This window comes from Muntiacus reevesi, chromosome 13 (assembly GCF_963930625.1).
Source record: "Muntiacus reevesi chromosome 13, mMunRee1.1, whole genome shotgun sequence".
Taxonomy (NCBI): domain Eukaryota; kingdom Metazoa; phylum Chordata; class Mammalia; order Artiodactyla; family Cervidae; genus Muntiacus; species Muntiacus reevesi.
This window is the reverse complement of record NC_089261.1, coordinates 9,255,156-9,397,307: the sequence shown is the minus strand read 5'-3', so window position 1 is coordinate 9,397,307 and position 142,152 is coordinate 9,255,156. Positions and strand designations below refer to the sequence as shown.

Below are 142,152 nucleotides of genomic sequence, written 5' to 3'. Positions count from 1 at the left end.
AACAATTTGTTAGCATGATCTGATTCCATCTTGCCGTGCAGGTGTCAGAACACATTTTCTAGGGGGGGGAAACTGAGGCCTAGAGGTGCCCAGTGGGATCTGAACCCAAGTTATGCCAACCCTAGTGCTCCAAGCCCAGATGCCTCCAGCCTCTCAAACCCCAACCCTTTCCTGCTTCCTGAACACCTTGCAGGGTCCCTTCCATCCCTCTGATCACAGGGCCCAGCCCTGACCTCATTTCTGCTGGAGGCCCCAGGGGTCCAGCCAAGTTCACAGACCTGGCCCTAGACTCCCTGCAGCCACCCCAGGTCTGAGGCCTTTGGGGATTCATTTCACGGGTTTGTGCTGTGTCCCCACATTCTCAGGGTGTTGGTACTCACTGCCTCTCCCCAAAGCCTAGACATTGGTGGCATCACACCCCTTTCCTCTGCCCCCTGCCATAGGGGCTCGGCTGAGACCACAATGTTAGTAATAGCAGTGACATTTCTTAAGCCATACTGGACAAGGTGGACTTTGTTATCACTATTTTTCAGATAAGACTCAGAAGGTAAATGACTTTGGTGGCCCAACCAGAAGGTAGACAATTCCAGAGTCAACTCCAGGAACCCATCCCCAGCAGCATCTCCTCCCGTCCCAATTCTAGATGAAATGGCTGTTCTGTCCCAGCACCCCATGGGCACACTCAAGACCAGGATCCTGGAACTTCCCTGGCCATCCAGTGGCTAAGACTTCATGCTCCCAATGCAGGGGGCCCGGTTTGCTCCCTGGTCAGGGAATTGGAGGAGGAAATGGCAATCCACTCCAGTATTCTTGCCAGGATAATCCCATGGACAGAGGAACCTGGCAGGCTACAGTCCATGGGGTTGCAGAATTGGACACAGCTGAGCAACTGAGCACGCACGCAGGAACTAGATCCCACATGCCACCACTAAAGACCCTGCATGCCACAGTGCAGCCAAAATAAATAAAAATAAATATTAAAAGAAACTATGAATCCCCTGAGGACAGAGGCTGGCTCAAGTTTATTGTGGTCCACCCCGTCCCTGTCCCGGACAGAGTAGGTGCTCAATAAACATTTATTGAATGAATAAACAATTAAATGAGTGAATGGTGAAACTGTTCTCTTTTCCCCACTTGGGCCAGGAGAAGTTTGGGAGAATTAAGCCTGAGTTTGATTCATTCCTCTGCCACTTCCTGGCTGTGTGACCTTGACCAGTTACCTAACCTCTCTGACCTTGTTTCCTTCTGGGGGAGAGTCGGAGATGACCTACAATGACTACACATATTAATAGTAGATGCCCAGTAAACAGCCCTGTAGAGAGACAATTCAGGCCCAATGTCAAGCTCCAACACAGACTAGCTGTGTGACCTTGGACAGATCACTTTCCTTCTCTGGGCTTCATTTTCCAGACACATTCCTTGGGGGGTGATAACAGCAGCCGTGGCTCCGCGGTGGTGAGAGTGAAGGGACACACTGAGCTTCCTAAGTAAGCGATGCTCTGGAGGGCTTGTGTGATGGGGAGGGAGCTCTCTGGGGGCGGGGACGGCTCTTTCCTCTCCCGCCCACCCTCTGGCCCCACTCAGTGCCAGGCACACAGGAGGTCCTCACAAAGGAATGGAATCTTGTTTCAGCTCTTTGTGCTGCAGCCCCAGAGAGCCAGCGCCAGCTCCTGAGCACCCTCCCCTCCCAGGCCAACTCTCCTGTTTTTCCATCTCATTTCCGATGAGCTGGAGTCGGAGCACCAGCTCTGCCCCCGCTTTGTGCTGAGCCTGGTGGAGGCAGGGTGGCGCTGCTCCTCCAGGGTGCACCTCCCGGTGGGCGCTGGGAAGGAGGGCAAGACGAAGCCCCTCCAGAGTCAGCCCTGCTTTCCCAGGGGCCCAAGCGCCTCAGGCAGGAAAGTGTGGGGCTTCAAGCCCAGAACCCCTACTCCTGGCTGTGTGACCGTGGACACGTCACCCACCTCTCTGAGCCTCTCTTCCTGTACAGTGCGGCCGCTGATGACGCTGGCAGCCCCCTGGGGTTGCTGGGAGGCAGGTGAAGTGTGGGGCACACAGTTGGCACCACATAGATGCGCTGGGCACAGCTGTCTCTCACTTTTTATAGTGCAGCTCTTGTCTTCCACAGATGGAGAAGCTGAGACCCAGAGAGGGCCAGTGTCTCGTCCAAGGTCACAGAGCCTTTATCTTCCTGGTTCCAGCTGTGACTTTAGCCATTCTCCCTGTACAACCCCAAATACCAGCAGGGCTGGGCCTCTGGGTGGACAGACAGGGGTCTCCTGGGCTGAGTCGATGGGGAGAGGGTGGAGTGGAGCAGAGCGTCAACAGGAATAGCGTCCCTTGTTGAGGGAGGGCCTTACTCTTGTCTCAATAAATCCTGGAAAAGCTATGAAAGCAGTATTATTGTCCTCCTCATGTTACAAATGAGGAAACCGAGGCTCAACAAGGTGAAGTTAATCACTTGCTCCGATCACACAGTGGTGGGAAGAAGGGTCTTGGCCGCAGCCCCAGATCTGTTTGTTGAATAAAGGAGGAGACAGTGGACAATGGAGGACCACGGAGTTATGTGGGTTGGGGCGTTCGGTCGTCCCCCATCACCCCCCGCCCCGAGCCTGGGATGAGAGGTGGGGGTGGTGGACACCATATCGGCAGCATCTAGGGGTGGGGTATTGTTAGGCTCCCACAGTATGGAAAGGGGGAACCCTGTCATCCTTATCGGCCACTCCTGAGTCAAGAAGCCCCCCAGGGGTGGCAAACGAGCATCGGGCGGTCTTCTGCAGCCTCAGGGGCGGGGCGGGGCGGGGCGGGGCGTTACCTCCTGCGGCCCCGCCCACGGGGTGCGGCCAGTGCAGCGCCGCCCAGCCCCAAGCAGACGCCCACCCCGCCTCCTCCCCCGGACCACCCCGCGCCCGGACCCACTGGGTCAGTCGTGTACAGTCTGGAGGAGAGAGCACTTTCGTGCGCCTCCTGGACTCCTGGCGTCCAGGTGCACCGTCTCCAGGCAGCCCACCAGGATACACCGGAAGCCGTCTCAGTCTCCCCACGCGAGGACCCACTAGTTTCAAGGTCCGAAAAGGAGGAAGGCAGAACCCTCCACTCGAAAAGGTGAGCACCTTTGGGGGTGTCCCTTCCCTCCGTCGGACCTGCAGGCTGTTTGGGCAGTTAATCCTCGGGGGCACCTGGGCACCTGCGTTCTCAGTCCCGCTACCCATTTGTCAATGACTTCAGGTCCTCTCTGACCCTCAGTTTCCTTTTCTTTGCCACCATAGCTTGGAGCCAGGCCTTCCACCTCTAAAACTCAAAGACGAGACTTCATTTTGTGAAAGGCTCTACCTGTAGGATTATAACAGTGCCTGGTCCTTGCAAACCTCTTTCCCCTTATTGAATTCTCACAGTGACCCTCCCAGAAAGTGTTGTTACCCATTTTATTGATGTGAAAACAAGGTTGTGGAGCTTTCCTACTGGTCTAGTGGTTAAGACTCTGCACTTCCACTGCAGAGGTCATGAGTTTGATCCATGGTGGAGGAACTAGATCCAACATGCCACTCGGCATGCACTCCCCCCCCCCCCAAAAAAAAAGAGGGTCATGAGTGATGGATGTTGTTGATGTTCAGTCATTCAGTCCTGTCCGACTATTTGCGACCCTATGGACTGCAGCACACCAGGTTTCCCTGTCCTTCACCATCTCCTGGAGTTTGCTCAAACTCTTGTCCATTGAATCGGTGATGCCATCCAACCATCTCATTCTCTGTCGTCCCCTTCTCCTCCTGCCTTCAATCTTTTCCAGCATCAGAGTCTTTTCTAATGAGTCAGTTCTTTGCATTATGTGGCCAAAGTATTGGAGCTTCAGCATCAGTCCTTCCAATGAACATTCAGGGATGATTTCCTTTAGGACTGAGTAGGTAGATGAGAATTGCACAAATGGGGTCCAGAAACCCTCCACCCCTGAGGCCTGACTTCAAAGCCCCATGCTCATCGCACTGAAACACTTCCTCCTCAGTTCATCCACTTGAACCCCACAAGGGCTGGCTTCCCAGAGGAAAGGTCAAGGGGTCCTTGCTTCTGTCTCTGGTCAGCACCCTCAGGTCCTTGAGACCACCTTTCTGCCTTATCCCCGGGGAACATCCTTGGGAGGAGGGACCTCGGATTTGGACATTGTGTCACTGGCCCAGCCTGTCACTGTCACTCACAGCTGCCACACACAGTAGAGGAGGGCCTCTCACAGAAGTCTAAGGGGGATTCTCGGTTTGGGAATCAGAGTGAGGTGAAGAAGTGGGGGTTGGGTGGGGAGCTGGGGGTGAAATGTGTTCTGGGCGGAAGGGGGTTCTGGTATAGAGGCCCAGCGATGGGGGCCAGCACTGTGGCTTCTGCAGACTCTCAGCAGTCAAGATAGCAAGTAGAGGCTAGAGCAGCAGCCCCCAACCTTTTTGGCACCAGGGACCGATTTTGTGGAAGACAGTGTTTCCACAGACTGGGATGGGGGGATGATTTGGGGATGATTCAAGTGCATTGCATTTACTGTGCACCTTATTTCTATTATTAGTACATCTCTCCCACCCCAGATCTTTAGGCATTAGGTCCCCGAGGTTGGGGACCCCTGGGCTGGAGTGAGGAGCCAGGTGCAGACTCTGCAGGGCCTTGTACAGCACTGTCCGGGGTCTGGACTTGATCCTGAGGGCTCTGAGGAGCTGAGGACGTTGCAGACTCTGGAAGGGCATGATTGGCTTTCCCTCCTGAATCCCATTGCTCAGTATGGCTGTCCCCAGCCCCATTGTCATGGACTGGATAGTTCTGCCCCTCCCCGAAAGTCATGTAGAAGCCAAGTACCCACGTATGGGACCTGTGAGGGTGATAAAGAGTAAATCTGGTCATAAGGCTATGAGGCCCTGAAACTTCCCCGGTGGCTCAGTGGTAAAGAATCCAGGAGAAAGGTAAAGAATGCAGGAGACCTGGGTTCGATCCCTGGGTCGGGAAGATCCCCTGGAGAAGGAGATGACAACCCACTCGAGTATTCTTGCCTGGGAAACCCCACGGACAGATGGGCCTGGCAGACTACAGTCCACGGGGTTGCGAAAGAGTCGGACATGGCTTAGCGACTAAACCACAGCAAGGGTGAACCCCTAACTGTTTAGGGCTGGTGCCCTTATAAGAGCAGGAAGAGACACAGAGCTTTCTGTCATGTGAGGATATTGCTTATAAGCCAGGAAAACGGGTTGAACCAGGAACTGAATTGGCTGGCACCTTAAAGTTAGACTCCCCAGCTTTTGGAACTCTAAGACAAAAAAATTTCTTTCCTTTTTTTTTTTTTCTTTTGGCTGTACCATGCAGCATCATAACTTCCCCAGCTAGGGATTGAACCCGTGCCCCCTGCATTGAAAATGTGGAGTCTTAACCACTGACCCATTAGGGAAGTCCAATAAACTTATTTTGTTTAAGTCTCCCAGTGTGATTTTTTTAATGACTGTATTAGTCAGCCCAAGATGACTAATACATACATGGTTCACTAAAGTAAAAATTCAGTTCCTAAAAAAAAAAAAAAAAAAAAATTCAGTTCACTGGGACTTCCCTTGTGGTCCAGTGGCTATGACTCCGAGCTCCCAATACAGGAGACCCAGGTTCCATCCCTGGGCAGGGAATTAGATCCCACATGCTGCAACCAAGAGTTCGAATGCCAAAACTGAAGATCCTGCCTGTCGCAACTAAGACCTGGAGCAGCCAAATAATGAGTATTTTTTTAGTAATTCAGTTCCTCATTGCACTAGCCACATTTCAGGTGCTCAGTGCCTACATTGGTCACCATATTGGACAGTACAGATAAAGAATATTTTCATCAGTGCAGGAAGTTCTGTGGACAGTGCTATACTGGACAGATCACTCAAGGTTCTGGGTGGAAAACGTTGGCAGAGGAGGAGACCAGTGAAGATGGGGTACCAGGAATCCAGTGAGAGATGCCGGTGGCCAGCGCCTCCCATGCTGCTGGAAACACAGCAGGTGCTCAATAAAAGACCGCGAATGGATGAATGGGCTGGGTTTGAGTGAGGTCACGGGAATGAAGATAAGGGGATGATCTCAGGCGGCCGGCAGGAGGCTGAACTGATAAGAGTGAGGTGACTGGTTCAGGAGCCAAGGATGGCACCTCGGTTCTCGCTCGGGAAGCTGAGTGGACGGTGCGGCTGTCGCCTAAGGTGGGGACCTGGGATGGAGGCAGGTGGGGGGTGGGGGACAAGGATGAGCTCGTGTCTGGGTGCTGGTGCAGTGGCCACGTGGAGATGTCTGGGAGGCCATTGCATTTTGGTGCCCAGAGGCCGGCAGTGAGGTGTGGGCCAGGCAGCGGTTTGGCAAGAGATGCCCTGCCTCCACCCCGGGAGAGGATGCGGGTAAAGTAGAAGGGGCTGGTGGGGGGGTGTAGGGGGGTTGGCGAGGTGGGGGGGTGGGGGGGTTCCTGGGAGATGACGTAGCCAGAGCAGCAGCAAGGCCGGGGCGAGCAGTGCCCGAAGGGTCAGGATCACTAGGCGCCTGTCAGCCAGGACCAGCCAGGCCTGTATGCAGCCAGGTTTCTGGTGACTTTGGAAAGAGATGATTCAGGGTGGAGAAGGGAGAGAGAGCGAGAAGAGGACAGTGACAGCTGGCCCCGCCAACTGGAATTGAAGAAATGGCTGCAAGTCTCGAGAAGCTTGTTGGTGAAAGAGTGAGGGCTGTTATTGAAGGCGATGCTGGGTGGAGGAAGGGAATTTTTTCTTGGAGATGGGAAAAACCCAAGCTTGGTCACAGGTCACGGGGAAACGGGGTGGGGTGTGTTAAAGACTAGGGGGGAAGAACAGGTGCAGTTAATTCGGTGAGGTCCAGTAAGTGGGGTTTGAACCCTGCTTGACCATCTACACGCGATCCAGTAGCTGACCTCAGCATCCCAGCCAGGTAGCTGTGTCTTATGTATCCCCACTTCAGAGATGAAGAAACTGAGGTCAGACGCATTCAGCAATCTGCCCCCACTACTCTAGTCACCTTCTCCTAATTCTGCAGAGGCTCCGTCTAGGCCAGCTGGGCTTGGTCTTGAATCCGGCCCCTCCGGCTCTGACCCCAGGGTTCGTCCCAGACTCTTCCTCCTTTGGGGCTCAACAAGCCATAAAGTGAGAAAGGAGCACCACGATTCCCAAGTGGGAATCATTTAGCTAGAGAGAAAGAGCAAGAGATGCCATTCATTTAGTGCTGGTATTTCCAGACTTACAACACATGTATGCTGCCGGCACCGCGTTCCCAAGTACAGGGTCCCGTGGGTCTGAAAGTGAAAGTAGCTCAGTTGTGCCTGACTATTTGCGATCCCGTAGACTATACAGTCCATGGAATTCTCCAGGCCAGATTACTGGAGTGGGTAGCCTTTCCTTTCTCCAGGGGATCTTCCCAACCCAGGGATCGAACCACATTGCAGGTGGATTCTTTACCAGCTGAGCCACCAAGGAAGCCCTGCTTTCACTGGGACTGCCCCATTTTAATCCTGAGGACCGTTCACTATGCTCATGTTTTGTGCCGTACACTTTGCTAAGCCTTTAAATGCGATCTCGTTACACCACACAGCACCCATGGGAGGTAGACTCTCTTCAGCGTGTGTGCATGTGTGCTCAGTTGTGTCAGAATCTTTGAGACCCCACGAACTGGAGCCCGCCAGGCTCCTCTGTCCATGGGGATTCTCCAGGCAAGAATACTGAAGCAGCTTGCCATGCCCTCCTCCAGGGGATCTCCCGACCCAGCGATCAAACCCACGTCTCCTGCATTGGCAGGCGGATTCTTTACCACTGAACCACCAGGGAGGCCCGTGTAGACCCTCTTACTCTGCCGTTTTTAAGGAGAGACAAGGGAGGCACAGAGATACATAGCAACCTGCCCGAGGCCACTCAGCATGTCTTTGGCAGAGACGGAAACCAAATGAGGTCCGTTTGCTGCCAAAACCTGTGCTCATGTGCCAAACTGCTTCATTTCTGTTCAGATTATAGCAGGAAGACTTCTTTTTCTCTCTCACCTCTGGTTTGCTGACTGAGGCAGAGGAAGAGTTGGCATCCAGCTCTCTTTTAGGCTCTCATTCTCTTCTCCCTTAGGGATGGAATTCTCCCAGGCTCTGGGGGTAGGACTCAGTTTTATCTGCAGGGAGACTGCATCAGTCTGGCTGGACAAACCCATGTTTGCATCCACTAAAAGCTTTTTGAGATCTGGAAGCCGTAGGGAAGTAGGGACAGATGGAGCCATAGATTTCTTCCAGAAATGGTCTCATTTTCTTTGCAATTTCTGATAATTACTGTGTTGGAGGTGGGGGGTGGGGGTGAGGTCAGGAAAATGGTTGGTCATTTTCCACTGGACTGGTGGAGGGGGAGGGAGTAAGGGATAACCGTCTGTTGGTAATTAACAGAAGGCATCTCCGTGGCCCTTCCATCCCTGGATACTGGAGAGAACCCACGGTGTCTTAATCAGGTGTCTCCAGAGAAGACTGGAGAAGTGGATGAGAGCTGACCCCTGACATTGAGCTGGGCCGTCCATTTCTTGGGATCAAACCCTATAGCTGGCTGCTAACCCTCTGTTTGGAAAGGTAGCCTGGTTAAGAGGGTGTTTCAGCCACCCAGGTACTGAGAAGTTGAAGTGCTTGGCTTCAGTTTTCTGGGGGTGTTGAGGAGAAAGAACCTAGCAGGATGGATTTGTCAATGAAGAACTGTCCTCCTTCCTACTTCATTCAGGCCCACATCGGAGCACCCTGAGCCTCAGTTTTCTACCTATGCGACAGTCCCACGCCCACCCACAGAAATAGCCCTTGCTCAAAGTGAGGTAATGTCCTCCCAGTTCCTCTCTGTTTATCTGTGCTGAAGCCAACTCAGCCTGTCTTAATGTAGAAGGACACATAGGTTGTTTACAACTTCTTACTATTGTTAACAGTGCTGTGATGAACAACTCTGTGCCTAAATCATTTGTAGCACCTGCCATCTTTCCTTAGACCTGGTTCTCAGAAATGGCAGCCTACCTCTGAGGGGGGACCCCTAGCCATCCGCACCTCCTAATAGTCACAGGTGTTGACCTTCACACCTTTTCACACTTTTCACAACTTTATGTTGTCTTCCATACTGAATTATGCTGACCTGAGTGGACAGTGTGACTTTCTTTTTCACATTTTTATTTGATCTATTTGGCTGCACTGGGTCTTAGTTGCAGCACGTGGGATCTTAGTTTTGGCTTGTGAGATCTAGTTCCCTGACCAGGAATCAAACTGAGACCCCCTGCATTGGGAGGGAGGAGTCTTAGCCACTGGACCACCAGGGAAGTCCCGACAGCGTGTGACTTTCAAGGCTAAGTTATAAAAAGCACTGCAGCCTCTGCCTTGGCTTCTTGAATCCCTCAGTCTGGGGAAGCCAACCGCCATGTCTTGAGGGAACTCAATCAGACCTGAGGAGGAACCGAGGCCTCCCACCAATAGCCGCCCCCCATTTGTCAGCCATGCATGTGGACCAATTTGGAAATGGAAGCGGGGTCTCAGGCAAGCCTTCCGCTGACTGCAGCCCTGGCTTTCACCCAACTTCAAACTCTTGAGAAGCCCTGAGTCAGAACCATGTAGTGGAGGCTTCTTCCAGATCTCCAGCCCACCAGACATGATAAATGATGTTTTTGTTTTAAGCCAATATGTTTTGGGTGATCTGTTTCACAGCCATAGGTAAATAATATGCTGAACCAAAGACCAGAGCATTCTTTAGATGCATGATGGAGAGTGCCATTTTTTTTCTTTCCTTTTTATATTGCCAGATTGTTAGCACTGACTTTGACATGTAATTGACCTATGATTGAAAGTGGCCTCTTGATAGGAGTTCCCATTAGCTCTGGAGATGCAGAGTATATTAGAAAGCACTGTATGTGACCAAAGATTCCCAGGTGGCGCTAGTGGTAAAGAACCCACCTGCCAATGCAGGAGACTCAGGAGACGCTGGTTTGATCCCTGGGTAGGGAAAATCCGCTGGAGGAGGAAGTGGCAACCTGCTCTAGTATTCTGCCTGGAGAATCCCCATGGCCAAAGGAGCCTGGCTGGCCACAGTCCACAGAGTCACAAAGAGTCAGACACGACTGAAATGCCTGAACACGCATACACACATGTATGTGACCAACAGCCCTTCCCAGGCTGCTCTCAGATGCAGATTGGTTTTTGATTTGTGGCCTTGAGCCCTTCCAGGGAAAGATGTGCACAACTTGCTTCTATGCCCTGCTAAACCTTCTAATAACCTGAGTCGCGCAGCAGAGAAAGCCCAGTCTGTTGTCAGTTAATTGCTCCTTGCTTTTTCTGGATTCTCAAAAGCTTTTGAAAGTGTCAAAGATAAAAACATCTGGGTCGTGAGGACTATTTCACCAGAGGCCATACAACTCGAATGAGGGTTATCATGAGGAAGGTGGCTTCCATTTCTCTCACTCATGTGCTCCGGAGATTCCCCACGTGAAGTACAGACCTGGGGAACCTGCCTGAGCACTTTGAGAAATACCAAAGGCTCCATTCATTCAATCATTAATATGCTCAGTAAATATTTATTTAGCATCTCAGACACTGTTGAGGCGATTCAGAGGAGTGTAAGTCATGGTTTTTGTGCTTGAAGTTATTCACAGAGGCAGCAAATGGTGTAAAAAGTCCATAGTTGTAACAGTTTGTACTGGGTTCAAATCCCAGCTAACCTATCTAACAAACTGTGACCCTGGAGTGGTTTCTGCCCTTCTCCGAGCTTCAGTTGCCTGTTCTAAAAGGAAAAGATGATAGTAGTATCTGTTTGCAATGGTTTGAGGTTTACATGAGATATGCCTATGAAACAATTAGTTCTGGACCTAGAACCTGGCAAGAATTAACAAGTACTGAGTTTCTTACGGTTGGTAGTAAAAGGTCCCACAGAGCCTTGAATGAACTCACATCAGGAAATACAACAGATTCATATACATATATTTTTAATTTTATTGAAGTGTAGTTGATTTACAATGTTGTGTTAATTTCTGCAGTATAGTAAAGCGATTTGGTTATACATCTATATATAATATATATTATTTTTCATATTCTTTTCCATTATGGCTTATCACGGGATACTGAATATAGTTCTGTGTGCTCTACAGGCTCTACAGTAGGACCTTGTTGTTCGTCCATCCTATATATAATAGTTTACATCTCCTAATCCCAAACTCTTTATTCATCCCTCCCCCTGCCCCGAGGCAACCACAAATCTGTTCCCTGGGTCTGTGAGTCTGTTTCTAATGAGTACTGACTTTGTTACTGTTGGTAATACAGCAATACAGTGCCTCGAACAAGCCCACATCGCAAAACAAGACAGATTCCTATTTGAATCCCAACTGTGTGACTGCACACACATGCCTGCAGCAGTCAGAGCCTCCATTCTTGATCTGTAGACTAGGGACGTCTAATCAATGCACCTTCCCAGCTTATTGTGCAGGTTAAATAAGACCGTGTCTGCCTGTGGACACTCAGCACACAGACCTGTAATATACAGTAGCTATTTCTGTGAGGGAAGATGATCAGAAAAGCAAATTATTGCAATGCAGTTTTATAATACATGAAACCAGGTCTTTCCCATGGCTTTTGAGGGCTGGGCGTGAATTTCTGAGGAACCATCCTGCAATCCATTTGTGTAGCTAGGAGCTGACAGAGCAAGTCCTCACTTGACTCTGGGGCTGGAACTCTGGCTCCAGAGGCAGGACCCTGGGTGGCGAGCAGATGGTCCTGGAACTTCCAGGAATGATGGAGCTGTTACGAGAGTTTGTCAGACCAGGGTCCACGATTCTGCTCACCATCTAGCTAAGTGAAATTAATCAATGCAGTCATGTCTTTGGGCCTCCGAGTCTTCATCCGTGAAGCAGTGTTGATGACGCCAGTTGGCACTCACTAAGTGCCAGCTACGTGCCGACCTTGTTTTCAGGGTTTATGTTCATTCACTCACTTAGTCATCATACCAGCCCTATGAAGCAGCTGCTAGTGTCCCATTCCCATTTTACAGATGGGGAAGGCGTGGCACAGGGAGCTTAGATCTTTCACTAGAAAATGGCCTGGCCAGGATTTAAACCCAGGCAGTCTGAGTCCTCAGCCAGTGTTCTTTTAACTGTGTGTGCGCATGTGTGCTCAGTTGCTAAGTTCTGTCCAGCTCTTTGTGACCCCATTGACTGCAGCCCGCCAGGTTCCTCCGTCCATGGGATTTCCCAGGCAAGAATACTGGAGTGGGTTGCAGCTCCCTTCTCCAAGGCATCTTCCCCACCCAGGGACTGAACCTGCATCTCTGCATTGGCAGGCACATTCTTTACCACTGCACTACCTGGGAAGCCCTTTTAACTCTGCAGCTTTATTATTATTATTTTTTAATAATATGGAATATAACATCCATATTCTATCTACTTCTCACACTACTGGGCTTCCCTGTTAGTTCAGCTGGTAAAGAATCCACCTGCAATGCAGGAGACCCTGGTTTGATTCTGGGTCAGGAAGATCCGCTGGAGAAGGGATAGGCTGCCCACTCCAGTATTCTTGGGCTTCCCTGGTGGCTCAGACAGTAAATAATCTGCCTGCAATGCAAGAGACCTGGGTTGGGAAGATCCCCTGGAGAAGGGAAAGGCTACCCACTCCAGTATTCTGGCCTGGAGAATCCGTGGGGTCTTGAAGACTCAGACACGACTGAGCAACTTTCATTTCCTGGGGTTTAGGAAGGATAAAATGAGGCAGAGCATGAAGACAGCTGTGGCATAGCGTGTGCCCTGTAAAGCAGGTTGCTGAGTGCTTTTTTTTTTTTTGCTGTTTTATTCCACCTTCTACAAGGAAAGTATTTTTTCCTTGATCCATATTTTAGAAAGGTCCTGCATTCCTCCATTGCTGGCCATGAGATACACAGAAGAGGTGACTAAGACACAGAGGGGACTGGTGAACACTTGAGGGTCCCCCAGTGAAATGGTACTGTCCCTGGGTTGGGAAGACCTGCTGGAGAAGGGAATAGCTACCCACTCCAGTATTATTGCCTGGAGAATTCCATAGGCAGAGAAGCCTGGCAGGCTACCGTCCATGGGGTCACAAAGAGTCGGACATGACTGAGCAACTAACACAGTACTACCGTCAGGCACTGTCCTAGGCACCGGGAATACACCAGCTGGGAGAATTTCTGCCTCCTGCAGACATGGAGGGAGAACTCCCTAGACTCCCACATTACACGGTTCCTTCCTACTGCTAACAGTTTTGGAGGCAAAAGCGTCTGTGTCTCAGAGCATTTGTTCTCCCATCTCAGCCTCCCTTTGGGAAAAACCATTCTTCTCGCCTCTCAGAAATGGAGGTACACTTACTTGGGGAAGAGAGATGATCCTCCATCCAGCTTTTCTGCTGGGAAAGGTAGCCACTGATGGGGACTAACATCAAAACCTGTAAAGAAAAAGGGAACAAATCCAAATCCACAGGCGCTCCCATGGCCCTGAGAACCACAGGCTGGTGTGATGCCCCTCTGCATGTTCGGGGAGTTCAGATTCTGTACTAGAGTACACGCCCATTAAGTTCCAAATGCAGCCCTGAGACAACAGTGTCTCAGCAGTTTGGGTACAGGGTGTGGGGAGAGAAGAGTGCAGGTGCTGAGTTAGGAAAAAAAATTTTTTTTTTTAGCTGCACCACACTGTATGGCATGTGGGATCTTAGTTCCCCAATCAGGGATCGAACCTCATTCTTGCCACTGAAAGCACTGGACCCAACCAGGTCCCAACCAGGACCCATGGTCCCTGGTCCCGATCATTGGACTGCCCACAAATTCCTGCAACATGATTCTTGTTTTGTTTTTGACTGTACCTCGCAGCATGTGGGATCTTAGTTCCCTGGCCAGGGATCGAACCTCCATATCCTGCATTGGAAGTGAGGAATCTTAACCACTGGACCACCCAGGGAAGTCCCCTTCCTTCAACACGATTCTTGATTCTACAAGATGGAGTCATAATCTCAGGTTTCCTGCCGAGCAGAAGCCTCAGTTTCTTCTTCTGTAAAATGGGAGAGTAATGGGCCCTATCTCCTAGATAGATTCCTATGAGGATTAAATGGGATCTTTCCTGTAAATCCTCTGGCCCAGCCAGACTTAATAATGTTCTGTGTGTGTTTCCCTGGTGACTCAGACGGTAAAGAATCCACCTGCAATACGGAAGATCTGGGTTTGATCCCTAGGTTGGGAAGATCCCCTGGAGGAGGGCTTGGCAACCCTTTCCAGTATTCTTGCCTGGAGAATCCCCATGGATCCTGGTGGGCTACAGTCCACGGGGTTGCAGAGAGTCAGACAACGACTGGGCGACTAAGCACAGCACAGCACATGTTTGACCCAACGTTTCTCAGTCTCACCACTCGGGACTCCTGGGACCTACGCCTCTTTCGTCGTGGGCTGGGATGGGGCACTGCAGGATATCAACAGCATCTCTGATCCATACACAGTAGATGCCAGGAGCGCCCTCCTAGCTGTGACAACTAAGAATGTCTCCAGACAGTGCCAAATGCACAACTGCCCCCACCTGGTTGAGAACCTTTCTTTCTTTTTTTTTTTTTTTTCATTTATTTTTATTAGTTGGAGGCTAATTACTTTACAATATTGTAGTGGTTTTTGTCATACATTGACATGAATCAACCATGGATTTACATGTATTCCCCATCCCGATCCCCCCTCCCACCTCCCTCTCTACCCGATCCCTCTGGGTCTTCCCAGTGCACCAGGCCCGAGCACTTGTCTCATGCATCCAACCTGGGCTGGTGATCTGTTTCACCCTAGATAATATACATGTTTCGATGCTGATCTCTCGAAACATCCCACCCTTGCCTTCTCCCACAGAGTCCAAAAGTCTGTTCTGTACTTCTGTGTCTCTTTTTCTGTTTTGCATATAGGGTTGTCGTTACCATCTTTCTAAATTCCATATATATGTGTTAGTATGCTGTAATGTTCTTTATCTTTCTGGCTTACTTCACTCTCTATAATGGGCTCCGGTTTCATCCATCTCATTAGAACTGATTCAAATGAATTCTTTTTAACGGCTGAGTAATATTCCATGGTGTATATGTACCACAGCTTCCTTATCCATTCGTCTGCTGATGGGCATCTAGGTTGCTTCCGTGTCCTGGCTATTATAAACAGTGCTGATATGAACATTGGGGTGCACGTGACTCTTTCAGATCCGGTTTCCTCGGTGTGTATGCCCAGAAGTGGGATTGCTGGGTCCTTTCTTGTTGCTATTATGAACAATAGCTCCCTTCTCATGTGAGGCTGAGGCACCTGATTTGCAAGGGGAGGCCAGGCTGCGCTTTGGAAGCTGCAGCTCTTGCTGCTGCCGTGGCAAGGTTTGCAATAAACCTCAATCTCAGTAATGAGATTGACACGGATGAGTGATTTTTTTGTGTGTGTGTGCCAAAATTCATGTTTAAATTTTGGGAACTCTCTACAGGAGCATTGTCTGGAGAAATTGTTCCAGCTGGGGTTCTGCTGAGGTTGTCAGAGGGTGACACTGGGCTTCAAGTCTGGAGAGAACACCTTGAACTCATAGAATTTCTCCTTTCCCTTTAAAAAGACATTTTTTTTCAAAATTTATATCATTGAATGAACTTTGCAAAAGAAGTAGAAAACACAATACAGGAAGTGTAAAATGGAAACTCACCTATAACTGGGATCCTGTCACTCAGAGATAATTTCTATTATAGCATGTGTAAAGAAAATTACCGGCCAGTATCACTGATGAGCATAGATGCAAAAATACTATTACAAAACGTGTGTTTTATAAAAACAGGACATACTGTTTTCTGACCTCCCTTTTTCATCTAACAGCGTCTGGAACATTTTTATGTATCATTAAACAACAAATATTCTTCCATAAAATTCTTTTATTTTTCCTGCTTAAAAACCTCCTGTGGCTCCTGGCAGCCTGGAAATAGGCAGGATTCACAGGGGGAAAAGGATGAAGTCACACTCCTTGACTCACGTTGGCCAGGTGTTGCCTGGACACATGGAGGCAGAGACCATGGACCCCATGAAAGGAGAGGGCAGTGCTTGGGTTCTGGGAAGTCATTTTTGCCTCCAGGGTGAGGTATAGACATTTCTGGCTGCTGTGTATTGTCTCCAGTGCCTAGCCCCGTCTGTCTTTCTGATCATATCCCTCGTTTATAGCCTTCTGTCCACTTCCTGCCCTGGAGTGTATTGATATTAACCCATCTCGTCTCACTGTTTCCCTTGAGGGTGGTTTCCCTAGCCGACAGTGGTGTGATAAGCATTCTTCCACATAAACAGTTAATCCTCATTATTTGTGGACTCTGTATTTTCAAATTCAGCTACTCGTTAAAATTTGTGACCCCCCCACAAAACCATACTCGCTGTCCTTTATTAGTCATTTGTGGGCATGTGCGCATACAGAGTGGAGAAAAATTTGAGTTACTCAATGCACAGGTTGCCAGCTGAGGTTGAAGGAGGCAAAGCTCTGTCTTCTTGTTTCAGTTCGTACTGTAAACAAGTATCCTTTCCCTGTAAATTGAGTGCCACGTTTTTAGCATTTGTGTGTTTTGGCATGACTTTGCTACTTATAATGATACCCAAGTATAGTGATAAAGTGCTGTTTAGAGTTCCTAAGGAGAAGAAGACTGTACGGTGCCTTATGGAGAAAATACATGTGTTAGTTTCATTCAGGCATGAGCTGCCGTGTTATTGGCTGTCACTTCAGTGTTGGTGAATCACCTCCGTGCATGTGTGTGTGCTCAGTCGCTCAGTTGTGTCCAACTCTTTGAGACCCCATGGACTGTAGCCCTCCAGGGACCTTTGTCCATGGAATTTCCCAGGCAAGAAGTGGGTTGTCATTTCCTTCTCCAGGGATCCTTCCCAACCCAGGGATCAAACCCACATCTCCTGCATTGGCAGGCAGGTTCTTTACCACTGCACCACCTGGGAAGTTGAATCAACTACACACACACACACACACACACACTCTCTCTCTCTCTCTCTCTTACATATATATATTTCAACAATGTACATGTTAAATAAGATGTCTTCAAACAGAAGCACACATAAAACCATGTTATATATTGATTGGTTGGCAAACATGTAACCAGAAGCCTGTAGGAACCAATTTTATATTTCTCCCAGAAGCAATGATTCAATATTCACTCATTTAGTGTTTGTGGTGACTTTATAGAATATATCTCTTGAGTAATGAGAGTTGATTCTGTTTTTGCACGTCACCACGATTATTGCCTTAGGTTAAATTTCTGAGAATGGAATTACTGAGCCCACATAGAATGCCTCTACTGAGGTGTTTTCAGTTTGTATCAGGTAGTTCTTACTGTGTAACAAACCTGTTTCCACCTCTGTACAACGCTGATTTTTAAAAAGACATATTATTTCCTGTCAACTTATGAGGAGTCAAAGAGTTAGTGTCTGGCAAGTTGGTTAACTCTGGGCCTGGTGAGCAGTATGCGCTTAATAAGTACAAGCTCCATCATAGCATTTACTTGTATTGAAGATCTGTAGCAGGTACGCTCACAAACATAATCATAGGTTAATGTTATTTCTCTCCATTGAAGAAATAAGGAAGCTGAAGCCCAGGGAGGTAACATGACTTGTCCAAGTTGTCAGAGCCAGGAAATGGCAGGACCAGTCATTACATCAGAGTTTCTACCGTCAGCTCAATCCAACAGGGCTGTTGTACATGGACTCATTATGGTAGTCTGAGACTGAACCCAAAGTATCTCTGAGGTCTGCCTCATATGGTACTGCCTCAGTACCATATGACTGAGCAATTAAACTCCTGGACATTTTTCCAGGAGAAATGAGGACCTGTGTGCACACAAAAACCTGTACAAGAATGTGTATAATGTTCATAGCAGCTTTATTAATAACAAATGATCCCAAACAGGAAACAGCCCAGATGTTCTTCAATGGATAAAGGGTAAAACAAATTCTGCTCTTTATCTATTGAATATTACTTAGTCATAATAAAGGACAAAAGAAAAATGAAAAGATAACAACAAAAAGTAATAAGGAACAAACATGTAACAGTCTCAGATCTCCAGAGAGTTATACTGAGTGAAAAAAAGCCAGCCCCCTAGGGTTGCACAATATATGAATTCATTTGCCACTTAAAAAAAAAAATTTATGTACTTTTTGGCTGCACTGGGTCTTTCACTGCTGTGAGTGGGTTTTCTCTAGTTGCAGTGAGGGGGGTTACTCTTCATTGTGGTGCACAGGTTTTCATTGCAGTGACTTCTCTTGTTCCAGAGCATGGGCTCTAGGGGGGGCCCAGGGGCTCTGTAGCTGTGGGACATGGGCTTGGTTGCCCTTCAGCATATGGGATCTTCCCGGACCAGGGATCAAAGCTGGCTCCCCCGAATTGACAGGTGGATTCTTAATCAGGGGAATACCAGGGAAGTCCCATTTGTCACTCTTAAAATCACAAAGATTATAGAAATTGAGAACAGATGAGCAGTTGCCCAAGGTTAGGAGGGAACGGGGGCAGGAGGGAAGTGGGGGTGGCTGTAAAAGGGTAATGGCAGGGGTCTTCCTGGTGGTGGAAATATTCTGTATCTTGTATCAAGATATAAATATCCAGAGTGTGAGGTTATCCTCTAGTTTTGTAAGATGTTACCACTGGGGGATGGCTTCCTACGTGGTGCTAGTGGTTAAAGAACCCACCTGCCAATGCAAGAGATGTAAGAGACACTGGTTCGATCCCTGGGGCAGGAAGATCCTCTGGAGGAGGAAATAGTAACCCACTCCAGTAGTCTTGCCTGGAGAATCCCATGGACTCAGGACCCTGGCAGGCTAGAGTCCATGGGTTGCAAAGAATCGGACACGACTGAAGTGACTTAGCAAAGCACACACCATTGGGGTAAAAAGCACATGATCGCTTTGTGTTATTTCTTATATTTGCATGTGTACCTACGATTATCTCAAAATCAAACATTTAAATTAAGAAAGGCTTTCCAGACTATTGTTACATAGAATGGATAAACAATAAGATCCACTATATAGCACAGGGAACTATATTCAATGTCCTGTGATAAGCCCTGATGGTTATATGTATATGTATGTATAACTGAATCACTATACAGTAAAATTAACACATTATAAATCAACTATACTTCAGTAAAATAAATTTTTGAAAAAGACATCCTGTCCATTGCCAATCAATCATTTCTAGTTCTATTTTGCAGAAAGAAGCACTCCAAGCAGTGAGAATTAAAATTGATCAGTGGAGGGTGAATTTTAATATTCCCCAAGTTTTGTCTTCTTCTGTTAACTCAAGCAGGGGTCTTACCTACAGAGATTACTGAAGTAATCTGAGATTACTTCCAGTCTTTCATTTAATTAATAGTTTTATCATTTGTTAATGCTTCCATAGGGCTAATCCAGCTCAGCTTCCATGTTGCCCTGGCAACCTAAGACTAAGGTCCCCATTTGCTACTAAGAGAAACTAGAAAAAAAGATTTTCTTAGGAGCTTCCAAATGCAGGTCTCACAATTCTTTCTTCTTCACACATGAGCTGGCATGTGTATCATGTAGGATACGGGACCATTCCTTTTTTTCCTAATCACTAAATTCATCTTCATCTAGTGTCTGTCTCTTAAGGCTACTTCAGAAATCACCAGCTTTTGAGAGCAGAAGACTTACAAATTCAGCATCTTACCTGCACCTAAATCTCTCCATTTGGGGCCAACTTGGACAGAACCAAGGTTTCCTTTCAGACCCAAGAAGAGGTTGCTATGGATTCAAGAACAATGGGATGATTTTTTTTTTTTTTTTTCTCAAAGAGTTACGAGATTTTCCAGCTGCTTCTGGAAGTAGCAGCTCTCCACTGAACACATTTGGGTCAGGTGTCGGATGGGGTGGGGACGTGGCATTGCTCCTGACTTTGGATGCTTTCTGTGCAAGAATCATCTTCCTCACCTTAAGGATAAAACTGGAAGACAAATGCCTTGGGATCCTTCTCAGTATATTTCATGGTTGTGGTATGGTGGTGTCATCTTCGGGGAATTGATGTCCTGGGAAATTTTGCTTTAATTTTATCATTTATAGAACTGGGAGATGGGAATCAACATGTTTTAAATACCTTCTGAATGCTGGGCACTATGCTGGATGCTTTGCCATGCCTTAATTCATTGAATCTAAACTCCTGAATCTTCAAAACCATTCCCTGAAGTAAGCACTTGGATGAATCCCACTATATAGAGGAGGAGAGCTGGGTGCAGAGAGGGGAAGTGACTTGCCTGAGGTCACACAACTGGTAAGAAGTGGAGCCTGGATTTAGAGCCAAGTCTGTCAGAATCTAAAGTCCATGCTTTTTCTATTCTGTCATGCTGCCAGAGAGGCATTTTAATGTTTAGTGTAATGACTAACTGAGGGCTTATGCCAAGTCAGGCTCCTTGATAAGTGTATTACTAACTGGGACCTCATGGAATCCTTCCTAAGGTGCGTCTATTATCTATTTTACTGAGGCTTAGGTGGGCCAGTGGCTAAGACTGTGGGTCCAATGTAGGGGGTGCTGGTTTGATCCCTGGGGAACTAAGATTCCATATGCTGTACAGTGCAGCACCCCCCCCCCCAAAAAAAAAAAAAACCCTGAGGCTTAAAGAGGAGACATAATTTGCTTTGGTAACTGTTTTGGTTCAGGTGGACCCTGCTTTACATAACACATACTTCTGTGGCTGATGCTGAAAATGAAAAATTCTTCACTGTTAACTGCAAAGGTGTTTTGCTTTGGGAAGTAAATAGCCTACCCCATAAGAAGATCTGCTTTATCAGTTCAGTTTACCAGGCCTGAAGATTCGCTTCCCCAAATCTTGACATTTCAGAGCTTGGTATTTGAGAAAGGGACTCTGGCTATCAAGAGAACAGCTTCACGTTACAGATCAGGAAATTCAGGTCCAGAGAGATGAAGGCAACTGCCCCAGGACACACAGTCTGACGGCAGCAGAGATGGACTCGAAGCCCCGCGCTCTGACTTTAGGCCTGGGTCGCCCAGTTATTAAGTGAGGGACTTCGGCCAGGAAAAGAAAGGGAGGGACCCTGTAATCCTTCATTTCCCCACCTGCGAAAATGGGTCAAGACAGGCCCTCCTATGTAGTGGTGGGGGATACGCGGGCGTGGTAGCGAAGTGACAAGGTGTAGTGGAAGGAAGATCTCAGCCTCCGGAGTTCGCAGGAGCGGCGGGAGGGCGTGCTGGCTGGAAAGGCGGAGCTTCGGGAGCCAGAGGCGGGGATTCGACGGTTCTGGGCGGGGCTTGAGATTTAAAACAAGTAGATGGGCCCTGGGCGGGAATTCAGTCGTGTCCGACTCTTTGCGACCCCATGGGCCGCAGCACGCCAGGCTTCCCTGTCCATCACCAACTCCCGGGCGGGAATTGCGATGCCACAAATAAGGGTTGTTCGCCCGTGGGCGGGGCTTCTAGAAGTTGGGACGGGGTTTGTGACGCAGAAGGGACAGTTCTGAAGGAATGGGAGGGGAGCTGGGCTTAAGGACCCAAGAAGCCGGCGAAGGGTTCGGATGGGGCAGTGGGTAGGGCTTAGAGGAGCTGATGTTCCGGTTTTCAGGGACTCCGGGGGAATTTTTGAGGAGCCAGAGAATGTGGCTCGGCCGAACCAAGCAGGTCAGTGGGCGGGCTCTAAGGTCGCCGCTCCCAGTTCTGAGGGGGCAGTGGGCGTGGCTCTCCGGTCACTCCGAGGGCTAGTGGGCGGTGCTTGCGCTTGGGCACCACCTTCTTCCAAGGCCCACCTGCATCCCTCGGCGCGACCAGAGGAGGCGCTAGGGAGAGTGAGGCGTGGAATGCGGGGTGGGAAGCGGGCTTCCCCTCCCGGAAGTGGGTGTGGCGTGCCGCAGCCCGGCGGCCCTGGTTGGGCGCAGCACGGCGCGGGGGCGGGGCCTGCGTGCGGCGGCGGGGGCGGTGGCGGCTGTCTGCGCCCCTCCCCCGCGCGGCGCTCAGTGCCAGGCGGGAGGCGGTAGCGGTTGGAGGCTTTGCCGGGCTTTGCAGTGGGGACTTCGGCAGCGTTGCCTCAGGCACCTCGGCCCCGGTGAGCTGCGCGCGCCCGGCAGGGCCGCTTGGGAGCGAGCGGGGCGGGCGGACGGACCTGTCCTCTCAGCATGTGAGGGCGCCGGCTGACAGGAGCCGGCGGGGCGTAGGGCAGGGCCCGGTGGAGCGGACAGGGCTGGGTGGACGCGCGCGGCGCGGGTCCCTGGGTCGGGGGCCCGCCCTGGCCGGTGAGCAGGGGGCCCGCCCTGGCTGGTATGCAGGGGGCAGAGGTCGGGGCTGCTTCGGGTGACTTGGGGTCCGGCGGGGCGAGGAGTTGAGGACTGAACCGCTCGGCCTGAGGAGAGTGAACCCAGGTCCCCTGTGGGGAGGAGGCTGCTCAGGGGAGACTTTTGGGGGTCCGGAACCCTCCTGGATGGGTGAGGAGCCGCGTGGGAATGGGGCTACCCCGGGAAGGATTTTAGGGGTCAGGGCTCCGCTGAGTTGGGTGGGGTCTTGGGTGGGGTGGGGCTGCGAGAGGCCAGGGCGCTGAGCCCGGGGGCGCCAGGCCTGGGGGTGGGGCTTGAGCCGCCCTGGGGAGCGTGTTGGGGGGGCGGTGCCAGGGGCTGGGCTCACGTGGGGTCTGGGGGAGCTCGGTCCTGCTCGGGAGGGGTGAGGGCGGCGGTCTGGCCTCGGGGTACCTGCTTTGGGGTGAGAGGCCGGCTCTGGACCCTGAAGAGCTGGGTTGGGGGTCGGGAAGGGCGAGCCGGGCTGGGGCTGGAGTGATGTGGGTGGGGGCGGTTTGAGAGGAGGCTGTGCCGGGCGGTGGGAGCCGAGATCTGGGACTGGCGGGGGAGGGGCAGGGGGGCAGGTTGGGAGAGGAAGAATGGGGCAGGAAGGCGGCAGGGTCGGGGGCCTGGAGCGTCCGCGTGCGCTGGGTGATTCAGAGCTAGGCTCCGGTGAGAGCGGAGCAGCTGGCGAGGGACGCAGTTAAGACGGAGCACGGCGCAGGTGGGGCTCCGCTGCGCCTAAATGACTGAGGATGAGCTCAGATGTAGAGGCTGGAAATACGGGAACCGAGCCCTCCCGCCTGTCTACACAGGCGCGCACACGCTGCCCTCCGTCTCTCGAATGATATGAATGTGTTGGGGGCAAGTGGCCCGCTGCGGAGAGAGCCGAGAAGAAAGGGGCTTCCTCTTGCAGGAGAGGCGCTGGCCCTTCCGTCCTTTTTTGGGAGTGTTCAAAGGGTTTTGATGGCTGGAAAAGGAAACGTAGGCTTTACTGCTTCGCGGTTTAGAATCACATCCTATATTTGGCTTTAATGTAGGCTGTCCTTGTTTTGTGGTATCTGAAGTCCTTGCTCTACATGTTGCAAACGTGGGATTCAGGGTAAGAAGCAAATTGCAAGTCGCTCATCTTCCCCAGGGGAGCAAGATACAGAGGCCTTTCTTTCCTATAAGACATTTAAGCAGAATTGAATATAGTGTGCGTTTGTAAACTGGTTCTGGGGAACGAATGTATTTACTTTTGGAAATGGTTACAACAAAATATCAGGCCCTCTCACTGCAGCTTTCCTGCCCAGGGTTCCATCCTCAAACAGTACTTGTAGGGCTGGTAGTCACTCTATAATAATGCATTTCATTGTCCTTATCTGGCAGAACTCTCTCCTGACACCAGCTTGCTAGAATAGACAGAAACATGATTAAGTATAAGCAGTTGCTTTGTACCGTCTGCTGTTCAGTTGTGAAGGCAAATAGATATCTGTTTATAGGATTGCACTTTCTGCACTGCCTGTAAAACTGAAGACATGGGAAGACTCTATTTTGGACTTGATTCTATGTATTTCAGAAAATTTAAAGGAAACATTTTTTTTTTTTTGCTTTGGAGGTACATTTCAGAGTCACAGCACCATGTTTGGATATGAAGCCTAATAGTAACTCTTGGGTCTGGGAGTTTGCATAAATAAATAGGGGGAGAAAGTGAAATAAAACTGGGAATTGTGTTGTATATTAGGGTGCCATGTTCTGTGGTAGATGTTTGTCGTGTGTGCTGGGGATTGAACAAAGATTGTTAAAAAGGTTGGGTACACACCTTTTTGACAAATTAGGAATATGCCCTGCTTGTTTTCAATTATTTGTAGAAGGTACATTAAAGCCTGATGGATTCTAATGGACACATACTAATGAGAGATCACTGCACAAAGTATTACATTTTTCATGATCATTTGTTTCTTTGTATGCAGATTGTGCTAATAATCAAAAGTTATGTCTATTACTTTATATAGTTTGGGATCAGATTCAGGGTTGACAGACAGGACTTTTGATGTGTGTGCTACTTCATTATTTTTTTTTTAATTAAGGTGTAATTGACATGCCACATTGTTAGTTTCATGTGTATAGCATAATGATTTGATATTTGTATACACTGAAATGATCACCACGATAAACCTAGTTACCATTCATCACCATACAAAGTTACATTTCTTTTTTCTTTGTGATGAGAACTTTTAGTCTCTTGACAACTTTCAAATACGCACTAGATTATTGACTATAGTCACTGTGTTGTCTGTAAAATCCCATGACTTACGCATGTTGTTACTAGAAGTTTGTACTTCTTGACTCTGTTCACACCTGACATATAGCCCTTTTTAAATATTTGGATTTTTTTGTTTAAGTTTTATGCTTAACACAGCTATCACTGTTGAGATTCACTCCACCCATAAAACAGAGTCACTCAGATACCTACGAAATGGACTGTACAAAAGGAGAAGCGATCAGTTAGTTATGTCACTGGGGGTGTGGAAATTCATTTCTGTAAGATGGCAGATTATTTCTTAATACTTTGTTTTGTCGCAAACTGTTTTAGAAATATTATATTAACCAAGTTGTTTCACCTTTGATTTCTTTTTCAGAGGTGGAACAATAATAAATTTTGGGTGCTATTTTCAGATGCAGGGTACAAATCCAGGTTTGTGTTCCTTTGGATGCATCCTGTTCCTGAGTTATGAGAACTGTTTTCTGACACGTGTATGTTTTTTTAAACTTAAGATGCCTTTTCTCTATTAAAACATGGAAATACTCATGAATATTTTAGTATGACCTAGTACCCAGAATGTTAAGTAATAGAATCTCTCTGGGTTTTCATTGCCCTAGTTCAGATCCTTTAAAATGAGTGAACAAGATTCTACACTCCTTTTGAGAGCTTATTTTGTATTTCAGTGGCACATAATGTAATCTTTTTGTTTTATAGCTACTTTTTGGAGCTATAATTCACATTATCATACAGTTCACTCATTTAAAGTGTAGAATCCAATGATTTTTAGTATATTCACAGAGTTGTACAGTCATCATAACAATTTTAGAATATTTTCATCGACCCAAAAGAAACCCTGTACCCATTAACAGTCTTACCCCCATCCCTCAATTCTTCTCCCTCCCCTGCTCTAGACAACTACATATCTACTTTTTGTCTCTATGGATTTCCTTTGTTTTGGACATTTTTTATAAATAGAATCATACAATATGTGATCTTTTGTGTCTTTTATTAAGCATAGTGTATGGAAGGTTTATCTCTGCTGCAGCATGTGTAAGTACTTCATTCTTTTTCTAGTAGTTGAAAAATACTCCGTTCCATTGTTTATCCATTCATCAGTTGATAGACATTTGGGTGTTACTCCTTTTTGGCTATTATGAATAATGCTTCTGTGAACATTTGTGTCCAAGTTTCTGTATGGACATATGTTTTCCTTTCTCTTGGGAATTACTGGGTCATATTGGTTACTCTGTGTTAAACTGTTGGAGGAACTGCCAGATTTTTCCAAAGCAGTTGCACAATTTTACAATCCCACCCGCAGCGTATAAAGGTTTCGGTTTCTCTGCATCTTTGCCAACACTTATTATCCTCTGACTGTTTGATACTAGCTGTCCTAGTGGGTGTGAAGTGGTATCTCATTGTGGTTTTGACTTGCATTTCCCTCTTGTCTTTTGGGATCCTCCATGAAACCTTCCTTAGTCCTCACAGGCAGACATTATCCCTGTCCTCATGCCTCGGACATTCATCACTTCCATCTGCTACAAGGAACTGTTCTGAACTTGAGCTCACTGTCTGAAAGGCGCCTTCCTATAGAAGGCAGAATGTGAGAGAGAAATAGACACGAAAGGCAGATCGAGATTCGCTTGCTCACAGTGTGGTCTCTAGTGCTTACTGGATATTTGCTGAATGATTTTTTTTATTGAAGTTAACTGGAAAGATCCTGAGGTCAATGGGTTTGTTTCTCTGGTTATTATTTACACCTTTGTTGCCTATGTTAAAATAGCATGAAGTGCAAAGGTAATTCCCCTCTGCTTTTCTGGCACCCGAGTCCAGCTCTTACCAAAAAATTGCTCAGATGCAAAGCGAGTGTTTGAAACATTTTCCTGAGGGCAGAATATTCTCATCCAGGCTCTTTCCCCCTAATAAGCAGTGATGACTGGCTCACAGCCTTCTCAGCAGGGCAGATGGCCAGGGAACACATTTGGTTGGTGTGATTTAGCCACACCAAGTGCAAGCAGGCCTGCCCTGATGGTGTTGAGTCAGTCGGTCAGTGCTGGAGCTGCTCCTGTGCACCCCTGAAGGTGGGTGTACATTGAGTTTTAAAGGTGCATACTGCCTGCCTTTTCACTTGCTCTGGCTTCTCTCAGAGCATCCGATTAACACTTTAATTAAAATACTCCATTTAGTATCTTCCTAAGAATTAGAAAAAAACCAGTTGGCCATTTGAGGTTATGTTTTCTTTTTTGTGTGGTCACTGAAGTGATTGGAGTGGAGTGAGGTAAATTTCTGGGACTTCCTTGGTGGTCCCGTGGTAAGAATCTGCCTTGCAATGCAGGGGTCATAGGTTTGATCCCTGGTTGGGAAACTTATTAATAAGATCCCACATGCCAAGGGGCAACTAAGCTGGGGTGCCTCGACTACTGAGGCTCTGCTCCACAACTAGAGTCTGGAGCAGATCCCTCATGACACAACAAAGATCCGATGTGCTGCAACTAAGACCTGATGCAGCCAAATGAATAAATAAATACTTAAGAAAAAAAAATTTCAGATTTGTTCTTTGTCACATCAGGCTCAATGAGCTGTCTGTTCTTACATTGTTTCTTGCTCTGAGGGTTTTGTCTTTCGAGAAATTGAAGCAACGAAGAATGCAGACCTTCAGAGCCAGACTGAGAGGGTTTCACTCTCTACCCTTGTTTTTAATAGCTGCGATTTTGTCAATTACCTGACCTCCCTGAGCCTCAGTTTCCTCTTCTGTGATATGGAGATGCTAATGGTACCTTGCTAGGTTTTGAGTAGACTCCGAATAAATTTGTGTGCCCTCTGTCTTCACTCTTTTTTTTCTCCTTCTTTTTTTTTCTCTGTCTTCACTCTTAAATGTCTGTTAATGAATGGAATTGGGGGGAATCAACGAGGGGAAGTTTAACACATTTTATTTTTGATGTTAAGCTGTTAGTGTATGGATTCTCACTCCTACCTCTGTATTTTCGACTTCATATCAAACTTGAATCACTGGAGAGGAAAAAGTGTTTAATTTTAGGATGGAAAGGCAGTGTTAAAAATGAGACAGTTTTTGGCCATCGATCTGAATTGGAACTGTCTATTCAGACGAGCTTCTCTTATGTAGGCCTTAGGCTTGTATTCAGTCTGTCTGTGTATTTTAAGGAAAAAGGTTTAGCTACTGGCAAAAAGATTGATCTTTGTAGGATTTGGAAGGATGCTACAGTGTGTGAGATGCTCACGGGATGGGGTACGATGTGAGTGGCAGTGTTGTGATCAAATGTAACGTTCTGTGTGGGAATAGAGCCTCCGTTGTCTCATGGGATGTTAAATTAGGCCTGTCATTTGAATCTTACATTAATGACAAAGATCGTCCCTCTGATTTGCCATCGTCAAGAGAAATCAAATTAATGCGGAGGTTGGGGTGAAGGTGTACTCTAAGTGGAAGTAGAAACACTTGTATTTCGCATGACTGAAGGTGGGAATTTCACAATACATATTTTTCCCCCTTTGGTCATGCAATTATCTACATTTAAAAAAATTATGAATAATGGATCATAATTTTAGCACCGGTAGGTCACCGTCTTTTGATGAATGTATCATTTTAGTGGGCTTGGGAGATTATTTCTCAGGCCTTGAGGTCCTCAACTTGATGCCTGTGAGGATCAGCTTGGTCAGTCCAGCTGCCTGGGCTCCAGCTCCCTTGTGACTCTGAATCACAGCTTGAGGGGAAAGCGCCTCGCTGGCGTGTTCCTCATCTGACGACCAGGGGACTGTGGTCACAGGCGCTTGAGAGACTTCCCAAGATCAGGAACTTGACTGTCCCTCCCTTCCGCCCCCACCTCCTTTCATGGATGGCGTGAGTTCATTTTTGTAATTGGTGGTGTGGATTTATACTATGGTGTGGATTTTTTTTTTTTTTAACAGTGTGAACCCCGATGAGCTTTCCTTAATTTTTAGTCCTTGACACAATTCAGCAATTCCCTCTTAAGCTTCCACCATGGTCTTTTGCCAGATTTACACACTAGCCCACTCACTGTCGTTCGCTTCAGTTCATCATCCAGATTGGTAGTTAGCACCAATTTCTTCTTTCCTCTTCTCAATTTCAGCTTGTACGTGTATTAAACTAGGAAACTTGGTCCAGATTTTCAGGGTGTCTTTTTAGATATAGTTTGGAGAAACTTGAAAATACATGGAATCTCTCGGATAAACCTTTGGGTAGACGTCCTAGTTTTCATGTAAAGCTCCTTGACAGTATTTTATTGACCCCTTTTTGTGTCCTCAGTCTTATAATCCGACCATTATAGTATGTAGTTATGGTAAGGACTTATCTTGGGTGTTTCAGAGACCAATTAATATTGCAAAGGTCAGCCCCATTAGGCCATCCATACATGAAAAGGCTCATTTTGACAGCAACAAGATCCGACGGGTCCTGGAACTACAGACAAGTGTAATGAAAACCCCATAGGGTTGGCAGAAGTTGATCATTGCTTCCCAGTGCAATCATTATGTCTCTGGGGAACCACGATAGCCTGGGAACCTGGGCAGGTGGCCGTTTGATGTAAGAGCCTTTTTTGCCCCATTGTGAACTCATAGTATGTCCCCATGTTGTGACAATTGCTGAGGTCTTCATCCTGTATGAACAAAGCCGTAGTTTTCTCAGTTTTGTAAACGGCCATAAACACACGTAGGAAAGGAAGTGTTGGGAGAGTAAAGCCTTAGGGGGTGTATTTTCCACTCCTGACATTTTCAGGGTTCTTGACAAAATTCACAGGCTGCCCCTCTGTAGGATGAATGTTTGCTCACCATTATTTGCTTACTTCACATGAAAGATACTTAAATTCCTTTTCATAATGGTCAAGCATTCTTTTCTAGTTAAAGACTCTAATTCCTTTCATTCTTAGGAACTTAAAGAATTGAGGCTGATTTATTAATATAAGAACTCAAGCGCTGCCTGAGCGGTGACTGAGAAACACATGTAAACTTGAGCCATCATCTCCGTTAAGCAGAAGGATTTATTAGGAGACTGGTCACTTTACAAGCTAGATGGTAAATTAATTTTGTGGTTAGTAGTGTCTTTAGTTTAACATTGTCATTCTAGTTTTTCTTGGCCAGCAGGCAAGAGGCCAGAGCCAACAAGTGTTGGCCGTAGCTCTTTGGGGTGATAGTAAGATGCGTGTTGGCTGTTTTAGAAATAAAGGAACTGTCCCCTTAGGCTCTCTGTCTCTTATGTGAACCACTGTTGCTTTACAGTGTTACAGAGGAAAAGGGAAACTGGAAGTTTGTTTGTTTGTTTGTTTATTTTAACCCTGAGGTGTCCTTGATCTTATGCAGTATAGAGCTATCTTGCATGCCCTGGGCTGAATTACAATGTCAAGTGGAACAAGTGATATGTCTTACCTGCAAAGGATAGTTGTGAGTCACTAGGTTCCCTGACCCTGAAGGGTTCAGAGCCCAGCTGCAGCTTCTATTCTGGAGGCAGCATGTCCATTCAGTCCCCAACCCAGCACTGGGTTGCGTTCCCAAGTCTAACTCAGTTATTTGGAACCGAGAAGGCATTTTTTGGTATAGATTCAGTGTTGTGTAGTGGTGGGTAAGTTCCCAGCCTAGACTGAAGAAATCTGTTTAAGTCACAGCACAGCTTTTTAAACTGTTAGTGCCGATAGCTGAATTCCCGGCTTCGGGAGCTGGGGGTAAGGAAGGGACCCAGCTCTCCCCGGCGCCCCGCCCATGCCTGTCCGTGCGGCCTCAGGCCACAGCAGCCCTCCTAGTTCAGCCTCCTTCTCTCTCGACTTGAAGCTTCCACTCCCCTGTTCAACTGATCTCCTTTAAATAGTAGTCACAAAGCAGGTGGTTCAAATGCATTTCTACTAACTAATGTGCTTCTGGAGGGCCACAGTTCCTACTAGACTACCACTGTTACTCAGCGCTAGAACAACTATGGCCTTAATTGTCTTAGCTTATTTCGCCCATGTCTCTTGCCCCTCTTAGAGATACAGTATTATTATTTTTACAAAGGAGATTCCTTACTGATAAGCATCATCTCTGTGAAATGTTGGCCTGTAGTCAGTGTACCAGAGTTTCAAGGGAAAGGTTGAGGGAATTAGAGCGGGCTCAGGCAGAGCCCATGGAGGAGGCAGCCCTGGTTCCTGGAGTTGGGAAGAAGCCTTGTCTGCTTTAGAAAGGTTCCTTCTGGAGAGCAGATGATAACATATTCTCCCACATCCACAAGACCTAGGAGGTTGCGGACGGGCTGTGTCTGGAAGTGGAGGGGAATATGGTCAGTAGTACAGAGGGTAACATTGATGACTTAGGCGTTGGTGGCTATGCGTCTGCTGAAATCCCCAAGGGCAAAGCTGCTGAAAGCAGAGTAATCACTGGTGTTGATATTGTCTTGAACTATCACTTGCAGGAAACCAACTTCACAAAAGAAGTCTACAAAAAGTACATCAAAGATGATATAAAGTCAATCAAAGGGAAACTTGAAGAACAGAGACCAGAAAGAGTAAAACCTTTTATGATAGAGGCTACAGAACAAATCAAGCACATCCTTGCTAATTTCAAAAGCTATCAGTTCTTTATTGGTAAAAACATGACTCCAGATGGCAGGGTCGCTGTGCTGGACCACCGTGAGCATGGCGTGACCCCGCATATGGTATGCTTTAGGGATGGAATATGGTAACACAGTTGGCAGGTACTTTGGGTCTGTCACCTGTCGTCATAACTGGCTGGCTGCTGCTTTTCATCCACACAGCACCAGGGCTTGGACAAATGGGATTGATGTCATCTCGAGCTCTTCATTTGTTCTGAACGGTGATTTATTTGGCGCAAAGGCTTTGTTTTTAAGAAAACATGTCATGTATGTGGTCTAAAAATAAAATGCATTTAAATTCAAGAAAAAGAAAAGTTTCTCATTAAGAACAATGAATCTGCTCAGCTTTTTTTCAAAGCACTCATGGTCCTTTTTTTCCCCTCTTTTTTTTGCGGGGGGAACCACAGCTTGAAAGGGTTTTAAGTTTTAGCAGTGACTTGGTTTCTGGAATCTTGGAGTAGTGGTAGATCAGGGCAGGGTAATGGCTATAAGTTGGGGTGACTTGTGCTTGCCAGAGCTGTGTGCTAGTCTCTACCTGTATTTCTAATCCTTTATAAACTCTTATCACAAAGCCCCTTCTTTCCTCAAACAAAGGGAAATAATTGATCTTTCCTTTTTGTTATTACCTCTTTAAGGGGTTTGGATTATCTGGTTTTTAAGAACATCTTCAACATTTTATGAAACTGAGTATAATAAGGATTAGGGACTTGATTTTTCTGGTACAGATAGAAAAGACTTCTTCACGAAGTGTTAATGGCAGGCTTAATGTTTTGATTTACTTTTAAAATGTGTAATAGTTGTAAAAATAACATTATAAGCTTCCTCTAGCCCCCAACTATACATTTCTTGATGCTGAATTCTCTGTGTGGGGCCTGAGCCCTGTGGAGGTTGAAAGGACAGGGCGGTGGAGAGTCAGTGTCTCTGGGACACTGGGTTGAGGCTCTGCCCTCGGGTTTACGAAATAGCACTGGGCTGACTCAGGGCAGGTGTAACAGGGGAAGAGTAACGTGACAGATAAGGCAGATGACCCAGATTGTCCAAGGTCATGAGAACAGAATACACGTTTATACAGTGCATTTGAGTACAATGGAAGTATGGTTTAGCTATGGAGTTATAAAGGTAGATGGAAATGTAACTTATGGGTGTCACTAACATTATTGATTTCTGTGCCAATACTAATTACATTTTGAGCTAAACGAGTAGAAAGTTTAAAACAAAGAAGTGTGGAATTATTATTTTTCAGTTTGTGAAAGTGAACACTATATGCCATGTTCCTTGAAGGCATGGAAGTCTCATGTTTTTTGTGCTTTCATTTCCCAGTCCGCTGCCGTGTGCCTGACCTACAGTAGATGTTCAGTAAATGCTAGTCAAATAATTGAATTTCAGTTTTGCATGTTGTACTTGTGCTAGGGATTTTTAGTCTTCCTAGTTTGCTAAAAGATAAAAGGAATAGAGAAAATTTTCTGTGGTGTAGAAGGACTCCTGATTATAAACATTTGCTGGTTAAATTATCTTACGATAAGCTAGTCATCATTTTCATTTAAATGAATGTGTTAGCATATATATACACATTTACTTACTGAAACATGTTTTATCTGTGAAGCACATTTTGGAGTTCTAGTTATTTAAAGCCTGAATTCTGATGAACTAATTTACTGAGTAAATTGAAAGTACTGGTAGCATGGAGTTCTTAGGGCTTTGATTGGTGGTTTGGTTAGCAACTTTGGAGCTTCCCAGGTGGCACTAGTGGTAAAGAACCTGCCTGCCAGTGCAGGAGACACAAGAGCTGCAGGTTTGATCCCTGGGTTGGGAAGATCTCCTCGAGTAGGAAATGGAACCCCACCCCAGTATTCTTGCAACTCTGACTTTAGAAAGAATCTTAAGAAACATCCTAGTGGAAGTGTGCCTTCGGCTGGAGAGTTTTTGTCAAAAGAGGTATGGGAAGAACCCTCATCTGTATCAAGGTGAGGATTTATAGTTACGGTGAAAGTGAAAGTGAAGTCACTCAATTGTGACTTCTTTGCGACTCCGTGGACTGTAGCCCGCCAGGCTCCTCTGTCCATGGGATTCTCCCATTAAGGTAGCCCCCGAAAAAATGGAGTTACCGTTTCTTGTCTTTCTCCTTCTGTCCAGTTTCCTGTCCGTTAATGTACTCGCTGTGAAGTGCCCATAATGGACACTGCAGGGCCCCCAGGCTAGCCCCGGGGAGTCACAGGGCAGGTCTCAGCTCATTTCAGTGGCTCCTGGATCACCAAGAATTTAATGTGCTTGGGTTCATTTCACTTGAAAAATTGACAAGAACCAAGTACATTAAGATAGGGTGAATTGGGCATCCTTCCAGCTGTTGAATCATTTAGGAGTTCATTTGTGCAGTATTAAAATTTGAAAATTCGTAGGCTTTGCTTTATATCCTGTTATAACATGTGATCACAAAAAAAGAATCATTTTGTAGCTGCGTTTTTGTGTGTGTTATTTTTGGCCATTTTTAGAGGTTCCTGCAAACTATACATGTAAGTTCATTATAAATGTATTTTTGTAGACAAGCACTGTTAGGGGGTGGGACACCTCTGATCTTCTGACCTTCTACTCAAATGCTTAAAGGATTCTTCCTGCTTTCATTTGAGGCATTTGAAAATTTTCTTTTAGTTACTATTATGAAGTCCAATTAATTCAACATAAAGGATTAAGGACTATGATTTTCTTTTCAAACCTTTATCCAGTTTGGAGGGAAATTGGATTTGGAATGGATAAGGTTACAGTTTTACCAGCTAAGGCTGGTAAAAGCTTCTAGTAATAGAGAATTCATTCCCCAAATACTTAGCCCAAATGAAAGCTCATTTTGCTTCTGAAAGTGAGCTTTATTTGTTTGTCTCCACTTCCCCGGAGGTATTTTCATTTTATTAGTAGAAGAAGATGTGTGACATTTCCCACTTAAAGAACCTGAGACCTTCTAAAAGTATTGAGTGGTGGTAAAGTATTTATTTGATAGTAATTACATTTTCCCTAGTGATGTTACATTTTTACAGTTTCTTGGTTGTAGACATTGATATTCTGAGTTTTTTGTGTTTCGCCTCTTGAGAAGAGAGGTGTGCTGATGAAGTAGTTTGTAATTTTACCAAAGAGAATTAGTCAAAACTATCTGTCCAAAGGTGCAGTAAGACTTCAAGAGGTACAGGCATGCTCACACTCAGTCACTCAGTTGTGTCTGATTCTTTGCGACTGCATGGGCCATAGCCTACCAGGCTCCTCTGACTATGGGATTTTCCAGGCAAGGATACTAGAGTGGGTTGCCATTTCCTTATCACACTTCACAGATACTGTTTTTTCACAAAATGAAAGGTTTGTGGAAGTTTTGCATCTAGCAAGTCTGTCAGCACCATTTTTTCCAACAGCGTTTGCCCACTTCATGTCTGTGTTCACATTTTGGTAATTCTTGCAATATTTCAAACTTCTTCTTTATTATACTTGGTATGATGCTCTGTGGTCAGTGATCTTTGATGTTCCTGTTGTAGTTGTTCTGGAGCATCACGAACCACGCCCATGTAAGATGGCGAACTTAATAAAGGGGTTTTCTAACTGCTCCGCTACCTGGCTGCTCCCTGTCCCTCTCTTCTTGAGCCTCCCTATTTCCTGAGACACAATAGTGTTGATATTAAGCCAGTTAATAACCTTGCAGTGGCTTCTAAGTGTTCACGTGAAAGTAAGAGTGTTAGGTCTTTCACTTTAAATCAAAAGTTAGAAATAATTGAGCTCAGTGAGGGAGGCTAACAGACTTCTTGGGCCAGGTAATCAAGTTGTGAATGCAAAGGAAACGTTCTTGAAGGTCGCTGGTGAACCTGGAATGATAAGAAAGCAAAGCAATCTTATTGCTGATATGGAGACAGTTTTGTGGTATGGAGAGAATACCAAACCAGCCACAGCATTCCTTTAAGCCAAAGCCTAATCTTGAGCAAGGCCCTAATTCTCTTCAGTTCTGTGAAGGCTTCAAGTGAAGAAATTGCAGAAGAAAAATTTGAGGCTCGCAGAGGTTTCTTTATGAAGTTTAAGAAAAGAAACTGTCACTGTAACATCAAAGTGCAAGGTGAGGCAGCAGGTGCTGATGGAGAAGCTGGAGCAAGTTATCCCGGAGGTCTAGCTCAGATTATTAACAAAGGTGACACCCTAGACAACGGATTTTCAACACAGATGAAGTAATCTTCTAATGGAAGAAGATGCCACCTAGGACTTTAATAACAAGAGAGGAGAAGTCAGTGCCTAGCTTCAAAGGACAGGCTGACTCTCAGTGGCTAATGCAGCTCGTGACCTAAGGTGAAGACAGTGCTCATTTACCATCCTGAATATCCTAGGGACCTTAAGAATCATGCTAAATCTACTCCTCCTGTGCTCTATAAATGGAACAATAAAGCCTGGATGACAGCACATCTGTTTACAACATGGTTTCCTGAATATTTTAAGCCTACTGTTGAGACCAACTGTGCAGAAAAATATTCTTTTCAAAATGTTACTGCTTGTTGATGACATGCTTGGTCACTCCAGAGCTCTGGTGGAGAGGCAGAATGAGGTGAATGTTGTTTTCATGCCTGCTAACACAACTTCAGCTCTGTAGCCCATGGATCAAGGAGTAGTTTTGACTTTCAAATCTTACTATTGAAGACATACTTTTTTGTAAGGCTATAGCTGCCATAGATGGTGAGTCCTCTGATGGATTGTGCAAAGTCAATTGAGAACCTTCTGGAAAGGACTCACCACTCTAGATGCCACTTAGATCATTCATGATTCATGGGAAGAGGTCAGAATACCAACATTAACAAGAGTGTGGAAGAAGTTAATTCCAGTCATCATGGATGACTTCAGTGGAAGAAATAACTGCAGATGTGATGGAAATAGCAAGAGAGCTAGAACTGGAGCCTGCAGATGGGCCTGGATTGCTGCCGTCTCATGATCAGCCTTGGACAGATGAAGAGTGGCTTCTCACTGGTGAGCAAAGAAAATGGTTTCTTTTTTTTTTATTTTATTAGTTGGAGGCTAATTACAATATTGTAGTGGTTTTTGTCATAAATTGACAAGAAAATGGTTTCTAGAGGTGGATTCTGTTCCTGGTGAATATGTGAAGATTGTTGATATGACAACAAAGGTTTAATTTAGAATGTTACATAAATTTAGATGATAAAGCAGCAACAGGGTTTGATAGGATTGACCCCAATTTTGAAAAAAGTTCTGTCGTGGGTAAGATGCTATCAAACAGCTTCGCGTGCTACAGAGAAATCTTTTGTGAAAGGAAGAATCAATTGATGTGGCAGGCTATTCTCTTAAGAAATTGACACAGCCACCCAGCCTTTCGAAACTACTACCCTGATCAGTTAGCCGTCAACCAAAAAAGATTATCACTCACTGAAGGCTCAGATGATAGCTGGTTTTTCAAAAAAGCAATTAGGTATTTTAAAATAAAGATGTATACATTGTTTTCAGACATTATGCTATTGTGCGCTTAATAGACTATGTGCACTCTAAGTCGCTTCAGTCTGACTGAAGTCCTGTCTGACTCTGTGACTCTGTGGACTGTAGCCTGCCAGGCTCCTTTGTCCTACAGATAACGTGAACGGAACTTTTATATGCACTGGGAAACCCGAAAATTCTTATGACTCACTTTACTTTGAGACATTCTTTGTTGCAGTGGTTTGAAACTGAACCTGCATTATCTTTGAGCTGTGTACACCTGCACACTTTCCTGTCTCTATAAAGTGGCTGAAAATTCTGGAAACAAGGAGATTTTTTATTTTAAACAGTGTTAGTTTTGTTTTCAAATAGCTTGTTCAGTATGTTTACCTTCAAGCTCTGGGGCATCTCTGTGGGCAAGCTACTTTAATTTAATTTATTTTTATTTTATTTATTTATTTTTGCTACCTTAATTTTAAAGCCACAGGTGGTTACTAATCTGAAAAGTCACAATAAGTAATTTAAATATTTCCCCCTAGTTTTTTGCTATTTTCAGACACCCTGCTTGTAAAGAGAAGGCTCTTGGGAACTCCTAAAAAGGTGGTTCTTCAGCCTGTATTGACTCCCTGCCCCATGTACTTTGCATCCCAGCAGCACAGTGACTTTGGTGTGAATATTCGATTGCAGTGTCTCCTCTTGGAGACTGTCAGCTCTGTGGGAGCCTGGCCCCTCTTCTTAGCATTATGCCAGGCACATGGTCAGAGCTCAGTAAATAGTTGGTGAGTAAATGCATGATGAATGACTGGGGTTAAAGACTTCTTCAGCATTCACAGTCAAGCATGTGTGTTATGTGTATAACCCTATGGGTGCTGGTAATTCCATTCTCCTTGAATTGTGTGTGTTTTATGGGGGGATGTAGACTGCATCCCAGTGAAAGAAACGTTCCATATAGACTTGTAGGCTTTGGATTAATACATTTAATAATAATTGTATTAATAATAGCACCCTAGAAATAATTTATTTTAGTTCTCCTACTTTTAGATGAAGAAACAACCAACCATAGGACTGAATTGATTTAGTGGTTAGGTGATTGTGTCAGTATAAGTTTATGTTGCATCCAGGCCAGAGTTATTTTACTCTACCTCCCTTGAAACAGGGTCAGGAGTATGTTTATTTGATCACTGCTTGCCCAGGATATATGGTATTTAAAAAGGGAAGGCGGCAGTTTTTCAGTTGAAGGAGATTAGTGTGTTTTTTGACATTGCTACTTTTTCTTAAGGCTAGCCTTATGAGGGTCTTCATAAAAATGCCTTTAAAAACCCACAGAAAGATCTGGGAGTCCAATAATTTCATTTCCTGCTCTAAATATATTGCTAAAGAGTTATTAAAATTTTATTCCAAGAGAAACTCCATCTCAGTAGTGGAAACAGACTTAGCAAGTTTGCAGTCATACACAATGTGCTTTCCCCCAGCTGTTGATAAGAAAAGTAGGTCATCAGTATAGAAAGAGCATTTCAAAACACATTCGTCATTAATTTTTAAGTGAGAGTGCTGGGCCAGTCATGTTGGTAAAGGTTCTGCAATTGGGATGAGCACTCTTGGGATTAATTTGGCTCTTTGAAGAGGGAGGCAGAACCGAGCTTCCGAGCCTGGTCTCCTGTGGGGCACTTTAGGGAGATGCTTCAGCTCAGAGGATTTTATTCGGTTCCATCGTGTTGTCTGGGCAGGTGGCGCCTGTCTCTTCGATGGGGGATTCTTCAGCAATCCTTTCTTAAAGCTCCAGGGAAGCATAGCATGGGTGTGTTTATAAAGATGCTGGTGATAGCAAAAAACTGGAAGATACAAGGGATTGTAAACATGTCATCCTTATATGTTATCTTGGGGGAAAATATGCCCTTCCTTTGATAATGTAATAAAAAAAATCTGTCATTGAAGAGCTAGAGATGACCCTTGCAACCTTTTAAAAGTTCTTGTTTTAGTAACTAAAATTCATGGCATGTCATTCTTTATTTTAAGGGAGTTCCAGCAAAGACCTCTCTGGTTGATGAAGGGTCTTTCTTTAAGATGAGCATGCGAGAGCTGAAGTGGGATTTTGAGTTTTTGTATTTAGGATCTTTATCTGTTGCTCTTTTGCTGTTCACATCATGCTCATTTCTTTTTTAAAAATTTCAGCCTTGTTGAGTGTAGTTGACAGTTAGTTGTAAGTTGTCTGAAGTCTACCTCGTGGTGATTTGGTGCAGGTAGATAGCTTGTTTGGCCTCTTGTCCCTGCATTTTTTGCTGTCACCCTGAGCTGCGCATCCTACTCTGTCATCGGGGAGTGCCTATACTGATGTCATTTTAGGAACTCTTTGTAACCAGTTCCTAAAATGAGTACAAAGTTATAAACTGTAAAAGTAGGAGTTCTTTTCTTAGAAAGCTTTTAAAAGAGTAAACCTGTTCTTCATACCTCACCTTTTAGAAAGTATTCTTTATTAAAAAATAATTTACCTTATTTTTAACTGTGCTAGATCTTGGTTGCTGTGCAGGTTTTCCTCTAGCTGGGGCGTGCGGTGGCTGCTCTCTCGTTGTGTCACATGGGCTTCTCACTGCGGTGGCTTCTCTTGTTGTGGAGCACGGGCCCTAGGCTCGTGGGCTTCAGTAGTTGAGGCACTCGGGCTTATCTGCCCCAAGACGTGTGGGATCTTCCAGGATCAGGGATTGAGCCCATGTCTTCCACAACTTAGCAGCTCCCAGGGAAGCCCAGAAATTATTCTTGACATGTAGCTCTCCAGCTTTTTATATATGCCCAGCTCTTCTCTTGGACAGTTGAGCACATAGTTCCTTGACTTAAAACCTAAGGGTTTTCAATCAGAAGCAAAGATTGGTTTCCTTGGGCACACCTAATGTTCTCTGTCGTTTGTCTCAGTATATTTGAATGCAAACAGCCAGCTTCTGTAGTTTATAAAGTGTGAGTCAAGTGTCATTTCCTATTTAAAAATGGCACCAGCAGGCCAAGTGGAACTGTGAACTGTGGAGGCACCGCATGAAGGAGTTCTGAGAGGCGTTTCTGGCTGACGTGGGAAATCCAGACTGTATGTGTGTGTGGAGTTTATCACTGAAAAAGTATGAAAGTTCAGGGGGTGAGAAGTTGAACTGCCCTGTACTTTGTGGTTCGAGGTCATCCTGTCTCTCTCTGGAGTCCTTTATCTTTGGGCGAGTCACGCAGTGTCTTTGGACTAAAAATGAAGGGCCTGGAACTGATGACCCTTTTTACTCCAGGCTTCTGTGGGGCCCAGTCTGGAAACTAATTGGTAAATCTTACTTGCATTTCTTTGTATTTTCTTTCCAAGAAGCATTTAAAAACCAAAATGTTGTAGGATTCTTGGGTCAAAGCAAAGTGCACTTACTGTCCGTATGCCTCATTCGTGGCATTTTACCTAGAACCTGAGTGGATAAGGGGACATCAGTGTTTGGAAAGCTATAATGAGTGAATTTTCGCCCATTACTTTTGCCATTTTTTTTTAAGTCTTTTATTGAATTTGTTACAATATTGCTTCTGTTTTATGTTTTTTGGTGAAGAGGCCTATGGGATCTTAGCTCTCTGACCAGAGGTGGAACCCACACCCCCTGCATTGGAAGGCAAAGTCCCAAGCACTGGACCGCCAGGGAAGCCCTGTCACCATTCCTGGTGTCATGATGAATTGAACCAACTTCAAGGCTGTTCCATAGTTGCAGTCAGTTGTCTTAAGTGGTCAGCAGTTTTCTAAAAAAAAATTTCCAACGTCTCTGGAGTGCAAACTTTCGGCCTTAGCTGCTGTATGTAAGGAATGTTGTGTGTCTATCTGACTTTATCTGACTTTCTGCTGTGCTTTATATAAAGCAGATTGTTGCATGTGGTCTTTTTTTCTTCCTTTGTAAAACAGCTTCTATTAAAGTGAGTAAATTAGGTGTATTTTTTTTTGAGGATCTCGTGTATGGATCTGTTTATTAAAGGATTGGATGCAATGAAAGTAGTTTGTTAGGTGAACTCTACAAGTATCACTGGTGGGTTTGGTTTAAGGAAATTGAAAGAAGCCGAGCCATCTCATATCTAGAAGTGATGAACCTTGAATTTTTGTATTTAATCAGAGTACCTCCCGTATTTGCTCTTGGTGTCTGCTGTCTTACGAATGTATATCCTGCACAGGCTTACGTAACACCTTTCCAACTTCTCACAAAGACTTTAGCTGTTGGCGCTGCCATTTATAGTGGATTTGGGGACCCTTGTTTCCTCCTCTGCTGTCCTGCTTGCCACTTTCTGTTAAATAACGTGTCTGATCTCTCCCCACATCTAAAAGGGCCACAAAAGCAGTAGCTCAGAGGGAACATGTCTTTCCCTGTTGGGACACTCTGCAGTGTTCCTGTGGTTGCTGCTGCTCAGCCTCCTGAGCCCTTGAGTGATCTGGACTCTGGAATGGTCTCAGCACATGTGCTGAGCAGGATTTTGCTGCTAGTAGGGGTTTTCCTGTATGTGTTCCTAGCAGGATGTGCTTCCTTTCATACACACCATAGAAGTGCATCTGCTGGAATCTTTAAACAGATAACTTCTCAATAAACAGGAAAATGTCAAAATTGTGGTCCCTTTTTTATGAGATTGATGGAAGCAGAGAGAATGGAGAAAAAACGTAGTAACATTTACTCAGGTGTTTGTGTTTTATTTGGTGCCATTACAGTATTATAAACACCCTGTTTTGTCTACGTTTTCCCCTCTAAACACCCAACACATTTATTTTATGGCCTTTGAAATAAATTTTCTCTGTTAACTTGACTAGGCATTACTGCAAGAAGCACACCTTTACACTCTCAACGAGGTCGATGATGATCACCTGATTGTGACATGGAAGTTTTCTTCTGAGAATGATTTTTAGCAAACTTTGCTCTGATGCCTATATAGGTCCTTAAAACATGAACCTTATTTTTCACAGTTTGTTTTTGGTTAAAATGTTTACCCAACATGTAAAGAAAATTTTAATAATTTTTTGTTTCCTTAGATGAACTGTTAAGTATTGTGGGGATTAATAGTCAGCTTGTAGGTTTTCTTTTTTTTTTAAGAGTCTTTCTTTACAGATCAGCTGTATTTATTTATTTCTGGCTGTGCTGGCCTTAGTTGCTGCACTTGGACTTTCTCTAGTTGCGGGGAGTGGGGGCACTTTTGGTGGCAGCTCCTGTGCTTCTCTTTGTGGGGGCGTCTCTTGCTCTAGCGCACTTGGGCTTCAGCACTTGAGGTGCATGGGCTTAGTTGCTCCACAGCATGTGGGGTCTTACCAGCGCAGGGATCAAAACCCGTGTCCCCAACATTGGCAGGTGGATTCTTAACTGCTGGACCATCAGGGAAGCCCTAGATTTTCTTCATGAAGCTGAACACAAGAACATATTATCTATTGATTAGAAATTTGTGCAGGAATGTAAATTGGTGTAATCACTATGGAAGATGGTATGGAAGTTCCTCAAAAAGGTAAAAATAGAACTACCATATGATCCAACAATTCTACTTCTGAGTATTTATCCAGAGGAAACTAAATCATTATCTTGAAAAGATATGTGTACCCCTGTGTTCATTGCAGTATTATTTACAATAGCCGAGATAATGGAGACAACCCAGATGTCTGACAGATAAATGGATGAGAAAGTATAGTATTGTGGAATATTATTTAGCCATTAAAAAGAAGGAAATCCTGCCATTTGTGACAAGATGGATGGATCTTGAGGGCATTATTCTGAGTGAAGTAAATTAGACAGAGAAAGACAAATACTCTTCATCACTTACATGCTGAATCTTAAAAACAAAAGCCAACACAAAACCCAAACTCTCTAGGAAAATAGCACATTTGGTGGTTGCCAGAGGTGGTGGGTGAAATGGGTGAAGGAGTCTAAAGGTACAAACTTCTGGTTATAATATAAATAAGTCCTAATATATAGCCTGTTGACTATAAAAAGGGTAAATGAATTAAAAGTAGGCTTGCCTTGATGGCTGCTAAACAGTCAAGACTTAACTTTTAATCTGCTTGCTTGGCTTTCAATATCATCTAGAAAGTTGGGCAGAGGAGACATGTCTGTGAGAATGTTTTATGGTTGGACCTATGCCCTCAGCCTGTTCTCACAGTCTTTGTCTTTCAGAGATTCATCAGTTTTTATTATAATGAAAATCATTCTAGAACAGTCCCAGTCTTACTGGAAATTTGGGGAGAATGATCAATTGCTTGTTATAAGGCCTTGGGTAAGGTTCATAATTTCCAACATTTTGTGGAAATTAAAAAACACATTGCAAACAAAACAAAAACCACATTGCATTTTTTCTATCTAAAATCAGTTTATTTTGAAATTTATAAACATTTCTTTGATTTGCTTAATGATTGCTACATTGTCTCCCTCTTTATTACCACGTGGATCTTTAATTACTATGATCATTGGAAAGAAAAGGCCCTATGCAGTTCAAAGAACTTGTACTTGAAAGACTAATGGGCAGGCAGCCTCTCCAAGGTTGAACTCTGATAAGACATTTGAAATTGAATGTATTCTATCCTTGGACTTTGTGTCTGTGTATTTGTTCAGGATTGTTTCATCTGTTCTTTTTAATAAAACTGAAAATTAAATTTACTTATTAAATGCCTTCATTTGGGGGATGCTGTAGTTGTGTAATTTGGGATACGATATTTAATAAAAGAACAACTTAAGTTTGATGGTATGACACTTTGGAAATTTATAGCTGAATATTTAAAAAATTGGTGAAACTAGTATGGTTTGATACTACAGGCTTCTTTCTCAAGAAGATGTTTGTTTTTCTGTAGTAAACACCATGCTGATGTGGGAGAATATAAAATTTTGTAAAGGTTCGCTGGTAACTGATGCTAGCTCATTAATGTGAAATCATACTTTTGGCTCATAAATTGGCAGAAAATTGACTTGGTTTTTTTCCCTTGGGGTAGGGAAACCTATTAGCAGGCTCTGAAATAACAGTTGCAGACATTTATCAGACAGTGCTTACTATGCTTCAGATTCTATGCTAGGCACTTTGCATATTTTTAAAAAACATTTTTATTGAGAGATAATTCACATATCATACAACTCACCCTACTTAAAGTATACAGTTCATTGGTTTTTAATATATTCACAAATATGTACAGCTGTCACCACAAATCATAGAATATTTTCATCACTTCTGAAAGAAAGGCTGTAACTCTTTATCTATAACCTCCTATTCTGTGATACCCCTTCCTCCCCGACAGACAATCACTAATTTGCTTTCTGTGTCCATGGGTTCGCCTGTTCTGGGCCTTTGTGTGACTAGGAATCATAATATATAAGCTTTTGTAATTGACTTCTTAGCATAATAAGGTTTATTTAAGTTGTAGCATGTATTAGTATTTTTTTAAATTGCCAAATAATATCCCTTTGTGTGGATATATGCCATTTTGTTTGTCCATTGGTGTGTCCATTGGTATACCCCATTGTCCAGTGGGTATCGAGCATTTGGATTGTTTTCACTCTTTGGCTGTTGTGAATGTGCTGCTCTTAAAATTCCTGTACAAGAATTTGTCTGACTACCTGTTTTTAGTTCTTTGGGGTATGTTCCTAGTTGTGGAATTTCAGGGTCATAGCGTTAACTCTGTTGAGTCATTTCAGAACTGCCAGACTGTCCTCCCAAGCAGCTGCGCTGTTTAACATTCCCACTACCTGTGTCTGAGGGTTCAGATTTCTCTGCATTCTCATTGACATTTATTCTCTGGCCTGATTCTAGCCATCCTGGTGGGCGTGAAGTGGTATTTCAATGTGATTTTGATTTACATTTCCCCAGTGACCAAAAACATCCAGTATCTTTTCTTGTGCTTATTGGACATTTCGTTTTTGGAAAGACCTATTCAAGTCCTTTGCTCATTTTGAAATTAGATTATTTGTCTTTTTTATTACTGAGTTGTAGGAACTCTTTATACTAGATACAAGTGCCTTATCAGATATATTATTTCCAAAAATTTTCTCCCCATTCTGTGAGTTGTCTTTTTACTTTCTTGATGGTGACTTTGAAGCACAAAGGTTTTTAATTTTGATGCAGTCCATTTTGTATACTTTTTATTTTTGTTGCTTGTGTTTTTGGTGTCATATCTAAGAATCCTTTGCCAGATCGAAGGTCATGAAGATTTACTCCTGTGTTTTCTTCTAAGAGTTTTAAAATTTTAGCTCTTAGAGTTATATCTTTGATCCATTTTGGGTTAATTATTTTATATTATGTGAGGTCAGGGTCCAGTCTTTTTTTCAAATCATACATTTATTAATGAAAATATGGTAACACATTTACAGAAGGTTTGGAAAATACAGAACAAAGTTACATATAGTTCCACTTCCAGCTTCTTTTGTGTCTATCCTGCGGTCCCAGCACCATTTGTTGAAAAAAAGTCTTATTCCCCACATTGAGTCATCTTGGCACCCTTGTTGAAATCGCTTGATCAAAGATGTAGGAAGAACTTCCAGTTCTATTCCATTAACTTACATGTCTGTCCTTGTTCTGATTTTGTCAGATACTTTTTCTGTGAGATGGTCATGTGGTTTTTGTTTTTTATTTGATTGACACATGTTACATTGACTTTCAGATGTCGCACCAACCTTGCATTTTGGGAAAGTCCTACTTGGTCATGGTGTAGAAGAATCCTTTTCACATCTTGCTAGATTTTGTCTGCTAGTATTCTGTTGAGGATTTTTGCATCCATATTTATAAAAGATATTAGTCTAGTTTTCTTGGGATGTCTTCGTCTGATTTTGGTATCAGAGTAATACTGGCCTCATAAAATTAGTTTGGAAGTAATTGGTGAAGAACTGGTATTGATTCTTTAACATTTGATAGACTTGAGCAGTGAAGTCACCTGGACCCGGTATGTCAAATATCGTTTTTAATTCTTATTATAAGGTATCCTCCTCTTTCATAGATGAGAAACTGAGGCTCAGAAAGGTTAGTGGCAGAAGTGGAACTTGAATCCGGATTACCTTATGTCAGATACTAGGATGACAGAAATAGCTGGTTTACTGTGTACTTAGTTATGTGTTTCTAACTATACAGGGTACTTTAATAAAATACTCTCCTGCTACAGTCCCATTAGCAAGTGCTCGTTTAGTGGTCACTTGAACTTTATATGTCTTGTGCCCATTTCCAGGCAGAGAACCTGGCCCTGAAGGAGATTATGACTTGCCCCACTGAACCATGGCCAGGAGGTAAACGCTGTGCTTCGCACTCACAAAGCTGCCTATTCGCCAGCCCGCCCTGTTCGGTGCTCTTCTCTGTTGTGTGCGGTGTGAGCAGCCGTGCCACATGTGGGCAGCTGAGCCCAGATGAGGTTCGACCTCGGATGTGGATGGCCTGGCCCAGACCGTGCAGCACGGCCAGAGCCCTGGCCTTCCCCCTCTCTGCTCTGTCGCTAACCCTCTGCTCCATGGTTGGAGCAAAAGAACCTCTCACTCTGACTTCGTGTACTTGGGATGGAAATTTGTGTAGCATATGTCACTCTGTGATACAGAAGTGACTTTTAGAGGTATTTTAGTGCGTCAGACAGCCAGCAGCTTTGTGAGATGTTTCCCAGTGAAGACATTTAAAGCATATTTATGTTAATATCCATATTGTTGGTGAGATTAGATGGTATCCTGGCCTGTTTGAGCGAAGAGGAAAAACTGTCTCCATTTTTCAAGTTAGAGGGCTTCCTCACGTGTCTGTTCCCACTGACTGAATGGTGGCCCCCAAAGCTGACCCAGTGCCCGTGTGGGTGGAGGGGCTGGGTGGGTGGAGGACTTCCCAGACGGCGGTGAAGGCTGACCTGGGGGGTCAAGCGAGTGCTGTCTCAGCCTGGCAGCCAGTGTTCGGGAACTGCTGGGACACTGGGGCTGGAGCCTCCGCTGTCTGGACTCAGGCTGTCTGGGTGGCACCTGCTGGTACCTCTGCTCCCTTGTCCTGTGTTGTCCTGTCCGGGGCCCCCGTGTGGTTTCTGGGGTGGGTAGGGGCAGCCCCTGACTCTGCCACACGGGAGGAGCAGAGCTGGCTGTCTGGCTGCTCCTAACTAGGCTATCGGTCAGTTTTCCCTGCAGCCCCCCTCCCACATCAGCTTCCCTTCTGAGCGCTGGACCTGGCGTCCTTCTGTGAGCTGCTCCTCTGAGACTCCGCTGCGGGGAGAGCGCTCACTTCTCAGCCCCACGGCTCGTGGCCCCGTTCGCTCTCTGGGCCCCTTTCCAGTGTCCTTGCTTCTCTTCCGGCGTTTAGACCTGGGTTTATTCCTCTACTGTCGTTTTATTAGGACTCTGGGAAGGAGTGGAGAGAAATGCCATTTGTGAATTTCTTTTGTAAATTACCTCATCGTGTCCTTTGTATGATTTCTCATTGGGATTTTCATGTTTGAAATCTGTAAAATCGTTACTTAAGCGGGATCAACTCTTTGGCACACGGTGCAGTTCTCCCTTCCTCTGTGTTAACTGCACTTCTGAAACGCCTGCTGGAAGGTCATGGTGGGGATTCCAGCTTCTGTGACTTGTGTAGGTGGTCGGGGAGGGAAGTGGACCCTGAGACCAGCTGACTGTACGTTGGCTTTTGTATGGATGTGCTTTTCTTTAGGTTTCACCACCTTGTGGAAGCTGTCTTATCTTCTCCAGCTTGAGACGAATTCATTCTATTGCACAGATAGAGGGCCCCAGCCAAGTGGGAGGAAATAATTTGCTGTCTCCTCACCGAAGGCTTTGGGCATCTGCTCTTCCCAGTCAGCTGGGAAGGTCTGGCAGCAGCTGCGCTGAGGAACACGGGTGCTCACCAGCCTGCCAAGGCTTTGTTGCCTCAGCCCAGCCACATGCCCTGGGCTTCTGCGCTTAGCAGTGGGCCCAGAGCCATGAGGAAGGGAATTCAAGGGTGGGGGCTGGTGGTAATTAGCGGCCACCCCACGTGTGTCCCATTTGGCACGAGTGGACAGGTGTTATTTGCCCTCCTCTGTCCTTGGGGACAGGGGAACTAGTTTTCAGCTGAGTTGTGAAGGTTTGCCTGTGTTCCATCGTCTCTTGTGTTTTCCGAGGGCTCCTTCCTCCCTGGCCAGCATGAATGGAATGTCCTGTGTTAGCGGACAGGAAAATGATGCTGCAGAGCCCAGGAGACCTCAGTCAGGTGGGGGGGCGGCTGCTGCTCCTAAAGCCTGCACGCTTCCAGTGTTGGACAACCCAGGGGAAATTTGGGGTCTGAGATGACCGGTGAGGAAGCCGGGAACATCAGCTGGGTGTCACTTCCTGTCCCCAGGTGCTCTGGGTTACTTGGGAGGTGGCTGTGGGGAGCGATCAGCTCTGACAGACTGGTTTCCTTTCCCCTCCCTGAGTTTTTCTTTTCCTGTGCTCACTGCTGCTGCTGTGATTACCCCAGGCCTTTCTCCATCACAGCAGCTTCTTAGCCTGGCCCCTTTCTGCCTGATCAATCCAGTGTGCCAGTGGCACCCCTCTTGTCATCCAATTCATCTCCACTTTTCATGAAAACTTTTGCCTTGCTTTTTCTCTTCCTCACCCTGGCTTTGGCCCCATGATAGCAGAAGTATTCAGACTCCAGGTAACAGCACCAGAGATGTGATTCTCAGTTGCTCTGATTGTTCTGCTTGTGTTGGAAGCCTCTTGAAGGCAAGGGCGGTTTGTTTGTGTTGAATATCTCCACTGCTCGTAGCTGGTCTTGTGGAAACACTCGTGAGCAGATGCTGCTCTCAGACGGCAGAGTGCTGATGTCTGGGGAAAATGCTTAAAAATGGAAAAGTTACCTTGGCAGACTGAGGAAAAAGCCACAGTATCAGAATTTGGGGACGGTTCCTCAGCTTCAAATCAATTAAATGACTTCACTTTGGAGTTTTTCTTATCTATAAAGGGGTGGGGGTCATAGTGGATTGTCTTTCCATTCCCACCCAGCCCTAAAAGGCTAATTTCCCTCATTCTTTACCTTGATCTTTCTCTTAAAATTAAAACTAATGAGCTGTTTCTGGATCTCGAATTTGGAATTTTTCATTTCTTTGTAATTCTTTCCCTGACGCATTTCGCAGTTTTCTCTGAGTACGTGCTGCTAAAGGAAATTTGGATTTGCCATTTGGCCACCCTTTAGGAGAGCAGACAAAATGCTATACTGTTCTGTTTTTTTTTCCCTGACTTGTAGCTCTTCATTTGTAAAAGTAAACTTTCTCTCAGGGGCATGATTTTAACTTACTTTTTGTCCTCCCACAGACACGATGAGGCGAGTGGTACGACAGAGCAAGTTTCGGCATGTATTTGGGCAAGCGGTAAAAAATGACCAGTGTTACGATGACATTCGGGTTTCTCGAGTGACCTGGGACAGTTCCTTTTGCGCTGTCAATCCCAGATTCGTTGCCATAATCATAGAAGCGAGCGGGGGAGGAGCGTTCCTTGTACTCCCTTTGCACAAGGTAAGTCATCTGACTTTCCATCCTGTGAGATGACACCCTCCAGTAATCTCTGTTTAGCCTGTAATGGATTGATTTTGGAGATTGATAGTTCACTAAACATTGTGTGATTTCTGGGACCATTAGACTCTGATGTAATTGAAGTTAAGTTCCATACACTTTACTAACCACATCAGTTTTTCTCTGACACAGAATCAGTAAACAGAATGAACTCTGTTCTGGACGTGCCCTCTGTGGATAGGAAAGATTCTTAGAGTGATACTGTGAGTGTGGACAGGCACAGGAACTTAATGATTTGGTTAGTAATCATCTGCTTGCCTTTAAAGATTCCCAAAGTGCAACTTTAAAAGCAGTTATGTTTTTAAATGGGCAGAAATTGTAAAAGATTTATAAGAAGCTCTTGTGTATGTGTGTGTGTGTGAGTGATCATGAGGACTGAGACTTCTTGGTTTTGTTTTGTTTTTGAATGGTAAGTGGGATGAGAGCCCAAGAAAATGTCCCCAAACAATGCAGATTGCAAGTCTGTGCAGTAGTAAGTTTCAGCATAGGATCTAAACAGCGTTCACAAGTGGTAGAAATAAAGGCTCTCTACTGAAAGTGGTTCCATGTGATTTTCATCCTTGCTGGGCTTCTTAGTTCTACCTTCTCCTGACTTCATCCTTCCAGAGAATCCTCTCCAATATGGGGGAGCAGATAGGCGGTTTGTAACTTTCTGACTGTTCTTGAAAATTGAAGATGAGAGTCTGTGTAAGCTTTAACAGGAAATCCCAGAATTGCAAATAATGGGGGGTGGGCGGGCGGGAAACACTGTGAAGGGAGAGCCTGGAAAGAGTCATTTTCTGATTAGCTTTTGGGAGGAAAATAGGTTTGGTGAGTCCTGAGCCCTCGTGATAAGGACGCAGAGGCTGGGTCACGTCACAGCTGTTTCCACTCTGCTGGGAACAGTGGGTCTCCAGGAGCCCAAGCCATGCCTGTTAGGGGCCTGTCTCCTCATGATGGGCTGTGTGATTCTGAAATGGTTATAGTCTGTGAATTTCTGTCAAAGTTTGTTTCCCATTGTATTTTGGTGTTTTTTTTCTTAGGAAGACTCTTGCTGGGAAAGCTTCCAGTTTTCTTGGACTTTTCATTCTCTCAGATGCTCGTGACTAAACTTGTTTTATTTTAGCATCTGAACTGCACCTCGGTGACTGGATTGATGTGGTATTATACAACAGAACCATCTCACTACAGAAACAGGAGATGGATGCCTTTGGGGAACAAATCTGATATATGTCTCCAAACGTACTTTCTTATTGGCAAAGTTGTCTATCATTTTTTAAAGGAGACTCTTTTCATTAAATTGAAATTAAATTTTGTACTCAGATACATTTGCTTTTGTGGAGAAAGCATCTGCTTTGGTGGTGAATAATACATTCAGTTCAGTTCAGCCGCTCAGTCATGTCCAGGTCTTTGCAACCCCATCAACTGTAGCACCTCAGGCTTCCCTGTCCATCACCAACTCCCGGAGCTTGCTCAAACTCGTGTCCATTGAAGTTGGTGATGCCATCCATCTCATCCTCTGTCATCCCTTTCTCCTTCTGCCTTCAATCTTTCCCAGCAGAATAACACATTACACTATTACAACTGTACTTACCTGATTTTGTAGTGGGATTTGGAATCTAATGCCAGTTTTGCATTTGATCACCACGACTTTTTAGTTTATTTGTCCATCAAGAGCAAGGAGCACTTGAAAACTTGACTTTCAGTGGTGTCTTAACGGTGGCTAGCTGAGAAGATACCTCAGCTTGTTGACCAAGATCAGGCTCTGAGGCACCGTGGTCTCTCTTGAGTTTAAGAGCATAAATTTCAGACTTTGGGGTTTGGTTTTTTTTTTTTTTTTTTTTGCTTCAAAGAAATGGAACAAGCCAATTAAGCCCAAAATAAACTTCCGAGTGGCTAATCTACCTCTGAATTCAGACATTCCTCTTTAAGTCCCACATCCACAGAAGGTCTTGTGAGTCCACCTTAGCTTTCACCAACCATGGGAAGCTTAGGGTTCTGCTTATACCATGTAAGGGAGACTTGTGTGCAGGTCCAAAGCTGACTGGATCATGTGCTTTGGTTTTTAACATGAAGTGATCAATGCCTAATAAGTAGATTTTAGCATTTTGTTCTTTAAGCAACTGTGTAGGAATTAGGATAGAATAAGTTGCTTCAGAAATTATCATGTTTGAGCAAAGTGGTGGTTTTGGAGGAGCCTCCAGGGCCTATCTTTCCCAGGCTTATAATAGCATTCTGTGTGGCTTTGCTCCTTAAATATTAATTTGTGTTAGAGGAGGTGACATTGGCATGAACTAACCCCAGTGACACCCGTTGGAAATAAAGCCAGTACTTGGGGTTATCAAATTTTATAATCAGTGGGTTCACACATACTCTGGGATTTTTGTGTATTAAAGTGTGTGTGTTGCGCCCTTAGGATCAGTGTGGTGTTGAGGAAGGAACACGGGCCTGGGAGTCGGGGAGCCAGGGGCTCAGTGCTGGCTCGGTCACTGACTTCTGGTGGGGCGTGGATTCCTCACTCTGTCCTTCTGCTCTCCCATTTCTGTATCTGGAACGTGAAAGGCTCTGTAATATATGAAAATGATTTTCTGCTTTGGCAGTTCCAGATGATCTCGGAAGCATTTCTCGTCTCCCGTGGCACTCAGTGTTAATATAATTTCTCATTTTGCTACCCAGAATTCATCAAGGGAAATGCTGTTGTTCCTTTTTTTCCCTCCTTAGCACCAACACATAACTTTGCGAAGTAGATGCCTGCTTACTTCTGGTTGCTTTTCCACCAAAGGCAAGGCTGAGCCAAGCAAAGAAAAATAATCCGTGGCCCTGTAGACAGTCCTGTGTCTCAGGAGCTCTTGAAAGGCTCTGCTAGGATGGCAGGGCCTAGCCCAGAGCCCTGGAGTGTCAGGTAACACTCCTCTTTCTTTTCTTCCTAAGATCCTGTCCCTTAACTACTTACTACCTGTGCTGTTAGAAAATAGAGCTGTGTTCCACATTGTCAGGAAACCTACATTTCTGCCTGCTTTGTGGGGCCGACTGCCCCAGGATATCTATTTCCTTTTAATTTTGGTTTAATAGTATATATTTGAATGAGGATCATAAGTTTTACGTTTTCACAGGTTCATTGTTAGATGTGCACGTGTGATCAGTTGGTTTGATCGTCTATCATCTCTGTCCTCCAGGAGTGCTGTGTCTGCCTTTCATTGTGGTTAGTTTCCTGACACCCTCCCCCCACCCCCCGAAGATTGCTGGTACTGAGAAGTTTGTCTCCCCTTTAGAAGTGCAGCCTTGAAGGAGGAAAACACTGGGGACCCTGAATGCATGTTGAACCCTTGATCCTGAACAGGATTCTACCCTGGAAAAGAGATCCTGCAACTTCAGTGTCTTGGCAACTTTGAAATAGTTTTATAATGAGGGAAAGGAAAACCAAATTCCCGCATGCAGTATGAAGTGATGCTTGAAATGAAGGTTGCAGGAAATGATGCTCTGGGTGTGTGTTGGACTCCTGTGTGTGAAGATGGCAGTCTAGGATTGCTCTAAACATGAACTTAAGGAGATGTGTATGGTTTTAAATAAATACCTCAGAGATTTCTGGTAATGTGCGTCGCCCCCTGCTCCCCACCCCCCACGTCCTCCCCCCATGCCCTCTGTCACTGCAGTTTTTACCCCTGGTTATAGTCAGCCAGGCTGGTTTTTGGTGGTACCTTGGGGTTTTCTGTCCATATTTCTGTCTACACATATTGAATATGTGTGTATTGATCTTAAGATGTATTGTGACTCTGAAAGGCTCCCCATTTTAAAACATGGCCCCTGTGAGTTTCTCTTCTAAGTTAGTGTCAGCAGTAAATAAGACTTACTGTTGCAGCCTCATGAGGCTCGTGGTTAGATTCCAAGAGAATCATGGTCTCTGTCTTCCAGGACTTAGAATTAAAAATGGAAAGAGTATTAGAGACAAATACATTGACATGTACACAGCAAGATGTAAACTTTGGAATGAATATGTTTGTGTATTGGTTTGAATATGTTTGTGTATTGGTTTATGAGGTTTTTATCCAGAAGATTTTATAGGATTTTAAGGGGTCACTGCTGGGGGAATGTGGAAAGTACTGAGCCCTGAGGTGGGGCAATTTAGATTAGCACGCATGATTCAGGGTTTCTTCCATAATGCTTCCATCAAGCTGCGGCATGCTGTCCTGTCATGATTTCTCAAGGTGTGGCCTAGTACATTTTCTTATCCTTTGGTCTTTCAGAGGATGAATAATAGCAGTCTTGCTGAACAAAAGTCGGCTCTGTGGTTTTGGCCGTGGGGGTTTTGCCCACAACTGCACAAGCCGCCATGTCAGAAGCAGACAGGTTTCAGCCCCTGTGTGCTCTCCCACGCGGGCCTGAGCAAGCCTTCCCGAGTGGGAGGCACGCTCATGACGTGGGACCGAGGCATCCCCATCCCTGCCGTGAGCCACCGTGGCTCACACGAACACAGTGTTTGTGGGCAGGTGTGTGCGTGCACGTGTGTACACATGCATACTAAAGCCGCCGATCACAGAGAGCCTGGAAACCGTAACCTAAACAGGGGTTGAGGAAGTTGGTTAGAATTCTTTGCTCGCGATCTCTTACCCACTCAGGTGTAGGATGCAAATTGGAGGGCTCCTGTCTTCCTTCCTCCCTTGACAGTTCTTACTTTGGAGGATTGAAGTGATTGCCGATTTCTTCTTCCCAGTAATTGCATTGGAGAGCAGGTCTGCCCTCGGCCACGATGGGTTGGATGTGGCTGAGTCTTTGTTAGCCCGCTGGGTCTGTTTCCTTTCTCTTCTTGCTCCCCTGGTATAGCTGTGTGCTGCCTTCTCATACATCTTTATGTTTCTCCCATATATTTTGTGGGAATATTTGGGATCTTGCTTTATTTATGTCCGTGAACTATCTTTTCAACTCATTTGTAGCCCTTTACAACTAGAGTTTTGTGAAAGAATTCAGCCCTACAGAAATCATCTCAGTGAATATTTTCTTAGTTCTCTCAAGGAATGGACATTGCTAAGCCTTATAGATGCATAGGAAAGAAGTTAATCCACTACATAAGTAGCTGCCTTAGGGCATTAGGACTTAATTCATCCATGAACTCAGGTTAGCAAGGGCTGCTTAGAGTACTTTTCTGTCATATTTATTGAAGAAGAAATTTATTGAGGAAGAAATCTTCATTCATTGTAGTCAGTATTCTAAGTGCTGCTGCTTGATATTTAGTATCCAACTCAGAGTTTACTTCTGATTCACTGAGACAGTGGAAATCAAACTTTGGATTTCCTTAGCTGCTTGCCTCAGGCTGCATCATCACATTGTCAGGTATTTAGCCACGTAACAGAGAAAGGGAGGGTGATTGGAATGGTACACGCTTGATATCTTGTCACTTACTTGGATGGTGTGCACGCTGGATGGCTGTTGTATGGTGGGGTTCCCCGTCATCTCACCTTGCTTCACTGGTAGCAGCCTTCAGGATGGCCTCCAGGGGTCCTCACCTCCTTGTATCATGCCTTCATGTGGTTTCCTCCCACATTAAATAGGAGTGACCTTTGTCGCCACTAGGATATGGAGGAATTGATGGAGTGTGGTTTCTGAGATTAGGTCTTAAAAACATATTGACTTCCACTTTGTTTCTTTCGGAGCTGCCATGTTGTAAGCACCCTCAGCTTTATGGAGAGGTCCTTGGGACCACCTACCAGTAGCCAGCACTGACTTACCAACCACGTGAGTGTGCCATCTTGAAGGAGGATCCCTGCAGCCCTGGCTGACACCTTGACTTATGAAAACCCTCAGCTGGAACCACCCAGATAAGCTGCTTTTGAACTCCTGATCCCACAGAATCTTTGTGAGATGAGAAATATTTATTGTTTTAAGTAGCTAAATTTCAGGATGACTCATTAAGCAGTCCAAGACACTTGGAGAGCAAGATCAAACCAGACAATCCTAAAGGAAATCAGCCCAGAATATTCATTGGAAGGACTGATGCTGAAACTGAAGCTCCAATACTTTGGCCACTTAATATGAAGAGCCAGCTCATTGGAAAAGACCTAATGCTTGGAAAGACTGAGGGCAGGAGGAGAAGGGAGCGGCAGAGGATGAGATGGTTGGATGGCATTGTCGACTCAATGGACATAAGTTTGAGCAAACTCCAGGAGGTAGTGAAGGACAGGGAAGCCTAACATGTTGCAGTCCACAGGGTCGCAAAGACTTGGACACAACTGAGTGACTGAGAAACCACGATTAAGCAGTAATGATAACTAAACATTGTACAGTTGACGCTGGAACAACTAGGGTTACAGTCACAGACCCCCAGGCAGTTGAAAATACACATTTAAGGTTACAGTTGGTCTTCTGAATTCATGGTTCTGCATCTGCGGATTCAACCAACTGTGGATCTTATAGTACATATTCACTGAAAAAAAATTGTATCCTAAGTGGACCTGCATAGTTTAAACCCATGTTGTTCAAGGATCAGCTGTATTCTCAGAATATGATGCTTACTTGACTCATAATGTTAGATCACATAGTGCATAAATAAATAACTCAAAATAGCCTAAATGGCCTTTGTGTGCATGCTCAGTCACTTTAGTCACTTCTGACACTTTGTGACTCTACGGCCTGTAGCCTGCCAGGCTCCTCTGTCCATGGAGTTTCTCCAAGCAGAAATAATGGTGGGGGTTGCCCTGCTCTCCTCTGGGGGTCTTCCCAACCCAGCCACCGAACCCAGGTCTCTTACGAGGCTCAAAGACCTGTTGGGTAATTTTAGATACTCTTTCCACCTCTCCTTTTAAAAAATCTATGTAGATAAATACATATAGATATATAGCATTCTTTAATAAATCTTAAATGAATAATGAGGGGTTGTGTACAGTAGCAAGAGAAATTTATGTTAGATGGCCAGATACTTTTATCCTATGTTCTGTGATTTTGTCATACAACCTAAAAATGTGTTAGAAAAAAACAAAAAAACAAACAAAAATGTGTTATAAGGTTATAGTCTGCCTTATGTTTAACTCAAATTATGTTATTAATTTCAGGGGAAAGCTGTAATGTTAACATAGATGGTGGGACTAAAGGTGATCTTTATTTTCTCCTTTATAATTACCTGTACTTATTTCAAAATGTTTTATAATGAATTTATTACATGTAAATATTATTTTTAAAAGGCATTATCATTAATATTAACAAAGTGTATACGAAGAGCTAATTGTTTAAACTTTAATGAAAGCTAAATCAGTACTTTAGAAAAATTACATTAATTCATTCACATGCTTATTTATGAGACATTTGAACACCTGCTCTGTGCCAGAACGTGTGTTGGATTCTTGCTCTTAAAAAGGCTTTGCTAACAGTTGATGCTGATCTCTGCAATGGGGAGATATGTTTGTGCCTCAAGGGCTCTGACACAGCAATGGGAAATGAGTTCTCACTGAACCTCAGAAGTCAAGGAAGATGTCACAGAGAATAGATACAGTCTGTGAAAATAAAGTCTTCCAGGATAGAGTACTGGAAGGTGGGTTTCTCCTGGGTGTGGGAGCCAGAGGTGAAGCAGAAGAGCCCAGCCAGCTCACTAAACTCAGGAGTGAGAAGAGGGGCCCGGTCTCCGGGGAGCCCTGTCCCTCCTTCCTGCGTTGGAAGGACCTTTTCTCATGTTGGAGAAATGCAGTGTTTGATTGAGGGGGATTAGGAGGAGCTGTAGAACAGCCTTTTGGTAGAAAAATCTCACACTTCAGGGTTGTTTTTTCCTTTCACTTCCGGTGTAAATAGTGCAGAAGTGGTGTTTTCCTTCACCAATTTATGAGGGAAAACCAGAGTAAGCATTGCTCTGCATTTGAGGATTATTGTTAAAACTGGATCCATATAGCATCTTTGCACTGTTTCAGCTTCAGAAAGCAGTGGGGACTTCATGGCATATTCACGACAGCAAGAATGTGCTTGGCAGGTCCCCTTCACGTATCATGTCTTAGTTTCTGCATACAATGGGCTTGCTGTCATACACCTGTTCTACAGTTGCAAAAATTGAAGCTCAGACCGAGTGACTGCCCAGAGCTCCGAGTTCTTCCGTGGATTAGAACTTTGAGTCTCTATTTGATTTGTACATGTATATTTTTGATTAACATTTATTTTTTCCACTGAGGGTGAAAGATTTAAAAAAAAAAATAGAAACCATGGCTTAATTGACACTTAATCCTTTGCATTCTTGGGTTGGAAGGCTTAATAACAAAAAACACTAGCCTGTCAGGGCTGTGGTTCTGGCAGCTTGAGAATTGTCTCGAGGTTTGGAAAGTGCTTGGTCTCCGCCGCACTTCGTGCACAGACAGCGGCTGTGATGGAGTCGCAGCTCACATCATTGAGGGCTTCCTTTAAGTGCCAGGCGTCGTGCTGATAAGTGCCTTCTTTCATGAACTAGTTCAAAAGGAATGGCAGTCTCCCGATGGCGCTTTTCTCTGACCCCCAGTCACTGCCAGCACCTGCTGGATTTGCATTGGCTGTGACTCCCCCTGACTGTATGCCGCTGGCAGGCACTTTCAATTCTCACAAATAGTGGTGCCCCGTTTTGGAGAGGGCTGGTGATGCCGGTAGGCCTTTGTACAGATGTGGACGTTTGGCACAGGGTAGCTTTGGTATGACGGACCAGGGCTTCTGCTCAGGACCAGTGTCCTGATGTGTCCCGGGATGCGCATTCGCTGCCTCCTGAAGTGGATGCTGTCTGCTGCCCTGAGCACCTTAGCTGTCAATTGTTTGGACAACTGTGAAGAGCCAGGCGGCGGGGGCCGGGGGTGGCGGTGGCGGCGGGCACCAGGTGCAGAACAATGACTTCCAAATCGTGTCCCAAGCTGCCAGCCCCACGCACAGCCTCATTACCACATGAAGCGCCACAGAAGGACCTTTTCATTTTCTCCCAATGACTGTTCTCCATAGTCGTGCCGGGGGTGGGGGGCCAGGGGGGACACCCTCCTCACCCCGTTATTAACAATGGAGCACAAAGTCCTTGCAGAAGGAACTCACCATGTACCCAGGGGCTATTTTTGATTACAGCGAGTGGCTGTGTCTCAGAGTATGCCCTGGCAGATGACGGCCGCCCCCCCTCGTCCTCCGCCCTCCCCTGGAGATGAGCAGGCAGCCTGTCCTTTGTGCGTTTCCGTGGCTGGCCTCTGGCGCTGCTGCAGTTCACTGATATGTCCACGGCAGCCGGCCCGCAGGCCTGACAGGCTCTGACAGTGGTTTTTACCATATATGGCCATCAGAGCTCTGGGGCTGTCAGCCGGCCAGCATCGTTTCCTTCCTTTGCTTTGATTGGCTGCGCAGCGGGCTTGGAGAATGGTGGGATCTGGGAGTCTGTGGTGAGGGGAAGCCACTGAGTCAAGTGCAAAGAACGTTTAACTCTTTGCTGGCTTTCTGGAGTGTGTGAGCCCGGGCTGAGCACACAGGCAGTGCTGCTGGTAGAAGCCTCTGTATAAACGTGACGATGACCCCACGTCGGGCAGGCAGCGAGGGGCAGGTTTCTACGTACCAGTTACGCTACCGAAATAGACTCCAGGTGCCGTAGACAGATTCCTGCCGGCCCCGCTTGTCCAGAAGCCTCTTTGTAACCATATGTAGTAGACGTTCTGCTCTGGCCAAGTTGAATTCCACACTGACTGGGGGTGGGACCTGAGCTGAGTCCGGGCTGAGCCGGAGGGCAGTGATGAGCACGTGTTGGCCTTTTCGGAGGAGCGGGGGCTTGGGTTTCCTTTCTGGCTGAGCTGTAAGTCGGGAGTAAGTGATACAGGCTACTGAATTGGGTCTCTGCTCCGGTGCTCCTGCCTGTTTACAACCACTGCAGGATGTCAGCTGCCTTGGCCATGCAGCCCAAAGCATTTGCCTAAAGAAAGAAAGAGAAAAAGAGAGAGAGCTGTGATATTTTTCTGGTTTTCATCCCCACTTCAAGGAAGGGCGGGTTTCTGCTCTGAGGCTTGTGGGTAAACCAGTGCAGAGCTGGGATTGGAAGGGGTGGCACTGGGGCTTTTGCTCATTCTCGGAGGGTCCTGAGGGAGGAGCCCCCAGGGTCAGGGAGATGGCCCTCGGGCGGGGCTTCAGCCTCCAGGCTCTCTCCTTTCTGAGTGGGTGCTGGGTGCTTTGTGTTAGTTTCCTGTAGTTGCTCCTACGTTGATAGTTCTTTTACTCTCCAGCATTTCCTTTCAAGCTGAACTGTGTTTTGACTCATTTCTACCTCGTCGTGGGTTCCTAGTTTTTTTTGTTCTCAACCAGAGGTATCATATGAAATTATTTGTCTTCAGTGATGAGGTTTTTGCTTTATAAATTTTCTGTTAAGTCAAGAAGTTAGGAGATAGAGCCTCTCTGTTCGCTGTTGTATATTTAGGCGTGACAGAGCCAGGAAATGCCAACTCTTCCACCTTTCTGCTTTCTGATGATAAAATATCCAGTTTTACAGTAGCTGCTGTCAGATTCCTCATGGACTTTTAAAATGGTCTCCTCACTCTTCAACCCAGTTGTTAAAGAAGACCTGCAGTGCCAGAATAGTTTGCTTGGCATTTTCACTTGTGCCCATAGAGACTGTTCCCTTTTGCTTGCAGGCAGGTGAGGGCTCCCACACCGTGCCTGGCGGCTGTGGTGGCCGGCTTACTTTCCAGCACCTGGTAACCCAATCTGTGTGTGCTCTTCCTGAGCACCTCCTCTCACCTCCACCTTAAGGTTGGCGTTTCTTGTTCCCTTAAAGTAAAACCTCCTCAGAATGTTCCATGCCTGGGCCATGTATGAACTGTCATTCTTGGTGGCCACCTGTCTGCAGGCCCTGTGTCGTGTGCATTGGTCTTCCCGGTCAGCTGCTGGGCGCCTAGCCTTGCCCTGTGGACCACTCTCCCCTGCACCACCCCCTCACTCCCCCACCACCCCTATCAGTCACTGTAGCTCCTTCCTGTGGAGGAGCAGGGCCTAAAGAGATCTCAATAGAACACATATCCACATAAATAATGCTGCTCGAAGAAAAAGGAAGTTAAAAAAAGAGAAAAACCCACTTCAATAGATACCCTCTTTTGACTCCTTTGAACTCTCCACAGTGTGAATGGAGGTCTTATGCCCAGGCTCTGCAAACTTTTCCTTTGCGTCCGAGCACATGTTTGACTTACCATCCTCCTTGTGGAGAATGAGTTTTCAGGGAATTACTCCAAGGCCAGTGGTGAGGTGTGATCCGTGCCTCTGAAAAGATCTTCTGATATGTCGACAGTATGATAGTTACTGAACTTTGGACATGTCAAGTGATTTTGATCAGCATTTTTCCCTAAAATGAAAACCTGTATGAATATAAAATAGGGATGAACAGTTTGGAAACTTTGTTTCTTGAGCCAGGATATGGGGGGAAGCTGTTTGGGCCTTATATCTGAGGATGGTGTAACCAGTCTGGATAAGAAACTCAGATTATCATAATGGATTATAAAATGGCTGGATTATAAGAAGAGTGCAGATGAGAAGTTTGGAGGGAGGTCCTGGGAGCTGCCTGTACCGCACTGGCTGAGGGAGACCGCTGAGCAAGCAGGCAGAACCCACTGCCTCGGAACAGCTTGCGTTTCTATGAATCCAGAGTGTACACTAGAAGGACATACCCTCAGCATCTTCAAACGGAATATCTGATTTGAATGATAGAACTAACACGTGTCACTTTTTGACACCATGGGAGTTTTATGTTTGTTTGTTTGTTTTTAACTTTACGGAAACATGTTGGTCGTGAGAAAGAAGAAGCCTGCCGGGTAAAGTGTCGTGTGGCTTTTACAGAAGTCGCTTTTGGAAGTAACCAGTAATTATCAGATTGAGCCTTCTTGGCACCAGTTTGGTAGCATCTTCAATTTAATATTGAGCGAGCTATTGTATAGATTGAAAGCAGTTACCATGTCAGGCAGTCTGTCTTAAATGAAGAAACAGTCATCCTAAATGATTAATGCAAAGGTCTTATGGAAGCGTTCCAGAGTTGTATTTTGAGACTTAGGGAGGGTGAAATGTCTGCACCTGTAAAATACACCCTTAGCTTTCTTGAAAATACATCCCAGAGTGGAACTCCTTCATCGAGATGTCTGTGACAGGAGTTTTGTGTGTGTCTGTTTTGTGTGTATCCGAAGTGCTCTGATTGCATGGCAGTGTCTTCAGTGAATGCGATGGGTACACTTCCTAAACATGGATTCTTTTTTGAAAGATATGACAGGTAAGGTCGGGAAGATCCTCTGGAGAAGGGAATGGGAATCCATTCCAGTATTCTTGCCTGGGGAATCCCATGAATGGAGGAGCCTGGCAGGCTACAGTCCGTGGGGTTGCAAAGAGTCGGACACGATTGAGCAAGTAACACTCCACTCCATGGCACATAAGTAAGATACATTATTAGATGTAAATGGAAGCAGTTGTGGTTTCCTATTCGGCTAATGGGAAATATCTTTGCAATTAGAAATATTTTGAGGAGTTATGTTGAACTTTCTATGCCTAAGGAGGAATGTTTTTGCCAACTTATTTAAAATTGCAAGCATTCCTTCCTAGAGCAGTTTTACAAAGATGTATTTACTGATGCTTAAATTTTGATTTTTCACACCCCCCCCCCCCCACCAAAAGAAAAGAAAACCTATAGTAGGAAAGTGTTCCCTAACTCTGTGGCTCTAGTGAAGCGTCAGTCTCCAGGAGCTGTGCTGAGGCTTGTAGCCACTTTGAAATGTTTGAGGACTTTTCCCAAACCCAGAGTAAATGATAGCGCCAGTGTCCTGGTGGTTCTCAACTACCAGGAGTGCTGGCTGGAACCTGTTGGAACCGTCAGCCTCAGCCTGGGCCACCACGTGGAAACTGCTGTCGCAGCTCTGCCTGGTGGCAGCCACACTGCCATTTCGGAGCTACATTTCCCTGGGGCTCATATTGCTGGGTCTCCGGTGGGCCACTGAATCCTTTAGATAATAATGGTCTGTAAGCCAGTTCCCTGACCTGTCTCACTGATGTGTCCCGCACATGTGTGCAGTGGGGTCTGAGCCAGAGCCTTTGGGAACCTTGGTGTTGGTCATTTTCGCCACTTGCTGACTTGCTGGTAATTCTCTTCTCTTGGAGTTTTAGCTGGAGAGGTGCAATAGCAGTTGTCCTATGGCCTGTGATGGGAATAACTAGTAAGTATCAATACACTTAAACAGTTATTTAAAGCAGTAAATTTACATCTGACTGGTTAGTCTCAGCTAAGCTTTGGATTCCATGCTAGCAAAGTAGTAATATTCTAGATGATGTAACTGAGGTGACGCATCCTTAATGAAACAGTGGACTGATTTGTTAGTAAATGAAATTATTCTATATATAAGCCTTGGGAAATTGATGAGTAGTTCTTAAATCACTGTTTAGCCAGAGATGATACTTTAAAAGCTGTTATTAAGTTCTTATCAGTCTTCCTTCCATCCTCTGCGTTCATTTAAATTTGCTGCTTAGATGTGCAGGTAAGCCATGTTGTCACCATGACTTGCAGTCATGTCTTTCTGAATGGCCCTTCACAATCTAGAATTAGACATGGATTCCTCAGTTTATTCACTGGATGATAAATGAGGATGTGTCATGATTATGAATGAGAAGTGCATTCTCATTAGATCCCAGCGCAGAAGGACTTTCAGAAATGATATGCCCTCATCTTTACCATATAAGGCCGTATTGTATGGTTTCCTTCGGTTTCCATGGACTTGAGCTCTCAGTAATTTGTAATTGCCCAGCTCCGCCCTTTTAAAGATACATACTCATGGGTGAAATATATTGTTGTGCTCTGGGTTTGATTTTATTGCGGGTAAGAAACTCTTTGGAGGTGCAAGCCCTTGGAATCAAGGTAGCTGACGCTTGACCGTGTGTGGAGAGCATCCTGTATGTAAAACCATCAGTGCACATTGAAAACGGCAGTGTTCCTCACGCGTTCTGCCTTGTGTTCCTTTATCACTACCAGACACTGAGTCGATTCCCTTCCTGCCGTGCTGTAGGAGGATATGACTTTCCCTGCTTTATTTGTTGTAAGCATTTAGGGCGATGTTATAACCAGAGGAAGCAGCTGTTTGCAGGGTATCATTTTTGATTAACTTTGGGTTTCTGATGACCAGCTGCCAATAATTTCCACATTACTCTTGTGCCTTTTTCACAAGCTCATGGCATAGTGGAAATTATCTTTCCCTGTAGAAACCTTGTCGGATTGTCAGTGATATTTTCGATCTCTGCTTCTTGGCTTTCTCTGTTGCTATTTCTTTGTCTAGAAAGTGGGAATAACAGAGTTGCTATATCATGCAGGTAGTTGTGATGATGCAGATAAAAGATCTTCATACAGTTCTTAGCATGTAATGTAAGTCTTCTGAAACCACTAGTGATTTTTATTACTGATTTTTTTAATAGAAAGGAGGGAAATAAGTGACACTTGTCCTTTATATGACATCCAAGTCCCTGTGAAAATGTTGGGCCCTTTAGTACTTTTATGCTGTAGACTTGTTGGGGCTGAGTTGAGAATGCAGAAATGCTTCTTAGTATTCTCAGGTACCTTACTTGACTGAAGAATACTGGTAAGTAGCTATTAACTTTTGCCCTGGGTTGTGTAATTTTAACCTAAAAAAGAAAAGTTATTCAGTAAACTTCTGAGTATATAAGAACAACTAGTTCCCTGGTGGCTCAACCAGTAAAGAGTTAGCCTGCAGTGCTGGAGACCTGGGTTCAATCCCTGCATCAGGAAGATCCCCTGGAGGAGGACATGGCAACCCACTCCAGTATTCTTGCCTGGAGAATCCCATGGACAGAGGAGCCTGGGGGGCTACAGTTCATGGGGTCGCAAAGAGTCGGACAGGACTGAGCAACTGAGCACGCACAGCACAGCGTTAATGTACCCCCAGCTTCCCCTTGTTGCTGTATACCTAAGCAGAAGCTCTTCTTAGCCCAGATTGAAAAAAATTATTTGGTGTCCTTAGCTTTTGAGAGCTTAGTGACTGTACTCCACCATTAAGAATGCCACAAGTGGTTTGCCGGGGAGAGCCCCAGAATGCAGAGACCCTGAGATCAAATAAAACAATTCAGGTAGAAAAGCTTTCTAAAGTTAAAGATTTTTTAAAAATGTAAATTAGTAGCAATGCATTAATGTGTTTCTCAACTTTATTATATTTTAATTATTTTTAAAATTAGGAAGCAAGTCATACATAATAAAACACTCCTATACTCACAAGATTAAACAGATGTTAAAATTTTGCCATGTTTGTTTCATATCTCTGTTTTTTTTTGAAAAACAGTAAAGCATAACAGATGTAGCTGAAACGCCATTCCCCTTTCCATCTTTTCTTCTTCCCCAGAGGTAATCATCTTCTCAAAGTTGGTGTGTATCATATGTTTGTACTTTTATTACATGTACATATATCTGTAACATAGACTATTATTTTCTATGTGTTAAACTTGTATGTAAGTGATGTTTATTCTTTTACCAAAGGGCAGTTAAATTGCTTCTGCTTTTTTCACTGTTTCCAACAGTGCTGCCATGAATACCCTTCTTGTGCAAAATATGGGACAGATCATGTAGAAGTGGTATTGCTGAGGAGTGGGCACCTTCCATTCCAGTTGTTTCCAGATTGCTTTCAAAGGAATTACGGCAGGATAGTCTCCTGGGCGCAGTTTCTATGAGTGCCCCTTTCCCAACATCTTTGCTAGCACTTGTATTTAGGTTTCTCAATTCTTGCCAGTTTTAATAGGGGTCAGATATTATTACCTTATTGTTTTAATTTGCAGTCCCCCGATTACCAGTGAGATGGAGTGCTTTCCACACATCTGTTGGCTTTTCAGGCTTCCTTCCCTATGGATCCCTGTTCCTGTCATTTGCCCCTTATTCTATTAAAGTGTTGTTGATTTTGTCAGATATACATTTTATGTATACATGCATATAATAGTGTACCAATACAGATGTAAATATTAAATCTTCTTAAATAAATAAATCTTCTCCCATTCTGCAACTTATCTTTTTACTTATGTTTTTTGAGAACAACCCACACTGCTGAATTTAGTTTAACATTTTCCCCCCATTTTGGGGGATGTTTGCATCAATATTTATGTCCTGTAGGTTTCCTTCATGTCAGGTGGTACATTCCTTAGGTAGTGGGTTCAGCAGTGTGCCTTGATTTTCTATTCTCTGGGAATGTTGGTTGGAGGTAAGTTCTTCCTTGAATGTTGGTTAAAACTCATCTGTACAACCATCCAGGTCTGTTACATTTGGAATTTACTAACTGGTTGGTTTTGAGTGGGCAGTGATATATGGAGTTTACAGTACTGGTTCTTTTATGGTTCTCGGTCTCTCTAGGTTTCCTGTTTATTGAAAAACTTTTGATACATCACATATTTTCTAGGAGATGGCTTATTTTGTCTGGAATTTTAAGATTTGTTTTAGCTATATTCCACAAGTTTTGATATGGCATGTATTTACTGACCAGTTTTAACCTTTTTCTTATACTTTCGCTTTTCTTTTTTTAACCTTTTTCTGTTGGCCAGTTTTGATTTTCTATCTGAATTATTTAGTAATTCAGATGCATTGGAGATTTTTGGTTTATATTTTTCTGTTAATTTTAAATTGTTTTGCATTGTACTCAGAACATGCACTTTAGGATATTGATTCCTTGGTAGTTTTGGGGTTTACTTTGCGGTATCCTAATTGGTTATTTTAAAAATAAATATTTAATGTGTGCTTGGAAATGATGTTAATGTGTGCCTTGTCTTACCTCTACTGCAGTTACTCATAATTACTACTGTTCTATACAGTCAATGCCCATTTACACTGGTCACGTTTACCAGTTTTTTTGCTCACTGCTTGATTTGGGATCCCAGATCTTTCTTTTGGTTAACTTTTTTTTTTTCCTGAAATAAGTCCTTGAACTTAATTCTTTGAAATTAACTTTGAAATTCTTTGAAATAAGTCCAAGAACTTAATTCTTTGCGTAAGAGTCTTTAAATGGTAAGTTTTCAGTATCTTTTTGTTTAAAATGCCCTTTTTTTTGGCCGTCCATCACTTTGGAATGATAGTGTGTCTGGGTATAGAATGCACGGGAGGTTGTTGTTCTTAGCATTTCCAAGATATTTTCCCCACATCTTTGTTTCTGTACTTGCTTTTGAGAAGTCTGCTCACAGTTGACCTAGTCATACTCTCTCCAGGTAATTTGTCTTTTCTCTCTGGCTGCTTTTGTTTGAGATTTTGTCTTTGTTTTAGGTGTTTTGGAATTGCACTGGGGTGTGAATAGATGTGGATTTGTTTTTAGTTATTTTCCTTGGGTCTTGTGCCTCTTCAATCTGAAGACTTCACCTTCAGTTAAACCTGGAAAACCCTCAGCTTTCACCTCTTCAGTTTTTGCCTCTCTTGCATCCTCTCCTTCTGCAGTGTCTGTTGCAATGTGTATCAGATCCCACCTGGGCTTCATGTCTCAGAATGTTTTAAATTATAAAATATCACACATTCAAGAGAGTAACTACTATATAGTTTAAATAATGATAGTAATGCATAATATAATGATAATAACATTAGGAAACAAACATGTGAGAGCTCGCCACCAGCGCACTGAGCAGTAGACCATCACCTGGGGCGGGAGCTCCAGGGAGGAGTGCTCACAGGGGGTCAGGTGGACACTCCTGGCTTCGGTGCTGAGTAGCAGTTCCTTCTTTAAGGAAGGATATGGTCAGGGATGTTGATAGAGTGGGTTCCAGCAGTTGGTGAATTCTGGTAACATATTCTGATCATTCGAAGTGCTTTCCCTTGATTGTGTCAGTCAGTTCTCACGTCAGTTCTGGAAGAAAGACCTCTAGGGTTCTCATTTTACAGGTGAGGAACTGAAGCTTGACCAGGGCCTCAGAGAGGAAGTGGCAGTGCCACACCCCAGCCCTGGCACCTGGTCCCTGACTTCTGCTGCTTCGTGGCCTGTCAGTGACCCACATGGCTTCTCATATATGACCCAAGTTCTCTATAATACTAATTCAGGAGACCCACACTCTGGGTTGACTTAGTTTTGCAAGAGAAAGGGGGAGTGTGTGAAAAAACCCAGGCCTCAGTTCTGTAGGCTGGTCCATCTTCACCCCTCAACTTAGAACTCACCCTTCTCAACAGAAACCTTCCCAGAGACTAACCCCGATGCCTCTGGTTGCGTGTCCTCCTGTGTCCCTGCCGCCCTGGGCCTCTCCTGGTGCCACCCTGTTGTGCTGCACTGTAACTGGAGCTTTAGGTGGACTCCACGCTCGGCCAGGACAGACCTCCTGCCTACCTCTGTGTCTCCAACACTCAGCTCAGTGTCTGGTCCAAGTTCACAGATAACACACGTTTGTAATTCTTAATGATGGAGTAAGTTAATATGTTATGCAGGAAAAACTAATAATAAATGCCAGTTTTTCATTGAGTGTTTACTGTATTCCAGGTACTATAATTTTTTTATAGATCTTATATAGATCATTGTAATGCTGCGCTATGATTTACCTTATTTCTCATTTCCTCTTCGTGGTAATCCTAGGAGGTAAGTATTATTATTACTCATTTCACAAGTGATGAGCTGAAGCTTAGAGAAATTACTTGTCTGAGATCATATGCTGTTTAACCAAGAGAGCCTGGGTTTGAACCCATCTCTCTCTGACTCTGAGCCTGTGATCTCTGCTTTAGCACACTGCTTCCCTGGAGATTTCCATAGTCAGTGGAGAAATCCAAATTTACTGAACTTAAACGTTTTCCAAAAAGCCTGCCCCTGTGTTGTGACAGTTGGCCATAACAGGAGAGGGTTTGGTTTTACACTGTGGTGATCCCTTTCTGTCCTCCTGCGTTTAGCACATGTAGAAGAACCTCAGAAAGGACTGGCACTAACCTTTTAAAAAGGAAGTAGCTTTTATACCCCTGTTGTTGTAATAGCATTTGTCTTGGTTAACACAGAATTGGTCCAATAAGCCACATTGGCTTGAGTGTGTAACATGAACACGTTGTGATGGTTGCTATGACCAATCTTAAAAGTTGTGTTCTTAATGAGATCTGGATCTGGGTAATGACTGAGTGCTAAAGTGGTTAATTAGAAGGCCCAGCTGACGTTTATGTTGATTGAAAACAGCAGAGACCTTGGCGCATCCTATGTCCTTCAGTCCCTGAGCAGTGTTGAAAGCTTTTCTTTGTATTACCTTCACTTGCTTGCTCACAGTGCCATCCATTTGTATATTCAAGGGTATTAACTTATTATATTAAAGATTATATTTTACACTTTGAGTAATACTAGGGTTTTTTTTTTTTTAACAGTAGAAACACTTATAATTTACAGTTCAGCTATTTGTTAGAATTGTATTTTTGTAAAAAGATTTTTTCTTTTTTGCTATGTCTCTTAATGCCATTGATTAATTAAATGTCTGGTTCTGGAAATGCTCCTTTTGTTTGATAGAGTGTCCTCAGTAGTAACTATTTCTAGAAATGCAAGTTAACAGGTCTTATTGGCTGACGTTGGCTGATCTGAATGTCATCATTGGTAGAGTGTTGAGAGTTCGGGGTAGAGGTAATAAAGGAAAAATCTTTCTGAGAAAACATAGAAACTCTGTGGCCTTGATGATACTTGATAGATCTGTTTCTCTCTCCTTTCAGACTGGTCGAATTGACAAATCCTACCCCACAGTATGTGGCCACACAGGACCAGTGCTGGACATAGACTGGTGCCCACACAACGACCAGGTCATTGCCAGCGGCTCGGAGGACTGCACTGTTATGGTAAGTCCCTGTGGTGTGGTGGGCACGCGGGCCAGCGAGGCTCACATGCTGCCTTGCAAGAGAGTGTGCGCGGAGCTTTGAAATGCAGAAAATCGTAGTAGCTTTGACTGTCCATTGTATTATGTAAGAATCTAGCAACATCAACGTTTAGCTTTGATAAACCATTTTACCAGTCCTTATTATATCAAGGAGCTAGGCCCTGTTGTCTTTTTTCTTCTTCCGAATGAGTGTGTGTACGTGTTGTGTTCTTCCTTGTTAACAGTTAACACATCTGCTTGGTTGGGAAGATTTTAGAAAAGGTAAAGTGACTTTCAAATATTTCCTTGAATGCCATTGGATGACATGACCTCCTTCCCCACCAAAAAGGCAGACAAAATTGTTATCATTAATTGCATATTCCAGTGAAATATGATGCCAGAGGTTATACAGATAAATGGGACATGAAACAGATACTGAGAGATAGTAATGAGTTTTTTTGTAAGTGCTTATTTCCAAGCTAATGTTTGTGGACCCCGATTAAGAAAATCCTTTCTATGCAGGTGTACAAACATCCAACTTCAAAGATTTTTAAAGTAAGTTCTTTATGTTCCCTAGGTTCTGAAAGTAGGTTATATGTGAAACCGGGCTTTGGTGGAGGGAAGGAGTACTTTTGAAAGTGAAGCTTCTTGTTCTTGATTATGTTCTTCTTAGCCTGCAAATGTAATTATGGGTTTGGATCCATTTTTAACCCTATCCCAGCATCTGCTGGAAAGGTTGAGCATGAGTGTGGAAGGGGAGTCCTGAAGTCAGGTCTGGATGGGGGCAGGTCTTCTCACTTGGCGTGGAGAGCTGCAAGAACTGCACTAGGGGAGCTCCCTCTTGGTTTTCTGTGCACTGAACCAGACCTAGAAACATTGTTTGGAAGGCTTTGTTAATTATAATTACTTTACATAAACACAAATGAATTCCTGAACTGTGCCATTTAAACATTTACCAATTTTTCTCATGGACTTTTGGCTGAGGATAACTCCTCCTGTGATCTCATGATTTTGGCAGCCAAAGTGTATTAAAGAAATATGCTGCTATTAAAAGGAATTGTTCCATTTAACATGCCTTGCTAAATTGATCATTTGAATGGCTGCAGACACATTTTGCTAAGGGAGAGGAACAGTGTTCAGCCCCAATGCCAAAATCTTAATCTCAGAAACCTTAACCTTTCTTAGAGCAGGGTGTTTGACCCATCTCTCCTCATCTCCAGCATTATTGGTCATGTTGCCCTTTTTTAAAAAAAAAAAAACACCTTTGAATTATAAAACACACTAAACAGTTAAGTGAAAAAGTGAATTGAGAGATTTATGACAGAGTGAACATCCTGTGACCACCACCCAGGTCAAGAAGTGGGACTCTCCCAGCCCCCTCAGACTCTTCCTGTGCCCGCCGCAATCCCGAGCCGGCCCTCCCTCCACAAGTAACCAGTAAATTCACCTCCTTGCCTTCTCTTTGTGGTTTTAATCATGCAAACGTGCATCTCTGGATGATGCGAGAGCTCTTCCAAGTTTTAAGAGCTTGATAGGTCTTTTAAGTCTTTCCTAGTCTACAGGAGGAGTTCCTCCTCCATCCTTTCCTTGTTGAAGATGCCTGACCTTCGACCTGAAGCTTCCAGCAGTACAGATTCTGCTGATTACACCCTCATGGTCCAGTTCAACCTGCTTCTCTGTCTTTCAGATTCCCTGCAAGTTGGCAGCTGCATCCTGGAGTGTGATTAGATTCAGATTCCAACCCTTTGACAAGCCTAGAGCTCCAGCTCTGGTCTCCCTCAAGGCATGAGGTCTCAAGATGCCTGTTTTTTTCTCTTTTTTTAATTTGCGCAGTTACTAGATATCAGTTGTTTTCAGTTTTCAGCTGGTAAAAGTTGTAAGCTGGTCCTCCCTCTTATCTGCTGTTTAGTTACCCAGGAGTACAGTTCATACAGGAAAGCAGGGTAAACATTTGATTCTTTCCTTTTATTTACCCAGTTTTCAAGATAATGAATTGGTTCACGGTCTTCCTCAGAAGGTGACCAATTAGTTTTTCCTTTGGAGGTTTTCTTCCCCTTTCATTTCATATGGAACTCATGGATTTGAACTTATTTCACAGGTTTTGATCCATTACAGTTCTTCTTTCAAAGCTCAGCTCATTCAGTCTTTGTTAATGGGAACCTGTCTGCAGTTCCCAAGTCCTGACATGACCCTACTTGTTTCTTTTGCTTCCTTACTCTTTGGTATGTCGAGGTGTCCAAGGCCCTTCCTGGACATCTTTGGCCCCACACCTCGAATCGGCCTTTCTCTCAGAATCTCTGGTTTCTTTGACTGAAAAATGGAATTTCTAGGTCACTCTCCGGATGTTTGGGGATGCTCGTTGTTACTGTGGTGATCATTGTTTTTAAGACAGTGCAGTAAATTTGTTCAGAATATCCATATATATTTAAAGATATAATACCTTGTGACTTAGTTTTAATCTTTCTAATTCAAAGTCAGGACTATAGAGTTTTTATTTGACTTTAATAATATATCTCTGTCTCCTTTCTTTCACACCCAGAATCCTGGTTTTCAGGGATTCAAGATGAATTAAAATATTCTAATCTATCTCATTTGCTGTTTCACAGTATACACACAGTAGTCTCACACTAAAAATATCAGTAGTATCACCACTATCATGATTGCTGAAAGCAGTTTAAAAAAAAAGGTCATTTGAATCATCTGACACTCCTCCTCTGGTAGATGGTAGACCCCAGTTCTCTGGAAACCAATCTGAGACAGCTCCCTCCTGGGATGGGCTGGATCCATACTGAGGAGCAGTTCTAAGGGATGGAATCAACTAGGAAAGGTTTGTGGGAACAAGTGCTCTAAGCTCTTTGATATTGACAGTAGCTTGTTGTGACCTTTATACTTGAAGGTAAATTTTTCTGGATATTCCTTGACTTGCAGCATGTCCTTGAGTATTTAAATCTTATTTTGGCATAAAGTGTTGCTATAAAAAAACAGATGATGGTGTAATTTTCTTTTCCTTATAGAGTATGTTCTTTTTGCCTAGATGTTCACAAGATTTTTGTTTTTTTTCTTAAAATGTAGTAGATTTCACTAGACTGTTTTTGGTTATTCTGAGTTGGTATTTCTGAGTATGTGATGTTCTCTTTCAGTGTAGCTTCAGGTCTTTTTTTTTTTTCTTCCCTCCAGGAAAGTTTTCTTGACTTAGAAGTCTTCAAAGTTTGTTCTTTTGCTTTGGTTTTTTCCTTTAGGGACTCCGGTTATCCAAATGCTTTATCTTCTTTCTTTGATGTTTGCTATTATCTGTTTAGCTTTGATATTTATCAGTTTCTCTCCAAACCTTTTTTTTTTTCTTCTTCTTCTTTTTTTTTTTTTTTTTTTAGCATTTACAAAGATGTTTAATAGCACTCCTGTCTATTAAAGAAAACACAAAGTTCAAATGCCCAACATTAATTATGTTTAACACTTGATATAGACATTTGAATAAAGAGAAACACTGCTGAGTAGACATTGGATTTAAATAAAGGTGTTGTAGGTATAATTCATTACAGTTTATATTATGAATAAATAAGAAAAAAGGGCTGAAAAAGACAGTAAAGATTTATTTTTCATTATTCTTTCATTTGAACCCAACACATCACACCCCTGCCCCACCAAGAACTTATTACTTCCCGCCATTAAACCATAATGATGACTCTCCATCAGGCAGTTACAGCACAGAACCAGCCCCTGGTTCAGTGGAAGCAGTGTTTGGCTCTACAGTTTATATCCTAACTTCACCCCAGCTTCAGGAGCACAAACTCATGCCTTTGGTCACTTGAGACTTTTAAAAAGCCCCAACTGATGGTGTTAGCTGATTTGTACATAAAATGTCACTGTCCACCAGAGAAGAGGCTCTCACTAGATTCCAAATCTGTTATTTATTTTTCAGAAATCAAAGCAAGAAGAAACTTTTGAGAACAAGGCCATCCTAGGAATGTTCATAAAATCTCTCTTCAGCTTGTGGCTGATACATGAGATTATAAATAAATAAATAAATATCCCCTCCCCAACCAGGTGTGAGGCTTAACCAGCAGCTTCAGAGGCCTGGTCTATCTTTTGTGTTCAGAAAGAAACTTTGCCTTAAAAGGTCAGACCAGTAACACTGCAGCCCCAGCAGCCTCTACAAAGAGGCCTTGCCAGCCACCAGCAGTCGGACACAACAGTGTCCAGCACCAGTCCCCAGGCCTGCCTCTCCAGAGTTTCACAGGCAGGATCCATGTGAGGGGAGCAGCCCGTACTGCTGGAGGATGGCCCGGTACTCCCCAGGGCGCAGCAGGACAAAGGATGCCAGGCTTTCCAGGCACAGGCAAGTCGACCAGAGTTGAGCCTCGTCATCCTCAGGGCTCTGGTTGTCCCCAGTTGGTCCTCGGTCAGTCCCCAAGGACAGACAAGGCCAGAGGTCCTGGAATTCCTCCACATTCAGAGAGCTGGCCTGAGGGCTGAGGTTGGTGCTGGTGAAAGCAAATGGTCCCCCAAACACCTGGGCCGAGTCCTGCCTGAAAGGCGTGGAACCCGGATGCCTACAAGAGGAGTGGAGAGGCTCGGATCCTGCGAGGGTTCCATCCCAGGGTCACTGGACCTGGCAGCAGGTGGCTCAGGAGCCCCTCGGGTGCTCGCACGTGGTGGGACCTGCAGACCTCAGCCATGCTAGGATCTGCGGGCCTTGGCCCCCTGCATGGGCGTACCAGAGACATCCCTCTGACTCATTTCTTGTAGGCTAAAATTTTTCTGCTTTTTACCTTTCATTTCTTTGCGGGTGTTATTTTTGTCTGTTTGCTCTTATTTTCTTTGTTAACCTTCGTTTCTAAAGTACTTTTACTTTGATTTCTAATTTTCTCTTGATTTCCACCATCTAACTCTTGAATTTTTCAAGTTCGAACTTAAAATGTTTCCAATGTCTTGTTCTCTTAATAATGTCTTTTGAAGTGTGTGTGATAGCATTTAAATCATTTTTTGGCGCTGATCTTGTTAGTGTTCTGTATTGTCTGTCGGGGTGCTATTCTTTACCTTATTTTCTTTTCTTCTTATAGTAGTTTTGGAGCCTTTATTTATTTATTTTCCTCTCTTATTTTTATGTGAATTTAGTTTTTCCAAAGCTTTCGAAAGCTGGCTTTCTTTATAAAGCTCTCCAAACTTTGCAGAGGGCCCTCTTCTGGCGTTTTCAGGTAGTGTTGAGGGGCACCATGGCTTGCTGTGTGTTTCCTGACCTGCTTTTTATTTGACCTTTCTGGTTCCTTTGTCCATCTTCCGTCCTGCTCAGCTTTGCTTCCATTTATTGGAGCTGCCTCTCAATGTGGGCCTATCTCAGAAGTGAGTCCTCTCTGGTTGACTTCTAGAATATTGCGGTCTAGATTTCTCCAGCCCCTTCAGACCTTTGCTGTTTCAGGTCCCTGTTCTCGTCCCCTGTTGGAGGAGGCAGAGCCCCTCCTGTTTCCGTTGTGGTCTCGTAACGGCCTGCTCTGCTGAGGTCTGTGGGGGCCCTGTTGCTGCCCCGTGAGTTTTTCACACAGAGACCGACAGCACACTGGTCGTGTGGCTGTTGGTGATTTTCCTCCACCCACTTGCATCTGGCTGGGTTGTCACCTCGTTTTCTGTAAATGTGGTCCCTGTGTTTTGTTTTGTCATCTGAGTGCTCTGTGTTTTTCTGCAGGGAGTTGGGGAGATCTGTTGCTGATACCACCGTCTTCCCAGAATCCTCCAGTGTTGCCCCTTTATTGGTTTTGCCAATAAAGTGAACATTTTGTAAATTTGGAATAAATCTTCGTCCAGCTTTTTTTTAGTCCCTTAAGTATGGGGCTGATGTTTTAATTGCTTAATTTTCCTCAGATCATTTGATATTATTATTGGGCTAATTATAAAATGCTTCAATAACTCAGCAGTTGAAAAAAAAATTTTAAGAAGTATTTGATCTCCCTGCCACCTGCTTCTTAATACCTCATTTTCCACTTGTTCTGAAGATAAAAGAACACCGTACAATAGATCAAATGATTTAAAACAGCAGCTTTTATAAATGAAAAAAAAAAAAAGAAGAAGAAGAGAAGTTGACTATAGCTTCCTACTGGTAATAGCCCAGGAGCTGCAAATGTGGATTGCTATCAGGGCCCAGCTCTTGTAGGGAAAGGATGCTGAGAAAGTCCCAGGCCACATATATATATATATATATATATATATATATATATATATATGCACTCAGCCTCAGTTACCTTACTTGTTTCAAAAACTAAAATAAATAAATAAACACACAAATACACCAATTGAGAGGATCAAGGAAGGTATGAATATATAATGAGTTATTTTTCTTACAGTGAGTTTTGATGTATACTTACAGTGGATTCATGGCAGTAAGAATATCTTCAGCAGATAATTCAGTAGAAAAAAAATACAACAAAACCAGTTTACCAAGTGAACGGTAAATGATTAAACTAATTTTAAAAACTGCTTTTTGTATTTATGGTATAATTCTATGATGTCCTCTGCATTTAAGTGGTGGTTTATTCATTGTGTGAGCATTGATTCTGTGACAGTGATGTTAGTGTTGGTTGCAAGTTTAGAGAAGGAATGCCAGCCTTATGGTACATCCCTTCATCCTTTAGAGCTGGCTTCTTATAGCCACCGGAAGGTGAATTTTACAGGCATAGTTTGCCTTTGGCGTACTGCTTGTTTTTCGCTTCTCGTTTTTTGGCCACTCCATTTGGCACGTGGTGTGGGATCTCAGTTCTCTGACCAGGGATCAACGCTGTGTTCCCTGCAGTGAAAGCGCACAGTCTTAACCACTGGGCCAGCAGGGAAGCCCTGGTGTGCTGCTCCCTGCAGTGACGTTTTGTACAAGCAAACAGCAGTGACATGACTCTGCTCCTGGGACTGCACTCTGCTCCTAGGCCTTCCAGATTGTTTGATACTGTGAGTTCTCTAACAGAATCTCCTCACAGAGAGTGTGAAAGGTTGCAGCTGTTGAGTGTTTTACTTGGGACAGTTTTAGCTCCAAGAAGTGACAGCACCTTATATAATACAAAGAGCAGCCAAGGTAGGTTTAGTCAGTGGTGTCGATTCAACACTGTCCCTTATCTGCAGACACAGAGGCAAAGACCAGCTGCGCAGACAGTGGGGCCACCTGGTTGGTTCTTCCAGAGTCCGGGAGAGGGAAGGCTCCTGCAGGAGGCGCACTCTTACTTGTCTTCACCTGGAGGTTCTGATGGTCCCAAATGACGAGGCTTAAATGGACACTGTTCCTTTCCCCAAATCAGTCTTAACACTCCTGTGGACATCAACAGTGATCAGCTCCCTCATTTAGCCAGTTTTGCGTCTGTTGTAAATTTTCCTATTGTGGGCTTTGCCTTGAAATAAAGATGGAAGTGACGTGGTTGGTGATGAGACCACATTCCCCAGGGCTCCAGCCCTCTCAGTCATTCAGCAGGACTTGTTATTTCCATTCTGTCCGGATCGCATCCGGGCTGTCGGCCAAGTGGGTATTCCTTGGCACATCGGAACCCCACTCTCAGTTCTTGATTTTCTCAAGACCAGCGTTGTTCTCAGGGTCATGGTTCGTTGAGGGATGTTCTGAGTCTGCGTCCTGCCCGCTGCTGTGGTTGGACGGCGGCTTCTGCAGGGGTTTGCTGCTCTGCAGCGGCTGCAGTCTCAGCCTCTCCCTGTCCCTCCAGATCAGCACTTTCCTTCATTCTGCCTTTGAAATTGATTTCTTCTGCATTACAAAAATGCAGCCTTTGTGGGGAATCCTCCTTTTTATGGCCGTAACTCCAGTACTCCAGTAGCTGGCCCGGTAGCAAGTTCACAATGGGTAATTAAAACAGGGAAGCGGTGTCTGGAAACAGTTTGTGTTTGCTTTAAATTTGCACTGTGTTTGAGAAATAAAACTGTCAAACAGATACACTTTAAAATGACTGCTTTGAGAGAAACCCGCTTTTCTTAATTTCCTCACTTTTTTCCTGTTAGAACTATTCCTAAACAGGGGCTTAAAGTTGTTTTTTTCCAGAACCACATTGGCTTTTCACCCACTGATTCACTTTTTCATCTGGAAGCCCTAGAGACTGATGGCATTTCCCCCCCGCTTTCTTTCAAAATGAAACAAGATAAAACATTGCTATAGTAATGTATCATCCACACAGAAAATGCCAGGAATACACAGTATTATTTTAAAAAAAGAAAAAAGCCAGGAGGCAATGGGATAGCTTGTAGTGGCTGCCAGGCTGAATGCCCGCTGAGGGTTCAGCAGAGGGTATTATGCCTCTCTTCCTCCCTGCCCCCAAGTAAGTGTCTGGAAGAGCAAGTGGTATTAGAGTCCTTGCTGTGGCCGCAGAACACAGAGAAGCTAACGGGCCAGCCTGGAGATCAGAGCTGGTCTCATTGTGCTAATTGGCCTGGGCATGAACTAGAGCTTTCACACGTGTGATATCTTGGACATAAATTAGGCAGCTGGGTACAGGGCTGAATTAATTTGAAGACAAATTAATTTCATTGCCAAGAATCCTGCTGTTCAGACTTAAAATTACATATTGGGGTCATAGGGGTCACAGTTCCAACAAGAAAAATAATCATGAACATAGATCTTTCTTTTTTTTTTTTTTTGGCCAGGCACTGTTTTAAGCCTTCATGTGGTGATTATATTTAATCACTGTTAACAGCACAGTGAGGCAGGAGCGTGTCCCATTTTACCACTCAGGAAACCCAGGCCCAAGGGAGGTGACAGTTTTGTCAAAGGTCACTCTGTTTGCAGTAATTCACCTTCAGGTGGTGCTTGGGGGTGCAGAATGTTTCAGCTCGTTTGACCTTTCCAGCTACCCTGAGAGGGTAGAGCTGCTGCTATCCCCTGAATGGAACAAGGAAATCGAGGCTCCCGGAAGTGAAGCCCCTTCTTCATGCTGACGTGGCCAGGTAGCGTCCCAGCTCTGGCGGAGACCCGGTCTCTGACATCCTGGCCAGTGTCCACACCAGGCTGCATCCCAGGTCGTGCGCAGGAAAACTAAGCATAGACTGAATGGGGCTCCCGCAACCTCTCCAGTCCAAACTGGAAGGCCGTTGTGGCTGCAGCAGGGAGCCCAGCAAAGGGCAGAGAGCCACGTACCAACGGGCCTGTGAGCCAGGTCAGCGGGCACCGAGCAGGGCTGTGTCCACTTCGTGTGGAAGGACTTACAGGTGTGCCAGTCCTTTCCCGACTCCACCTTCCTCCCTGCAGAGGCTGGAGGGCCGCTGTCTTTGCATCTCATCGCACAGGAGTTTCCCGTCACTGTCCCCTCCTGCTGGGAATCCCCTGCCAGTGTTATCTTACTCTGCTCTCAGCCCCTCAGCCAGCCTCTTTGGAGCATCCACTCTTTAGAAAATTGCTCCCTACGTCTGTTTTAGTTTGAAACTAGATTCTTGATTTCCTTCCTTCCTTCTCCTCTTCCTTCTTTCCTGCTTCCACCTGTCACCTAGCTCCCATTCATCCTTAGAGGTGTCTCCTCAGGGAATCTTCCTGGATGTACCAGACTCAGGTGGCAGGAAGGCACCTGAGTGACAATTTTCACTCCACTTAGCTTACACAAGTGTCGCATTGGTAATGTAGACTCTGTGGTTTCCTAGTGAAAAAGACAAGTAATAACTACAGCCAACACTTACCCAGAGCCTGCCTTAGGCTAGGCATTGTTCTGAGTGCTTTAGATTCATGTTGCCACATTGGTCTCCAGACAGGCCCAGTGAGAGCAGATTCCTTATTATTCCCATTTTATAGACGAGGAAGTTTGAGGTCCAGATAGGTTAGGTGAATGTCCCCAAGGTCATACAGTTGATGTGTAGAAGAGTCAGGATAGTCCTCACCCCTGCACTGCTCTGGGGGCACTGACTGTGTGTCAGGCACTGTTCCAGGACTTTCTTGATTCGTGTAGTCCTCACGGCACTAAATGAAGTCTGATGCGTCCCTGCGCCGAGCCCTTTGGCCATCACCGTAAGAGGTCTGGGCTGGAGTGGAACCAAGATCTGTTTGGTTCCTGAGCCCATGCTCCAGCTGTCTGCTTGACTTTGCTGTCTTTGACTTTCAGTCTCATAGACCGACTACTCTGCTTTGTTAAGACTATAAACCCCTTGAGAGCAGGATCTGTAGTTTAGTTGTCCTTCCCCTCCTTGCCTGGTAAAGGGCCCGGGTTATGGTGGTTGCTCAAGGAAAGTGCTCTTGAGTGAGTGACTGAGGTAGTAAGATGGGTTAGGTGTCTGGGTGAAATGCATAAGCCTTGTTGACAGAACCATGAGGTCTGCCAAAAGTGAGATAAAGAAGGGACAAAGAATTTCCTCATTTTTAAAAGTATATAATAAACATTATGCTCCATCAGTAAAATCTCCTTGCCATCTAAAGAAAAGATGGATGAAGAAGCTAGAGAAAGAAGAGATGAAGTCCCGTTATAAGCTCTCATGTTTAAGACAGGAAATGCTGATTATATCCAAAGCCACCCATCACTCCACGCCTCATTAGGGATTTAGAAAATGCACTATTTAATCGGGGTCAGTCAGGCACTGAAGGTTTTACGATCCTTGTGGGAAAACCTGGCAGCCCGCGGTCACAGTGCCGCCTGGAGACAGCATGTGGAATTACATGCTTTCTGTCCCAAGCCTGGTCAGAATTCATTTTGCAAAATGCATTTCCTGTTGAGTCATTAAAGTCCCACTTCCTAGTTGTTTCTCTGCCGACTTCGTGCTTTGATTAAATCAGTACTTGTTTTCTGTTCAAAATTTCTGTCCTGCTTTACATTCAAGTAGCCAAGTTCAATGTGGAGCTGTTTTACTGATCATAAACCCTTGAATAAAAACAGGGGAAAGCACACAGATAACACTAGAGGGTAGCAGACACCCACACTCCAGGAGAGGGAGCCACAGGCCAGAAGTCTGTTCTGTTCAGTCTGTTCTGTTCGGAGAAGAGAACCCTGGTCTGGGTGAGGGGTGGAAAGGAGCAAGGTCGGTCCCCCTTGCCTTCCCGTGCTGGTTCACATCTGCCTTAAAACCCGGTGGTTTCTTAAGCCCTCAGAAGGCAGGTTTATGAATAATCCCATAATTCACCACTTTCCTACAGTCCTCAGACTGGCACCCTTTTTGTTCTGATTCTTTGCAGGACAACAGAACCGAACTAAACCTTAACCACTCCTAATCCAGACTCTGCCTCCACTAAGCAATTGAAAACAGACAGTTGTTTGTCTCCTCCTTAAAAATCCCCAACAAAGGAAAATTCTGTTTCTCACTTGTTCCACTGTTGAGCACGATTTTTTCCACTGGCAAGTTCTAAATTTGTTATGAACTAGTTCCATAAACTCTTTTATGGTAGAAGATTTACTTAATCTTCATACAGAAGACAATAATTGTTTTAATTTTTAACCTTTCCACAAGCTTAAATGTTACTTAATATCTGATTTTAACAGCTTTATTGAGATTTAATTTACATATAGCTCACCCATTTAAAGTGTACAATTCGATGGTCTTTAGTATATTCACAGATATGTGCCACTCTCACCACAGACAATTTTAGAATGTTTTCACCACCTCAGAAACCCCACGTTCTAAGCTGTTGCACACGCACACACCCAGCACTAAGCAACCACTAATATACTTTCTGCCTCTTATCGATTTTCCTTTCTGGACGTCTCATACTCACGAATCCTACAGTATGCGGATTGTCATCACTGGCTTCTTTTTCTTAACCTAACATTGTCAAGTTTCATCCACATTGTAGCATCTGTCAATGCGTGCATACTCAGTCGTGTCCGACTCTGCAGTCCCATGAACTGAAACCTGGCAGGTTCCTCTGTCCATGGCATTTTTCCAGATAAAATTACTGGAGTGAGTTGCCATTTCCTCCTCCAGGGAATCTTCCCCACCCAGGGATCAAACCTGCATCGAAAGGAGAATTCTTTTCCACTGAGCCGCCAGGGAAGCCCAGTGTGTCAGAACTTCACTCCTTTCTTTGGTCATATGTTCCTTTTTGTTTCACATTTCTTGCATTTGTTTATCAGTTGCTGGACATTTGGGTTGTTTCCACCTCTTGGCTATGATGAATAATAATAGGTTTATGGTGCAAAACATGTATTTTCCTTTTTCTTGGGTAGGTACCTAGAAGTGGAATTACTGGGTCATAGAGTAACTTTGTGCTTGATCATTTGAAGAATTTCTAAACTGTTGCCCAAAGCTGCTGCACTATTTTTCAGTCTAGCCAGCAGTGTATCAGGGCTCTGAATTCTCTACATTCTCCCCAATACTTGTTGGTATCTGTCTTTTTGATTCCAAACTTCTAGTGGGTATGAAGTGATATGTTATTGTGGTTTTGATTTGTCTTTCCCTGGTGACTGATGATATTGAGCAGCTCTTCATGTGCTTTTTTGCCATTTGTATATCTTCCTTGAAGAAATATTTAGATTTCTTGCTCATTTTTAAAAAATGGGATTATTTTTTCTTTTCTTATTGAGTTCTTTATATGGTCTAGATAAAACTCGTTTTTCAGATATTTGACATAAATTATTTTCTCTCATTCTGTGGGTTGTCTTGTCCCTTTCTTGATAGTATTCTTTGAAACACAAAAGTTTTTCATTTTGATGAAGTCCAATTAAGGTTTTTCTTTTGTAAGAAGATTTCTTCAGTACGTTTTATAAAACTATTAGGTATCTTTTTATTTTCGCAATGTAAAATTATAGAAAATATGTTTGAAAAACTATGCCACCTCCCAAGAACTTTTGGTGGATAGAGTTTGCTTTCCCCTCAAGACCATGGGCTTACCTAGGGGTTTTCACCCCAGTGCTTCTTTCCATGGGTGCTTGCTTTAGTCATTTTTTATTTTTCTTTCAATTTTTTGGTATGCTTCTAACTGGAGAGTTTTTAACTTAACAGGGAATATAAAATAAAATCTCCACTAATAGTAAATAAAAGCCAGAGAGGTCTAATATTTTTAGAGCTTGTGGGTATTTTGCTCTTTGCTATCCTACTCCACCTGAAAAACAGCTGTTCGTGTTTCACCACGTTCTGCCTTTCATCCAGAGACCACTGTGTGTTCTGTTTACACACAGTGAGGCTTCACACAGGGTGGTCACAGTAAATGTGATAACAAAAGCCGACCACTTTCACGTGGACCACCTTTCTTCCTCTTCCGACAGGTATGGCAGATCCCAGAAAATGGACTCACTCTTTCCCTGACCGAGCCCGTGGTCATCTTAGAAGGCCACTCAAAGAGAGTTGGCATCGTAGCCTGGCACCCGACGGCCCGCAACGTGCTTCTCAGCGCAGGTAGGAACTGAGCAGCCTCTGCTTCCCCCTTCCCCTCATTCCCCGCGTCCCCGTGTAGAGGGAGCAACAGACGCGTTCTGACTGTGCTGGCAGCTGTGAAATCAGAAGAACCCAGGGTGGGGTGCAGGTGTCCCCCAAGCCGTGTGCGCGTGTGTTGAGGCCACTGGGGCAGATCCAGTGGAAGCTGTGGACTTCTGTCTAGAAGCAGGAACAGGCACATACTCACCTAGCGCATCTGGCACTTTGTGCGTCTGGTGAGCCTCAGCAGAGCCTCGGTCCCCGCCGGGGCTTGCGCGGCCCTCAGCTGTGGTTACTCCTGATGTGGTGGGAGCAGCCCAACTGGGAGTCACAACTCTGGTATTGCTGCCAATGTTGGGGTGATCTTGTTAGTTAAAATGCTCTTTCCTTTTAAAAACACTTCCATTTTTCTCCTTGTAGTCCATGTATATTACAGAGAATACATATAAACAAAAAGGAGAAAATAAAAATCACTTATAACCCCATCACCTAGAGGAAACATCGTTATTACCCCATTTTGATGTTTCCAGAAGACGTTTCTGTGTGCATAAACGATTTTACACACAAAGAAGGGTTCAGCCTCTCTCTTTCACGTGACCTGCTTTCTGCCCTTGCTGGTACACTGTGGCCCTTTTCATACATACTGTGTGGTATTTTTAATGACTCCATTAATAGTCCATTGTCTGGATACCTCTGTTATTTAGTTAGTCCTCTGTTTTTGGACATTGAGGTTGTTTCTGCTTTTTCACTGTTAGACAGCGCTGCAGTGAACCCTTGTGACCAAGTCCTCGGTGTTCCCTATCACTTTCCCACTTGTGTAGTTTCCAAGTTTCATCTTAAAGAAATCTTTTTCTTTGTTCAAAAATATGAGCGTTTCTCTGCTATCATAGAAGCAATACAAAGGACAGGAAGGAGATTTGTGGGGTAATGGAAATGTTCTAGATCTCGATTGTGATAGAGGCTAGATGACTATGTATGTCTGTCAAAACTCAACCAATGTATACTTAAAATGGATGCCTTGTATGCAAACTGTACCTTAAAAAAATTGGCTTATTAAAAATGCAGTGCGAATGTTAGTGGTAGAATTTTAAAGTCTTTTCACCTTACCAGTAAAAAGGAGGGGAGAAGTCCAGTTTTTAACTAGGAATGAAAGGTATTTCTGATGTAGTGAGTTAATTTAAAAATCTAATGCCTGGTACCTATTGAAACCAAGAACTACTTAAAAAAAAAAAGAAAAGTAAGATTCTCTTTTTTTTAAATCACAATTGACTATAACTGGGAACCCTTCCAGTGTTTTACTCAGAACCTCAGTCTGATAAGGAGAGAAAACAATTCCAAAGGTGGAATTCCATCATGGAAAATACCCTACTGCCTGCCTCATCGAGGTTAAACCTAGGGTATCATCGGCATACTCAGTCCAGTCTCCCTTGTACAAGCTGAGGAGAATGGTTGATTGCAGCGTTGTGCATACATCCGTAGTGGCTGGAGTTATTATTTGCCTGTGATGAAGGAGGAAGAGGACGGGTCAAGTCTCCATCCCAGAATTTAGTTCCAACTCTTCATACTGTTGTGCAGCTTTTTCACCCATTTCCTACTTCTAAAGAGATGGGAATACCAGACCACCTAACCTGCCTCTTGAGAAACCTGTATGCAGGTCAGGAAGCAACAGTTAGAACTGGACATGGAACAACAGACTGGTTCCAAATAGGAAAAGGAGTACGACAAGGCTGTATATTGTCACGTTGCTTATTTAACTTATATGCAGAGTATGTCATGAGAAACGCTGGGCTGGAGGAAGCACAAGCTGGAATCAAGATTGCCAGGAGAAATATCAGTAACCTTAGATATGCAGATAACACCGCCCTTATGGCAGAAAGTGAAGAAGAACTAAAGAGCCTCTTGATGAAAGTGAAAGAGGAGAGTGAAAAGGTTGGCTTAAAGTTCAACATGCAGAAAACTAAGATCATGGCATCCAGTCCCATCACTTCATGGCAAGTAGATGGGGAAACAGTGGCTGACTTTATTTTTGGGGGACTTCAAAATCACTGCAGATGGTGATTGCAGCCATGAAATTAAAAGACACTTACTCCTTGGAAGGAAAATTATGATCAACGTATACAGCATATTAAAAAGCAGAGACATTACTTTGTCAAGAAAGGTCCAAAAAAAAAAAAAAGAAAGGTCCGTCTAGTCAAGGCTATGGTTTTTCTAGTAGTCATGTATGTATGTGAGAGTTGGATAAAGAAAGCTGATGGAGAAGGAAATGGCAACCCACTCCAGTATTCTTGCCTGGAAAAGTCCATGGACAGAGGAGTCTGGCTGGCTGAAGTCCATGGGATTACATGACTGAGCATGTGTGCACAAGGGTGGAGGGAAATGGGTTGGTAGCAATAAAGTGGTAGAACTAAAAAAAAAAAAGAAAGCTGAGCACCGAAGAGTTGATGCTTTTGAACTGTCGTGTTGGAAGGGTCCCTTGGAATGTAAGGAGATCCAACCAGTCCATCCTAAAGGAGATCAGTCCTGGGTGTTCACTGGAAGAACTGATGAAGCTGAAACTACAATATTTTGGCCACCTGATGCGAAAAACTGACTCATTTGAAAAGGCCTTGATCCTGGGAAAGATTGAGGGCAGGAGGAGAAGGGGACAACAGAGGATGAGATGGTTGGATAGCATCACTGATTCAATGGACATGGGTTTGGGTAGACTCCGGGAGTTGGTGATGGACAGGGAGGCCTGGCGTGCTGGGTTCCAAGAGTCAGACACGACTGAGCGACTGAACTGACTTGAACCCTTAGGTAACTTAGGTGTCCTGGTTATCGGTAGCTAATTTTCTAAGTGTTTGCAGAATTGGCTTTTTGACAAGAGTCTCACCTTCAGGATGTCCATCCTTTATGTTGCTTCCTCCTTGTGCTAATGTCCTAGAAGCAGCAAATGGTGCCTCTTTTTAAAGGGGCTTTGGGGACAGGGTGCTGACCGTGGAGGGAAGATAAGCTGATAGTTGAGGGGCTCTGGCTCTGTTGACCTGTGGCCTCATTGGGGATCAGGTTCTGAATTTACACGCCTATTTGACGGCAGTTTGTGCTTCTCAAACCAGGCCAGCCTTGGCCTGTTTTTCTCTCCTTTTTGAAGATAAAAATCTGCTATGAGCATATGGCTGGGCATTTCCCTTCACTTATTGTAATTTACATGCTTTGGTCCAAGACCGTGTCTTACAGCACCACTGATTGCAGTAACCTCCTGTCTAGTCTTTGTCTTGAGCCTCCTAAACCGTTATTTAAACCCTTTATTTTTAGTTTCTCCGGAAAAGAAAGAAGCTGTATTCATTCTGATGCATGCTTTACTAGAAAAGGAAACTTACAGTCACTCAGGGTCCACCAACCCCGTTAACTCGATGTAAAAAAAAAAAAAAAAAAAAATAGGGGGTACTCTTTTGCCCCCTTCTGATGCCTATGTCAGAAGCTTTCTCTATCTCCTTTATACTTTAATAAAACTTTATTACACAAAAGCTCTGAGTGATCCAGCCTCTTCTCTGGCCCTGGATTGAATTTGTCTCCTCCGGAGGCCAAGAATCCTGCGTCTTATCGTTCAGCAACAACCTGTCAATAGGAAAACCAGACCACCTTACTTGCCTCCTGTGAAACCTGTATTCAGGTCAAGAAGCAAGTTAGAACCAAAAATGGAACAGCAGACTGAAAATTGGGAAAGGAGTGTGTCAAGGCTGTATATTGTCACATTGTTTATTTAACTTATATGCAGAGTACATCCTGCAAAGTGTTGGGCTGGATGAAGCACTAGGTGGAATCAAGATTGCTGGGAGGAATAGGAATAACCTCAGCTATGCAGATGATACCACCCTTACGACAGAAAGCAAAATGGAACTAAAGAGCCTCTTGATGAAGGTGAAAGAGGAGAGTGAAAAAGCTGACTTAAAACTCAACTTTCAAAAAACTAAGATCATGGCATCTGGTCCCATCACTTTAAGGCATAGAGATGGGGAACCAATGAAAACAATGAAAGACTTTATTTTCTTGGGCTCCAAAACCACATCAGACTATGTCTGCAGCCATGAAATGAAAAGACACTTGCTCCTTGGAAGAAAAGCTATGACCAACCTAAATAGCATATTAAAAAAGCAAAGACACTCTGCCGACAAAGGTCCATCTAGTCAAAGCTACAGTTTTCCCAATAGTCATGTATGGATGTGAGAGTTGGACCATAAAGAAGACTGAGTGCCAAAGAATTGATGACTGTGTCATCTTCAAGGATATCACAATGATTACAGTGTGTTCCATCACGGGATGGCATTAGAAATGGACATGTGCTGGCCTAGAACATTGATGATTTTGCATTGTTTTCAATTGCCTTCTGGTTAGAAATAAGCACCCAAGAGCTACAAGGATCCATCCTCTGAGAATCTCTCTCTAATTCCAATCAGGGAGTTAATTCATTACCCAACCAGGGAAGCTCTACCCTAAGAGAACTGGTTCACTGAAGCATGCGCGGTCTCTTAGGAAAATAAGCAGATCCTTCTGCGTGCTTACCAAGTGCTAACATGTTTGTTTAAGATGTGTCAGACTCGTCTCTGAGCAAGAGAGCCCTGCTACTCCATTCACTCACACAACTCCACAGACGAGGCATTACTATTAAACTCCACAAAAAAAAAAAAAAAAAAAAAAAAAAAAAAATAGGATTCTACTTTCCTGCAGTTCTTTATTTTTGTTTGGTTTCTTGTTTGTTTCACATGAACTCAGACTTAACAAGCTATATTTTTCCTTTACCATGTTTGTTTTACACAAATCTCTTTTTCTTTTGATCATCTCAGGTTTTGACTCCTGGCAAGTAGGGCTTCTTATAATCAGCATCTTCATTTCAATACACATGTATATTTATCCTCCCTGTGCTTATGGTTTTCACAGATGTGTTGTTCTGCAGGCATTTCTCTTCCCTGAGGGTGTGGTTCTGCTTGCTTGCAGGCTGTGATAATGCCATCATCATCTGGAACGTGGGGACCGGGGAAGCCCTGATAAACTTGGATGACATGCATTCAGACATGATTTACAATGTCAGCTGGAACCGGAATGGTAGTCTGATCTGCACAGCCTCCAAAGACAAGAAAGTGAGAGTAATCGATCCGAGGAAACAGGAGATTGTTGCTGTAAGTATTCTTAGGACAACAGCTCCAGTCTTTGTCGTGCTCCAGTGGGTGAGAGCTTTCTGCTTTTTAACGCAGACCAGAGAGGCTGGGCTGCCAGTCCGTGGACCCTTGCTATGTACAGAGACCCAGCTGTGCATCAGAAAAGGCTTGTCCGGGCTTCTGTCTCCCAGTTGCCTTTTTCTTCAGATCTGGGCATGTGCAGCTTTTACCCAGCCTTCCTGGTAAGACTTCCCTGGAGGCTCAGACGGTAAAGCGTCTGCCTACAATGTGGGAGACCCGGGTTCAATCCCTGGGTCAGGAAGATCTCCTGGAAAAGGAAATGGCAACTCCCTCCAGTACTCTTGCCTGGAAAATTCCATGGACGGAGGAGCCTGATAGGCTACAGTCCATGGGGTCGCAAAGAGTCGGACACGACTGAGCAACTTCAGTTTCTTTCTTTCCCTTTCTCCCTCTCAGTTGGCAACCATTTCTCACAGAGAGACAAATTTTTTTATCAGTGTGCTTAAGAATTTGCAAGTCTAGGGCTTCCCTGGTGGCTCAGTGGTGAAGAATCCACCTGCCGGTGCAGGAGACATGGGCTCAGTCCCTGATCTGGGAAGAGCCCACATGTTGTGGATCAGCTAAGCCCGCTCACGACTGCCATGGAGCCCGAGCTCTAGAGCCTGAGACCACAACCGTTGAAGCCCAAACACCCAAGAGCCCGTGCTTCACAACCAGAGAACCCACCGCAGTGAGGAGCCTGCTCACCGCAACGAGAGAGTGGCCTCCACTCACCACAACCAGAGAAAGTCCACACGCAACAACAAAGCCTAGCATGACCAAAAATAATAAGTAAATAAAATTTAAAAATTAAGTTGAAGATACAGTATCACCCTTAAAAAAAAGTCTTGGCGAGTCTAGATCAGCTAACCCGCAGAGTTTAGTTGCACGCTGGCCTAGGACTGCAGGTAGCCCAGTGGGTTCCCTCCCCTGCTCCTCAGTTGGTGTTAAAGGGCCTGATGACGCCGAGCGTTCTTTCCACAGCATGACATCCTTGGTCCTGCCCTCTGAGCTAGGCCTCCACGGAATCACACATTATGACAGAGATGGACAGTCGGGCCTTCAGTCACTTCTCCCCAACTCTGTGCCCCGTCACAGCCCTTCTCTGAGAAGGTAGCTCTTGGATGGCATTGCTTTTTATAAGTCAGGCGACAGGCGCGGCTGGTGTTTATCAAGGTCCTGTGTGTGTGGTTTCTCCACTAGAACATTCCATAGGGCAGAGCTGGTGGGCTCCCATTGAACAGATGAGGCCAAGGAAGGGGTTAACCAGACTCGACTTCCTGTCCCATGAAATTGCTGGATGCCATAGCATATATCCACCTTTAGGTTATTATCATGCTTTTGAGAAACAAATGTTTGGCAGAGCCCTTTCACGTGTTTTTGCGGAGGCTGAACTGGAGTTGGTGGCAGGGGCTGGTGGAAGGGCTGAGGCCTTTCAGTCCAGGCCTGGCATGCTTGCTCGCCAGCTGAGAGGCCTTGGCCAGATCCCTCGGTGTCTCTGTTTCCTCCTCCTGGGAGGGGAGGTGGTCAGTACTGACATGTGTGTGCGCGCACATAGTTACACCTTTGATGTGAGTGGCATGTGGGGTGTAGCTGTGTTCACTGAGGCCCCACCATCCCTCACTTTTCCTTCCTGCGATCTGGTCTGACTGTGTGTAAAATGCCTCTTTGCTTTCTCACCCAGGAGAAGGAGAAAGCACATGAAGGGGCCCGACCCATGAGAGCCATCTTCCTGGCCGACGGCAATGTCTTCACCACTGGCTTCAGTCGCATGAGCGAGCGGCAGCTGGCTCTCTGGAACCCGGTACGTGCCTTCACGGCCCTGCCACCCCTTCGCAGCCTCAAGCTTTCCCTTTTCTGAGCACGCCTTGAGGTGGGTTAGTAGATGATAGGGTTCTTAGTGTCATATGCTGAATTCCTGCTCATCTTAAATTGGATGTGAAGTTCTCATCCTCACTGGAGACTTACTGCTGAGTGTGTTTTAAAAATACATTCTTGATACTCCCAAGGAGTCCATGTCGATTGTTGTTTTTCGAAAGAATGCATGAAGAATCCAGTGTTTTAGACGGGAAATAAGTTCTAAACTTAGTTAAAATGTTTCCTAAAGAACATGATCAAATGTCTGAATCACAATAGTCATGCTTGGGAAAATGTTCATGACAGCACAAGCGGGAAAAATGTACTGAACAGCCTACATGGTATGATCCCACTCTGTGTGTGCTTATGTGCTGGAGGGAAGTAGGCCAAAGCAGTCGTTGCCCCGCGCTGGACTGTGGGATTATGGCGTATGTGATGATTTTTATATTTTTCCTATACCTTTTAGCTTTCTAAAGAACATGAGTTGTTTTTTTTTTTTAATAAGATAAAAGATGGACTCTCTCATCTCTTATGGGATCACACTGATGGGTGCATTAATTATGCAGTCAAGTCAACACACTTTTCAGTGAGCTGGATCTCATGTAGTATTCTTACTGGTAGTTACATGTATGAATATTACATGTATGTTGTTTAAACTTTCATTATTTTAGGGAAATGGCTAACTTAGAGATGAAAGAATGTACTGTCTTATGAAAATTCATCTTTTAAAATGTGTGTGTGTGCATGTGTTTGTGTGTGTATACATATATGTGTGTGTATATATATATATACTTTTTCTTCCAGAAAAATATGGAGGAACCAATTGCTCTTCATGAAATGGACACTAGCAATGGGGTTTTGTTACCTTTCTACGACCCCGACACCAGTATCATTTACTTGTGTGGAAAGGTAAGCAGTAATTTTCCTGTTTGATCTTAAATTTAATTCTGTGAGAAGAGAAATTTATCCTTCAGAGCTTCAGTAGATGGGCAGTCGTGTAGCGAACAACGCCTTGTGGATGTGAGCTTTTGAGGGCCTCAGAGACTCTCCAGGGGCTCTCACTCCTGGAGTTCTGTGTTAAGGGCCAGGCCGTGGATTGTGTGGCCCAACCCAAGGGTCAGAATGTGACAGTCGTTACAGGAAGACCCCGCACAGAACCCCTTTCTGCTGCCTGATGATCTCTGCCTAACTAAAGTGTTGGTAGCTTTATCTTCATTACTGTTACATCATTTTAGAAGGTGGTGACCTCAGCATCCCTTCTTTTTTTGTAGGTTCAATAATCATGTAGAATTTTTGTAGTTGAAATAATTGAATTAATAAAAATAAATCTGTTGATGTGTTCCCTTCCCTAAACCTGTCAGATGGTCCCTCACTGGGTGAAGCTGGGGGTCTTATTATTACTTCTGTTCACAACTGATGGAGTGAGCTGCAGACCTGCTTGACATTTTTATAGGTCAGTTACTTAGAAACTGAGATCTTGTCTGTTTCCTTGAAAGTCGTACTTGCAATGTTAACAGCAGCCATAGACCACATCGTCAGCCAGATGTTACTAGCACTGGGTGGAAAGTTGTTGTGAGTATGTGGAAAGCAGTGTGTGATTAGCTTGTCTTCATTGCTTTAGCCAGTTACATCCCTGAAAGAGATGGAGATCATGGGAAAGGAGAGGAGGGTGGAGTACCGCCCAGCTCTTTATCACTTCTTCCACAGACCTCTTCTCTCCCCTCTGCCTGGCAGGATTGCCTTCATTCTCAGTTTCTTGTAACTGCATGATAGTTATTTACACTCAGGCTAGTATATTCAGGTCTTCAGAAAACTCTGACCTTCTACGCAGTGATCACAGAACCTAAGACATTGCAGTGAGATAGCATTCCAATCTGAAGTTAAAGGGTGCTTGCTGGAACTAATGTTTCTTCATTAGAAATCTTACTTCTTATTTTGTTGTCTGGTGTTGTGCCCTCAGACCTGTGCCATGAAGGAATGTTAAAATCATCCCTTTGGGCGATGAGCCTTTCCTCCCCGACTCTGCCTCAGTGTCAGACGCAGCACAGGACAGTCAGAGCCCTCAAGCAGAGGCCCTTTAGAGGGCATGCTAGCCTTGCACAAGCGAGGGGTTGCTCTGCCCGGAAGTGAAACCATCGGAGGCTAAGCCTCGCAAGAGGAGGAAGAGGTCCGCACTGCAGCGGAGTCCCAGTCAGCGCTGAGTTCAGGGAGGAGTGGGACGCCCACCTAAACCAGGTGCTTTGGCTCACATCTCCCGTTTCTCGCAGGGCGACAGCAGTATCCGCTACTTCGAGATCACAGATGAATCGCCTTATGTCCACTACCTCAACACGTTCAGCAGCAAGGAGCCTCAGAGGGGAATGGGCTACATGCCTAAGAGGGGACTCGATGTCAACAAATGTGAGATTGCCAGGTAAAGAACTGGTATCGGAAAGTGTTTAGAAGGCTTACGCCGTCTATGTTCCGTGAGAGCACGTGATTCTGCTGTGCCCAGTCTTTCTACCTGTGTGTATGCAGTAGAATCGTAGAACTAGTGTCTCTTTTCCTTCTTAGAAACATGGGGCTTGAGAGCAAGAATGAGCCATTCAAAATCATTTAATCCAACTGTGCCCTCCCCGTCCTCCAGATTATAAATTTGAAATACAGCTAAGTAGCTTCACTGAGGTGACTCACACCCTGATTTAGTGAAATCTTCATCTCTTGTCTTCAGGCTGCAGCTGTGGCCAATGTCCCCTGGGAGGCAACCAGGGAGCCTGTCCCCAGGATGGAACTGAGGGATGGTTTTCCTGCCCTGTGAGGGGACCTGCCAGGTTCCTAACTGGCTCGTGGACCCCGTGGATCTGAAACTAGGGAAGCAGAGATCCATAGCGGGTGTTAGGTTAGTTGGCTTAGGAAGCTCATCTGTGCTGTGCAACGTCTGCCTCTCTCTGCTACTCTGTGGAGTTTTTAAAAATGCATATTCCATGATGCTAGTGACTTTCCTAAGGGGCAGGCTCTTTTTCTCAGTACCAACCGACTGCTGGCCATTTTAAACAACAAAATAACTAGCACAACATTATCAAGCCCATGATCATATCACACATCTTTATAACACTGCTTACATGGACATTTTTCTAAGTGATCTAAGCTGGTCACACAGATAATTGACACATCTTTAAAAATAAAAGAAATTTTTATAAGCCCATTTTTATATAATCACTGCCGGTTTGTTTTTTTTTAAATACAACTCTATAGCTAGAATAATGAAAGGAAACTGTCACAAATACTTCTAAATTGTGATTTAAAGTAATCAAAATGTGGTTTAAGGACTTCCCCGCTGGGCCAGTGGTTAACACTCTTTGCTTCCACTGCAGGAACCATGAGTTCGATCCCTGGCTAGGGAAGTAAGCAGGCTGTACAGGGCAGCCAGAAGCAAAATGTGGTTCAAAATCTGAACTTTAAAATTACATTCAGGGTTTGGGAACAGGTTTACTCTACTATCATCTAAAAGTTTGAAGAGACCATAGTCAGCCCTTGGAACTTGCGAGTTTTGAATCTGTGGATTGAAAATACTGAGGGGGAAAAGTTCCACAGAGTTCCAGAAAGCAAAACTTGAATCTGTGGGACATGGGACACGGGACACAATTTATATAGCATTTACGCTGTGTTTACAACTGTTTACCTAACATTTACGTCATCCTAGGCGTCATAAGTCATCTAGAATGATTTAGACTGTAAAGCGCTGCACTGTTTTTTGTAAGGGACTTGAGAGCATCCTCAGATTTCTGTATTTTGGCGTGTCTTGGACCCATTCCCCGTGGATACTGAGGAGTGACCGTTTAAGCGGGTCAGTCAGGACGCCTCCTGTTGACTCAGTTTCTGGGTGTTGGTGACATGTGGGTATTAACCCACATTCTGGGTATTAACCACATGGCCCAGATCCCCTTTCCATGCGCGAGGTGGGTGCTAGCACACCCCCTTCATGAATGAGGAGCTCAAGGCCGGCGGAGGTGGACACAAGCCCTGGCGTGGGAGTGGAGCTGGCCATCCAGCTTAGACCCGTCTTCCCACCGCTGAGCGACTGCATAGGTTTGGGGCTTGCTGTTCCTACTCTTCTCACGCTCTGAATAATTCCAGAGTTTTCTTGAGCGTTAACCCCTGATGTGGTTTGCTCAGATGCCAACATTTAATTCCTAGGATTGTTCTCATTTCCTTTTTAAATACCCTGTTTATACTTAGGAATGTTCAACCACCTCATGTTGGCGGAGACCTGGCATCCAGGTCGTAGATACTCTCTGAGAGGTGGGTGTTCTTGCCTCCTGGCTGTCGATGTGGTAATTCTCTCACAGGCGGTTCCTATTGGTGATGTTAATCATCTCCCCACGGCTCATCGGCCCCCCGATAGTTGGAACTTGACTGTCACCATAATGCATAGGCCTCTGCTCCTGATTCACGTCCCTGTCCGCCGTTTCCCGGCATAGCTCCTCTCACTTCCTCTTCCTCCTCTGTGAATGGGAACGCTGGCTTCTCCCTGCTCCCCAGGATCTGTCAGATGAGGCGATGGGCAAACGCAGCATGTACAAGAATGCTTGCTAAGCCTGTTACTTGGCCTGTTTCACTTAATACAACTTTGCCTGTGTCTCCCCTTTGAAGATTCTTCAAGCTTCACGAGAGAAAGTGTGAACCTATCATCATGACTGTCCCCAGGAAGGTAAGCGCCCAGCTGTCTAGGCGACCTGTGTTTAACAAGGGTTTTAAGCATTCCACACCTTTCTTCCTCACCTGTGAGTTTCTCTTCTGTGTCCCATGTAGTCCGACCTTTTCCAAGATGACCTGTACCCCGACACAGCAGGGCCTGAGGCAGCCCTGGAGGCAGAAGAGTGGTTTGAGGGGAAGAATGCCGACCCACTCCTCATCTCGCTGAAGCACGGATACATCCCTGGCAAAAACAGGGACCTCAAGGTGGTCAAGAAAAACATTCTGGACAGCAAGCCCACGGCAAACAAGAAGTGTGACCTGATCAGCATCCCCAAGAAGACCGCAGATGCAGCCAGCGGGGTAAGGACCGCCGGGCCTAGGGGAGTGGGCTGGCCCGGCCTGCTCCTGCAGAGGCGCCTGCCAGCCCTGGGTGTCTGCAAGCACTGTCCCCACTGGCCAGGCGGGCTCCAGCCGTGATAACAGGCACTGTCTGTAGGAACTGCCTTGGCCACATGGCATTTATGGGTTTGATTCCTTTAGTTTTGTTTTTTATGATGACTGGGATAGAAGTCAGCCTGTTACTGATGCTGGGGAGAGGAGGTCCTGGAAGGAAAGAGTGGTGAGAGAGTGTAGAAGTTGCCGGGTGTTCGAGTGATGGAAGGATCTGGAGTGAGTGGGACTCAGAGGCTGAGATGACCCTGGGTGTCTTAACGAGAGTCATGTCAGGAGCGGAGGCTGGCAGTGAAGACCCATGTGGCCCCGGGGAGGGCAGGGGCCAGCCAGGGAGGGGAGAGGGCGGAGCGCCGGCAGTCTGCGGAAGGGAGTTCTGGGGGCCAGGAGGGCCGAGCGTTGTCAATGACGAGACGAGCGGCAAGCAGAGGACAGGTGCCCTCAGGCTGTGGCCAGGGAGGCTCCTTGAGTCCCCATGACTTTGGAGACAGCAGGGTTTCCTCCCGAAGAATCAGCTCCACGAGGGAGAAGCTCAGGCTCTAAGAGGAGCCACAGGGCAGGGGGTGTAGTTCCCAGGAAGGACCTTCTCCAGGAGTTGATGAGTGCTCGGCAGCCTCTAGAAGATCACCCTCACCCTGGCCACATAGAGGGTGTTCCTGCTTGAGGAGGGTGACGGGGGTGTTTGGAATGTGGGGCAGCCTTGCAGGGTTCAGTCTCCTCCTACAGCTTAACTGTATCCCAAGAGTCCATCCAGGTAGGTGCGCAGGCGAGGGCCAGGAGCCGTGATGCACAGTTGCTTTGTGGGGTCAGGGGAACTGGCCAGTGCTCGTTGCGTTCCGACGAGGCCCCGCCTGCGACCTGCTACTTCCAAGTAGAACAGCCCGTTTATGCCCCGTATGTGCTACCTGTGCTGACCTTCGCTGCCTTTAGTCACCCTCTTCCCTCCCCCCTTTTTTGTTTCCTTAGCAAAATGAAGCCAAGTTGGATGAGATTTTAAAAGAGATCAAATCCATAAAAGACACAATCTGCAATCAAGATGAACGTATTTCCAAGTTAGAACAGCAGATGGCGAAGATAGCGGCTTGAAGGTCCACCCCACCCCAAGATGGGAGCAGGAAGGCGTGGTCCCGGGGAGGGCGAAGGGAGGCACTGCCTTTGGAGACATTCCATTTCAGATCTGTGGACCAGCGATAGGCCACATTCCAGTAAGAACTCAATTCGTCTCCCAAATTTGCAGAAACTAAATGTGATTTAAAAGCTGAGCTTTTTACCAGAAAACTTTTTTTGATGTTCTAAGTGTTATGTGTCTTGTGAACTTCTAAAAGACAAAAGTGCTACTTTGAAAATCCCAGATATTCTGAATTTTAGAAACCCAACCAATTCTGATTCAGTGTCCTGCCCAAGTACCTTTTTTTTCCCTTTCTATTTTTTTCTTTTTTTTTTTTTTACAAACAGGGACCAATGCCACATTGCTTTTTGTATTTCTTTTTTCTTTTAATGTTGCCAAAACCAAAAGTAGCTTTTTTTTTTCTTTGTATTTTGCTACTTTGCAGTATTTGTGTGTGGGTTTTTTTTTTCCTTTAATTTGAAAGGGACAGCACTGTGTATGTTTATAAACTAAATGAAGATAAGATATTATTTTGTATAAACATTCATCTGAGAACAATCAGAGCCGTAGCCACACGGTGCTGACTTCTCTGCAGCACAAACCTGGTCATCTTAATGACTGTATAAAAGGAAGACTTGAAAAATCACGTGGATTCGTATTCCCACCCTTCCCCTCCCATTGAGTCTTCTGATCAAAAAAAAAAAAAAGGCTCATATTGAATCATTTTCTTTCTCTTTTCTAGAAATTGGGTGGTTGTACCAGAATGGAATTTTGCTTCTTGGTTATCCTGTGCTTCAGATGATTATAATCTAACCTAAACTCGCATGTGTTTCTGCGGTTTTGTTACACACATGGAGTCTATTGCCTTCATCCCTTCTGATGTCATATTTCAGGTTTTGGTCAATACTTGACAAGGGTGTCCAGGACGAGGAGCCACACACACTGTGGAGTGTTCCTTCTTGTCAGCTTCAGCAGCTGACCCGAGGTCAGGCGGGACACAGACGAGGGAACCCGGAGGGGAGCGTTTGCCCCGCACGTCGCCCTCCCTGATTCTCTGCTTTCCCGCTTGTCCTGGGCGGGACAGCTTACCCCCGCCCCCCCGCCCCAGCCCACATCACTGGAGATCCTGCCCTTCCTTTGTCCCTCTCAGGGCTTCCCTCTTGCGTTTCGGTCCTAACTGCATTCTGCTAAGCGGAGGCCAGAGGGTGCTGTTGAACACCAAGACTGAAAAGGGCCAAGAAGGAAGCAGACATCTGCTGTAGCTTTGGTGGTGTCCCTTTCCCTCTGCACCCTCTACACAGACTCACCCGCGCCCCCTGCAGCAGCTCCGAGGCTGGGTCCAAACCCAGAGGCTGCCTAGTCCCAGGCCAGACATTGAGCTCCCAGGCCTGCCCAGCTCCTGGGTTAGCAGGAACCCCTCTCCATTTCTATTTTCTCAGAGCACATGCCTGAGGGAAAAAAGGTGTAAGGAGCCCTTTTGGAAGAGCTGAGTGATGGAATAGGAATTGTGTCATGCCTTTGGGGCCACGGTGGGGACACTTGCATGTACGCCTGCAGGTGTGGGGCTGGGACGGGACTGGCTGGAATTGTCTGTGAGCAGGGGGCCAGGCTGAGGCAGAGTGTGGCGTTGGTGGGTTGGGACACATGTCCAAGCTGTCCATGTGTCCATGTAGAAAAGGTACCATGTTCTTAGCCAACCCTGGGATTGCTGTCTCCACAGTTTCAGGGTATTTGAATGTTTGGTGTGGTTTTGTGTGTACATGTGTGTACGTGTGTGCTTTAAATATTCAAGTGGATAATGAGATATAAAGAAAACAATAATTACAGTGGTTTATATTCAAGCCTGTATGTGTTTCTTTATCAACACAATCTGCTGAAGACCTTCATTATTAAGATTCAGAAATGTTCTAAGGTTCTGATACCCAGTTAATTAAGTGAGCAAAATTGGTGGTGGTGGTGAAACACCTTAGGGAACATGGTTTGGAGAGACGAGGAGGCAGGGGCCGGTTATTCTGACCTGAGTGTGTAGCTTATGGCTTATTTAATGAACGGATTCCCCACCAGGCTCAGAGTTTGTGTCTGACACTCTGTGGGCTATTTTTCTTGTTTTGTCTTTTTTCTTTTTTTTAAATCCGAGCTATCTGAGAGAAGACCCAGTGAATTACTCCTAGATCGGCTCTTATAGAGCAGCCATCGTATTCTGTCGAAACACTTGCTTCCATTTTAAAAGATAAAAGAAAAAAAATTGATTACAAAACGGTGTCCGTGTTTATTTCACATGTCCGCTGTCTTTGAGGCGGTGAGTGCCCTGCTGCCTGACACAGTGTCTCTGACTCAGTGGAACCCCCCCACCTGTCTCGGAGGGTAAGTACGGGGCATGTATGGGTGGGCCCCCTGGCTCTGGACATGGAGTGGGGCTCAGAATCCGCCTCCAGCCTTCCCCAGGGGTGGATCTGGGGCAGACTGCCTCGTCTTGCTGAGCCCCTTATTGTGAAGGAGGGACGAGACTTCGGGTGAGAGAAATAGCTGTGTCTGGTCACCCAAGGAGCCCCTGCACAGCCACCAATTTCTGTGATGAGCTGATTCCCTGGGAATCAGGGCTTAGGAAAGCATCTCTTTCTTCAGTAGAAGCACAATACCCTTGATTTAACTGTGAGTTTTATTCCAACAAGAGGTTTTCAAGGTCATTTGAATTTTGTGGCCCTCTCTCAGCTCCCCTTTGTGCCCTGAAAGCACTATCCTGTGACATTTCAGTGATCAGAGCAAAGAATTTCCCCCTGTTTGGTTTCTCTAAATGTCTGTGACTGTGATGACTCATTGGCGCGAAGCCTCTCCTCCTCAGATTCCCTCTCCCAAAATTGCTGTAGTCTGTGGGGAGAACAGAGGCCAGGGCCGTGGTCTCCCCATCCGTCCGTGTCTGCACGGACGGAAATGGAAGTCGGCCGTGTCCGTCTGCAGACCCTCCGCGCCCCCGGTCAGGGTGCAGACTCGTGTGCAGGGTGTTTACGACTGACTGGTTTTCTCCCCTCGGCCGCCTTGCTTCGCTGCCAGAAGACCCAGGGTGTTAGCCCCAGACAGTCAGCCAGGCCCCGTCGAGGGAGAACTTCTGTTTTTTGAAAGGCTACTTCCCTTGCCACCGTTCTCGGTGTTCTGTGTCCAGAGGAACTTCTGTTGGCGCTTCAGAATCTTAACCCTAAGTGGCCCTTCTCTTTCCGCCAGCACATCTCCAGGTCCTAAAGCCACCATGGGGTCACAGACATGAGTCATGGTCAAGGATATCCACCTTTCCTTCTGTGGGAGCTGAAAAGTTTTTCCTCCACTCCTGGAGAGAGTGTATATAAACTGGTACTATTGCCAAGGGTAGGTTGATAGGGTATATAAGAAGCTTTAGTTATTTTCACCTCTGGAAATTCTATCCCAAGGATGCTAGCGGGAGGCATGTTTGGGAATTAGAGGAGTAGGAATTACTTGAGCAGGGTAGGTTCATTATTAACCACCCCAGAATAGGTTGTTTTTGACAAACCCTCTTAAGAATATGGTGGCTTCCCTGGTAGCTGGTAGAGAATCTGCCTGCAATGTAGGAGATCCCAGTTTGATTCCTGGAACAGAAGGTCCCTGGAGAAGGGAATGGCTACCCATTCCAATATTCTTGCCTAGAGAATCCAGTGGACAGAGGAGCCTGGTGGGCTACAGTTCATGGGGTCACAAAGAGTTGGACATGACTGAGTGACTACGTACACAGCTTCGGGATACATGTATATGTAACGAATATTTATATGTAGGATAAAGACCACGAATGTTGCTATGTAGGGTAGCAGTTGTGGGTAATTTTTCATTAACTGGATATTTTTTTCTGAATTTCTCAATTTACTAAAAGTGTCTTATTTCCCAGAAAGAAGTTAATAATATACAAGTGATAAATCAATACTTGGTTGAAGCAGGAGGCGTTGTCACTCAGTGGTGGGACATTCAAGTCACAGTGGGGGCAGGGACCCTTAAGGCCTCCCAGCAACACCAGTGTCCATGTGTCACGAGGTCAGTAGTTAAACAAAAGGAAACTTTTTTGAAAATGGGATAATTGCTTTACAATGTTATGTTGGTTTCTGCTGTTTAACAACGCAAACCAGTCAGAACCATAGATATAGATATACTGGAGTGGGTAGCCGTTTCCTTCTCCAGGGGGTGTTCCCGACCCAGGGATCGAACCCAAGTCTCCTGCATTGAGAAAGCAAGCAGATTCTTTTCTGTCTGAGTCAACAGGGAAGCCCAGATAGAGGTCTATATATATTCCCTCCCTCTTGAGCCTCCCTCCCCCACATTCCACCCCTCTAGGTCATCACAGAGCACCCGGCTGCTCTCCCAGGGCAGTACAGCAATTTCCCACCAGCTCTCTGTTTTACACATGGTAAGTATGTATACTTCAGTGCTACTCTCAATTCGTCCCACCCTCTCCTTCCCCCCACTATGTCCGTGAGATCTTTCTCTATGTCTGGGTCTCAGGAAACTTCTCTTTTCAAATTTAGAAGGAAAAAATAAATCCCTTCTTATCTAGACTTGAGAGTGGGTAAAAGATTTTAAATCCTAAAGCAATAGAATGAATCCCAGAGGAAAAGATAGATTGGCTGCATAAAAAGCAAATTATATATTCAATACTTAGCATAAAAAATGAAGGCCACAGAAAGTGGGAAATATGTTTTCAACCAGCATGATATGGGGTAACATATTTTAATGTGCTTAATCTCAGTCCCAGCTGCCACCTCTGTTTGAACAGGGATGGTTCCACCTCCCTGGTGGGACATGTCCCATTTTATTAATAAGTCCAAGAGGGTTTTGATGTGCAGGTAGCAATAGCCTTCGTCCCATCCCCTGGAATTTAGTCCACCACCTACTGGTTTAACACAGACCTAGAAGTGGAAGGGGTTTGTTAGGAGACGCTAGTCATAGAACACTTGTTTGAAGTCTCCGAAAGAGAAAAATGGAAAGAGAGAAATTTCTCTGGATGTAAAGATCTTTGGGGGGTCAGGTGGCTGCCGGGTTTGGTATTTGTGTTACAACGTTGAGGAAGGTGAGTTGAGAGAAGCTGGTGGGCTCTGTGAGATTCAGTGTAGTTTCACGTTACTGCGTGGAAATGAAAATGAGAAAGCTGGTTTTCAGAGCCTGAGTTCATGAATGGAGGGTGGCGAGTGCTGGGGGTAGGAACCCAGTTCTCCTAGGCAGAGAGCAGTGCCTGGAGCTGGGGCCAGACCAGATGTTAATCCACTGAAGCAATCAACTCAGAAGATTGAAAAGCAAGTGGACAGATTGTTACCAAAACCACTAGGTGCTGAGGGATGGTTTTTTTTTTAAATGGAGGCTTCCTCATGGTGATCTGAAAGACTCAGTATTTTTGGAAAATATGACATGGTGGGTTTGGAGCAGCACTGGGGAGAAATGATTCAGACAAAGGCCTGCAGACAGTTTCGGGTATAGGAAAAGCTTTGGGTCGAAAGAGGCGAGGGGGGTCATCATTGTCTGAAAGGGGAAGAGCAAGTAACTGGTCTGGTGTCGGGTGCTGTGCGCGAGGCCTTTAAACACCAAGTACCATCCCACCTTCACAGCTGGCTATTCCGGGGGGGTATGGACAGATCACAGTGTGAAGGAGTCACAGAGTCCTGGGGGCAGGGGGAGCCTGAGGTGCTGCAGCAGCTGGAGAGCGGGGGAGCAGGGCAGCCTTCACCTTCTTTACAGCCCTGCTGTCTTCTCGTTACTCATTTCTAAACCACCCCTCCCCACCATGGTTCCATTCATCTTGGCATTCACTGAGGAAATACTTATTTTTATAGTGAGATTTTTTTAAAGGCCTGTAGAAAAATTGGAGTAGAGCCAATGACCCAAGCGACCCAGCCAGGAAAGATTGTTTGAACCAAAGCTCAGTGCCCCGCGGGTCAAGAAGTCAATCTTCAGGGTTTCAGCAACAAAATCCCAGCTCTGGGGCTCTAGTGATGAGACCAGAGAGCTGGGAAGTTGCCCCATAGATAACAGGAAGTTGCTGCAGATTCATTTCTGTGCCAAGATGCTATTTGGATTGTAAAAGGTAAGACAAAGCAGTTCCTGGTCAACACATTGCCATCCTCAACTGCAGTTTCCCAAAGTGACGAGCCAGTTCTTACAGCCTGGCCAGCTTCTACCAGGGCAGTGGATTAAAATGTCCCCAAAGACTGCAAGGTAGAGATCCATCCCCGTGTGGGCCCTGAGCACCTGTTGGAAATCTCATGCCTCTTACAGAGTGACCAGCCATTTGAACAGCCTTGTAACTGGTTCCTCTACCCCTACTCCTACCCGCCTCTTCCCTTTTTTTGTTTCCAGAGTGACATTTCCGAGAATAGAGTCTGTCAAGGTCTCTGGGGGAGACACAAATGGTTCCCTTCTTGTCTCCAGCTCTTCGGCCCCCCTGTATGAGAGCCCCCTTGACTCACCCCTGCCTCCCACCCACCCCACCTGGTTCCTGTCCCCTCTCTCACAACCCATGAATCGCTCATGTCAGCTCCAGCTGGAAAATAATGTCCGTATTCCAGCTACTTCTCACACCACAACTGTGAGCCTTGTAGTTGGTGCCCCCTTCCTCTCTCAAACGAATTGACCTGTATTGTGTTTTCCCAAGAAACAGAACTAATGAGATGTGTTCATATATGTATATAGTGAGAGATTAATCAACAATGGGCTCACATGATTACAGAGGCCAAATCCCCATATCTCCAGTCAGCTGGCTGGACACCCAGTGTTTCAGTTTTGAGTCCAAAGGCAGCAAAACAGTGCTCAAAGTCAGGCAAGGAGTTCGGTCTTACTCAGCCTTTTCTATTCTAGTCTAATCGTCAACTGATTGGATAAGGCCCACCCACGCTGGGGAGGGCAATCTGCTTTCCTCAGTCCACCGATTGAAATGTGCCTCTCACCCGGAAACACCTGCATAGACACACCCAGGATAACACCTGACCAAATATCTAGGTACTCTGTGACCCAGTTAAGCTGACGTATAATAGTTAACCATCACGTCTTCCTCACCAAGCTTCCTGTTATCCCCCACTTTAGTGGGGGTCAGCAGTCAGAGTAACCTTTTAAGGTATTTAGGCACGGTTGGGTAAACAAAAGCCCACAGGCCAAATCCTGCCTGTTGGAAGGTTCTATATAGCCCGCAAGCTAAGAAGTGTTTTTGTTTTTTTGTTTTTTTTTCATTTTTAAATGGCTGTAAGGAAACAGCAAACACACACACACACACAAACAGTGACAAGTAAAAATATCAAATTCAAATTTTAGTGTCCCTAAATTTTACTGGAACACAACCACACCCATTTGAGCAGCATCTGTGATTGCTTTCACTCTACATCCTCAGAGTTGAGTAGGTACTAGGAGACCCAGTGGCCACAAAGCCTGAAATTTGCATTCCGGCCCTTTTAGAAAAAGTAGACTGACTCCTGTTTGTAGGCTCCAAACCTTCCATGGCTTTTCATCCCACTCAGAATAAAAAGCTGGAAGAGCCTCGAGACTGGCCTTTGGCTTCCTGACCTCTCCTAATGTTCTGTCTGTCAGAGGCCTCCTACCTCAGAGTTTACACCTGTGCTATTCTCTCAGGACCACCCGTCCTTCCCCCACCCCCAGTATCTGCAGAGCTCCTAACACCTGTGACCACCAGCTCTATCAACTCTCTAAGTTTCTCTCTCTCCCAAATGGAATGAGGACGGGACCAATACTTGATGCTGGTATCTCGAATCTGGCATATGCTGTTAATAAACATTTGTTGAATGAGTGAATTGAAAATACAGACATTATCAGAGATGAAGGTGCCTAGTGGAATATCTGACAACAGTACTTTGCTTCCAGAATATGACCTTCCTCTGACCACTGTCCACCCCAGGCTGGACCAATGAACCCACCACCTTCAGTGGCAGCAAGTCCTTTATGAAGGAGTTGGATTTGGGGTGCGGGGAGCAAGCAGGCAGGGCAGGTGTGCAGTGATGGAGAAAGCATCCTGATTCCCTTCTGCTCCCTGAGTCCATGCCTGAGATCCAGCTTTCCGAAACACCCTAGGAATCCTACTGCTGCCTAAGCCAGTTTGAGTTGAGTTAGTCTGCAACCAAGACTGCTTCCTCATACAGCTATGTCTCCCCTATGAGGCCCCTGAGTTCCGAGGTCCAGAGTTCTTCATCTCCATACCTTTAGGGTCAAGGAAGGCCCAGGGCTTGGGGTAGCTTGTTGGAGGCATTGATTTCTTCAACTGCTGTGCCCCTTGGAAAAATCACTGAGTCTGGAGCACCTTTTTAAGATTTGATTGCCGCCTGGCCTGGTCTGGGACCAGCTCCTGTGCACCCTAAGCTGATCCAGTGAGCCCTAGAGAGTCCCTCTTCACTCTGAAGGACTGGCTTACTCTGTAGGCTTCCATTGAAAGCAGCCAGCTCCTGGGGTTGCTCAGAGATGGAGCCAGAATCGGGCTGAAGGTCAACTCCCCAAAGTTCTGTTCTCCCTGAGAAGGGGAATTGTTGCAGGAAGAGACCCCTTCCAGGGCCTAAGGGTCAGCTCTTGTCTAGCACTGAGTAGTGGATTGTCCTAGGAGACACAGGTGCTGATGAAGCAAGAAACTTTATTGGGAAGGGGTTCCAGTTCCCTAGGTGGGGGACCCAGGAGAACTCTGCTAGGTAGCTGGCAGTCTCAGGTTTTATGGTGATGGGGTTAGTTTCTGGGTTGTCTCTGGTCAATCATTCTGACTCAGGGTCCTTCTTGGTGGCAGAAGGACCACCGAGATGTGGTCCTCCTTGGTGTGGACCAAGAGGCCAAGATGGATTCCAGCAAGGATGCTGGGAGGTTCATAGGAAATACGGACTGGTGTCTCCTCTCTCCTCTTCACCTTTCCCGAATTCTCACTGGTGGTGGCTTGGTAGTTCTGAGTTCATTACCAGAACCTCCTGTTGTAAGATAACTCATGCAAGTGGTTACTATCGGGCCTGGCCAGGGTGGGCAGTTTCAGTGTTTCCCCTAACAGAATGACGTCCTGGCTCTAGTGGGCCTTAAGGTGGCCATTTCCCCCTTCAGCCATTCAAATCAGCAAATGGCATTCTGTGAACCCTCCCTTGTGTCCATGAGGGTGTTGGGGGAAGGGGAAGGGAAGGGCAAGCATTTGGGTGTAGTCCCTTCTGCCTCTCCAGGGCAGGACCTTTTATTACAATATCTCTGCTCTCTATTTTAGGAGACCTTTGTTTTCACTTGAACCAAGGGTCCCATGGCAGGTAAATTTGAAAACTGCTGCATCTCCAGCTGTGCCATGCTCACTCACTCAGCCGTGTCTGACTCTCTGCAACCCTGTGGACTGTAGCCCGCCAGGCCCCTCCGCCCATGGGCTTCTCCAGGCACGAATACTGGAGTGGGTTGCCATTTCCTATTCCAGGGAATCTTCCCGACCCAGGGATTGAACCTGCATCTCTTAATGTCCCCTGCATTGGCAGGCAGGTTCTTTACCACTAGCCACCTGGGAAGTCAGATTCCTCTTTGTCTGAGAGGAAGCCAGAGAGGCTTTGCTATCTGGTCTACCTGGGCTCCAATCCCCTGGGCCCTTGCCTGATCCCCAGATTCCTCAGTGGCGCAGTGGCCACTTAGGCAGGCAGGCATGACTCTATGAGACACCACCCCCATTTTCCTGCAGTTTCCTCCATTTTTAGGGAAATGGACATCTTGTGGGGGAGGGGCCCCAGCGAGTCCCCAGCAAATTGCAAAGATGATCAGATCTCAGCTACTCCTGGCCTTTCAGATACAGTCCCTGCTTCTCCACATATTTCCAGAATTCCACAGGTTTTGTCTGTCTGTTTTTATTTTCTCATTTTCCTCAAATCACTGACCAGCTTATGTCCGGTAAATTCCAGGTTGAGGCTAAATTCTGCTGACTTTGGCCACCTAATGCTTCCTCTCTTTGTCTCTATGGTATTGTTTCATAAGAACAGCGTTCCCCACCCCAGTCCCCACCCAGAAACAACTAAGGAACCAAATGCAACCACACGAGAGTCCTTCCCACAGGCAGAGCTCTACAGGTGGCGGCGAGGCTGCTGGCACTGGGCGCCCACCGTGTGATGCTGACCCATCAGCCAGCAGCAGCATGACCACATTTAGCCCCCAGATGAGTATTTAGGGATGTCCGAGTGTAAGAAGGTTGCGGGCTGTTTGGATAGCAAATCCTTGGTTGTCCAGCTGGGAACCCGAGGAGCCACACCATTCACTTTAAGACGAGGCTGCTCCAGGCTTTAGTTAATGTTCAGGGACACATTTTCCCCAGAAGACCCCTAAATGGCCCTTGGTTCCCAGTCTAGCTCACCACTGAACTGACAGAGGAAATTAACACTCAGTGGCTTTGCTGATTGAAATTCCTGCCTCACACCCCGGCACAAACACGAGCCGGGGGTGTAGAGTGGGGCCTTTTTTCTGGCTTCCTGGACTCTGCCACTGACTCTGTGTGACCTTGAACAAGGCACAGCTTCGCTCTGAGCCTCCACATCCTAAGCTCCAAAGGCTGCTGTGAGCCTACAAGCAGATAGATGCACAGCGTCTGGTGCTTAGCAGAAGCCAAGGTAATGTTAAACTTCTGTATTTTAAGACTTTGCAGGAGAGGAAACTGAGGCTCCAGAGAAGGGACTTGCCTAGGTCACTCAGCTTGTAAAAGGTCAGTGGCCAGGCCCCTGGTCTTGGGAGTGGTCCCCTCTGGGTCACTGCTCCTGGATGGTTTTTCAAAGCTCACAGGGGCGTAAGGGCCTGGGGCCAGCCTGTGGAAGAATTAACTTTCCTTTCAGCTGTGCCAGAATCTTCTGAGAAGCAGCGTGAAGCTGCACAGGGGCCAGGGAGGGAAGGAGGTGTCTGGGGGACGTGGGGCCCTGCCTCTGCTTGCTGTGGACCCCCTAGCCAGTACCCACACCCCAATTCTGCAGGTGGGGCCAACAGCCTCTGGCACCCCATTCATAATTGAACAAATGACCAGGTCCCCTAGCCCTATGGCTTGGGAGAGGCTGCTCCCTGCTCTAGGATGATCAACCTATCCCGGTTTGCCTGGGACTGATTCAGTTTTAACACTAAAAGTCCCACATCCCAGGAGCTCCTTTAGTTCCAGCAGGCCTGCATCGTTGATCACCCTCTGTGTAGACTGTCATCCTAGAGCCAGCCTCTCACAGGGTCTTTCCTGCTGCAAAGTCAGGGCTGCTCCCCATCCACCCCGCTGGTGGGCAATTGCCCCATTGTTCGTTCCCATCAGAGCCATCCTCCTGTCTCTCTGACTTGGCCATTAGCATCTGCCCCTAGTTCTTGGACAAACTTCCATCTTTGGAGGGCTTCCTGTTTTATGGATCAAGCACCAGGACCTGGATGGGGAAAGGCACCCCGGGGTCACACAGGTCTCTGATTCCTGGCTAGCGCTCTTCCCTTGGCCTCTGCGTCTTGAGGAACTCGTCATTGACTTCACACCTGTGGGGCCAGGTGATGGGCTCTGGTTTGGGGGGACCTGGGGTTTGAGGTGGACATCTGGGGCAGAGCCTAGCAGAGGGACTGTCCCACCTCCAATGGGCTTGTGAACCCGGGCCCGAAGAGATGTATTAATATCTGAGATGCTTATGATCGGGGCATGGCCTTCCCCCCTGGGTAAAGTGTTCAGAGTTTCTCAGCCCCTGCCCATGAGGGCTGGCTGTTCCCACACCTGCTGGGGAGGAGCAAGAATCTCTGAGTTTCTCCCTTCCTCTTTGGGGGCTTCAGGTTCCCTGCATGTACAGACTGTGTTTGGGTCCCCTTCCGGCTGTAGCTTCCTAAAGCCATCAAGGTTCTGTCATGTGAACACCCACGGGAGCTCTGATTTTCAGTTTAAGACAACAAGCAAGGATGTGTGGTCCTCTGTGAGCATGTGTCCCGAGCCCCACCTTGTATTAACACAAAGCTCTTGGCCAGACCCTGGAAGGCAGCCCTCCCCTCCCTGCCTCTTGCCTTCCTTGAGAGTCTGTGCATTCTCAGGCCTCCCAGCCTGGGCTGATGCTCTACACTGTCCTTGGGATGTTGCCTTCTCCCTCGGCTACTTGTCATCTCAGTGGTCACTTCTCCTTGGAAGAGCCTCCTGTCAACTCCCTCCCCTGCCCAGGGTAGGTTTGGGGCCCCTCCCTGGCTTACCCGGGGGTGACATGACCACACCCCTCTGTCTTAATGATCTGTTTACTTGTTTACTTGCTAGCTTCCTCGTCAGATGAACAGCCACAAGAAGGCCAGAGCCCAGAGTTACTTGCCTTAGGGTCTCAGAGCAAAGATGATGAGGTGTCAGAGTTGGCTAAAGAACCAAAACAGGAAAGAGAAATAAAACAGGCAGAACCTGCGCTCGTGGATTTTGCAGCCTGTCTCCCCAGAGAGGTTCTTGATTGCAGCTAAAAGGACCATTGGGCACCTTTGAGAGATTCCTGGATCTCCAAAGAATGGTTGCATTTGATTTGCAAAGCTCAAGCAGATCTGTGATTTGAATCTCCCCCACCCCCAATTCTTTTCTTGGCCAAGAATCGAGAACCATCCCCCTTTGCATCTGGTCAATCCCTGCCTTCCAGGGCGGGGTGCCTTCTCACCCCCACCCTCCATCCCCGTGGAGTAATACTGTGGCCTTTCTCAACTGGAGCCTCCTCCCAAGTACCTCCGCCACAAGTTCCCACGTGGTTCTAGGTGTTTTCATGGTTACAGGAACCCGAGAGTGACCTCAGACTCCGCGGGGCCCTGTCTCCCACTCCCCACCAGGCTTGATCAGCGTCCCTGAAGCTGTCACAAACAAGGGGGTGTGGGCTGTCACGTGGCTTTGAGTAACCACACTCTCGCTTCCTTCTTTTATACACGGCCGTTGGGGGTTGGCGCGATCCGAGACCACGGCAGGGGTGCCACAGCCGGGCCTGGCAGCACAGGCTGGGTCCTTGTCGCTGAAGCAGAGGAACCACTTCTCCTGGGCCCACGAGGTGGCTGTCCCATGGTCTGCTGAGCACGGTAGGTGCCAGCTTGCAAAACCACGGGGAGTGGCTGGGTGGTGGAGTCCCCAGGGGCCAGCAGGCCTGCCTGACAGACAAGGGCAGGCTGGGGGCCAGTCCCGGGCAGGGCTTGAGCTGCAGCCCCTGCAAAGGGCGTCCCAGCACTCTGGGCACTCGGGATTGAGGTGTGCCTAGAGTTCATAGCTTTATTCTGCTGTCTCTTCTGGGTCCTACCTCCCTCAACTTCCATCCGTCCCTTCTCACTAGTTTGCCAGCAGCTGCCGGCTTGGGGGTTACTGTGAATTTTTTTTTTAATGGAGAAATCAGGAATGTTTCCCTAAAAATCATCCTACCCCTTCATAAGTGGGAAACCAAGGCCCAGAGAAGGGATTTGCTCAAGCTGTGGATCCATTTAAAATAGCATTTTTCAAACCTGTGTTCTTCACATTTTTATAGGACTGAGGAAGGGATGCGTGTGCACAACAAATTATTAAAATGTTAGAATTAAGAAACTACTGCTAGCAAAAGAGAAAGTCAGAGTAATGATGAGAATATTCCTGTTTTGTGTCTGGAGTGCTTTAGGGGGCATATAGGGATGGTGGGGGGCTGGTGGCTCAAGTACTGTCCCCCTGTACACACACATACACAGAGACAAGGAGAGGGTCAGGGTGGGTAGGCGCTGGCTGCCTGGAATTCTTTTTTTCTCAGAATGTGGCTCCCCTTGCCTCAGGCAGGCCACACCCTGCACGTTCGCAGGGCTCGGCTGGCAGACAGGGGAGGCTGAAACTGAGCAGAATGGGCTGGGCTGCAGGGTGAGCACCGCCTGGGAGCCTCAGCCTTCCGAGGGGTCAGGGAGTCATCTGAGAACTCTGTGCCCCCTTTTAACAGATGAAGAAACCAAGGCTCAGAGGGGCGAGCTGCCCACGGCGGCACGGCTGGGAGGTGGCCAGGCTTGCACTTGTGGTGGCCCCATCTGGTCACCGGACTCTCATAGAGCCCACAGAGATCCAAGGTTTTGGTCTCTCGGCCTCCTTTTGCTGAGCTGGAGCAGGCAGATGGTGGGGGTGGCCTCTGGCTAGAAGGAAATAGCATTGTTACTGCTTGTACTGCTCACTGCAGGACAGGACACTCCATCGAGAGACAAGGTGTTGGTACAAGCAAGAGCAACTTTATCCAGAAAGCCAGTTGACTGAGAAGATGGCCCACTGGTGTCCCAAAGAACCATCTTGCCTGAGTCAGGATCCAGGCTTCTTTTATACTAAAAGGGGAGGTGTGGGGTGGCTGGTTGATGCAAACTTCTTGGAGTTGGAATCCTTTGTTCTTGCAACTGTCCACAGTAGTTCTGGTCACGGTGTTCCTGTAAACTTCTAACAAGACAATTATTTTCTGTTCAGCACCTTTTTAAATCTCTATATGAATGGAAAAGTGTTATACCTTTAAAGGTCAAGTCTGGGAGGCAGAGCCTTGAGACACAGCATTATGTGTATTTCTGGCTATAGGTGACACTTTTTTTTCTTTACAAAAGTGCAGAGCCAGAAGGCCTAACCAGAGGCAACAAAATACAAAGGTTAGAGCTAAAGGGATAGATCTAACATGGAGTCAGGTTTGTTCTTCTCTGTTACAGTTCCCTACTGTCAATGTCCATTCCACAGTGTTGGCAGTGGTGGGGATGGGGAAGGTGGGGGAAGGGTGGGGGATGGGGGAGGGCCGGGTAAATGATCGCTCTGGCTACTTCCTGCTGAACAGGGGCGAGGAAGGGGTGAGGGTGGAATGGAATCTATCAACTTGAAAGCATTCCCAATTCGTTGAGCATAAGCAGTTTGCACTATGAGGGCACTGCACCGCCTTTTTACAGTTCTGTCACACTCACACAAGCAGGCTTCCCAGGGGGCTCAGCCTGCCCGTGCAGAACCTGAAGGAGACGTGGGTTTGACTTCTGGGTCGGGAAGATCCCTTGGAGGAGGAAATGGCAACCTACTCCAGTTCTCTCACTTGGAGAATCCCAGGGACAGAGGAACCTGGCAGGTTACAGTCCATAGGGTCACAAAAAGTTGGACACCACTGAGTGAGCATGTATGCACACTTAGATGAGCACTTGAACACACGTGTGTGTGTGTGTATAATTCCACTTTACGTATATATAAACTCTAGCAGTTGAGGGCACCGAGGCTGCTCTGCCCTGTGCTATCTTTGTATATTTCCCTTGTTGGCCACACTTGGACAGAACTTGATTAAAGCATTTCCTTTCCAATAAGTACCAGTGAAATGAGAGAGTGAAGTCCTAATTACTTATATGGTACGAGGCTGACTTGAAACAGCAACTTAAGATCTAATGGATTGCAAGGCCGAGTCTGTGGACCTATTGGCTACAGATTCTCCTGGTCAGGCAGACACCAGGAATCCAATATTTCAAAAGGACTTAATTTAAGCTTGCTTCTGGGAACCACTCTAATCCGTTGCAGGGCAACTGGCAAGGCCTTATCCCCAGGTACGTGAATAGTTTCCAATCAATATGATACTTGTTGGCTTATATTTGTAGATAAAAGCAAGCACGTTGTCACTCTGGTGTTAGGCAATACAGATTGGGGGATAATTTGCCTTTCTTGGGATGCCATTGGCCCATACTTCTGGTCTTACCTTTCTGTAAACCTCAGGGAGATCATCTAAGTTCTGTCCATTTTTCTGAGTTTTCTAGGAGAGTCCTCGGTAGGTTTCAAAGCATGTTTCGGTAGAACTCTGATATCTAGTGGTCCCGTTGAAAAAGTCACTTGAACATTTAGTTTACAGAGGTGATCTCGGCCCAGGATGAGGATAGGGAATTCAGGCATGTACAAGAAACTATATTTTAATATCAGATTTCCTAGTTGGCATTCCAGTGGTTGTGAAAATGATCACCTCTGTACTTCCCCTGACACCCCAGTGACTGGGGTAAACTGGGAGGTTCTCTGTGCTAACTGAGGGTTTCAATTAAGTTCAGTCACTCAGTCATGTCCGACTCTTTGCAACCCCATGGACTGCAGCACACCAGGCTTTCTGTCCATCACCAGCTCCCGGAGTTTAACTCAAACTCATGTCCATTGAGTCGGTGATGCCATCCTACCATCTCATCCTCTGTCGTCCCTTCTCCTCCCGCCTTCAATCTTTCCCACCATTGGGGTCTTTTCAAAGACTAAATTGAGGGTTTAGCATGGAGTTTGCTTCCCCCGTGTCTACCAGAAAATCAACCAGTTTGCTATTCATTGTCAATTTTACCCAGGGCTCCTGTGGGGATATTTGAATTGAGTGTTGTAAATCCAGAAGAGCCCCAGGCCTCTTCATTCATCATCTGAATATTCTTCCCTCTCTACCATCTGATAGGCCCCACTCCTATCCTCTCCTATCTATTTCTAGCCCTCCTTTAAAAAAATTTTTGTAATTGAAGTATAGTTGGTTTACAATGTTGTGTTATTTTCAAGTATATAATACAGAGATTCAGTTATACATATATTTGTCTATATCCTTTTTCAGATTCTTTTCCCGTATAGGTTATTACAAAATACTGAGTCTAGTTCTCTGTACTATACAGTGATTTCTTGTTGTTTATTTTATATGTAGCAGTGTATGTAAATGTTAATTGCATATTCTTATTCCTCCCCAAACCCCCTTTCCCTTTAGTAACCATAGATTTATTTTCTATATCCGTGGGTCTATTTCTGTTTTATAAAAAAGTTATTTTGTATATTTTTTTTGAGATTCCACAAATAAATGATATATTTTTCTTTCTCTATATAGCTTACTTCACTTAGTATGATAATCTCTAGGTTCATGCATATTGTTACAACTGGCATTATTTTGTTCTTTTTTAATGGCTGAGTAGTATTCCATTGTGTATGTGCATATGTATATATACACATGTACACACCACATCTTTTTTTTTAAGTAATTTATTTAAAAAAATTTTTTTAAAGTAATTTATTTTTATTGAAGGATAATTGCTGTACAGAATTTTGCTGTTTTCTGTCAAACCTCAGCATGAATCAGCCATAGGTATACATATATCCCCTCCCTTTTGAAGCTCCCTCCCATCTCCCGCCCCATCCCACCCCCCTAGGTTGACACAGAGCCGCTATTTGAGTTTCCTGAGCCATACAGCAAATTCCCGTTGGCTGTCTATTTTACATATGGTGATATAAGTTTCCATGTTACTCTTTCCATACATCTCACCCTCTCCTCCCCTCTCCCCATGTCCATAAGTCTATTCTCTATGTCTGTTTCTCCATTTCTGCCCTGTAAATAAATTCTTTCATGCCATCTTTCTAGATTCCGTATATATGTGTTAGCATATGGTATCTGTCTTTCTCTTTCTGACTCACTTCACTCTGTATAACAGGTTCTAGGTTTATCCACCTCATTAGAACTGACTCAGATGCATTCCTTTTTATGTGTGTATATATATATACACATGTACACACCACATCTTCTTTATCCATTCATTTGTCAATGAACATTTAGCTTGCTTCCATGTCTTTAGCCCTCTTTTTCTTTAATTTCAGGCATTCTCTTCCCCAGTGTCCTTTCTCTTTACAGTAAGTCCATTATTTCGTACGAAGTGCTGGCTTACCTTTCTTAGAGCCTCCTGTCTTCCAGGAATCCAACAGAGCCGTTAGAAAAATAGCATTTCACCTTGGTCTTCTTTTGTCTGTGTCTGTTCTCTACTCTTGAATACCTCAAAAGCAATGTCTACCACCTGAGAAGGATTCATTCTAAACGCACCGCCTAATTTTTATGACTTTCTCCTGATACCTGGGGCAGTTTGCCCCATAAGGTTTGCATTTACCTTTCTAGTATTTTCAGGGCCCTCAGGATCTGCATCTTTATAAAGTCTGATAAATTCTTCCCCAAAATGTAGAGGGGTCTTCCTTTGATTTGTGCTGAATCTCTTGAACTTTTCCAAACTCTCGTTTTGGGACCCCATCTTGAAGCCCTGCCAAGACGCACGTGCGGTAGTGCTCTAATAAGGGCATCAGGGATTCCTTGGGGGTTCAGTGGTTAGGACTCAGTATTTCACTTCAGTGGCTCCGGGTTTGATCTCTGGTTGGGGAACTAAGACCCACATTCTGTGCGGCATGGCCAAAAACAAGCAAAAACGGACATTGCTCCCCCACTAAGGCTCCCAGTTTGGTTCAGCTGTGGGTGCTGCCAAGTGGGCTTTGGGTGTAGCATTTGGGTCCATTAGGTGGAGCTGGTATGCTTCTTCCCTGGCCTGATCAGTGACCATTCTCCTTTCATCTTCTATTAAGATCATATTGAGAAGACTGTGTATGTCTGTTCAAGAAGGTTGGTTGATGGGTAGCAAGACAATTCTGTCATTGGGAAAGGATCCTCCCTATAAGGAGGGTTGTCCAACTAAACAAATCCAAGGTTGAGAAGGGTCTGTGCATCCATAGAAACCCAGCCACCTGGCCTTTTTCGCTTATGCCTTCTATGGGGTAATTGCCCTGCTCTGGGAGTGGCTCCCAGTCCAAATTGGGTGCCATGTTGGGTCTTGGAGAGTGACACCAGATCAGGTTCCAGTGCCCAGGAAGCTAACTGATCCCCCTAAGGAGAGGGAACCAGTCCAATCACTTCCTGAGCCCTGGTGTTGGGAAGTGGGGCTGGAGCAAGAAGAACGGGAGACAATGGGAGGAGTGGATATGTTGGCACAGTGGCTGGAGTGGCTGGGACAGCCAGCTCGGCCAGAGGAGCACATAAGGTCTGGAGCAACGTGGCTTCAATCTCGATCCTTTCCTTTTCTTCCTGTGTGACAGGTTTTCCCTCGGGCTTCTTTTCAAGCCTTTGAAAAGCCTGTATAAGGCAACAACTTTTCTCATCCTGACGTAATTGCTTGCCCAGAGGGGATTTTATCATTCTTCCCCACTTCTTCACAGAATGGCTCCAATTTCACTATTGTATTGTAATTTAGAGAGGCATTCAAAGGCCAGGGTTTCTCAGATCCTAACAGGTACTGTGGCCCTGCATCATTACAATAAAATGTCCTCTTCCTCTTAGTCATGGGTTCATAGCTATAATCAGACCACTCACTTACCCAAAATGCACCCCCAGAGGACTCTTTTTGGAAACATTCCCCATCTTTTAAAGGCAGACAAGATGGAGTCAGGCTTGTTCTTCTGTTACAGGATGGCTGGTGTGTATGTGTGTTTGTGTGCTGGTCCGTCTGTCTGTCTACAGATACCCTCTGAAAACTGTCACTTCTTGAGCTAAAACCAAGTGTAGGTCTCAGTGACTTCATTTGTGGAAGGACCTCACCTCCTCTGTTACCAGACCAGCAAATATGGGTATGACACTTGAGACTTGAGTGTTGGGTTTTTTTTTTTTTTTTTGGTCCATTTTTGTCCACACTGGAGGGGCGTGTGGGATCTTAGTTCCCCAAGATGGATTGAACCCATGCTGCTTGCATTGGGTTGGAGTCCTCACCACTAAAACCACTGGGGAAGTTCCAAGAGTTGGGTTTTTTGGAGGATGAGAGGAAGGCAAAAAAAATCCTTAGATGTCACTATGGTTTGTGTGCCTGTAAAGGTCCATATAACATTCAACAGCTATGAAAAAAAATGAAAGTGTTAGTCACTCAGTCACATCGTACTCTTTGTGACCCCATGGGTTGTAACCGACCAAGCTCCTCTGTCCATGGAATTCTCCAGGGGATCTTCCTGACCCAGGGATTGAATCCGGGTCTGCTGCATTGCAGGCAGATTCTTTACTCTCTGAGCCACCAAGGAAGCCCTGCTACCCACTCCAGTATCCTCACCCGGAGAACTCCACGGGCAGAGGGGCCTAGCGGACTATGGTCCATGGGGTCGCAAAGAGTCGTACACAGCTGAAGCAACTGAGCATGTGGCAATGTCTGGAAAGGCTCCTGATGGGACTGGGGTCATTGATAAGAAAAGGCTGGGAAGTGCAGGATGACAAATGTGAGGCCAAAAGCCTGCAGACGGCACGTCCTGTGCAGCTGTGAGCCTGTTGCCGGGCCTCACTTTGGTGTCCACTCCTGCAACGTACCTTTAATGAGCCCCCAGGATGCCAGGTCTGTGGGGACTGGGCATCCACTGGAGACTTGCGGTCTGATGGAGGTGGCCGGCCATGCTGCCTGCACTCCAATGGACCAATATCACAGCGCTTACCAAGCACCTGTCTGTCTGCTAAGCCCTGGGCATGTAGCACGAGTCATAAGGGTCTCCGGTTCCTATTTAGTGTTTATGGGCTGATGGGAATGAATGTTTTGAAAGTAAACAAGCATTTTTTAAAAAGGTTTAAACAGCCGGACTAGTCATGCCTGGGCAATCTGGGAGGGCTTCTTGGAGGAAGCAGCATTTATTCTGGCTCTGGAGAATGTCCAGGCCTGGTTCACAGGTGGTACGGAGCTGTGACTATGAGGTGGGCTCTGGAGCAAGACCACCCAGGTTCAAATTCCTGCTCCTTCTCTTACTGGCCATGTGGTTCTAAGCACCAAGTGAGCCTCAGTTTCCCCATATTTCACATGGAGTTAGTATGAGGAGGTTGTGGGGCCCGAGTGAGCTAGTAATTCATGCATAGCTGTTAGAACAGTACCCAGGGCATTGTCTACACTAGACACATGTGATTCACAAGCCACAGGAGACTGAGGCTGTGTATGGTACCCAGGCTTCTGGGGCTCCTGGCCCTGGCTCGCTCTGACTGACAAGGTCCGAAGTGTGTCACAGCTGCCCCAGGGTTGCAGGTTTTTCAGGGGTATGACCTTATGTCATGCAGAATGACAGTGACAACAGCTGGCCTTTAGTGAGCGCCTACCAGGTACTAAGTGTTCAACCCGGACCAGCTCACTTCAACCCATAACAACCCCACAAAGCATAGGCGCTACTGGAATCTTGTATTCCAGATAAGGAACTCATGGCTCAGAGAGGTGGGTTCAGTTGCCCAAGGTCACACAGCTTGTACGTGACAGAGGTGGGACTGGATCTGGTTTGATGCTGGATTTGATCCTGAGCGGGGCCAGAGCCTATCTGTTACCAAAACTGGGGTCCACTCACTTGTGTGCAGTCAAGCCAATCTACTGACACCATGTTGTAGGGGAAGAAAAGGCTGTTTATTGCAGGGTAACAGATAAGGAATCTAGGACAGCTAGGACTCAAAAAGCTAGAACTCCCCTATGAGCCTTTGCAAAGCATTTTTTTGTTAAAGATCTTTTTGATGTGGACCATATTTAAAGTCTCTATTGAACTTGTTACAATGTATGCTTCTGTTTCAATTTTTTTTTTTTTTTTTTTTTTTGGCTGCAAGGCATGTGGGATCTTAGCTCTCCAAGGCTCGAACCCATAGCCCCTGCTTTGAAAGGAGAAGTCTTAACCACTGGACCACAGAAGAAGTCCTACAAAGCATTTTTAAAGGCCAGATGAGGGAAGGATGAGCGTTGGACAATTCTGATTGGCTGATGGTTAGGTAACAGGGCAGCATTACAGGGGTTAACATCATCCATCCTCGGGTGCCAGGTCTGGGGGCTACGTGTTCATCCACCTGGTGTGGGAAAGGTTAGCATCTGTAAAACAGCTCAGGAAATGTGCAGCAGATACTGTTATCTAGGGACTTCAGGGAGGAACTAAAGCAAAGGATATGTGGGCGGGGGTGGGGAGGTGTCTGTCCTAGGAAGGCCCCACAGGGTCCTGCCTGGTCACATGTCCAGTCCAGCAGGACTCAGACCTGAGCTTGGATCTGGCGGAGGGGGACGCCTGGGCCTCCACTGGATCCTCTCTCTCGAGGCTGCTCAACCCACACCCTGAGATGCTCCATCTTTCGGATCCTCAGATTTCAAGTTTTTTAGTGCTGGGATTCAGGATTCCACATGGGAGGTCCCAAACTTTTTGAGTCCCATGAGCGTCTTTCCTGAGTGGTCCAGGGTAGCCGTGCAGAGTTTGGTGGGGTGGGGGTGGGGGGTGCCTCCTGGCAGCTCGCTAGTCTACACTGCTGGAGTGGGGCTCAGGCAGAAGTACCCCAGTTTACGGTGGAAGGAAACGGGCAGTGTCTGACCGCCTCTGTCGGGCAAGGGACAAGACAAATAGGATGTGGCATCTCCCTGCCCCTCTCTGCGCCTCGCCCACCCCTCTCCGGTGGTAAGTGGCTGTTTTCCTGCCATCAGAGGAGAGAAGAGGCAAAAGGTGGGGGCTGAGGGAAATGGCTTCACTGCCCTCAGCCTGCCTTCCCTAGTCTGTGTAACAGGAACCAGAGCGGCCAGCGCTGGGGGGAAGACGAACGAGCACCCCAGATGATGAGGTAGTGAAACGACCCATCCACAGTGGGGGGTTTATACCGCGTTGTTTTCATTAGGGTACAATACACGTGTCCTAGCAAAGATGAAGGTCATTATCCTACCTGCCAGAGATGGTGCTTACTCTCTGCTCCTCTCCTTGTTACCTGTGAGGCTTTTTGAGTCACAGAGCCTCTGGGAACCGTGTGGGTTTCCGTCATATGGGTGAGGCCTACCCAGCCTGGTTGCAGGCTGCTGTGTCCCTGGTAACCTTCCCCTTGAAGCTCACGGTGGCAGGCCCCAGGTCCCCGAGCTGGGCTCTCCCCCTGCACCCACCCCTGCACATGGAGGCGGCCTGGGGTGGGAGAGAGACCGCTGAGCTGCTCTGTAACCCAGTGCTAACACTGGGAACATTTGGGATGAGACGGTCGGCTTAGGCCCAGGCAGGGAGGTACTGGCTTTTCCTGGTGTTCCCTGTTGCATCCCGAACAGGCAGGGAGGTCTCTGCTCTCACACAGGTCTTTGCAGCTTCCCTAACATGGGGAGGTAGGGAGGTCGCCACCTCTGTACCCTCCCTGAATCAACAGGCCTCCCCATCTCCTCTGCTCCTCTGTCCGTAGGCCCCTGCTGGATGCCAGCATCAGGGGACCTTCCTGCAGCATCTCATTCCGTTCTCCTCTTTGAGACAATGCCGCCCATCTTACAGATGAGTAAACTGAGGCTCAGACTTGGTGACGCAATCTGCTCAGGTTACAGAGCAGCTCAGCAGTCTCTCTCCCACCCCAGGCCGCCTCCGTGTGCAGGGGTGGGTGCAGGGGGAGAGCCCAACTTGAGGACCACAACCTGGCCCCTTCCACGGTACCCTCCCATCCTCCCTGACTCACCCAGGTACCTCCCTGACCCAGGGGCTGGTGGGCTGGGTCTTCTGTGTTTGTTTCTCCCTTTCTGCTTCCAGGAAGTGGCTAAGAGCTCGCCCTTCCAGGAACCGAGAACTACCCAAGTGGGGGCAGTGCCCAAGCTCATAGTTATGCAATATGTCCAAATAGGGCCTCTTCCTAAAGTCCCCTGCCGTCAGGAAAGTGGGGCCAAGATTAGGCCATGTACTCTTTCCCGAGGTGCAAAGAATGTCTGCCTCCCAAAGGCAAATTCAGAGGCAAAGAATGTGTGTGTGTGCACATTTATTTGTATGACACCCTTATTTAGCACGAGCTGTGAGCTGGCATTTTTGAATTCATTATCTCATTGCATTCTCCCCACAGCCCTATGAGATGGGTGGCATTTGTTGTTCCCATTTTACAGGTGATGAAACTGAGGCTCAGAAAGGCAAAGATCTGAGTCAAGGTGATTTCACTTGTAAGGGACAGAGCTGAGACTTGAACATCCTTTTGTTGGACCTCAAAATCTGTGTTCTCAATCTCATGCCCTGCATAGTACCCAGTACAGAGAGCACTGACCTTTCTGGGTGTTACGGCCTTGAATCAGAACCAGATTCCTCCTGATTCTTTCTTTGTCCTCCCTCTCCTCGCTGGGTCCCCAGTGGCAGGCACAAACCCACCAGGCTAAGCTGTGTTCCAAGCCTTTGCTCCTTCTGCCCTCTCAGCTAGGTTAGGTCTCTCCACAAAGCCTTCCTGAGTTCTCGCTAGCTTCAAATCTTGTCTCTGCGGCTTGGCAGCTGTGTGTCTTTGGGCAAGTCGCTCTACCTCTCTGAGCTTCATCCCTCCTCAATAAAATGAGGATATCTGTGAGAGCCAGATGTGTCTGGTGCAAATATCATCATTTGGTTTAAGAAATTATTTTAAGGTAAGATCAGACTGGCATTTTAGAAACCATCGTAATTTTAACTAACATGTGAGAGATTGGGTTGAGTCTGGAGGCAGAGGGTCTATAAGTGAGTTGTAGTCATTCAACAAATGATGAACAACTGCGCTCTGCTCTGAATTACGTGATGTACAAGGAAAGGTATTGAATAAATCAGAAAATAGTTTGAAAAAGTAGATAGAGGTATCAATAAATATATACTAGAATCACGTTGCTGTAGACCTGAAACTAACCCAACATTGTAAAATCAACTATACTCCAACTGAAAAAAAAACACAAGGAAAAGTATTGGAAATTATCCAGGCTCTGCTCCACTCTGGGATGAGCTGGTCGGCTTACTCCCAGGAAGGGAGATACTGGCTTTTCCCAGTGTTCCCTGCTGCATCCCGAACAGGCAGGGAGGTCTCTGCTCTCACACAGGTCTTTGCAGCTTCCCTAACGTGGGGAGGTAGGGAGGTCGCCACCTCTGTACCCTCCTGAGTCAGAGGCACCCCTCATCTCCTCTGTTCCTCTGTCCGTAGCCCCCTGCTGGGTGCCAGCATCAGGGGACCTTCCTGCAGCATCTCATTCCGTTCTCCTCTTTGAGACAATGCTGCCCATCTTACAGATGAGGAAACTGAGGCTCAGACTTGGTGACGCAACCTGCTCAGGTTATACAGTAGCTCAGCGGTCTCTCCACTGCCCTGGGCTGCCTCTGTGTGCAGGGGTGGATTGGGGGGAAAGCCCATCTTGGGGATCACAACCTGGCCCCTTCCACAGTACCTTGGATTGCATATTGCTGAAGGGTACTATGTCAGGGAATCGAGGAATCTCACCCCAAAACACAGCTGTTGGTCACCACAGGATTCTCAGCTGCAAGATTTTGAATCCCACAAATATCAGCCACTGCCAGGGGGAGAATAAGGGGAGAGAGAGAAACCCAGGAGGCATGAGTGTTCACAAGGCCAAGAAGAAAGACCAATCAGATGGCCAAAGGGACAGGCACTGCCCTTTCTGGCTCCCTGGTCGGGAGGCTGAGGGGTGATACGAAGACAGTCGCCTTTGGCAAATGAGATGACTGTCAGCTCACTGAGGACAGGCTGTTCACAACAGATTTGAGTTTTTCTCCTGGCCCCAGATGGAGCAGGAGATGGCTCTGGGCCCTTGAGGACTTACAGGATAGATTTACTGAAAGAACCACAGTAGCTGATATTTGCAGGAGCTGGAGATGGGAGCAACATGCTAAGGGCTCTGGAGGTATCACCTCATTTTATCCTCACAATAGTCTACGGGGTAGGTGCCATCATCCCCAACATGTAAGCGGGGACCTAGCCAAAGGGAGCTGGATCAAGCCAACACATTGAGAAAGGATGAGGAGACTGAGAATCTGAGGGACAGGCCAGGGTTGTGTGGGATGGGAGCCAAGATAAGGGAAACTGGAACAGAGGGATGCAGAGAGAGGAATCGGCATCAGACTCCAAGAGGCCTCAGAGGGCCAAACGAGCATCTTTATCCTGTCGTCCCGTGGTCACCAAACTCTTGCTCGTGGACCCCATTGGTGGACAAGATAGGTACATTGATCCATTGATGAATTGTACACAGGTACTGCTGTGTTCATGAGACACTGTAAATGTGTACAGAAATAGAAGTTAAGTGGCATAGAAGTTCATATAACTAGAAGATCTAATGTTACCTCTCTACACCTCAGTCTTGTCCACACTGCACTGGGTCTTCGCTGCTGCACGTGGACTTTCTCTAGTTTTGGCCAGTGGGGGCCTGCTGTCTAGTTGCAGGCACAGGCTTCTCGTTGTGGCGGCTTCTTCTCTTGCAGAGCACAGGCTCTGCGGCACGCAGGCTTCCGTAGATGTGGGCTCTGTAGTTGTCGCTCAGGGGCTCTGGAGCACAGGTTCAGCAGGTGTGGTGTGCAGGCTGAGTCGCCCAGTGGCACGTGGAATCTTCCCAGACCAGGGATTGAACCCATGTCTCCTGCACTGGCAGGTGAATTCTTAACCATGGACCACCAGAGAGGTCTGAGGAAACTATTAATACATTTCTGTGCACTGGGTCAAGGGAGTTGAAGAGCGCCCCCAGATGGATTCACTGGTGCTGGTAAGTAGTAATGGCTGCTATCTGTGGAGGGGCTTCTGTGCCCCAGGCATGTGCTGGGTGGTGAGGATGCCCCAGGCCAGATGTGTTACCAGCGGTGGCTGCTCAGGGTCACGGTCAAGGGCGCTTGGTGGGCCCAGGAGTGCAGCTGTCCTGACGTCCCGTTGTCCATGTCCCCCCTCCAGGTGCCATGTCTCTGCAACTCCTGCTGCTGGTGGTCCTGCTGGGCCCTGGCACCAGCAAGAACGAATTCGTGAAGGCCCCAGACCCCCCATACCCAGGCAGTGATTGGAGAGACCTGGAAGACTATGGTCCAGACTATGACTATATGTCACAAACGGACCCTCCAGAGATGCTTGACAGCAGCACCGAGGCCCCCATGTTTCTGCCTATGGTGGCAACGCTGGGGCAGAGAGAGCCTGCAGGGCCTACGACACCTGAGTCATTCATTCTGGAGGCGTCCACAAGGGACTCTGCTGTCCTGAGTGCCACAGGGGCAACCACCAAGAACCTGAGCACAGAACTGGTCACACTGGTCCCTCTGACCAGAGAACTGGTCACTGAAATCCCTCCCAAAGTGAAGGATCTATCCACAGAGTTGGCTGCAGCCACAGAGGCCCTGTCCACGGACCCTGCAGCCACAGAGGCCCTGTCCACGGACCCCGCAGCCACAGAGGCCCTGTCCACGGAACACACAGCCACAGAGGCCCTGTCCACGGACCCCGTGGCCACAGAGGCCCTGTCCACGGAACCTGCAGTCACAGAGGCCCTGTCCACGGAACCTGCAGTCACAGAGGCCCTGTCCACGGGTCCCGTGGCCACAGAGGCCCTGTCCACGGAACCCACAGCCACAGAGGCCCTGTCCACGGAACCTGCAGTCACAGAGGCCCTGTCCACGGGTCCCGTGGCCACAGAGGCCCTGTCCACGGAACCTGCAGTCACAGAGGCCCTGTCCACGGGTCCCGTGGCCACAGAGGCCCTGTCCACGGAACCTGCAGTCACAGAGGCCCTGGCCATGGAACCCAAAGTCATAGAGACTCTGTCCACGGAACCGGCCACCACAGCAGCCCCTTTCAGGGAGCCCACTACCATGCTGGCCCTGCCCACAGATCCAACCACTGTGCAGGCCCTGCCCACGAGACCTGCTACCACAAGGGGCCTAACCACAGCCCTTCCTGTGGCCTCTGACACCCCCAAGGGCACCACTGTGGCAGCTGGCGACTGGTCTGAGGCCTTCACTGGGAACAAAGGTCAGAGCCTTTTCCCCTGGAGCTCTGTGGCCCCGGCCCCCGCAGACAGCCTGCCAGACCCGGGCCCCGTGAAGCAGTGTCTGCTGGCCATCCTCATCCTGGCCCTGCTGGCCACCGTCTTCCTCGTGTGCACCGTGGTGCTGGCCATCCGCCTCTCCCGCAAGAACCACCTGTACCCCGTACGCGATTACTCCCCCAGCGAGATGGTCTGCATCTCGTCTCTGCTGCCCGAGGGGGGCGAGGGGCCCGCTCCCACGCCCAACGGGGACCTGCCCAAGGCCAAGGACCAGGGCCGGAAGGCGGGGCCGGGGGGCGACCGCGAAGGGGATGACCTCACCCTGCGCAGCTTCCTCCCTTAGCTCCTGGCTGCTGAGCCACGGCCCATGCCCCATGCCGAGGCTCTAAGCTGCGGGTGGGGCTTCCTCGGATACCCCTGGAGACGGGAATCTTCTGGGCGGGGACCCAGGCCGCCATCCACAGGACTGAGAGCAGCCGGGGTCCAGGCACCGAAGCAGGCCTGGCACGCAGAACCTCCAGGAGAGGCTGCAGACGGCCCCTCCAGCGCCCTGCCCAGCCCCCGTGTGTCCCGGGCTCCCTCTAACGCCTCCCTTCCCCAGGACTCAGAGTCGGTTTCCTGCCACCATGCCCGCTAACGTTCCCTTCTGGTTGCTATGGTCACTGAACAGGCGGGGGCCCTCTGAACTGGATTCCTTAGTTCATTTCCTGTCATTCCCCACCCCCCTCATTTAGGGGTATCTCTCAGGAAACCCACAGTGAGTTGTGGGGGCTGGGCATGTTCCTTAGGGGACTCTGTGGACCGCCAAGCTATCGACAGACTAACCCCATCCTCCCCTCCCTCGCCTCCCCCCGGGGCCTTGATTGAGGTACTCACAGAGGTCTCCCAGGGCCCAGCTCAGGGTCCAGGATGGCGCAGATGCTCAGTAAATGTTTGGTGAACAAGTGATGGCTGAATGAATGCTTCAAGCTGCCTCCTTCAGGTGGGGAGTGGGTCCTTTGGCTGTTCCTCCAGCCCCAGCCCCCTTAGGAAGCCCCCTGCACAGGCTGTTAGGGTTACTTCAGGGGGCACCTTGGTGTATCCTTGGGCGCTGGGGCAGGGGTTCAGGCTGTCAAGGGGCAGAGAATGCCGGCCCCAGGAACCACTTTGTCCGGTGCCCCACCCATGACACAGTTCAAGCCTGCAGAATTTGGTCCCCCGCACCCCAAATCTCTGCCAGATACCCTCTCCAAACATCAATGCCATGCACCCCAGAAGCCCACCCTGACCTCTCTCTGTTCTGCATGAGGCTCATCTCCCCTTAACACCCAGTGGCCCCCTCCTCACAGGGGGAGCCTGGCTACAACCCACAAGGCCTTCCTACAACTGACTGGCTGTCTTACAGAGTTTGAAGAAGTGGAACAAAGTCGTTTCAGTCATATCCGACTCTTTGCGACCCCCTGGACTGTAGCCCGGCAGTCTCCTCTGTCCATGGGATTCTCCAGGCAAGGATACTGGAGTGGGTTGCCATTTCCTTCTCCAGCATAGAGAGTCTGGGGCCAGGTAAACTTTTTCTTAAAGGGCAAGATCATAAATATCTTCGGTTTGGCAGCCCACATGGTCTCTGTCGCATTTTCTCAACTCTGGCATCCTGGCATGAAGGCCGCGATTGACTGCGTCATGGATGAAGGGGTTTAGCTGAATTTTATTGAAACTTTGTTTACAAACAGGAAGCAGGCTGGGTCAGGCTCTGTAAGTCAGCTTGTCCCTGACTTCAGTGTAGGGTGACCAGATGTCCTGAGACTTTCCTGGTCTCAGCACCAAAACTCCTATATCAGTGGGCTACAAGGCTTTCAGCTCCAGCAGATTAGGACAGCTAGTGGTCCTGTTTAAGCATTGAAACCCACGTGGACCCCGAGGGTCAGGTCAGGACACCAGACTTAGAGAGGAGAAGGGTGTGGTTTACTTCCTGACATGGCTGAGCAGGGTTTCAGACTTTTGATCTTTGCTTCCTAATACCTTTTAGTCATTTCTGGTGGCTCAGATGGTAAAGCGTCTGCCTGCAATGTGGGAGACCTGGGTTTGATCCCTGGGTTGGGAAGATCCCCTGGAGAAGGAAATGGCAATCCACTCCAGTACTCTTACCTGGAAAATTCCATGGACGGAGGGGCCTGGTAGGCTACAGTCCATGGGGTCGCAGAGTCGGACACGACTGAGCGACTTCACTAATTGTTCACTAATGTACACGGGGAAGGAAACACACACTCTCTCTCTCTCTCTTCTACCTTCTAGAACATTCATCTCAGGGGACTTTTTCTCTTCTAGAAAAATGCCTCCAAGGGCCTCTTTGGGAATTCAGGACCCCCTCCACTCCCGTGGCATAACCTGCAGAGAAAGAATTCAAAGAAAAGGTCGAACTGGGGCAGGGGAAGGGGGGTGTTGGCTGCAACTCGGAGAGAGAAATTGGGGGAAAGGCAGGAGGAACGCGAAAAGCAACAGGGCCGTAGGGGACAGAGTCGGGGATAAGCACTGCCTGGTTCTGTCCTCCCCTGCCCCCTGCCCTTGAACCTCTAGAACGGCTGTGATACACAGGAAGGTGTGTTCAGGGTGCTCTGGTGGGGGCGCTCGTGGAGCGGGGTATCCGCCACGGGCGGGGACAGCCAACCCTGGAGATGGCGGGCTCCTAAGAGAGCAACAGGGATTTCACTTCCCCTTTATCAGGGATCAGAAAAGTCAGCCGGTGGATTCCACATCACTGGGGTGGGGCCCCAGAGGCTGGAGGACTTGGGGGACATTTGAGCAGTTCCTCTGGGACTTTGCTACCCCATCCATCTGGGCGGGGAGAGGTCTCCGGATTCCCCTAAGGGCCCCGGGGAGCGCCTCTGCTCCCCGACGTTGGTTTTCCGTCTCTACCGGAAGAGGACCGCCTCCCTGCAGCCCTCTCTTCAAGGTGCAGGATTCGTCAGCCGCGGAGATGGCGAATGCTTGAAGATGCCACCAGGGGGCGCCCACCACCAGCTAGTGGAGCCAGGGGCAGCCTGGCGCTTCGTTTGGTCCTGTCTCGGAGGATGAAGGAAGGATGGAGCCAGGTCCGAGCTCCAAACCCAGGGGGGTGCTGGTATACACCTACCTTTGGTACCCAAAGCAGTATTTGCAGTGCTTGCTAATTTCTTTGCTGTAAATACTCCCATGACTGATTTTGAGCAACCAACCATTTATACAGTGAGGGAGTGAGTGAAGCTGCTCAGTCGTGTCCGACTCTTTGTGACCCCATGTTCTGTAGCCTACCATGCTCCTCCATCCATGGGATTTTCCAGGCAAGAGTACTGGAGTGGGTTGCCATTTCCTTCTCCAATTAGATCGTAGAAAAAATGTAAATAATGCCAATGGCGTAGATGAAGGATGTAGTAAGATCATGAGGAAGCAATGAGTTTTAAGTATTGAAGACCTTAGTTTTTAAAGTAATGTAATTTAATTTTATGTAACAGCTGGTTCAAATAATTCTGAAAATTTGACAACTGAATCTGAGACTGATAGGCTGGCTCCTGCATCCTAGTGTGTCCTTCCCCTTGTCCAGACCTCCCTTGCCCTTGAAGATCACCCTGTGAATTGCCCCATCCATCCACTCAGCAGGAATATCTGCCAAGTCTCCATGGATCCCCTCATACAGCCTATGAAGGAGGAACTAGGATTCTCCCCATTTTACAGAAGAGGAAACTGAGGCTCAGAGAAGTGTAGTCACATGTCCCAGATCATATATGAGGATCTGAGATTGGAATCTAGGCTTCAATCAGAAAGCCAAATTCTTACCACTAAGTCATGTGGTCCTTGAGATCATAGCGGGGTTCTGGGGGAATCCCGTGCCCCAAACTTCCACTCCTGCTGACCTGTCCTGGAGTCAGGAAGTCCCCCTCAGTCACCCTTTGTGGCTCCCAGTTGCTGAGAGAAGCCATTGGGACTTGTTAGTTAGTTGCTCAGTCATGTCCAGTTCTTTGCAACCCCATGGACTGCAGCCTGCCAGACTCTCCTCTGTGCCTGGGATTCTCCAGGCAAGAATATTGGAGTAGGTAGCCAATCCCTTTCCCAGGGGATCTTCCTGACCCAGGGATCGAACCTGGGTCTCCTTCTTTGCAGGCAGATTCTTTACTGTCTGAGGCACTAGGGAAGCCCCAGGATGACAAGGCTGAACCCAGCTTGCAGAAAGCAGGCACACAGCAGACCTGGGATGCAGGACAGAGAGAGATGGCCGTGACAAGTCGCTGGCATTTTCTGGGCACTCAGTCTATGCCCAGCCCCACGTCAAACGCTTTATCTGCCTGATCGCATTCAGGGCTCACAACAACCCATGGGGTGGGGACAATTATTATCCCACTTCTCTGCTAGGGAAACTGAGATTCAGAAAGCTGGACCACTGGCTTCAGCAAGTCACACTGCTGAGAAACCAGATTCCGCTGACTTCAGCTCTGGTAGTAGGGAAGGAAGGAGGGTAGACAGGAAGTGGGGGACATGGGATGGCATGCTAAATCTACTTTTGTCCCTTTGGGGGGGGGCTGCCAGCCCTGCGGGTGCTTCATCCAGCAGTCAATCTGGACAGAGGCTCCCCAAACCCTCCTCCATACCCCACCCCCGCCGGCCACTCAGCCGGGTCTTACCTGACGCCTAAGCACAGAATATGTCCTCCATAAACCATAGTTTTTAGGATTATCAAATGCAGAAAAATGGCTGGAAGTATACCAAATTGTTAACAGAGATTAGCCACCAAGCGTGGGATTATAAGTGAATTTTATTTGGTTCTTTTGACCTTCCTATGTTTTCCTAATATTTTTCAATGGGCAGAACAAAATCATAAGTGTTTAGGAAGTCTGGGGGTCCCAGGTCTCCCCAGCTGGTGAATAAAACCATCCATTCTTTAGCTATGAATGCCCACACAGGAAGGCTCTGAGCTGGTGGTCTTGACCCGGGGGCAACTTTGCCCCCCACAGGGGACATCTGGCAATGTCTGGAGATAAGCCAGTTGTCACGACTTGGGGGAGCATTGCTGGCATCTAGTAGGTTGTCAGGGACCCCGACAAACATCACAGTGCACAGGCCAGTCCCCCGAGGCAAAGAAGGGTCTGGTCCAAATGTCAGTGGTCCTGAGGTGGAGAAATTCTGCTCTTCCCACTTGGCAGTGAGGACCCCTTGGAGTTCCCCTTCTCAAAAGTGTTTGGAAACCCGAACTGTGTGGCCATGAACTTGATTGCTAAGTGTCCTCTTGGTGGCTGGAAGCCTGTAGCCATAATTGCTCAGGCTTTTGCCCCCTGGGCACCCACAAAGCCAGCGCCCCATGCCTAAGCCTGGCAAAATAAGGATGCTGTTGCTGAACTTGGTAGGGGGGCAGCCTTGGAACTGCTTTTCTGAGGAAAGGAGCAAAGACGAATGGGCCCAGGGCAGGAGACAGAAGCACCTAAGGGGTGAAGACGCAGTCCGTTTCCCGGGCACATGAACCCTGCAAGGGGTGAAGCATGGTCCCTTCCTGTCCCAGCACTGCTTCCGGGCTGCCCCTCCCTTGGGGCAGTCCTTCCGGGAGACCGATTGTTCTGCTTTGTGTCTGGCCTCTGGCCCCCTCCGGCCTTCAGGGGATTTCCCCCAGAGCTTCAGCGGCCCCCTCTGCAAATCACTGGCTGTAAATGAATCCGTAGGACAATAGGCTCCCCTAATCCCGCCAGCAGCCGAAGTTTCTGGAAGCCAACCCCTGCCCGTTTGGACCCCCACCTCACCTACTGACAGACGTGTTGGCTGGATGAGGGCAGGAAAGCGGTCACCTGTCATTCTCGCTTGGCTCCGGCCCCACGAGCCTGCTGGTTCTCTCCTCGCCGCACGCTCCCGCCCCAGGCCCTTTGCACCTGCTGCTCGTCTCCCCAGTGCCCTCTTGCCAGAGGTCTGCGGGACCAGCATCTTCTCATCCTTTATGTCTCAGCATGAATGTCGCCTCTTCAGAGGGGCCTTCTCTGCGGCCCTGTCCCCACTTTTGCTTTAGGACAACCCCCTACGGCCCTTAAGGGCGGTGGTGCTGGTCCTCATGATGAGTCGCGTCCGACTCCGTGTGACCCCACGGACTGTAGCCCACCAGGGTGCTCTGTCCATGGGATTCTTCAGGCAAGAAGACTGGAGTGGGTAGCCATGCCCTTCTGCAGGGGATCTTCCCGACCCAGGGACCGAATTGCACCTCTCACGTCTCCTGCGTTGGCAGGCGGGGGTCTTTACCGCTAGTGCCACCTGGGAAGCCAGCTGACCGTGTGGATGTATGGATTCTTGCTGTGCAAGGGCAGGGCCTCTGTCCCTCACATTCACCCTCTCCGCATCACTGCACTGTACCTGGCAGTCCGCAGGGGCTCAGAAAACATTTACTGCATTGACAAATGTGCGAGGGAGTTTGGCAAGGAGGTGAGGATGCAGGGACAGCTGTGGCACTGGCAAAAATCTAAGCACCAGAGGCAGAAATCAAAAGAGCCTTAGGTGTAAGGCCTGGGTTTCAATCCTTGCTCCGCTGCTTATTTCTGGATGTCGGGCAAGGCTAAGCTCTGGGAGCCTCAGCTTTCATACCTGTGGAATGGGGAGAAAAGTCCTTGCTATTCATATAGCTGAGACACGGCTGGCACACTTCAGGTGACCGACTAGGGCCCACGTTAGAGTGGCAGTCCCCGGCTATGGGGGCAGGCGTGGACCCTCTGAGGCGCACCGTGGGGCCTCCACATCCCCCCATGCCTGGAAGCCCAGCCCCCCTGTGGTTTGGGGAGCAAGCCCCCGCCCTGCTGAGCGCGCCGTCTTTTGGCCTAAAATTAGCTCACAAATTCCTTGGCTGCCTGGTCGGTGCTTCCAACCGACAATTCAAACCAGATGTTTCCAGCTGTCGGGGCCCTTCCCCCCTGGCCAGCGCCTGCGTGTGCCCCGGGGAGGTCGGACTCTACCCAGGGGAGGTGGATCGGAGCACGCACTCGGGGTCCCTGGTGGTGGAGGGGGCAAGAGCGGGAGCCAGCCTGGGCTTGTGGGCTCACTCCTGTAAGGATGGGGCCCCCCTCACCAGCTGAGCTGCCAGCGAGTGGGGGCTGGGGTGGGTAACCGCTCTGCCTTTTTCCATTCAGGAGCCTTGTGGAGCGCCTGCTATATGCCAGGCCTCTGTATTTGCTGCTGTCCAGATACTGTGAGAAAGAGTCTCAGTCTGAGGCGCCACTTGTGCTGCTGCTGTTATTATTAGCGAACGTATTTAGTGCCAGGTGGCGCTACTGGTAACCCTCCTGCCAACGCAGGAAACGTAAGAGACGCAGGTTTGATCCCTGGGTCAGGAAGAGCCCCTGGAGGAGGGCAGGGCAGCCCACCCCAGTATTCTCGCCCAGAGAATCCCCTGGACCGAGGAGCCTGGCGGGCTACAGTCCGTGGGGTCGCACAGAGTTGGACATGACTGAAGCAACTTAGCACCCATGTGGCTCAGTGGTAAGGATTCCACCTGCCATGCAGGAGATCCAGGCTCGATCCCTGGTTCGGGAAGGTTTCCTGGAGAAGGACATGGCAACCCACTCCAGCTTTCTTGCCTGGAAAATCCCATGGACAGATGAGCCTGGTGGGCTATAGTCCGTGGGGTCGCAAAGGAGTTGGATACGACTTAGCGACCAAAGAACAACCACCATAACTAATAACCAAGGCTTACTACACTCTCACAATAACCCAAGAAAATGAAAGTTACTGTTACTCCCCTTTTACAGATGAGGGAACTAAGGTCCAGAGTGGTGGAGGAACTTAGCCCAAGGTCACTCAGCCCTGAAGCATCAGGACCCAGAGGCCCCTGAAGGGTAGGTGGTCTCAGCTCACCCTGGGTGAGTTTTCCCTCCTTGCTGTCACCCCCACGAGGCCCTTTCACTCCTGGTGGATGGATCTGGGGGTTGTGGAAGACCTTCTCCATGAGGCTGTCCCTGGACTTGGGTGCAGAAGGTGACTCACGGCAGCTGCCAGGAGAGGAGGTTCATTAGGAGACCCGGGAGACAAGTGTCCCAGCTGAACCAGAAGCCGGTGGCTGGAGGAGGGGCAGTGGGGATCTGCGTGGGCTTCACGGGGGCCTTACATGGAGCCCCTTCCCCATCCCCAGAGGTGGGACCCAGAGCCGTTTATGATGGTGCTTGAGAGAAAAGGTAAGTCTGTGCATGCGTGTGTGTGTGTGTGTGTGTGTGTGTGTGGCATCGCGCATAAAGAAGAGAGGGGCTTGATGCAGGGAGGAGAGGGCTTCACGCATGTGGGGGGACCGTGGCTGGCCTTCACTCCTAGTAAGAGCCAAAGCCCCCTGCAAATGCCCACAGAGACCCGGCAAGATCTAGCCCCAGTGCCCTCTGACCTCACTTCCTCCCACCCTCCCCCTCACTCCCTCGGCTCCAGCTTCACAGGACACTTTTCTTTTCCACGCCTTGAAAACGCCAGGCAGGGACTTCCCTAGTGGTCCAGCCTCTGAGACTCCACACTCTCAGTGCAGGGGGCCCGGGTTCCATCCCTGGTCAGGGAGCTAGATCCCACATGCTGCAGTTAAAGCTCCTGCATGCTGCAAGGAAGACTGAAGGTCCCGGGTGCCTCGGCCAAGGCCCAGTGCATCCAAAAGAATAAAAGATTCTCTGTGATATCTCTTGCAAGCCTCTCACTGACTGGAGATTAAAAAAAAAGGCCGGCACCTGCTACCTCAGGACCTTTGCACTACTTCTTGCCTCTGCCTGGACCGCTCTTCCTCTGATCATCTCCCTGACTCACTGTGCCACGTCCTTCAGGCCTCTGCTTGCACATCACCATTTCCCTGCTGTGTCTTGGTCAGTGCCCCTTATCACCACCTGTCATTCTGTATGTAATTACTAACCTATCTCTTTTTTTTGGCTGTGCTGGGCAGCATGTGGGATCTTAGTTTCCCGACCAGGAATGGAACCTCTGCCCCGCCGCCCCCAAAATGGAAGTGCAAGTGTCTTAACCACTGGACCACCGGGGAAGTCCCAGTGTTATCTTTCCATGTGCTCATTTGGCTGTTCTTAGCTGCGGCACTCGGCTTCTTGGCGGCGATCTTTCACTGAGGTGCAGGCTGTTGAGGGCATGTGGGGTCATAGTTCCCCATCAGGGATCGGACCTGCATCCCCTGCATAGCAAGCTGGATGCTCAACCACTGGACCACCAGGGACGAAGTCCCAAAGTTATCTTTTGAGTGGTCTTCTGCTCCCCCCAGGAAGGCAAGCTCCCCGAGGACAGAGGTTCTTCACCTGTGTTGTTCTCTGCTGTAGCCCCAGTGGTGGAAAGTGTCTGGCATGTAACATGTGCTCAGTAAAGACTGAGAGAGAGAGAACAAGAAGGAAGAAATGGAAGGGAAGGATAGGGAAAAGGAAAGGAAGGAGGAAGGGGAGACGAGGAAAGATGGGAGAGAGGGAAGATGGGACAGACGGTCTTAGTTAAAGGGAAGGGTTGCAGAGCAGGAGACACACAGGATGATGCACTGTTTGGGTGACTTCAGGGCCCCGAAGTCCAGCTCCGAGCCTTCCCCACTTTGCCCCTCTGCTCAAAGAGAGGTAGCACCCGTCTCCCCCCACCCCGCCCCCCGATTTCCAACAGCGCTGCAAAGGCGGTCCAGGAGCACCATCTCAATTCCTCTTCCTGATGGAGGGTGGGGCGGGCCAGCAGGGGGCTCCTGCAGAACGGCCTGCCGGAGGGCACCTCGCCGAGGGCACCCCGTGGGCAGCTGGCAGAGCGGGACAGCCAGGCCAGGCCTGCAGCCGGGGGTGCAGCGTCTACACCCCCTACCCTCCGACACGTAGGCTCCCACGCGGGCCGCACGGAGCTGCTGCTTGCACCGGGCCTGGGGAATGTCCTTGTCTACAAGGCTGTGTGTAGCTGGCCAGGTCTCCAGGGACACAGGAAGCCAGAGATCCTACCGGCTCTGGTGCCCCCACCCCACAAAAAATGAGAGGGAGGCAGGGTTCTTAATTTTTAAAGACAGCTTTGAGTCATAACCTACCTAAAGCACAACCATCTGAAGTGTGAAGCTTGATTTTCCCATACACATGTGCCCACATAACCGCCACCCAAACATTGTCCGTCTCCAGCCCCAGAAGTTTCTTTGTGTCTCTTTCCAGTCAATACCCCCCCCCCCAAGGGTAACTCCCTTCTTCTTCTCTTCCTTTTTTTTTTTTTAAACCAATGTGTATCTTTATTTCTTCAGCTGCCCCAGGTCTAAGTTGTGGCATGTGGGATCTAGTCCCCTGACCAGTGATCGAGCTCCGGCCCCTTGCATTGTGAGTGTGGGGTCTGAGCCACTGGACCCCCAGGGAGCTCCTGGGTAACTGCTCCTCTGACTTCTGTCTCCATAGCTTGGTTTAGCCTTTGTTCTAGAACTTGTACACGGAATCACCCAGTCCGTGTTCTGTTGCGTCCATTTCTTTTGCTCGGAGTGTCTATGAGATTCGCCCAAACTGTCTGCCTCCCATTGCTTCCTCCCACTGGGGAGAAGTGTCACTGCATGGACGACAGTCTGTGCATCCCTCAGCTCTTGGTGGATGTCTGGGTAGTTGCCAGGGTTGTTTTTTTTTTTTTTTTTTGCCTCTTATGGATAAAGCGACATTCTTGTCTGCATGTGAATGTGTATTGTCATTTCTCTGGGGGAAATACCCAGAAGAAGAGCTTGCTGGGTCATTGAGAAGCGTTATCTTTAACTTGATAAAACCCACCAGACTGTTTTCCAAAGTGGCTATGGTACTTTTCTCCCTACCGCAGTGGTGGGTTGCTTGCTGGGGTGGGAAATTCACTTAGGATCACACAGCGAAAAGAGTTCAGAAGAACCTTGGAACCTCTTCCTGGTGCAGGAAGGGAAACTGAGGCTTGGCTCACACAGTGTGGGAGGGGCAGAGCTGGGAGTGAAGAAGGCAGGTCTCTTGGTTTCTAAGCTTGAATGACTCCTGGGTGAGAACCGATTCAGCACCCCGTCTGGTTTCCCGTAAGAGGTCTGGTGCCGAGCCCTTTTCCACCGCAGGGCCTTTGCACTTGCTGTTGGCTTTCTTGGCCCTGGAAGCTGTTCCTCCTGCTCCTTGAGCGCCTGGTTCCTCTTATCCTGCATATGTCAGTGCTGACACCTCTTCCAGGAAGCCAGCCTTGACCACAGTCACTAAAATAGATGACCGGATATCTGCCCCCACCCCTTTCCAAGCTACTTCCTGTCTTCTCGGCCTTTTTACCTCTTTGGTTTTTATCTCTTTATCTCTTTGATTTTGCAGTGTTAGGGTGTCTTCTTGAATTGCTGTTGACTTGCTTCTCAACTTGATTCTCAACTTGATTCCCCTGAGAGGAGCTCCTTGAGGCAGAGCAATATTATGTCAGTGAATCCCCTCTCTGGGCCTCAGTCTCCCCACCTGTAACATGGGCAGGTTGGACGAGAGTCATTCAGCCAGTGGAGGGCATTTACTGAGCACCTACTGTGTTCCAGGCACTGGTGCCAGGGATATGGTGGCAGAAAAAGCCCTCATTCTGGACCCGAGAAGCTGACAGTCTAGAGATACATAGAAACAAGCCCTTACAGGGCACCAGGGGTGTAGGAACATAGAAGCAGCTGCTCATCTCCCTCCCCAGAGGCTGGGGTTCAGGGAGGGCTTCCTGGAGGTGGTGATAACAGAGATGCAAGATATACAGACGGGTCAGGCGAGGGGGTGCAAGCCCTTTTGCACCCCCTTCAGACAGTGCTTCAGGCAAGGGAACAGCTGGAGGGAAGTCGCTTCAGGATCTGTCTCATTCACAGTTCTCTCCAGGCCCCAGGCAGTTCCTGGCTCACAGAGACATTTGGTAAAGAGCTGTGGAATAAGTGAACGTCTCTAGTTTACAGATGGGGAAACTGAGGAATGGGGCAGTTTCACAGCGCACCTGGGTCCTGGCCACTCCACCTCCTTGAAGCCCCCCACCAGGGTCTACTCCACGGGTGTCCATCCGCAGGCCAGGCCCGTGCTGTGATGGGGCCGCAGCCCAGTTCTCTCCAGCCACATGAAAAATCTTGCGATATTTTTGCCCAGAAGGCAGGCCCCAGTGGCTTCAGGGGCTGTGTAATTAGCAGTGGCTCTGAGCCCACGAGAGGCTGGAGCTGGGGGCTGTGGTGGGCCAAGCAGCTTGCCCCAGGCTCAACCGGGGAGCATTCTGGCAGAGACTCAAGCCTGGGTGAGGTTTTCCCTCCTCCTCCTCCTCCTCCCTGCCTCTTCAGTCCTGGTTGTTCAGCGGGGTGGGGGCGCGGGGGGGTCACAGCTGCTAATTGCAGGCTAGGCCCAGGGTGGGGGCTCTGAATTGCTTCAAGGCTGGACAGAGGACCCGTTGCTCTGTTTCTGAAATTGTGGGTTGCCAGCGAGTAGCCTGGCCCCTCCAAGCCACAGGCCTGCCCACCCCCCACCCTTGGAGCCATGCGTGGCGCTGTGGGCCGTGGGATCACCCAGGCCAGGCCCCACCATGGGTCCTGGAGCTGGAGAATGTGGACCCTGAGTCCCTTAGGATGGATGAAGAGTGGCTAGATACTGGGAAAGTGAGAGAGGAGGGCAGAGTGATCACTGACATGGTCACAAGCATTTATTGAGCACCTACTGTGTTCCAGGGACCACCCTAGATGTTGGAGTTATGGCCATGCACAAAACAGGCAGAGTTCCTGGTCCCCTCGCACGTCTAGTTCATGGACTCTTGCTTGATGATGATCAGGAACTGCTCTGAAGGTGCTGGTTTCCTGTTTACCCCAGGGCCTTTGCACGTGCTGTCCTCTTGCATTCTTGCCTTCCTAAATACCTCCACCAGTAGTTCTACTTCCACCTCCTCATGGAGGCCCACATGAGCCCCAGGACCAGACTCATGGCCCCCCAGACTGGCCCCTCACAGCCTTGGAAATGCCCCATCCCAGCTCTTAGCCCAGTTTACAGTTAGATATTCATTTCTTTGTTTACTTGCTTATTGCAAGTCTCCTCTCTCTGAGCCTGTGTCTGCTCATTACTGTCTTCCAGGGCCTGACACTGGCTGGGTGTAAACTCAATGCTCAAGAAATATTTGTAGACTGAACACAATTTAGAATGTCACAGCATTGGAAGTTCAGAGCTGGCAGGCTTGCAGTGGGCATCGAGAACAACCCCACATTTAGCTGTAGCCCAGAGAGCGACAGAGACTTGCCCAGCCACTCACAGCTGATGAGTGAGCCAGGGCTGGAACTCGGGGATCTTTTTTCCTCCCGTTGGCGACTGACGTTTTTGTTATTCTGCCCTCAGATTGTGGGTCGGGATGTTTGGCTTAAGGGGTGTGTGTGTGTGTGAGAGAGAGAGAGATGGTCTGATAGCTGTCTAACGGGGTCACTGGCCTGGTAACTTCCCTGGTTTTATTTTCTAAACAGCTGGCTCCTCTTTGGGGAGGGGAGTTGGGGCTGCTGGGACCATCAAAGGGAATAGCTACAATCTAGGGCCCTGGCTCCTAAAGGGTGGGCATGATCTGTGGATTCTTGTATCCCTGTGCTCCAAACCTTCACTGGCTGCCTGCTGCCCCTGACGAATGCTGTCCCGAGCCTTTAGCCCCGCTCTCCCCCCGCCCTCCCACTGGTTCCTCCCTCTCGCCCACTTCGTGCTCCAGCACCACTTCCCCACAGCCCCTTATCCGTGTGTGGCATCCTCAGCCCCTGCCTCGCCCATGCTGGGCTCTCCTCCCCGAAGGACCTTCCTGGCTCTCTGCTCACTCACAGTCACGACCTCTAGGACAACCCCTGCCTCTCAGCGGACCTCTGTCTGTCATGGGGTTCCCTGAGCTCCCGGCTTCTCTCCTGCCATGGACCCGTTTCTGTTTCGTAAAAAAAAGCAATTTACATATGTGTGCTTCTGCTTGGAAGTCCATGAGCTTCTTGAAGGCTGGGCTGTGTCTGATTCACCTCTGAAACCTGCTTGGCACGGGTCTGGTGCACATAGGTGTTCATTAGGCATTTGATGGACGAATGAATGAATGAGCTCAGGAATAAATGAATGCAAAGGTCTGCTGACTCACTGGACTCCTCAGGACAGCCAGAGGGCCTGCTTCCAGTGCCCACAACTGACTTATGTCAGTTCCCTGGTGGAGCCTCTAGAATGCACCCTGCCTCACCTTCTCAGTCTGTGAAGTGGGGCCATGACCCCTGCTCTGGCCATTTCATTTTGGGGTATCGTGAGGCCGTGGATCTCAGGATGTTAGAGGGAACCCACAGAGCTTCCCACCCACCCCTGTAAACGGGGAAATGGAGGCCTGCGGAAGAAAAGGCTCTGGCGTCGGGTGTCTGAATTCCCTCCCTGCCTCAGGCCTGACCCTCCACGAATCCTTTAAGCACAGCCCAGCTCCCACTCTGTGCCCTGAGCTTCGGAAAACCTGAGTCACAGCTGGAGCCAAGCGCGGGGAATTTTCCTCCTCACTTCCAGGGGCCCCGAGCCTCCCTGACCTCGTCCCCTTGGGCAGGGGAGGCAGGATCCCTGCTCGATGGGCCCAGGGGTGCTCCACAGGACGGCCCGCTCTGTGTCTGTCGGCCTCAGCTCGCCCAGGGACCCGCGGTCAGGGAGGAAACGCTGCCTCTGGTGTCCCGGGCGTGGAGTGGGCACCGTGGAGGAGGGGGCGTCCGCGAGTGTGAGCGGGGAGGGGGACTGTGTGTGGCCGGGCTTGGCCCCGCCCCTCCCCCTGTCCCCACCCCAAACCCACTTAATGAAATCAAGCTGGATGGAGGGAGCGAGGGAGGGAGGGAGGGAAGGAGGAGGCGGGGAGGGCGGGGGAGGCAGGGGAGGGCGGCCGGCAGCCCAGAGCCGAGCCGCGGCCACCGGGCACCGCCACGGACTCCGACTCGCTCTGCTCCACCTGGCGGGACAGCCTGCGTGCAGAGGAACTGGTGAGTCCTGGGGCCCCCTCCTCTCTCGGGGAGCCCCGGGGTGTCTTGGAGTTCAGGGGGCCGGAGTGAGTGCTTTAGGGGGCTTCTCTAAGTATGTGTGAGCCGTGAGTGTGTGTCGGATGCTGTGTACGCGGGTGACCTGCGTTAACAGGACGAGTGGCCAGCCGTGTGTGCACCTGGGGTGATGCGTCCTGAGTGCGGCGCCGTGTTGGCCAGAGAGGGCGTGTGTGTGCAGTTGGGGCCTGGCTGTAGGGGATGTGTTGGAAAGTGGGCGCCGGGACGGGTATTCCCGGGGTCCGCAGGAGGGTGGTGTGTATGAGGGCGGTCCCATCTGTGGGGGCCCCCAGCGGGCTGGGGGTGCATGTGTGCACATGTTGTGTGTGTGTCTGTGTGTGTTTCCTGTGTGTCTGGGCTGGGGGTCCGTCAATCTGGGGCGTCGAGATGCTGTACGTCTGTGTCTTTTGTCCCCGTGTTGTGTGTCTGTGTATTGTGTGTGTGTGTGTGTGTGTGGGTTTCAAGACTTCAGGACTCCCGTCCTTCCCCAGGCCTCCCCTCCAAGGGGCCCAGGTCCCTGTCCTCGGCTGCCCTGGAGCAGGGGGTTCAGAGCTTCAGCCAGAACCCCTCCCCCCCCCCAGGCCACTAATTGAAGCCAGGTTTCTGTGGGCTCCCCTCCCCCTCTGGCCACCAGTCCCTGAGTGGGGGCAGGGCAGCCCCTGGCCCCTCAGCCTCAGGTCTTGGCGGGGTACCTTGGCCTTAGGGATGGATTTGAAGTATCTGCCTATTCCTGACCTCAAGTGGGGGCATTACATTTGAAAACAATGAACTCTGAGTGAGAGGGACTCCGAAGAGGGGCCCTGCTCCTAGCTTGGAGTCCTGGATAATCACGTGCTAGTAATTGACATCTCCGCTGGGCCAGCCCCCACTATTTCTTGTCCTAACAATAGTCCATGGAGGTGGCCTTATCCCCATCGTACAGATATGGAAACTGAGGCTCAGAGAAGTGCCATGCCTGATCTCAGGACACACAGCTGGGAAATGACCTCCACCCGGGTGTTCAGAGCTGCCTTTCCAGTCAGGCTCCATCCTGACTGCCTCTGTGACTCTGGGCAGGCCTTTCCCAGTGTCGGGCCTGGGTTTCCTCCTGGATGAGATCAGAGGGGTTGGCCTGACCTCACCTCCTCATGGCCTGTGAATTTCTGCGTCCTGGGAAAAAACTGAGGAGCAGGGAGGAGCTGGGGGCACCGATGGGCAGGACAATCATGTCAGAGCGCCCAGGGCAGCATGCCCACTCTACGGACTGGAAGTGGAGGCCCAGAGAGGTCAGGGTCACACAGCCATCTCCTGTGAGGCCCCGCCGGCTCCCCGCGCTCGGCCTGCATGTTTCCTAGGGAGCCCCGGGGAGAGGGGTCGTGGGGGCGTAAGAATGGACTCGGAGAGTCAGGGTCTCAGTCTTTAAGAGCCAGAAGTAGTTTGCGTGGCCTCTTTCCGTATCCTCTGCCCCAGCCCCCAAGGCTCTTGGGGAAAGGAACACTTTGCTCTGTGTGACTCATTGCTGTGCATGTGTGTGTGTGCGTGTGTGTGTGTGTCTGGTCCTGGATTCCTCGTTGGCTACAGCTTGGGGAGATTTCACTCAACGAGGTATTAATACCTCGTTGGTCTTTCCTGGAGGATGAGGGGAGAGTGAGCACATTTACACGTCAGGCGAGGGTAATCATCATTTGTCCACTGCGGGGTGGGAGAGTGCCGGCTGGTCTTGGATCTCTGCTGGGGTAGAAATTGGGCTGCTTCTGAATTCCACCAGCCCCACCCCCCGGCCCCGGGGGCAGCAGCAGCTCCCTATCAGGCGCTTTCTGAACGTGTGGTCTCGTCCGATCCTAACAGCTCTGACAGCTCTGAGAGGCAGGCCCTGTGCTCACCTCCTTGCCCCGCCCCCAGTTTACAGATGGGGAAAGCGAGGCCCAGAGGAGCCCGGCAGCAGAGCCAGACCCAGATGGAACCAGGATTCTAATCCTGGCCTAACTGGCCTCCTCAATCAGGTGCCTGCAGAGCTTCAGGGTGGAACCTTGACGACTGCCGCCCCAGGAAAGACCCCTGGTCTTCAGGCCCCACCTGGCCAGCCATCTACAGTGAGAAGTTTCAGCCGCTTCCATGAGAGGTCATTCCAGGGCTTGAGTCAAGGCGGCAGGCAGGGAGGTGACCTGTGAGGGGCAAAACCGCCAAAGATTGAGGCTGTCTGTAGGAACCTAGGCTAACAAGTAGCAGGGCAAGGCTCCTGAAGTTCGTGGAACTGCTCAAATCCTGGTCCCAGCTGACCAGTGATGTCGACCACGGAGTGTGAGCCCATTCCTGGGTTAGCCGGGGACACACTGGAGTGTGTGTGTGTGTGAGGGAGTGTATGTGTGGATTCTCAGAATCACAAGGAAGGAAGGTTCAAATCCCAGCTCTAACACTTAGCATCTGTGTGTCTTTGGGCAGGTCACTGTCTGTCTCTGGACCTCCAATTCCTCATCTGAAACACAGAGACAGTACTAGTGTTCTGGGCTTCTTTGGAATGGCACCCACAAAAGGGGCTCAGAGGAGCAACCTGTGGTAAAAGTACACGGTGATCTACTCATTTAAAGTGAACCTCTTGACTTCCCTGATGGTCCAGTGGTAAAGACTCTTGCTTCCAATGTGGGTTCGATCCTTGATCAGGGAACTAGGATCCCACATGCCATGGAGCCCCCCAAAGTTTTTTTTAAAAGAGCCCCTGGGTGAGTGTTACCTTGTCTGATGTTCTGGGAATTTCTTTTGCATTTTGCTCTCTGAGCCAGTTTGTCTAAATTCATGTCATTATTAGGAGGCACCAGGTCACTTGGAACAAGCCAGTCAATGGCCCCATGTTATTCCTACATGACCTCCTGAATCCCCAAGGCACCATGAGTGGGTACCATCACCTGCTCTGCAGATCGGGGCCTGAGACCTGGGCTCTCACGGGGACCTGCTGCAAGACGCTGGGCACCTGACTCCTCCAGTGTTGCTGAGGCCTGCTCCTTGCCTTCTCTGGGCTTCTGTCTCTCCCATCTGCATCCCCGAGAGGGGGTGCCCCAATCAAGGGCGTGTGAGGTTTTCCCATCCTGGCACTTGCAGCCTCATCCAGCACCAGAGACCTGGGCCCTCTGCTGGGCCAGGCAGGGGCTCTCAGGGGGCGGCCTGGGGGGGGCATAGAAGGGGTCCCTGGGTTTGTCTGAGAGGCCAGGCCAACTCACACCAGCTGGGAGAGTTAGTGCTTTAGAAGCCAGGCTCCTCTGTAAAGCTGGGCCATAAGGAATTTATTAGTCATCCAGGCTGTCTGGGCCAGGGAGGGTCTGGGGGTTCACGTCGGGAGCAGCCTACCCGCGGGGGAGGGAGGTGCGGAGTTCATCTGGATCCCATTTGGTGGCGGCCACAAGACTCAGGCTCCAGCTTTGTTTCAGGCACAAGCGTTCCCCCAGGGGGCTTTGAGGTGGGGGTTAGCCGTGGGGCACATGCTCACTCAGGGCCCTGCCAAGCTCAGAATCTGGATGCTTCAAAACTCAGGAATCTTCTGGTGACAGGACTGCAGACAGGCCAGGGGCAGTGGGGAGGGCTTCCTGGAGGAGGGGGTCAGCTTGCTCAGTTACTCACTGAACCCTCCCTCGGTGCCTGCATCCAAACTCCAGCTCTTCCTTAGCAAGGCTTTTAATCCCTCTGAGCCTCAGTTTCCTCACCTGGAAAATGGGGAGAATGTAGTACTACCCCCAGCAGGTGGTTCCCAGGAGTCAAGAAAAATTTCATCTAAGACAGGTAAAATGGGGCCTGGCACATGGCAAGCAATGAAAGAGTAAGTTCTTCTTATTCGTTGAGCCGAGTCCATCAAGATGCATTTACTGAGTGCTTACTGTGGGGTCCAGGACCCAGATATGATACAAAACCCTGAAGTTGCCGAGATGAGTAAGATTCAGCCTGTGCGCTCTAGAAGCTCAGAGTGAAGTGAGTAATTGGGGGTGGGGGTGAACCGACCTGAACCCCGGGATGGGATCCATTGCACAGTGGGGAGGCTTAGGCCCAGGGAAGGGAAGCGATTTGCTAGAAGAGGCTCTGTGTCCCCTGCATCTCCTCGGGGTCCCCTGAGGCCCTGGGGTCCCACCCTGACGCCTCTCCTGCCTCCCTTCCCCACAGGTCCCAGGCACCATGGTTTCCTCAGCGGCGCCCAGCCTCACCGTGTCTCTGCTGCTGCTGCTGCGGGTCCTACCCACGGCGTCCTACCCCGTGTCCCTGCAGGCCGGCTTCCTGGAGGACACGGGGGGCAGCGGGGAGGCCGAGGGCTCGTCGGCCTCCTCCCCGAGCCTCTCGCCGCCCCAGACCCCGGCCCTCAGCCCTACGTCGGTGGGGCCCGAGCCCACACCCCTGGCTGGCCCTAAGCCCCCCACCAACTTCCTGGACGGCATCGTGGATTTCTTCCGCCAGTACGTGATGCTCATCGCCGTGGTGGGCTCCCTGGTTTTCCTGCTGATGTTCATCGTCTGTGCGGCTGTCATCACCCGCCAG

At 47.4% G+C, this 142,152-nt stretch overlaps 3 protein-coding genes and 1 pseudogene across 6 annotated transcripts in view; all 4 read left to right on the top strand.

Moving 5' to 3' along the window:
• Positions 1-21,602: 21,602 nt before the first annotated feature.
• Positions 21,603-97,165, top strand: CORO1C (coronin 1C). 2 transcript variants are annotated; one of them, XM_065904100.1, is made up of 11 exons: positions 21,603-21,624; positions 48,766-48,965; positions 68,602-68,724; positions 81,890-82,019; positions 87,012-87,193; positions 88,917-89,036; positions 89,894-89,998; positions 91,357-91,502; positions 93,722-93,779; positions 93,881-94,126; positions 95,183-97,165. In XM_065904100.1, exons 2-11 carry the CDS (start codon positions 48,771-48,773, stop codon positions 95,300-95,302), a joined length of 1,425 nt encoding a protein of 474 aa, XP_065760172.1. In that variant the 5' UTR covers positions 21,603-21,624; positions 48,766-48,770; the 3' UTR covers positions 95,303-97,165. The 2 variants fall into 2 exon arrangements, with proteins under 2 accessions (XP_065760172.1, XP_065760173.1); XM_065904101.1 differs by lacking the exon at positions 21,603-21,624 and adding an exon at positions 21,940-22,045.
• On the top strand, positions 23,680-31,192 carry LOC136145457 (translationally-controlled tumor protein-like; annotated as a pseudogene).
• Positions 97,166-108,173: 11,008 nt separating the features above from the next.
• Positions 108,174-124,315, top strand: SELPLG (selectin P ligand). Its single transcript, XM_065904176.1, has 2 exons — positions 108,174-108,329; positions 121,652-124,315. Exon 2 carries the CDS (start codon positions 121,657-121,659, stop codon positions 123,073-123,075), a length of 1,419 nt encoding a protein of 472 aa, XP_065760248.1. The 5' UTR covers positions 108,174-108,329; positions 121,652-121,656; the 3' UTR covers positions 123,076-124,315.
• A 13,174-nt stretch (positions 124,316-137,489) lies between these two features.
• The window catches only part of TMEM119 (transmembrane protein 119), a 6,434-nt gene continuing 1,771 nt past the window's right edge, over positions 137,490-142,152 (top strand). The window contains exons 1-2 of one of the 3 annotated variants that reach the window (XM_065904927.1): positions 137,490-137,604; positions 141,784-142,152. The exon at positions 141,784-142,152 is cut by the window's right edge and continues 1,771 nt beyond it. In XM_065904927.1, the coding sequence (XP_065760999.1) occupies positions 141,796-142,152 (357 nt within the window). In that variant the 5' untranslated portion in view covers positions 137,490-137,604; positions 141,784-141,795. Of the gene's footprint in view, positions 137,605-140,281; positions 140,358-141,237; positions 141,595-141,783 lie in introns of those variants that run through there. The other 2 variants (XM_065904929.1, XM_065904928.1) reach the window with 2 other exon arrangements.

Bases quoted from the DNA above. Each gene is read 5' to 3' on its own strand.
- CORO1C (XM_065904100.1), top strand. From the start codon at position 48,771: ATGAGGCGAGTGGTACGACAGAGCAAGTTTCGGCATGTATTTGGGCAA. The intron at 68,725-81,889 runs GTAAGTCCCTGT...CTCTTCCGACAG, and splicing joins CGGAGGACTGCACTGTTATG to GTATGGCAGATCCCAGAAAA. The intron at 82,020-87,011 runs GTAGGAACTGAG...GCTTGCTTGCAG, and splicing joins CAACGTGCTTCTCAGCGCAG to GCTGTGATAATGCCATCATC.
- SELPLG (XM_065904176.1), top strand. From the start codon at position 121,657: ATGTCTCTGCAACTCCTGCTGCTGGTGGTCCTGCTGGGCCCTGGCACC.